The 144179-nt window shown below is 40.6% G+C and overlaps 1 pseudogene; it reads left to right on the top strand.

Annotated features, from left to right (window-relative positions):
* The first annotated feature begins 41124 nt into the window (after nucleotides 1-41124).
* Nucleotides 41125-111847, top strand: LOC127107840 (alpha-N-acetylglucosaminidase-like; annotated as a pseudogene).
* The last annotated feature ends 32332 nt before the right edge of the window (nucleotides 111848-144179 follow it).

Below are 144179 nucleotides of genomic sequence, written 5' to 3'. Positions count from 1 at the left end.
ATCATTGGTCAATGGAATGGATAGGATAGAATGGGATTGAAGATAAAGAGGTAGGGGAAATGAGATAAACACAAATTGGTCATGGGAGGAATTTTATCAAATTAAAATCATCCATTCATTTTGGGAGATGAAATATACATTTCATCAATCCTCTAAATCCAATGATTTTAATCCAACAAAAGTCAAATCAACCTTGACCAAGGCCCAAACATAATAGTCAAACTTCACAAGTCAATAAAAATGGCTCAACACAATTTATTCATAATTAAACAATTAAAAAAGCAATTAAAAATGCATTAAATTAAATTATGTTTGATCAAAAACCTAAAACCTCTTCAAAACACCAAATAAATGGCCAAGAGTTTTATCCTAGGTCAATGAAGGTCAAAGGACCTTGGTCAAAAAATTTCATAATTTTTGGAAAATCAAAAGTATGTTTAAACAATTAAAAATATGCACAAAAACAATTAAATCATGAAAAATATCAATATTGATCCAAAAATTAATTTTAATTTAGAAAATGAAAGAGGAATTTTTTTTGGTGAAAGTCCCATATTTTTTGGATCAAAAATGAAATTAATATGAATTAATGAATATAAAGCAATTAAAATCAAAAAATCAAAAAATCAAAAATATGTGGACAATCTGATCTCCCTCATTAATTGAGGTGGCAGATCAAATGGTCCAAAACGCGTGTTCCATGTGGTCATGAATCAAACACGCTACAGGGATGGTAATTAGAAGCAACGTTCAAGATTAAAACATTTCAAAAGGATCAAATGGCCTGGATTGATCCAGCGCACCACCGGAGTCCTGGCTCCGATCATCTTCTCCGGTGAGGGCCACCGGACTGGTCCAACCAAAACTCAAAAAAATGGAAAATGAGTACACTATTTTGAAGGGAAAATGCTCAGAAGCTCGAATCTGGCCTCAATTTTATCCAATTCCAAGTATATAAAAAGATACAGGGATTTGAATTTTGAAGATCATGAACTGAGTTGCTTCTATTTGACCTTAAAGTAACTTAATCTTGTTGCCTACATTGGTAGGACTTCAGACAACCAAAAATCAACAAGAATAGTGGAGAATTGAGTGAGAATCGAAGAGATGAAAAATCTGAAAATTCACCTTCAATGGAGCTTCAGATTGGCACGATCTTGCTCTCAATTATGCTTGGCCTTGCTTCAGATGCTTGATGGAATGGAAATGGATCAAGGAAAGGGATGGACTCTTGGAGTTTCAATCTCAAAACAGTTGGAGATTTGAAACTCGATTTTCAAAGAAAATCTTCAAGCTTATCCTTTAATGGTGAGGGTTAGGGGTTGCTGAATCAAATCTTGGGCATGAGGTCCTTATTTCTGAGCAAGAGAGGTCTTATTTATACGCCATGAGATTGATAATTGCACACTTCCATTTTTGGCAAAAGTTTGAAAATCTCTCTTGCATGCTTGCATGGGCGTGTGATAGGACCATCAAGTGATGCACTTAGGTCCAAAATTGAGTGTAAGTCATGCTGAAATCATGTTGTCAAACCATGCATTCGTGTAAGAAAAGTGGAAGTGGAAATCATCCAAATGGTCCTTCAACTTTCACCCATGCCCAAGTGCCACATACTTTATCCAAATGAGATGATTTTGGACTTTTTGAAAAGGCTAGATCAAGAGGAACACCTTTCATGTTGAACACTTTTTCATTTGAAACTTATATCATGATGAATTTTGAGATGGAAGTTTGGAAAATCAAACATATCAAAAAATATTCTAAGTATCAAGCCATATGTTCACTTCTTTCACCTTGAATAACTTTTTCTATGGACTTCAAATGAGAAATGTCCCTTCATCAAAGTAGTATATCTTTCAAATCCATTAAATTTGATAACAAATTTTACCACATTTGGATTTAGCATGAAGGAGTTATGCATTTTAGAAGTTGAGGAAAATCACTTGTTTAATGGTATTGGCCCAAAATGACCTATAATGTTTCCTCTTGGAACATGCATTTGTAAGTTGAATTTGAACTTCATCCAAACATCAAAGTTAAAGTAGACATATTGAATTTGATCATTCAACTTTAATGTCTTTCATCTTATAACAATTGAGCAGGTTATGGTCTTGGGAAGTTGACCTCCAAACTAGGGTTTAGACAAAATGACCTATAAACTTTCACCATGAAAAATGACTTTCCAAGCAAAACTATCTCTTGACATAAACATGAAGGTTGTTTGGAATGTCATTTAGAGTAAATTTGCTCTTTTGATCATTTTCATATGACAAAAATTGTAAGAGATTGGGTCTAGGGAACCCTAGCTTTGACCAGTTGACTTTCTCTGGTCAACCACCATGAACCAACTTGCTAGCTTGATATTCTCTTGACCTTTGGGACTCATGGAGGATCATATATGCATAAGAAGATGTAATGTGAAGTATCCCTTGAAATATTTGATCAATTGTTAAAGAAACTTGTTGAAGAAGTCACACAAGATACCCAAATGAATTAGGGTTTCCAAGGCAAACAAACTCCAAACTCTTAATGATTCCTTGATCAAAATAACATGTGAAGACCAAACGGATTCATATATGATGTCTAGAGATAATGTGAACCATTTCTTGATTGAGCTTCTTGCATTGAGGGTCTTAAACCCTAGATATGAGCTTGATAGAGCATAGGTGAGCATCTGCACTACCTACAAAAGAGTTAAACTATACATGACATATTTTTGGTATTTTGGTTAGTAAATGATAAAAAAACAAAGTATGATACAATCAAATTGTGCTTGGTGATCTCTCCCAATGCAAACCCAATGAATAAGGGGTAAGGAGGATGCCAAGGTGTGATCTCAATGCTAATGCATATGATGAGATAGCATGAGGGATCTTAGGGTCAAAAATTGGGTCTTACAACTGCTCCTATTTAAGTACATTCTAACTAAGGAGATGAAGGTTTAAATCTTCGCATCGACTCAGTAGAATGGACTTAAATAACAACATATAGAAACAAATTTTGGTCCCTAAGAGACCTCATGATACATATGAATGTTAAAAATATCTATGTGGGAAGAATGTTTCCACAAAGGAAAAGAATATGGAGAGACCGAAAGTCCGTAGGAGTAAAATGCAATCTGTATGGAAAACTCACTGGGGAGACAAAGACTCTGGGGGATAAAAGGGTTATGCGTAGGCCAGGCTACGACTTAAGACTACTAGGGGACACGAGGGATTCCATGAAAATAATGGAAGACCTTAGCCCGGGATAAAAGGGAAAATCTGCAGGGGAAACGAGTAGATCAGAACAAAGCCGAAATACTCGAACCAAGTAGGAAATGACGATATCACTAGGGAAATACACACTCAAACTCAACTGGGGAAGAAATAATCTTCAACACAGGAGTAACAGAAGTATATTATCCATTACCGGTTACTGGGTAAGGAGATAACATAATCTGTCAGAGAGGACATCCGTTACCGGTTAGGGTAAACATATCAAGGATGACTCGCTGAGGAAGGAACCAAATCAAATAGGATTTACAACTATCGGTTACTAGCCAGAAGACCACAAAGAAAGAGAATATCTATCACCGATTAAAGTGAACATATCAAGGATAGACTTAAAGGGAAGAATATCCGTCATCGGTTAAGATGAACATATCAGGGATAGACTCACCTGGGGACATTAGGAAGAATATCCGTTACCAGTTAGGGTAAACATATCAAGGATAAACTGCCTGGAAAGGTAGGAATTATATCTATCGGTTACTGGATAGAATACCGGAAAAAGAATATTCGTCACCGGTTAAGATGAACATATCAAGGATAGACTCCGAGGGGAGAAATAGGAATTACATCTATCAGTTACTGGATAGAATACCAGAAAGAGAATATTCGTCATCGGTTAAGATGAACATATCAAGGATAGACTCCGCAAAAGGGGAAGCAGGACTTACAACTACCGACTAATGGGCAGAAGACCGCAAAGAAGAGGAAATTTGTCACCGGTTAGGATGAACATATCAAGGATTAACCTTCTGGGGAACAAAATAGGGATTATAACTACCTTTTTACTGGGTCGAATACTAAAATGAGAATATCCGTCATCGGTTAAGATGAACATATCAAGGATAAACTCAGAAGGGAAAGAGTATCCGTCATCGGTTAAGATGAACATATCAAGGATAAACTCAGAATGGAAAGAGTATCCGTCATCGGCTAAGATGAACATACCAAGGATAAACTTCCTGGGAGATGTGAAAACGAATCCGCTGGGGAGGAAAAGGTTACTTTTGCCAGGTATACTTGCAAATTGAGAAGAATATTACCAGTTACTGGGTAATAGACTCTCAGGGGATCAAAAGCATATATCTAGGTAAGATCTAGAAAGAAACGGTCAATCAAAGACTCAACCCAATGAGGATATAACTCAGGGGTAGTGATTCCATCCAGATAATCAACTGGAGAGGAAGCTAAAATAATGATCATCCACGAGGAAATAACTCAGTGGGGAATGAGAAAGGTTAAATTCTTTCTGCTTAAGGGGCTGACACTCTACAATTGAAAGGGGACAGACATACCAAATCTGCGTGGGGGAAAATATACCACCGTAGCAGAGGATCAGAGAAACAATGAAACATAAAGTGCATTATTAATGCAATGATGAAATCTATGAATGTATATGTATATGTATATGTATATATGATGATTATGCTGACAAAACGATCACAAAGGATATAAATGTCACTAATCTGCATCACCAATACAATACTCAGCCAATCCACACAGGAGGGAAGCATTTGCTGGAGAGAAAGGGTTGCAAAGGACGAACAGGAATCACCTATCGCAAAGGTTCAACCCTAGCTGGGGAAGAGGAAAAGATTTTCCGAAAATATGCATCATCATCTCTGCAGGGAATTTTAGGTCAACACCATATCAAATGGGAGACAACCTTGTAGAGGATCGAAAATACTGCTCAAGAATTCGGGTTATCAAGGGTCAGGGATAACTCCGCTGGCGACTTGAGGGGAAACAAAATTTGCTGAATCTATGCAACCTACTGCGATAATGCGCCTACAACTCGAGGGAGGTAATTACAAACTCAGCTGGGGAAACCAACAAAATTTGGCGGGAGATGCCGAAATGCTGTTGGGGAAGAAACAAAGATCACACCAACTGCTTGGGGAAAACCAACAATGCTTCACATTTTAGGGCTTACATGTTCTCAGACCGCTGTGGATATTCCTGAAATCGATTGCTCTTTAAAAAGTAATTCCTCTTATTATTTAAGGAAACGTGATTTTTATTTTAAAACTTTAATTTCGAAATGATCACAATAAAATTTAATTCTATTTAGCTGAATAAATAAGAGTAGAAACAATTGGATAAAAGGCTCAACTTTATTTAATAGAATGGTAGTCTGTAAATGACAAGACTCCATAGATCTTTACAAAAGTTGAAAAATGGTAATTTACATGGAAAAGGGCTACATTGAATACAATGATCATTAATCCTTCTACCAACTCTGACATCCGTTGTGCTCTTGGCTTTGGTTGAAGATGAATCATAACCAAACGTTGCGCTCAAGAAAGTCTTCAAGACTGGAGATCAACAGCTTGCGGTTACTTGCCGTAATCCCTAATTTTTTTTGCATAAATTTCCCCAAGGTGGGGTACTCAATTTATCGAGATAATTCTTCTATTTTATGTCTCTAACTTTTGCCTGGATCGCCCTTTCGAGTTTTCAATCCACCGAGACGCTCATTTTTGCCTAAGTCGCCCTTTCGTGTTTTCAACTTAGCAAGCTGTACTTTTCTTTTTAGGCGAAGTATTTCTTGATTGCATCATCATTCACAGGAAGAGTGAACTCTTCACCATCCATAGTTGTAAGAATCAAAGCACCGCCTGAAAAGGCTCTCTTAACAACATATGGGCCTTCATAGTTAGGAGTCCATTTGCCCCTAGAATCTGGTTTGAAAGATAGAATCTTCTTGAGTACAAGGTCACCTTCTCTAAATACACAAGGTCTGACCTTTTTATCAAAAGCTTTCTTTATTCTCTGCTGGTATAACTGGCCATGACACATGGAAGTTAACCTCTTCTCTTCAATCAAATTCAACTGATCAAATCTGGTATAACACCATTCAACTTCAGTCAACTTGGCTTCCATCAGCACGCGTAATGATGGGATCTCAACCTCTACTGGGAGCACAACTTCCATGCCATAAACAAGTGAGAAATGGGTTTCCCCAGTTGAAGTTCGGATGGATGTACGGTACCCATGCAAAGCAAATGGGAGCATCTCATGCCAATCTTTGTACTTACAACCATCTTCTGAATGATCTTCTTAATGTTCTTGTTTGCAGCTTCAACAACCCCATTCATCTAAGGCCTGTAGGGAGAAGAATTATGATGTGCGATCTTGAAGTCTTTGCAAAGAGCATCCACCAAATTATTATTCAAGTTTGATCCATTATGAGTAATGATCTTACTTGGCACACCATACTGGCATATAATCTGATTCTTGATAAACCTCACAACAACTTGCTTGGTCACATTCGCATACGATACCGCTTCAACCCACTTTGTGAAGTAGTCAATAGCCACCAAAATGAAACGATGTACGTGTAGCGGTGTATTCGTCGCTATATGATCTATCGATTAAATCATAAGCTAAGAGATACATTGAAATTTCGAGTCGCCACCGCACTTTTATTTATCCAAAGGACTGGCTAAAAAGCGAACAAAAGCCTAAGAAGTTTTACACGTAGAAAACTAATAAAAAGATCAGAGATTCTGGGTAAGGGGTAAATTACGCAATGGGAAGGTGTTAGGCACCCACTACGTCCTAGGTACTCCTAGGGAGCCCTTTTCACACTTGTTATGCAAAAATTATTATTTGTTATGACATAAAGATTGTGCAAACATGATTGGGATGATGAGAAAAGAATATACATTTTATTATTATTGGGTTATTGGGTTCGAACGGATGAACCCGTTGCCTACGTACCTTCCATCAAAGGTAAGGATCAGAACGCCGTAGTTCGGCTAAAAGATTTCCAAAAGTGGGTTAGGTTCAATTTTAAACACAAACCCCAGGTCTTACGTTATCCACGGGAGAAAACTCAACCTTATACAAACAACAACGTCCACCATGTGAGAACAGCTTCAACTGGCCAGAGAGGGGTTAACCCTATAATAGGCGAGGAAGACTTACAATTCAATCACTAAAGACAGAAGGTGAGATTAACATCAACCACTAAGATAAATCAAACCTATAGCTCATGTATGAAAAGATTAATGGACAAAGCCAAAACAAGTGAATGAGTGGAGTTACCGATTATGATTATGAAAATGAAGTCAAAATATGATTAAGACCAATTCAAATAAGTATTATGAAATGAAGTTTGGAAAAAGGTCAAGGACTTGAGTCCAGGTTTTTAGTTAGAAAAACATGAAGATGTTTGCACAACACTTATGTCAAAATTTAAAAGGTATAGTGTGAAAAGGTTCTAAGACGTAATGAATGATGAATGGATGAGGGATGGATAGTAAAACTTCTTAGAAGGTTCACTTCTTGAAATCATATAGCAGATGATTCAAGTGTGTCCTTTGGAATAGCAATTAATAATAATAAACAAACAAAGAAAGACGGATATCGGATGCCAATCAATGGTCTTATACCAATCTCCTAAAACAAAATGGGATATCAGAAGCCACTCAATGGTCTTACACTAATCTCCACAGGCAAAGAAATAAAAAGCGGATACCGGATACCAATAAATGGATTTATACCAGTCTCCTAAAACAGAACAGGATATCAGATGCCACTCAATGGACTTACACCGATCTCCTCAAAAGAAAACAAAAATGAAACAGGGAAGTTAACTGCCAATCTATCTGGGCTTAGGTTAACTCCACAGTATGCTCATAGGAAATCCAATGCCACATCACTGGGACTTACAATAGATCCTCACATACAAGAACAAAAGAAACAATATGATCACAGGAATGCAAATGCCAACTTACAGGGACTTATAATTGCAACCTCTCATACGAACAGATGAACAAACTATGATCACAGGAAAGCAGATGCCAACTTACAGGGACTTACAACTGCAACCTCACATACAACATCAAACAGATCAAATTATGATCACAGGATAACAGATGCCAACCTACAGGGACTTATAACTGTATCCTCACATACACACAGATGAACAGAAGATATGAGTGACCAATGAGGTCTTACACTCTATCCTTCCATATCACAGGAGCAAATGCCAAAGCAATGGACTTACAATTGTCCTCAATGGGCAAACAACAATGATAGCATCACAAAACAGATGAGATGATCATGCATTAATGGCAATTGATGATGATGATAAATGCATAGCATACAGGCAAGCAAGTGCACATGAAGCAATCAATCAATCAATGAATAGCAAACAGCACACTCTATAGCCAAACAATGGGGGGCTCACACAAGAGGGTTGACTTTAAAAGTCCACTGTAATGGGTAAAGGTTGCTCTTAACCTGGCCATTGAGGGGCTCAGGTGAAGCAGATGAATAGGAGATGAGGACTAAGCCTCATTGCTTCAATCTCATAACAGAGAGAGCATATAAGAAAGTGTGGGAGTTCAGAAAGTAGGAACTCTCTCCACATTATTGACTCGATTAGATCTTGGGTATTTATCTCATTGCTTCAACCAGGTACTGGGAGCAAAGAGAGGACACACTGAATAGTGGGGGATAGATTACTTATCCCTACCTTCCACCAATTGCCTTACTTGAAGGACTTTTCCTGCTTAGGACGAATATAAACAAACACAGGCATTGCCTCTTAAGGAGGACTTCAGACAGTTTGCCCGGTCAAATAACAGACCGGGTCTCCAGACTACATGAAGAAGAAGTATTTATACCTCAAAGCAAATGCTATAAAGCAAAGCAAGCAATCAAGTTCAAAGAACTTAGGCAACTAAAGTACCTGCAAAAGTCAAACTTATTAGCAAACAAGTCAACAGTCAAAACCAAAAGAAAATGAACCAATAGTCACACAGAAGGACCAATTGTGCAAGGCACAAAGACTCAAGTATGAGTCACCTACAAAACAAATTGTTAGCACATGATAAACAAACCAACTCAATCAAAATTGAAATGTCTTTGGGGCATTGGTGCTCAACCTGAAACAGACAGCTCAATTGTAAGCTCAGGAGACCACTAGGACTAGCCTAGGGCCAAAGATGAAAGAAAAAGTCAAGGCAGCAAGCAATGTTCAATCAAAGTCAAATGCAATCATGTAGGAAGCAAACACAATTGGATTCAAACTTATATCATGCATCATGGTCATTTCATACACAAATGAATGCAAAGCATGGCAAGAGAAGCATACAAAAGTCAACAGCAAAGACTTCATTCAAAAGTCAACTCAAACAATCCCAAAAATTATGAAATAAATCACACTCAATCCTAACATCTAACATGGTATACATGCAAAATTTCATGGCATTTGGATGAGAGGAAGGCAGTCAATGAAATTCATGAAGTCAAATCAAATTCAAGTAAGCATGGTGAAAGTCAACAAGCATGGGTCAACTTCAAAAAATCATATCAATTTGAAAACAGAAGAGAAATGAATGAAATTTACACCAATGCAAAGCTTGAGATGTCTAGTTATCACATATGAAATTTCATGATCATACAATAAGGTTTGAGAATTTCATAAAGGATTTGGCAAGGTATAGCACAAAAAGTCAACAAATGACCACATATGGAAGAAAATTCTCAATCAAATGGAAAACAGCAAGATTAATTCCGAGAAAAATCATACATCAATTAGACATACAAGGGATCATTCATGCAAAATTTGGGATCATTTGGATAAGAGGAAGCATGTGAACAAAAATCATACATTTGCATATCATTGGTGTGACACAAATTGTCACACCCTAATTCAAAAATTCATATCTATCAAACCACAAATGAGAAATCCACAAACTTTATATGGAAATGAAGATCAAAGTGTCTAGTTTTACCACAAAAAATTTCAAAGGCAATGGATGCAACATGAGTATTTCACAATTGAAATGGCACAATGTATCATTTTGGCATACATGTGAAGAAAATAATTATCATAAAAAAAATCCAGCCAATGGAAAAATCATTAAAATTCATAATTAAAAACTAGACTCAATCATGAACATGATGGAAAAAGAATCATAATTTTTGGATGAAAAATGAATTAGAAAATAATTGTTGAAGTTTGGATAAAATTGGGTGAAATGTGAACAAGAATGCATGGCATAAGCGGTCAACACAAGTCAACAGTGGCAATTTTGTAAATATTTTTTCATTAATCAAAACGCTGCAGTTTTGGGGGGAGAAATGGAATGTTCTCATTGGCTGTTGCCAATAGAACAGTGCGGCTGGCCAATGGAGCCTCATGTTTTCTAGTTTTAGAAACCCTTAGGGTTTATGCAGCCATGGCAATCGACATAGATCATGAACAATAATCAACAAACAGCAACAAGTGGAAATTCTGGCAGTTCACCATAACAAGCAAGCAATATCATTTTCAATGTTTATCATCATCCAACTAATCCAAGCAAACAATAGCATAGCATTTGGCAAGGTGCTCGCAGCAGGCAGTCCACAGCATACAACACCAACATGTGGACTTTCTAGGCATGGCTATAAGGTTCAGCATACAAACATCCTCATCATGTTTCAAGGCTCATCAACATCAAATAAATTTTGAGCAACATAAACAACAGTTCAGCATAATGCACATCAGGCAACAGCAACATACCACATGTTTCACAAGGATTTTAGGCATATTCATGAGGTTCCCAAAATAGCAGCAAGGCAATATTCAAGCAATCAGCATCAAAAACAAGACTAGACCAAGTATCACACAACAACATTGTATTGGTGTAGCAACATCATTCAACAACATATCAATGCAACATCCCCACAAAATTCTGGACAGGACAAGGTTTAATTAGTAGGGCACATTTATGTGGTTCCCAACAGCAACACAAAATGGCTCGACCAAAACACACAACACATTATTCAGCAACAATTTAACCAACTAATAGGTAGAATTCCTGGACATGGTATAGGTTTAGCAACAAACTGCAGCAGGGTTAGCTTCATGTTCATTAAAAAAACTCAAACAGCAACATGGACACCACATGATCAATAATCATTACCCACATTCTCAATCAAACATGACTGTGAAGCAAGAACTGGAAACAAGCTATGGTCTGTACAACACAGGGCACACAATTTCATCATCATGTTCATCAAAACAATAGCAAGCAACAGCATATCATCTAGCAGCATATAACCACACAATCTTCATGCAAAATTCTGAGCAACAACAGCAACAACATGGTAGTAGCATACAGCAGAATGGCATGTTCATCATAACAGCAGGTTTTAGCATAACAGCACTGTTAACATCATGGTATTCATCATCATCAAACCAAACAAGTTTTGAGCAACAACACATAAATGACATAGCATTAGCACTTGTAGCATCACAACAGCATCAAACACAACAGCATAGTTCATTGTCCTCGTGGTACCAACAACATCAAACATCATGTGTTCAAACATTCAATCAACAACTTTCAAACAAAGTCAAACAATAACATGGCATTAGTGTTCAGGTCACAACATTTAGCAACAAACAAACACACACCTCACATGAATTTCTGGACAGAACCATGGATTATGCAACAGCAGTACTCATCATCATCATGAGCTTAAAAATTCAAGATGTTCAGAAAACAAAATCACACATACTAACATCATCATTAAGCATCCAACAACAAGAATATCAAGTCCAAATTCATTAAATCAACCCCAGTAATGCAAATCGACCAAAAGTTCATTTGTACAAAAAGAATGAAATCCAATTTTCTCTCAACAGAATCAAACATTTAGCATGGCATAAGTTGCAATAGACTCATCATGGCAAGGATTAGGCATGGCATAGCATGGTTTGATGAAAAGGGAGGGTCGAGCACTTACTTGTTTTGGAAGAAAAACGAGCTGCAGTGTTGGTTTGGTGATTATGAATGCAAACAGATGAAGAGAATGTGCTAGAATGATTAATCCTTGAGGCCCTTCAGCTCAGCAAAGCTTGGAGTTCTTGAAATCTTCTTTCACCATTGTTGAAGCTTTGAGGAAAACAGAATGAGTAGGAGCTGTACAGGCGATGAATGGGGGTTCAAAGGTGCTCTAAATGATGTTTGGATGATGGAGGAACAAAGGCTGGCTCGATGGTTTTCAAGGGTTTGCAGAATTGTCGTTTTTGCAAAAAATGCAATATGAGAGTGAGAGTGTATTTCTGTGTGGTGGCTGCTAAAGACTAGGGTTGGATGCAGAAAAATGAAGCTTAAATACCATCTGTTTTGTGTTGGTTTAAGACATGCTAAGCTGGCTTAGTGTGAAATGAAGTATTGGCCATTTGCTAATTATGTGTTCAAATGAAATGGGAGGTACATTTGTGGTCGAGTTGGGCTTTAAACCAGCTGCATACAGACCATATGTTTGCTGTTTTTGTGGCAGCACATGAATTGCTGTACTTTGTTTCACTCTTTGAAAGCAATTTGCAAAAATACCAAGCTGGTGCATAAGTGGAAATGGAGGTATATGCTTGGTCGAATTGGGCTTGGAATGAGCTGTATACAGACTTTGCCAATGCTGTTTGTTGTTGTACAAAAGCTGCTGTACCTTGCTTTTACTTAATGTTACCAATTGTACAATTTGCCAACATTGCTCTTTGGTCCAAAATGGTAGTAACATGGTGATATGATGATGGTTTTAAACTTTGAGCAAGTTCCAAATATGGTTTAAAACATTTCCCAATTGGCAAAATGATGAAAAAGTCCATAAATCAAAAAGTCAAAGTTTGGTCAAACTTTGAATTTTAAAGGAATTGGTCCAAAAATGCCATTTTGAATGGTAAGGTTTTAGGTCATGAAATTTATATTTTTGGAAAGAGGATGAAAAATGTGGTGTGTAGGAAAAAACCCCACCAAATTTGGCCTTATGGTTTGAGAGTTATGGCTTGTTGAAGTTCAAAAATTGGTGAAAATGATTTGATCATATCTTGACAACCACACATGGGATTTTGATGTTCTTGGACTTTTTGAAAATGGGAGAACAAGATCTTCAACTTTCATGTTGGGCAAAAATTCATTTGAAGCTTGTATCATGATGTAAGTTTAAGATCAAGAAGTTTCCATTTTTGGCAGTTGAAATTACAGGTCCACTTTCTATTTCTGGAAAATTTTCTGATTGGCTTGATTTTCTTCCATGATGAGGTTGAACATGATAGATGAGACTTATACAAGCATGAATGAACTTCTTCAAATCAATTCCATCCATCAAATCTTGATTAAATCTACTGTTGACCAAGTTTGACTTTTCTAGGGTTTTGGACTGATTGAACTTCTTCTGATGAATTCCAAACCCTAATTCCTTGAGAAATTGATTTCAAATGATGTCTCAAGATGTATGAACCTTTGATTAATGATCATGATGCCCAAATTCTGCAAGAATGGCCATCATCCATTGCTTTGACTGATCAATGACTGTCTTTGACCTAATTGCTGATGATTGCTTCCACTGCAAGCAACAAGGTTAGACTGACAATATTTTTTGTACTTTTTGAATGATAAACATATGAAAGCAAAGATATACAAATGCACAGTATGCTTGGTGATCAAGAAATCAACCCACAAGGCAATCTAATCCACTAGGAGGGGACAAAGACATGCAATGATCCTTGAGGTTATGATATGAATGATATGGGCCATGAGGGATCTTAGGGCCCAAAATTGGGGTCTTACAGATGCCCCTATTTAAGGTCATTCTAGCCGGAGAAGTGAAGTTTAGAAATCTTCATCTCGACGCGGTAGAATGGACTTAAATAACAGTAATGAGACAAATTTTGGTCCCTAAGAGACCTCATGATGCAGATGTATGCATGCAAAAGACACAAATTCTGTGGGGAATATACTTCACACAGAAGAAAAGACGATCCATCGGAGTAGTACACTCACCAGGAACAGAGACTCTAACAAGACTCTATGGGGATAATAAAAGAAAAAGAAAAGTGTGAACAACACGCGACTCCAAACTGGGGAAAAACAAAACTGACATAACGTGAATAAGACACGACTCTGATTAGAAAACAGAAAAACAGACTGGAGAACTCACTGGGGAGTGAAGGACTCACACTGGGGAAAAGAATTCCAAATGGAAAATAAATCCATTGGAGAGACACAAGCTGACTCCTGGGGAGAAGCAACAAAAAGTTCCACTGGGGAAGCAACAAAGAAATGAGATGTTACCAGGCATACGGGTAACAAACTCCGGAAAATCTGACTCCACAGGGGGACCGAGGTCATAATAGGGAGCAGAAAGGAGGGAACACCAAGGATACCGGTTACTGGGTATATAATAGGTGACCGACCAAAACGTGAATTGGTTTTCACTTCCAAAACACTCATCATCCTGAAGAGAGCTAGAAAAGCAAACTTGTTTATAGGATGGACATTCAATTCCACAAGGAAAATGAATCTTACTCTGAGGGGAAAACAATCAAAAGATTGACTCAAGAGCGCACGAGATATAATATCCATTACCGTCAGAACGTGGATAGAATACTCAGATGAGACATATTATTCATTACCGGCAGACCGTGAATAATATACTCAAGAGGAAAATTACCCTGAACCGGTTACTGGGTTGTTTATAGGATAATAACCGAAGACGTGGATTGGTTTTCACTTCCAAAACACTCATCATCCGAAAGGAGAGCTTGAAAAAAACAAAACAACTTACAGGATGGGCATTCGAATCCACAACGGGAAAACGAATCTTACTCAAATGGGGACACAAACCCAAAGAGTGCATGAGATATAATATCCATTACCGGCAGACCGTGGATAAGATACTCGCATGAGATATATTATCTATTACCGTCAGAACGTAGATAATAAACTCGCATGGTAAGAAACACCAGAGATACCGGTTACTGGGTATATAATAGGTGATCTACCAAAAACGTGAATTGGATTTCACTTCCAAAACACTCATCATCCGAAACACAAACTGGTTAAAGGATGGCTATTCGATTCTACAAAGAATACGAATCTTGCTCAGCTGGGGAAAATCAACAAAGGATTCCAACTAAAGAGCGCATGAGATATATTATTCATTACCGGCAGACCGTGAATAATACACTCGAAAGGAAAAGACACCAGAGATACCGGTTACTGGGTATATAATAGGTGACTAACCAAAAAGAGAGAGACAATCGATACCAAGCATACGGGTAAACGAAAGACAACTCAAAGGGATAAATTGCAAGCATCCGGCAATTATCCAACAACAAGAAATATTCGACTCCGCAAAGGGAAATGACGAATCTTACTCGACTGGGGAAACACAAAAGGCTTCGACTGAAGAGTGCATGAGACATATTATTCATTACCGGCAGACCGTGAATAATATACTCGCATGGAAGATTATCCACAACCGGTTACTGGGTTAACAAAGGATAAATCAACTGAACAGAAAGGCATCGGGATACCAAATTAGGTATATAATGATGACCCATCAAAAAGAGCAACAGACATTACCGACAGAAAGGGTAAATGAAAGGCGAACTGCTGAGGATAAATTGCAAGCATCCGGCAATTATCGACAGAAGACTAGCTGGGGATGCACTGGTAAACAACCAATGATCCGGGGAACAAATCACTAGCATACGGCGAAAAGACCCACTGGGGATAAAATTGCTAGCATACGGCAGTTATCCACAAAAGACTTGCTAGGGATATAAGTGCTGATCTGAGCAACTTATACAAGCGAAAGGAAAATCATCATCAAAGACTAGATGAAGATAACCACAAAATTAGGGTTTACATCTACCGAATACGGGGTAGAAGACCAAAAACTCCGCGTGGGGATAGAACAAATCACAAATCCGCACGGGAAACCAAAATAGGGTTTATAACAAACCACAAACTGCGGAAAAGCAGAAACATAGGATTTACGACTACCGGGTATGAGGTAGAAAACCAAAAAACTCTGGCTGGAGAATAAAAGGTGTATAACCACAAATTCTGTCAAGAAAGCCAGGAAAAGTAGGACTTAGAACTGCTAGTCTGTAGGCAGAGGCCCAAAAACATTCCACTGGGGAAAAACCCACTGGGAAGCACAAGATATCTGACAAATAGCCGATTCGGGAATGATCCGAAAAGACAGACTGAATAAAGACACGTCCTAATGAGGATATAACTCAAATAGGAAAATCCATCCCAATATATGTGTTGGGAGGATACGGAAGAAACCGTCATCCACGAGGATATATCTCAGTGGGGAACTGCAGAAGAAAAGACAACATTTTCTGCTTACGGGGCTGACTCTATATGGAGAGATTTTATAACACCCAAAATCTGCTTGGGGAGACCTGTAAAGAGATCTATATCACCATAGCAGGAGACACGACAAACAAAAGATATATGGCAAGAAATGCAACATGAATATCTGAATGTTTATGAATATGCATGAATATGCGTGATTTATGTTTGATGAATGCTGACAAAACAGACAATTCTAACACAAACAGGTTCAGGAACAAACATCCGGTATTATACTTCCAGGGGAAAAACCAGCTGGAGAGTCAATCTGCGGAGATCTACATGCTGTAAAGCAAAGATCTGCAAGCACTGCTGAAGAAGCAGAGAATCAGAGATATCAGTAAACAACCCAATCAGGGTACAGAAAGTCACAACGGGCAAAACAGCCACCAAGACATATCTGTAGGGGAACAAGAGAAATCTCAAAGTATATGCAGGGGATCCCAGTGTCAACTGAGAAACAAAAGGTGCATTGCATAAGCACGAACTGCTGTAGAAGCAAATCCACATAACTCCACTGGGGAACAACCCACTGAGGGAGAATGAAACATCCAGATAGAATCTAACTGCATAAGCAACTCTACTGGGGAAAACTGTCGGCTACTCTCTTGGGAACAAACCACTGAGGGAGGACAGATCAAACAAGTATATTCTGTAATAAACCACTCCACTTGGGGAGAATATACAGCAAATTGATCTCAACAAGTAGATTCTGCAATATAAGCCACTCTACTGGGGATCACAAACAGTCAGGAAATCAATCCGTTCACTGGAGGCAAAAGCCATCATCCGACTATACGGGGATTGAAGGGAGTAATCAACGGGCGAAACTGCCACAACAAACATTCTGCAGACTAAGCTGAGGAAAAGATGATTGCAATACTGGGATGTCAACCCAAACAACCACTGAGTAGGAAAATAAATCCTGCTCTGCCGGAGAGAATAACTCTGATGGAGAGATAACAACAATTCCACAGACGACTTCGCCGGGGAAAAGGTAAAGTACCGGGTATCAAACCACTGACTTACCAAGTCTTCAAAAGAAAGCGGATATGCTGAGGAAACAGACAAATCCTACTGGTACACTGCATGGGGAAAAGCGGTAACAACTCCACTTGCAACCCTGTTGGGGATATTAATAACAGCTCTACTCGCGACTCCGAGGGGAGTATCAATCAATCAGTTACTCATGACTGCTGAGGAGACAAATAAAGTCTGGGGTATACGACCCACTGGAGAAAGTGACGGGGCACCAAGATGACAAACCATCAACCACCGAAACTTCTCAAGAAACACCCATGCTGGGAAAACTGCTGCTGGAGAGAACGAAGTCTTCAACAACAAATCACTTGCGACTGTACTGGGGAACAACCCCAACAACAACTCTGTTTGAGGAACAACCCCAACAAAGATCTGAAGAAAGAAGATACCACCAAACCAGGAATATGAACAAATGTCTTACCTGTTGGGAATCATGCCACCCTCGGGAGAGCACTGAGATATTCTTGAGTATCCTTTCAATCTTGTGAATGTTCACTTTGTTTAAAAATTTTGAAAAATTTGATTTGTTTAAAACAATGACATTTTATCAATTTAAAACATGCAAAACATTTGTTGAATTGAAACAAATAAGAGTGCAAATAATTGGATAAAAAGCTCAAATTGATTTGATGGAATGGTAGTCTGCAAATGGCAAGACTCCATAGATCTGTACAAATTTGAAATCAGTGATATATATTGGAAGAGGGCTACATTGAACATAATGATCCTTTCTCTACCAATTTGAATCTCGATGTATCCGAAGCTTCAGTTGACGACGAATCGAGAATCTTCTGACGAAATGACGACTGATGAACCAGAAAGTCTTGTCAGGATGCAGTTACTTGCCAAATCCCTAATTTTTGCCTAGATTGCCCCAGAGTGAGGTACTCAATCTAGCGGGATGCAAATATATCTCTTTTTTCAAGTCTCTAATTTTTGCCTGAAATTACCCTTGCGGGTTCTCCACCGAGACGCTCATTTTTGCCTAAGCCGCCCTTTCGGGTTTTCAACTTAGCGAGCAATTCTGTTTTTTTTTCACTTTTTTCATTTGCACATACTTTTTTTTTATTAGGCAAAGTATCTCTTAACTGCATCTGAATTCACAGGACGAGTGAAATCCTCCCCATCCATTGTTGTGAGCATCAAAGCTCCGCCTGAAAAGGCTCTCTTAACAACATATGGACCCTCGTAGTTTGGAGTCCACTTGCCCCTGGAATCGGGCGCGAAAGACAAAACTTTCTTGAGCACAAGGTCACCTTCTCGGAACACACGAGGCTTGACCTTCTTGTCGAATGCTTTCTTCATTCTCTGCTGATACAACTGACCATGGCACATGGCAGTTAATCTCTTCTCTTCAATCAATTCAACTGGTCATAACGACTCTGAATCCATTCAGCATCAGTCAACTTGGCTTCCATCAAGACTCGCATTGATGGGATCTCCACCTCTACTGGGAGAACGGCTTCCATGCCATAAACAAGAGAGAAAGGGGTTGCCCCTGTTGAAGTGCGTACAGACGTACGATATCCATGCAAAGCAAATGGCAGCATCTCATGCCAATCTTTGTACGTGACAGTCATCTTCTGGATAATCCTCTTGATATTTTTGTTAGCAGCTTCAACAGCCCCATTCATCTTAGGTCTGTAAGGAGAGGAATTATGGTGTGCAATCTTAAATTCAGCGCACAACTCATCCATCATCTTGTTGTTCAGATTGGATCCATTATCAGTAATGATCCTCTCTGGCACACCATAACGGCAAATCAACTGGTTCTTGATAAACTTCACAACCACCTGCCTGGTTACATTCGCGTACGAAGCGGCTTCAACCCATTTGGTGAAGTAATCAATGCTACGAGAATAAACGATGTCCATTGGACGCTTTCGGCTCAATCATACCGATCATGTCGATTCCCCACATAGAGAAAGGCCATGGTGATGAAATCACATTCAGGAGTGTCGGAGGAATATGAATCTTATCCGCATAAATTTGACACTTGTGACATTTCTTCACATACTTGCAACAGTCAGACTCCATTGTCAGCCAATAGTAGCCTGCTCTCAACATCTTCTTAGCCATGGCATGTCCATTGGAATGAGTACCAAATGAACCCTCATGGACCTCAGTCATCAACAGGTTTGCTTCGTGTCTATCCACGCATCTGAGCAAAACCATATCAAAATTTCTCTTGTACAGCACTTCACCACTGAGGTAGAAACTGCCTGACAACCTTCTCAAAGTTTTCCTATCTTTCACAGATGCCCCAGGCGGGTAGACCTGGTTCTGGAGGAAATTCTTGATATCAAAATACCAAGGCTTGTCATCTTTCACTTCTTCAATTGCAAATATGTGAGCGGGTCTGTCCAAGCGCATCACAGTAATATTGGGGACATCATTCCACCATCTGACAACAATCATGGAAGCAAGCGTAGCAAGGGCATCTGCCATCCGATTATCCTCTCGAGGAATATGATAAAATTCAACTTCTGTGAAGAAAGTTGAAATTCTCCTTGCATAATCTCTGTATGGGATGAGACCTGGTTGATTCGTCTCCCATTCACCTTTGATCTGATTGACAACCAAAGCTGAATCACCATAGACATCAAGATACTTGATTCTTAAGTCAATGCATTCTTCAAGTCCCATAATACAGGCTTCATACTCCGCCATATTATTCGTGCATTTGAAGGTTAGCCTTGCTGTAAATGGAATGTGCGAACCCTGGGGATTAACAATTACTGCCCCAATTCCATTTCCATATTGATTAACAGCGCCATCAAACACCATCGTCCATCTGGAACCAGGTTCTGGACCTTCATCAAGTGTAGGCTCATCGCAATCTTTCATCTTCAAATACAGAATTTCCTCGTCAGGGAAGTCATACTGAACAGACTGATGATCTTCAATTGGCTGGTGCGCTAAGTGGTCAGCCAAGATACTACCTTTGATAGCTTTCTGAGCTCGATACTCAATATCATACTCAGACAACAACATCTGCCAACGGGCAATCCTCCCAGTTAAAGCAGGCTTCTCGAAGATATACTTAATTGGATCCATTCTGGATATCAACCAAGTTGTATGATTAATCATGTACTGGCGCAAACGCTTAGCTGCCCAAGCTAAAGCACAGCACGTCTTCTCAAGCATAGAGTACCGAGACTCACAATCAGTAAACTTCTTACTGAGGTAGTAGATAGCAAACTCCTTCTTCCCTGATTCATCTTGTTGACCGAGTACACAACCCATCGAGTCTTCAAGAACTGTTAAGTACATAATCAGAGGTCTTCCTTCTACAGGCGGAGACAAAATCGGAGGTTCGGACAGATAATCTTTGATACTGTCGAAAGCTTTCTGGCAATCCTCGGTCCAATCATGAGACTGATCTTTCCGGAGGAGCTTGAATATCGGCGCACATGTGGCAGTCATGTGGGATATAAATCTGGAAATGTAGTTCAAGCGGCCAAGAAAACCTCGGACTTGCTTCTCAGTTTTGGGTGCGGGCATCTCTTGTATTGCTTTGACCTTTGCAGGATCAACCTCAATACCTCTTTCACTTACCACAAAACCCAACAACTTTCCGGAACGGACTCCAAAAGTACATTTGTTCGGATTCAGACGAAGCTGGAATTTCCTCAAACGCTGAAAAAGCTTCAACAAATGCTCAATATGCTCAACTTCCGTTCGGGACTTAGCAATCATATCATCAACATAGACTTCTATCTCCTTGTGCATCATATCATGAAACAAGGTAGTCATAGCTCGTTGATACGTGGCTCCGGCGTTCTTCAAACCGAAGGGCATCACTCGATAACAGAATGTTCCCCAAGGTGTGATGAATGTTGTCTTCTCCATATCCTCTGGTGCCATCTTGATTTGATTATATCCGGAAAATCCGTCCATAAAGGAAAAGACTTTGAATTTAGCTGTATTGTCTACCAACATGTCAATGTGTGGTAGAGGAAAATCATCTTTTGGGCTAGCTTTATTCAAATCTCTGTAATCAACGCACATACGGACTTTTCCGTCCTTCTTAGGAACAGGCACAATATTGGCCACCCATAGAGGATATGTCGAAGTCACCAGAAACCCCGCATCAATTTGCTTCTGAACTTCCTCTTTGATCTTCACTGCCATATCTGGATGAGTTCTTCTGAGCTTCTGCTTCACAGGCACGCACTCAGGCTTCAAAGGCAGGAAATGTTGCACAATATCTGTATCTAAACCCGGCATGTCTTCATAGGACCAAGCAAAGATATCTGAATATTCTCGTAGCAAGCTGATCAAATCTTCCTTAACAGACCCTTCAAGAAGTGCCCCAATCTTCACCAGGCGCTCACAATCTTCAGATCCCAAGTTGACTGTTTCCAAGTCTTCGAGATGCGGCTGAATGATCTTCTCTTCGTGCTCAAGGAGACGGGTGATCTCATCAGGAATCTCTTCAACGTCATCTTCCTCTGCCTCAAATACAGGGAATTCAAAATTGGGAGATGGCGTTGGATCATTATGTTCAATGGGTTTTAGGATCAACCTGCATAATGATTTTGGTTAAGAAAAACTTCAAATTTAAGCAAGCAAATCATTATGCAGATGAAAAATGTTGCTTTTACAGCTTTTATTTTTGTTTTTATGGTTTTTTGTGATCACTGATTTCATAAAGAAAAGCAAAAAGTGAAAACAAAGGAAAAACAAATGTTTAACAATGCAAAAATTGAATGAAAATATCATTGTATATATGCTTTGCCAACAATGTCATCACTTCTCCTTTTGGCATGGGAGAAGGGTTTTAAACAAAATGAACAATTACTCTGATCTATGGATAACTGTAGGAACATCCACAGCGACCCAATTGTGGCAGACACCACCAGGAATAACAAAATTGTTCAAATCTTCTGCATCTTCTTCTTCAATGATAGCAGCAGCTTCCTCTTCTGCAGGTTGATCAGCATGGATGAATCCTCCACTGGTGAACAGACCTTGCTCATTGCATGCCCCAGAACCAAAGCCAATGCCAGCCCGGGATCGATTATCTTCAAGTTCAAGCACTTTCCCTAATCCAGCGACTGCACCACATTCAATGGCCAGCTTTGCATCACGGTAGGAAGTGAATGAAGGAGACTTCTTCTCGATTGGTTTATCAATAGATAAAGCTTGGAACTGAGTTCCAACTTCATCCTCTGCATCAATGTACGAGAAAGAAGATAGATTACTGACCAGGAGAGCCTTTTCTCCCCCTACTACAACCAATTTCTTGTTTTTCACAAACTTCAACTTTTGGTGTAGGGTGGATGTCACGGCGCCAGCCTCGTGAATCCATGGTCTGCCCAAGAGACAGCTGTATGATGGGTGAATATCCATTACTTGAAAAGTGATCTGGAAATCACTTGGTCCAATCTTGATTGGGAGGTCAACTTCCCCAATCACGGTCTTGCGCGACCCATCAAAAGCTTTAACAACAACCCCACTCTGCCTCATAGGAGGACCTTGATATGACAATCGTGAGAGTGTGGATTTTGGCAATACATTAAGGGACGATCCAGTGTCCACCAGTACATTGGACATTGCATCAGATTTGCAATTCATTGAGATATGTAAAGCCATGTTGTGGTCTCTTCCCTCCTCAGGGAGATCAGCGTCACAAAAGCTCAGAGTGTTGCAAGCGGTAATGTTTGCAACAATGCTATCAAATTGTTCCAGGGTGACGTCGTGATCGACATATGCCAGGTCCAAGACTTTCTGCAGAGACTCCCTATGAGGCTCTGAATTCAGCAACAAAGAAAGAATGGAGATCTTGGAGGGCGTGTGTAGAAGCTGGTCTACAATATTGTACTCACTCTTTCTGATGAGCCTCAGCATCTCATCAGATTCTTCATCAACAATGCCACTCGGGCCATCTGAAGAAACAGGAGTCTTTTGTACAGACGAGGAGGGTTTGGCAACATCAAGTGCCGGATTCTGAACATTCACAGCAGTCCCCACAGGACGCTCAACAGATTCAGAAGCAACAGCAGGAGCTTTGGTAGGTGCAGAAAAGACACGACCGCTTCGGGTCAACCCACTAACATCAGCAATAGTGGTCACAGAAGTTGAAGGCAAAGGAACCTCTACTCCATCCTGGACAGCAACAGGATTGTACCGGAAAGGTACGGCTTTGTCAGATGAATATGGCACAGGGCCAGCTGGCTTGATAATCAAAGAAGGTGAAGCTTTAGGCTTGTTGCTATTATACCGAATAACAACGGGCTCTGGAAGCTTGAACACCGGGGAGATAACACTCACTTCGGGCTCAACAACATCCACATTGCGATTCTGGAGAATCTCAATGGTACCTTCATTCAACAACATTTGCAATTCGCGGCGAACTTGGTCACAACCCAAGCGATTAACAGAACAGACACGGCACTGGTCGTGGTTATGCTCCAAATAGCTGTGCTGACACAGCATCTTATGTAATCAACCAACGACTGCCGGATATGGCTGACATACTTCACCTTGTACTTCCCAAGGTCTTCCTGGATCATATTCACAGACTTCCCATGCGAAGGCAATGGGTTCCTGGTGACATTAGGGTTTGAGTCTTCAAAACTCAGAATTCCGCTTCTCATGAGGTCTTGAACCTTATTCTTCAGCGGGAAACAGTTCTCTACATTGTGGCCCGGAGCACCGGAATGGTAGACACAATGCTGGTCTGGTTTGTACCACCATTGCGGATTGGCAGGAATTGCAGGAGGATCCCTGGGTGAAACCAACTTCCTCTCCAACAAGGAGGGATAAAGCTCTGTATATGTCATTGGAATCGGGTCGAAGCTGACCTTCTTCCTATCATAGTTCATATTCGCTTGGTTGGTTGTACTTCCACGAGGCTGGTAAGCCTGTTGCTGTGGACGCTGCTGTTGCTGTTGATATTGCGGTTGTGGATATTGCTGCTGATGCTGATACTGTTGAGCATTATCCTTGAATACAGGTGCCACACTGGCCACCTGATGCTGATGTCTGGAATGACGTGCAGGCTTCCTCTGAACAGAGGGTCTTCGATGTTTCGGCTGAGACTGCACAGCATGAGCTTCACCTTCTTTCCTCTTAAACGCTCCATACCGTTTAGAGGAAGAACCATCATCTTTTGTTAACCGTCCTTCGCGGACACCTTCTTCAAGACGCATCCCCATGTTCACCATCTCGGTGAAATCAGAGGGAGCGCTGGCCACCATTCTCTCATAGTAAAATGACCCAAGAGTCTTCAGAAAGATCTTGGTCATCTCTTTCTCTTCTAATGGTGGAGTAATTTGAGCTGCCAGCTCACGCCATCTCTGGGCGTACTCCTTGAACGACTCTTTGTCCTTTTGTGACATAGACCTGAGTTGATCTCTGTCAGGCGCCATGTCAACGTTGTATTTATATTGCTTGACGAAAGCTTCGCCAAGGTCATTGAAAGATCGGATGTTGACGCTGTCCAGGCTCATGTACCAGCGGAGAGCAGCACCAGACAAACTGTCTTGAAAGTAGTGGATCAAGAGTTGATCGTTGTCGGTCTGCGTGGACATCTTTCTGGCATACATAACCAAGTGTGCCAAAGGACAAGTGTTCCCTTTATACTTCTCAAAGTCTGGGACCTTGAATTTGACTGGTATTTTCACACCGGGAACTAGACAAAGTTCGGCTGCTGACTTGCCGAAGAGATCTTTGCCTCTAAGAGTTCTCAATTCCTTTCTCAGCTCGAGGAATTGATCGTTCATTGCATCCATTTTCTCATGTACATCTGAGCCCTCAGACGCTTCAGAGTGATAAATGGTGTCGTCTACCCTCGGCATGGTATGCACGACAGGAGGTACTGGTATAGGGACCGGGCTAGATGCCGGCATTTGAGCGAATGTAGGAGCTGGCCGATCAGGCATGAAGCCAGGAGGCATCCCCCAAGGAAAACCGGGAGGCATGGCATTTGGCTGCTGGGCACTAACAGGCACCGATGTAGTAGCTATCTCAGATATAACCGTCCGCTGAACCGGAGTTGCTGGCTGTTGAGGAGCAGGCTGATTCTGGGCAGCAAGAAGTTGCTCCATCAGAGCGCCAAGTCTGGCGACTTCATCCCTCAAGCTCTGGTTCTCTTGTTCCAACTGCTCCATAATCCTTGCAGAGTTGACCCTTGTATAATACCGGTGAGTCAGCTTGTCTTCAAAATAAATGAAGAACAGGAGTTAGAACCAGAAGACCAGAAAAATGGGTACCTGTTTATGCAAGAATGATGCATGAAATGCTTTGTGCAAATGTTTTGATTTTCAAGGAATCCTTAGGGTACATTTGCAATATTTCGAATATTTAAACATTTTGATTGCTCATGGAAAATATTTTCATTCAAAATATTAGGTCAAAGAAATACAGCATTCTTTTAATCTATTACAAAGAGAAAAGGTAAATGACATCCTATGGATCCCTATTAGCTCGGGATGCTGGAAGACGAGAAGTGTACAACTTCTTGATCTCTCTCTCATAGGCGGCCTCCATATCAGCTTTCTCCTTTGCAAGTTGATCATACTTCCTTTTCCAGAACTTGGATGACTGAGGAAGCAGAGAAGTCCAAGTGTCGTTCGGATCATCGATCACTCGGTGCTCGAGAAATTCAATCATATCATCCTTCTCCTTGAGCTGCTGCAGCAATTCCTCTCTCTCGCGGATCCAGGCACGCGAAAGGTCTTCTTCTCTCAACTCCTCTACACGTTGGGTAGGGAGGGTTGAAGGCCCAGCCACATCCAACAGTGTAGGTCTTGGATGATCATATGGCATCAGGTAGGTAGCAGCCCTCTGTCTGACCCAAGAGGTATATGGCTCCAAAGCAATGCAGTTCTTTGGACCCAATTCATTCCTACTTTTTATGCGAATATTGCGCCAAGCGCGGACAAATCTGGCTTTCAGGCCTTGGGGATCTTTACCCTCCTGAAAGAACACACCTTCTAACAGAATGTTATGGGGTTTATCCTTTAGGGGGAACCCAAGCTGACGACGTGCAAGCGTAGGGTTGTAGGTAATCCCACCACATGTACCAAGAAGAGGCACATTGGGGAATTCACCACAAGAATTGATGATCTGAACGGTATCATACACGCGATCATACCAGGTGATATCATCATTGGTGAGAGACATGAGTCTCTGAGACCACCGTAGACATCCCTTGTTCTCCTTGAAAGCAACTGTCTGCGGCAAGTGCGAAATAAACCACTTGTACAGCAGGGGTAAACAGCAGACAATGACTCCTCCATTCTTCATATTCCTTAGATGCATGGAGACATATGCATCACCCAACAAGGTCGGAACCGGATTAAGAACTGAAAAGATCCTAATGGCGTTCATGTCGACGAACTTGTCAAAGTTGGGAAACAGCACTAATCCATAGATAAGCAATACAAATAGAGCCTCAAAGGCATCCTCACTCATAGCCTTCCCATAGAAAATGGCTTGAGCAATAAGGAACTCGGAAGGAAAACCCTGAATTCCGCCTTTGATAGTCAGATTAGCTCTAATCAGATCTTCATCTATGTGCAACAAGCTGGAAATCTCTCGAGCAGATGGAATACTCTCTAAGCCACTGAACGGCACTTGATCCAGAATAGGAATCCCAATAAGGTGAGAGTATTCTTCCAAAGTCGGCAATAACTGGAAGTCCGGAAATAAGAAGCAATGATAGAGCGGATCATAGAACTGAGCAAGAGTGCTCATCAATCCCTCATCCACTTGAGTAGTCAGCAACGGCAGAAGCTTCCCATAGCGAGCTTTGAAACCCAAGGGATCTAATACATACGATGTCAGATTCCTTAACTCTTTGACATCGGGCTGCTTGAAGCTGTACTTCTTTGTATGCCTTTTTGGTCTTTCCATGTCTGAAAATTTTGCAAATCAACCCTTTAAGTTCCTTGAAAATTTTCTTTTTTGATGACATGAATGCGGATGAATGCGTGAATGTATGAATGCAACAAACACACTCAAGGATCAAACAAAGCACACCAAACAAAGGTCGTGGGAAAGCTCTACGTATCCCTAATATCAATCATCCATTTTGGTGGATTTAGGTTTTCACCTTATCGACACCCAAGTTCCATTGATATTAACGGTACATGAACCGGTTCAGACATTCTTAATATCAACCAGCCGCTTTGGTGGATTGTAGGTTTTACACCTGATCCGGGATCCATTGATATTAACAATGCTTGAACGACTCAACCACGAATCACGGGTTTGTTGAGAGTCACGAGCATGGAGCCTCGGTTAAGAACCACCCAAAGGGAGTGTACTAGGGTTTAAACCTGCCAGACATGTTCTATCAGAGGTTCCCATAATCATCGTTCCATCTTTCGAATATTATCGGAGGAACGAATACTCGTATTCCAAGAATATTCTCAAGAGAAACTCTTATGAGTGTAGTATCGCGTAACAATCGTATCAGAACTGACATCTGAACGACCTCCGCACTACGGTCCTAAAAATAGGCCAAGATGGGTTTGGTAAACTAAGGTCCTTGGCTTCTGCGGAACATGATTGAAAGAATAATGCCTAACCACAAATAACTTGTGTGACATTATTAGTTCAACATGACCTCCACCAAGTGAATGGACTTGCAAGTCAACTGGCTAAGGACTACTCCACACCAGTCGACAAGACTATGCCATTCTCCTATCCTAGAGAGCACTCGAGTTCGGGTATAGAACTCATCTCACAGATCACCAAAGCAAACAGCAAATGTATATCAAGCAATTCACACATTACAATCAATACATTCATCCCAAATTGTACAAAAATATGTCAGATAAAGAATAATAATATATATCACAACAAGGGTGAAAAGTAGGCAATACCAACCAGGGATTCTGGTGAGATGATCCCCAGCGGAGTCGCCACTTTTCTATAGCGGTGTATTCGTCGCTATATGATCTATCGATTAAATCATAAGCTAAGAGATACATTGAAATTTCGAGTCGCCACCGCACTTTTATTTATCCAAAGGACTGGCTAAAAAGCGAACAAAAGCCTAAGAAGTTTTACACGTAGAAAACTAATAAAAAGATCAGAGATTCTGGGTAAGGGGTAAATTACGCAATGGGAAGGTGTTAGGCACCCACTACGTCCTAGGTACTCCTAGGGAGCCCTTTTCACACTTGTTATGCAAAAATTATTATTTGTTATGACATAAAGATTGTGCAAACATGATTGGGATGATGAGAAAAGAATATACATTTTATTATTATTGGGTTATTGGGTTCGAACGGATGAACCCGTTGCCTACGTACCTTCCATCAAAGGTAAGGATCAGAACGCCGTAGTTCGGCTAAAAGATTTCCAAAAGTGGGTTAGGTTCAATTTTAAACACAAACCCCAGGTCTTACGTTATCCACGGGAGAAAACTCAACCTTATACAAACAACAACGTCCACCATGTGAGAACAGCTTCAACTGGCCAGAGAGGGGTTAACCCTATAATAGGCGAGGAAGACTTACAATTCAATCACTAAAGACAGAAGGTGAGATTAACATCAACCACTAAGATAAATCAAACCTATAGCTCATGTATGAAAAGATTAATGGACAAAGCCAAAACAAGTGAATGAGTGGAGTTACCGATTATGATTATGAAAATGAAGTCAAAATATGATTAAGACCAATTCAAATAAGTATTATGAAATGAAGTTTGGAAAAAGGTCAAGGACTTGAGTCCAGGTTTTTAGTTAGAAAAACATGAAGATGTTTGCACAACACTTATGTCAAAATTTAAAAGGTATAGTGTGAAAAGGTTCTAAGACGTAATGAATGATGAATGGATGAGGGATGGATAGTAAAACTTCTTAGAAGGTTCACTTCTTGAAATCATATAGCAGATGATTCAAGTGTGTCCTTTGGAATAGCAATTAATAATAATAAACAAACAAAGAAAGACGGATATCGGATGCCAATCAATGGTCTTATACCAATCTCCTAAAACAAAATGGGATATCAGAAGCCACTCAATGGTCTTACACTAATCTCCACAGGCAAAGAAATAAAAAGCGGATACCGGATACCAATAAATGGATTTATACCAGTCTCCTAAAACAGAACAGGATATCAGATGCCACTCAATGGACTTACACCGATCTCCTCAAAAGAAAACAAAAATGAAACAGGGAAGTTAACTGCCAATCTATCTGGGCTTAGGTTAACTCCACAGTATGCTCATAGGAAATCCAATGCCACATCACTGGGACTTACAATAGATCCTCACACACAAGAACAAAAGAAACAATATGATCACAGGAATGCAAATGCCAACTTACAGGGACTTATAATTGCAACCTCTCATACGAACAGATGAACAAACTATGATCACAGGAAAGCAGATGCCAACTTACAGGGACTTACAACTGCAACCTCACATACAACATCAAACAGATCAAATTATGATCACAGGATAACAGATGCCAACCTACAGGGACTTATAACTGTATCCTCACATACACACAGATGAACAGAAGATATGAGTGACCAATGAGGTCTTACACTCTATCCTTCCATATCACAGGAGCAAATGCCAAAGCAATGGACTTACAATTGTCCTCAATGGGCAAACAACAATGATAGCATCACAAAACAGATGAGATGATCATGCATTAATGGCAATTGATGATGATGATAAATGCATAGCATACAGGCAAGCAAGTGCACATGAAGCAATCAATCAATCAATGAATAGCAAACAGCACACTCTATAGCCAAACAATGGGGGGCTCACACAAGAGGGTTGACTTTAAAAGTCCACTGTAATGGGTAAAGGTTGCTCTTAACCTGGCCATTGAGGGGCTCAGGTGAAGCAGATGAATAGGAGATGAGGACTAAGCCTCATTGCTTCAATCTCATAACAGAGAGAGCATATAAGAAAGTGTGGGAGTTCAGAAAGTAGGAACTCTCTCCACATTATTGACTCGATTAGATCTTGGGTATTTATCTCATTGCTTCAACCAGGTACTGGGAGCAAAGAGAGGACACACTGAATAGTGGGGGATAGATTACTTATCCCTACCTTCCACCAATTGCCTTACTTGAAGGACTTTTCCTGCTTAGGACGAATATAAACAAACACAGGCATTGCCTCTTAAGGAGGACTTCAGACAGTTTGCCCGGTCAAATAACAGACCGGGTCTCCAGACTACATGAAGAAGAAGTATTTATACCTCAAAGCAAATGCTATAAAGCAAAGCAAGCAATCAAGTTCAAAGAACTTAGGCAACTAAAGTACCTGCAAAAGTCAAACTTATTAGCAAACAAGTCAACAGTCAAAACCAAAAGAAAATGAACCAATAGTCACACAGAAGGACCAATTGTGCAAGGCACAAAGACTCAAGTATGAGTCACCTACAAAACAAATTGTTAGCACATGATAAACAAACCAACTCAATCAAAATTGAAATGTCTTTGGGGCATTGGTGCTCAACCTGAAACAGACAGCTCAATTGTAAGCTCAGGAGACCACTAGGACTAGCCTAGGGCCAAAGATGAAAGAAAAAGTCAAGGCAGCAAGCAATGTTCAATCAAAGTCAAATGCAATCATGTAGGAAGCAAACACAATTGGATTCAAACTTATATCATGCATCATGGTCATTTCATACACAAATGAATGCAAAGCATGGCAAGAGAAGCATACAAAAGTCAACAGCAAAGACTTCATTCAAAAGTCAACTCAAACAATCCCAAAAATTATGAAATAAATCACACTCAATCCTAACATCTAACATGGTATACATGCAAAATTTCATGGCATTTGGATGAGAGGAAGGCAGTCAATGAAATTCATGAAGTCAAATCAAATTCAAGTAAGCATGGTGAAAGTCAACAAGCATGGGTCAACTTCAAAAAATCATATCAATTTGAAAACAGAAGAGAAATGAATGAAATTTACACCAATGCAAAGCTTGAGATGTCTAGTTATCACATATGAAATTTCATGATCATACAATAAGGTTTGAGAATTTCATAAAGGATTTGGCAAGGTATAGCACAAAAAGTCAACAAATGACCACATATGGAAGAAAATTCTCAATCAAATGGAAAACAGCAAGATTAATTCCGAGAAAAATCATACATCAATTAGACATACAAGGGATCATTCATGCAAAATTTGGGATCATTTGGATAAGAGGAAGCATGTGAACAAAAATCATACATTTGCATATCATTGGTGTGACACAAATTGTCACACCCTAATTCAAAAATTCATATCTATCAAACCACAAATGAGAAATCCACAAACTTTATATGGAAATGAAGATCAAAGTGTCTAGTTTTACCACAAAAAATTTCAAAGGCAATGGATGCAACATGAGTATTTCACAATTGAAATGGCACAATGTATCATTTTGGCATACATGTGAAGAAAATAATTATCATAAAAAAAATCCAGCCAATGGAAAAATCATTAAAATTCATAATTAAAAACTAGACTCAATCATGAACATGATGGAAAAAGAATCATAATTTTTGGATGAAAAATGAATTAGAAAATAATTGTTGAAGTTTGGATAAAATTGGGTGAAATGTGAACAAGAATGCATGGCATAAGCGGTCAACACAAGTCAACAGTGGCAATTTTGTAAATATTTTTTCATTAATCAAAACGCTGCAGTTTTGGGGGGAGAAATGGAATGTTCTCATTGGCTGTTGCCAATAGAACAGTGCGGCTGGCCAATGGAGCCTCATGTTTTCTAGTTTTAGAAACCCTTAGGGTTTATGCAGCCATGGCAATCGACATAGATCATGAACAATAATCAACAAACAGCAACAAGTGGAAATTCTGGCAGTTCACCATAACAAGCAAGCAATATCATTTTCAATGTTTATCATCATCCAACTAATCCAAGCAAACAATAGCATAGCATTTGGCAAGGTGCTCGCAGCAGGCAGTCCACAGCATACAACACCAACATGTGGACTTTCTAGGCATGGCTATAAGGTTCAGCATACAAACATCCTCATCATGTTTCAAGGCTCATCAACATCAAATAAATTTTGAGCAACATAAACAACAGTTCAGCATAATGCACATCAGGCAACAGCAACATACCACATGTTTCACAAGGATTTTAGGCATATTCATGAGGTTCCCAAAATAGCAGCAAGGCAATATTCAAGCAATCAGCATCAAAAACAAGACTAGACCAAGTATCACACAACAACATTGTATTGGTGTAGCAACATCATTCAACAACATATCAATGCAACATCCCCACAAAATTCTGGACAGGACAAGGTTTAATTAGTAGGGCACATTTATGTGGTTCCCAACAGCAACACAAAATGGCTCGACCAAAACACACAACACATTATTCAGCAACAATTTAACCAACTAATAGGTAGAATTCCTGGACATGGTATAGGTTTAGCAACAAACTGCAGCAGGGTTAGCTTCATGTTCATTAAAAAAACTCAAACAGCAACATGGACACCACATGATCAATAATCATTACCCACATTCTCAATCAAACATGACTGTGAAGCAAGAACTGGAAACAAGCTATGGTCTGTACAACACAGGGCACACAATTTCATCATCATGTTCATCAAAACAATAGCAAGCAACAGCATATCATCTAGCAGCATATAACCACACAATCTTCATGCAAAATTCTGAGCAACAACAGCAACAACATGGTAGTAGCATACAGCAGAATGGCATGTTCATCATAACAGCAGGTTTTAGCATAACAGCACTGTTAACATCATGGTATTCATCATCATCAAACCAAACAAGTTTTGAGCAACAACACATAAATGACATAGCATTAGCACTTGTAGCATCACAACAGCATCAAACACAACAGCATAGTTCATTGTCCTCGTGGTACCAACAACATCAAACATCATGTGTTCAAACATTCAATCAACAACTTTCAAACAAAGTCAAACAATAACATGGCATTAGTGTTCAGGTCACAACATTTAGCAACAAACAAACACACACCTCACATGAATTTCTGGACAGAACCATGGATTATGCAACAGCAGTACTCATCATCATCATGAGCTTAAAAATTCAAGATGTTCAGAAAACAAAATCACACATACTAACATCATCATTAAGCATCCAACAACAAGAATATCAAGTCCAAATTCATTAAATCAACCCCAGTAATGCAAATCGACCAAAAGTTCATTTGTACAAAAAGAATGAAATCCAATTTTCTCTCAACAGAATCAAACATTTAGCATGGCATAAGTTGCAATAGACTCATCATGGCAAGGATTAGGCATGGCATAGCATGGTTTGATGAAAAGGGAGGGTCGAGCACTTACTTGTTTTGGAAGAAAAACGAGCTGCAGTGTTGGTTTGGTGATTATGAATGCAAACAGATGAAGAGAATGTGCTAGAATGATTAATCCTTGAGGCCCTTCAGCTCAGCAAAGCTTGGAGTTCTTGAAATCTTCTTTCACCATTGTTGAAGCTTTGAGGAAAACAGAATGAGTAGGAGCTGTACAGGCGATGAATGGGGGTTCAAAGGTGCTCTAAATGATGTTTGGATGATGGAGGAACAAAGGCTGGCTCGATGGTTTTCAAGGGTTTGCAGAATTGTCGTTTTTGCAAAAAATGCAATATGAGAGTGAGAGTGTATTTCTGTGTGGTGGCTGCTAAAGACTAGGGTTGGATGCAGAAAAATGAAGCTTAAATACCATCTGTTTTGTGTTGGTTTAAGACATGCTAAGCTGGCTTAGTGTGAAATGAAGTATTGGCCATTTGCTAATTATGTGTTCAAATGAAATGGGAGGTACATTTGTGGTCGAGTTGGGCTTTAAACCAGCTGCATACAGACCATATGTTTGCTGTTTTTGTGGCAGCACATGAATTGCTGTACTTTGTTTCACTCTTTGAAAGCAATTTGCAAAAATACCAAGCTGGTGCATAAGTGGAAATGGAGGTATATGCTTGGTCGAATTGGGCTTGGAATGAGCTGTATACAGACTTTGCCAATGCTGTTTGTTGTTGTACAAAAGCTGCTGTACCTTGCTTTTACTTAATGTTACCAATTGTACAATTTGCCAACATTGCTCTTTGGTCCAAAATGGTAGTAACATGGTGATATGATGATGGTTTTAAACTTTGAGCAAGTTCCAAATATGGTTTAAAACATTTCCCAATTGGCAAAATGATGAAAAAGTCCATAAATCAAAAAGTCAAAGTTTGGTCAAACTTTGAATTTTAAAGGAATTGGTCCAAAAATGCCATTTTGAATGGTAAGGTTTTAGGTCATGAAATTTATATTTTTGGAAAGAGGATGAAAAATGTGGTGTGTAGGAAAAAACCCCACCAAATTTGGCCTTATGGTTTGAGAGTTATGGCTTGTTGAAGTTCAAAAATTGGTGAAAATGATTTGATCATATCTTGACAACCACACATGGGATTTTGATGTTCTTGGACTTTTTGAAAATGGGAGAACAAGATCTTCAACTTTCATGTTGGGCAAAAATTCATTTGAAGCTTGTATCATGATGTAAGTTTAAGATCAAGAAGTTTCCATTTTTGGCAGTTGAAATTACAGGTCCACTTTCTATTTCTGGAAAATTTTCTGATTGGCTTGATTTTCTTCCATGATGAGGTTGAACATGATAGATGAGACTTATACAAGCATGAATGAACTTCTTCAAATCAATTCCATCCATCAAATCTTGATTAAATCTACTGTTGACCAAGTTTGACTTTTCTAGGGTTTTGGACTGATTGAACTTCTTCTGATGAATTCCAAACCCTAATTCCTTGAGAAATTGATTTCAAATGATGTCTCAAGATGTATGAACCTTTGATTAATGATCATGATGCCCAAATTCTGCAAGAATGGCCATCATCCATTGCTTTGACTGATCAATGACTGTCTTTGACCTAATTGCTGATGATTGCTTCCACTGCAAGCAACAAGGTTAGACTGACAATATTTTTTGTACTTTTTGAATGATAAACATATGAAAGCAAAGATATACAAATGCACAGTATGCTTGGTGATCAAGAAATCAACCCACAAGGCAATCTAATCCACTAGGAGGGGACAAAGACATGCAATGATCCTTGAGGTTATGATATGAATGATATGGGCCATGAGGGATCTTAGGGCCCAAAATTGGGGTCTTACAGTACGTTCGAAGCTTTGGGCTCAATCATGTCAATCATATCAATTCCCCACATGGAGAAGGGCCATGGGAAGGAAATGGAATTCAGTAGTGTCGGAGGAATATGAATCTTATCTACATAGATTTGACACTTGTGGCATTTCTTCACAAACTTGCAACAATCAGATTCCATTGTCAGCCACTAGTAACTTGCTCTACCATCTTCTTTGCCATAGCATGTCCATTGGAGTGAGTACTGAAGGAACCTTCATGCACTTCAGTCATCAATAAGTCTCCTTCGTGTCTATCCACGCATCTGAGCAGGACCATATCGAAGTTTCTCTTATAAAACACATCACCATTCAGGTAGAAGTTTCTAGTTAATCTCCTCAAAGTATTCTTATCTTTCAGAGATGCCCCATGCGGGTAAATCTGACTTTGGAGAAAACATTTGATATCAAAATACCATGGCTTCTCATCTTTGATCTCTTCAACAGCAAACACATGCGCTGGCCTATCAAGACGCATCACAGTAAGATTAGGAACTTCATTCCAATACCTCACTATAATCATTGAATCCAACGTTGCAAGAGCATCTACCATCCGGTTTTCATCTCGAGGTATATGATGAAACTCGACCTTTATAAAGAAAGTTGAAATCCTCCTCGCATAATCTCTATATGGTATCAAATCGGGTTGATTCGTCTCCCATTCACCTTTGATCTGATTCACAACTAAAGTTGAATCTCTAAAGACATCCAAATGCTTGATTATGAGATCAATGGCCTCTTCAAGCCCCATAATGCAAGCTTTGTATTCTTCCATATTATTTGTACATTTGAAAGTCAATCTAGTTGTAAATGGAAAATGTGTGCCTTGAGGAGTAATGATCACTGCCCCAATGCCATTACCATATTGATTAACAGCTCTATCAAATACCATGCCCCGACGAGAATCAGGTTTTGGCCCTTCTTCAAGCAATGGTTCATCACAATCTTTCATTTTCAAGTACAAGATCTCTTCATCAAGAAAACCATACTGCACTAACTGGTAATCTTCAATTTTTTGGTGAGCTAAATGGTCAGCCAAGTCACTACCTTTGATTGCTTTTTAAGATCGGTACTCAATATCATACTCTGATAACAACATCTGCCAACGGGAAATTCTTTCAGTTAAAGCAGGCTTCTTAAAAATATACTTGATTGAATCCATTTTGGATATCAACCAAGTGGTATGATTCAACATATACTGACGCAGACGCTTATCAGCCCAAGCCAATGCACAACAAGTCTTTTCTAGCATAGAATACCGAGTCTCACAGTCGGTGAATTTCTTACTCAGGTAGTAAATAGCATATCCTTTCTTTCCAGTTTCATCTTGCTGACCAAGAACACAACCCATACTTTCCTCAAGCACAGTCAGATACATGATCAACAGTCTTCCTTCAACAGGTGGAGACAGAATCGGAGACGTAAACAGATACTCTTTGATAATGTCAAAATCTTTCTGGCAATCTTCGGTCCAATCAAAAGACTGGTCTTTCCAAAGAAGCTTGAATATAGGCGCACACGTGGCAGTCATATGCGAAATGAATCTCGAGATATAATTCAAGCGGCCAAGAAAACCTCTGACTTGCTTCTCAGTTTTAGGCGCAGGCATTTCTTGTATTGCTTTAACCTTGGCAGGATCAACTTCAATACCCTTCTCACTGACAATAAAGCCCAACAACTTTCCAGAACAAACACCAAAAGTACATTTATTGGGATTCAAGCGGAGTTTGTACTTCCTCAAACACTGGAATAACTTCAACAAATGCTCAACATGCTATTCCTCATCACTGGATTTAGCAATCATATCATCAACATAGACTCTGATCTCTTTATGCATCATATCGTGAAAAAGAGTGGCCATTCCTCTCTGGTAAGTTGCACCAGCATTCTTTAAACCGAAAGGCATCACTCTGTAACAGAATGTTCCCCAGGGTGTAATGAATGTGATCTTCTCCATATCCTCAGGTGCCATTTTGATCTGAGTATAACCAGAAAATACGTCCATAAATGAAAAGACTTTATATTTAGCTGTATTATCTACCAACATATCAATGTGTGGCAAAGGGAAATCATCTTTCGGACTAGCTTTGTTCAAATCTCTATAATCGACGCACATAGGGATTTTTCCATCCTTCTTCGCAACAGACACAATATTAGCCACCCATTGCGGATACTCAGCAATAACAAGGTAACCAACATCGATCTGCTTATGTACTTCCTCTTTGATCTTCACTGGGATATCGGGATGAGTTCTCCTCAACTTCTGCTTGATTGGTGGGCATTCTGGCTTCAACAGTAATTTATGCTCCACAATCTCAGAATCCAAACAAGGCATGTCTTGATAGGACCAAAAAAACACATATGAGTACTCTCAAAGAAGATCAATCAACCCCTTCTTAGCTTCTGGACACAGTTGAGACCCTACCTTGACTTCCTTCACATCATGCTCGGAACCCAAGTTGACCAACTCAATCTGCTCTTCGAATGGCTGAATGGCTTTTTCCTCGTGATCAAGTAGACATGATAATTCATCAGATACTTATTCATCACTTTCTTCCTCACCCTCAAACACAGAGAGTTCAAAGTTTGGAGAAGGAGTAGGATCATTGTATTCAATGGGTTTAGAAACCAACCTGCATAATGATTTGATATTTTGATTTTAGAGAATTGAATTGTAACCAAATATAATGCAGATGGACAATTTATTATTTATTTAATCATGTTTTATGTGATTACCATTTTCAGGAAAGCAAAAAGTAAAAATAAAAACATCATAGATGTGGATGAATAGAATTGCATTTTATTAATGATCAAATTGAAAGATGCCTAACAATGTTCACCTCTCCCTTAGGCATAGGAGAGGGATTCTCAAAAATAATAAAAGCATTTACTTAGAGCGATGAACAATAATAAGAACATCAACAGCGATCCAATTGTTGCAAGCTTTTCCATGCGTCACAAAATTAGTGCAGTCTTCATCTTCATCATCCTCGATTAAAGCAGCTGTGTGTTGTTCATTACCATGGATGAACCCTTCGCTATGGAATCTAGTTTGCACACCTTCAACTTTAGCTGCAGACGACGATTGTTGGAAGCCCAACCGGATCGGTTCTTGTTTTCGGCGACCTCTACCATTCGGCCCCACTGATCAGAACTACCACCTTCAACAGTCTTCTAAGCGTCTTTAAAAGAGGACATAGGTGCCCCAGCTTTCTTCTCTTCAGCAATAGATAGAGCTTGAAACGGAGTTCTAATCTCATCCTTAACTTCCACATATGAGAAAGACGATAGATGACTCACTAACAGCGCTTTATCCCCGCCCATAATGACGAGCTTACCATTATTCACAAATTTCAAATTATGATACATAGTGGATGTCACAGCTCCTGCCTCATGTATCCATGGCCTTCCTAACAAGCAGATATAGGCTGGGTGGATATCCATTACCTGGAAAGTAATTTGGAAATCACTCGGACCTATTTTTACTGGAAGGTCCACCTCACCAATAGCAGTCTTGTGAGAACCATCAAAAGCCTTAATGATCACGCTATTGTATCTCATTGGAGCTCCTTGGTAGGATAATCTTGACATAGTTGACTTGGGAGTACATTCAACGAAGAGTCGGTATCAACCAATACATTGGACAACGCATCCTCTTTGCAGTTCATCGATATATGCAGTGCCATGTTATGATTCCTACCCTCCTCGGGGAGTTCTTCATCACAGAAGCTCAAGTTGTTGCAGGAAGTGATGTTAGCCACGATATGGTCAAATCGATCCACTGTTACATCATGCTCTACATATGCTTGCTCCAATACTTTTTGCAATGCTTCTCTGTGCGCTTCAAAATTCATAAGCAGAGACAACACTGAAATCTTGGAAGGAGTTTGGAGCAGCTGTGTCATACCCTGATTTTGGTCCTGAATTTTTTTTCATCAATCATTCATTTTCTTTCCTCCTCATGACCATTTCATTCGGTCATGAATCTATCCACCTACACTGATTGTTTAGACATTGCCACTACTTGCCATTCCATGACTATTAGATTTTTACCTCTTTATTTGGCTTTAGATGTTTGATATATTTTAATAGAATCATTTGGAATCTCATGACTTTTATCCTCATGTCCACAATTCAATCCATGTTTTGTCTCCCTCATAAGACATCATTCACCCATTGTTCAAGTTTGTCAATTATGGGATCGTTCACATTCCTTTGTCCTGTTCCTGAGCATGGCTCACTTATAACGAATTCCTATGCCAAATACAAACATTACATTCATTCAATCATTCATATTCATTTTCCATTTATTCAAGATTAGAAAATTCCTTACATATTCCGTCTTTCATATTCATATTTTCTATTTCACATTTTTTCGTTTTTTCACATTCAAAATTTGCATTCATGTTTCTTCATTCGTATTGGAAAATTTTCCATTCATATTCAAAAAATTACACACTCATTCATATTTCAATTACGTCATTCATCCATTTACATGGCATGTGGATAAAGTATCTCATCACCCAAACATCGGGAAGTTCTAAGGTCCACCAAAACACCGTTGAAGAAAAACACAATGAGTAAAGCAATGAAAACTTCTCTTCTTCTATCCTTTCTCATTATTTTCTCACACTTTGTGATTGAAATCCACGAAAAAACAAAGAAGTTGAAGCTCTTGACAGTCTTCACAAAGCAAAATACATAGTGTCATACTTCGATTTTGGTCCTGAATTTTTTCCATTTTTTTTTCTTTCTTTTTCATTTTTATTTGGCACTTGGCCTAAAGTTCATTTGCATACATTCATGACCAAATGCAATCATCCATTCCCAAATCCATATTTTTTTTGGTCATTATCTAGTTTTTTTATCATGGTGTTTTTTGATTATAAAACGGATTCTAACTATTTGACTTTTTAATTTTCAATTTGATTTTAATTTCAAAGTAAATCTAATTCCAAATTTCAAGTTAATCTTAATTGTGTTTTACTAATGATTCGAACTCTAATTGATTTTAATTTCCAAATAAATGTTAGAGTTGACATCAAAGTAGTTTCAACAAAGTATAGATTGATTTAAATTTTAATTGGTTTCTATTGGTTTTTTGATTCTTAATTGACATTTAGATTAGTTTTGGATTATTCCTAAAAATCCATATCCATTTTATAACCAAACATGATCCATTTTACATCCATAGTTCATTTCAAATCAAAATAGCACATACACACATTTCATAACATTCAATAATATTTAACTTTCAAACATTTCCAAACTCATTTTCATACATACATTTTCATTTAACATTCAAGCATAACAATGCATCAAATCCATATCCTACAACTAACTTCTACATTACAACCAATTCCCAAATTTCATCAAAAAAATCACAACCAAGATATAACCATAATTCATATCTAATCCCAATTCCAATCCAATTTCAAATCCAAGACCGAGAAAGAGCTCCTTCGTCCGTCCAGGAAGATGCCGTCCGTTCCCTCCTCACCCGATTGTTGCCTTCCCATTCCTCTTCCTTCCACTTCCGCATCCTCTCCAAGAAGCAATGCGGAGGCGAATATTGTTTCACTATCAGTAACCATCCTTCTTTTGCAACACTAGGGAGTCCTCAAATTCTAATTGAAGGAACAACAGGAGTGGACATTGTTGCTGGTTTGCATTGGTATTTGAAGAATTGGTGTGGTTCACATATATCTTGGGACAAAACGGTTGGTTCCCAACTATTTTCAGTACCCAATGTGAGGTTTCTGCCACATGTTTACGATGCTGGAATCTCGGTTCGGAGACCTGTTCCATGGAGCTATTACCAGAATGTTGTTACTTCTAGCTATTCTTTTGCTTGGTGAGACTGGAAAAGATGGAAAAAGGAAATCGACTGGATGGCTCTGCAAGGTGTCAACTTGCCACTTGCATTTACGGGACAAGAGGCTATCTGGCAGAAAGTTTTCAAGGAGAAATTTAACATGAGCATTTATGATTTGGATGATTTCTTTGGAGGCCCAGCGTTTCTCACATGGTCACGTATGGGAAACTTACACAGGTGGGGGCGGACCACTTCCACAGAGCTGGTTTGATCAGCAATTAATTTTACAGAAGAAAATTCCTGCCAACTTTTTCTAGAAATGTCCCCGCTGCTCTGAAATATATATTTCCATCAGCAAAAATAACACACTTGGGAAATTGGTTTTCTGTTAAGAGTGACCCCAAATGGACCTGCACTTATCTTCTTGATGCAATTGATCCCTTATTTGTTGAGATCGGTAAAGCATTTGTTGAACAACAACTGCAAGAGTATGGAAGATCCAGCCACATATACAACTACGATACCTTTGATGAGAACACCCCACCCGTTGATGATCCAGAGTACATTTCTTCATTAGGTGCAACAATTTTCAAGGGAATGCAGAGTGGTGATTGTAACACCTCAAAATTTGCCCTCCTCTCTTGGGACTAGCATTAACATATTTGCATTTTATTTTAGGGCATTAGGCATTTCATATTGCATATCATGTGGTTACATTGTGCAAGCTATCTTCCCAAGTCTTGATCAGAAGATGAGGAAGTCAAAGTGTAAGCCTAGGGTTTATTGACTGATCATGGGCCATCTAAGGATTGGGCTGTGAATTAGGGTTTTGGGATTCTCAATGGATGTTGGTCTTCATCTTGATTGCAATGATACATAATCATCATCATGGTTGGATGTCATCAGGAGATTGAAGAAGATTCCTTGAGACTGGGGTTTTGACCACTGGTCAACCCTAATCAGTTGCATTGGGTCAGTCAGGGCATAATCAGGAGATGAGGTCTGTGATGGTTATGGGGTTCATAATGTGATTATATTGTGCTTATTAAGGCTAGGGTTTCACCCTTGAGCCATTTCAGTTGAAGATTGGGGCTCAATTTGATCTATGCATTGCCAGATTCATCTATCAGTTGAAAAGTCAACTGTACATGATCTGATGGATTTGGAGGTGGAAATGAGTTGGATACACTTCATTCATGTTGGAACAAGTGTTAAATGACATCTCAAAGCTTAAGAATGAAGAAAATCAAGTCAGGACAAAAACTGCCAAAAATAGAAAGTGACTTGTAATGGAAGTTTCCAAAAATGGAAAGTTTTGGACCTCAAAGCCACGTGTCCAAGGAAGCTTCAAATGAAAATTTGTTCAACATGAAAGTTGTAGATCTTGTTCTCACCTTTCCAAAAAGTCCAAGAACTTGAAAATCCAATGTATAGTTGGAAAATTATGGCTCAGTGAAATTCAAAAATGACCCGTAATCAGGAGGCCATAATTTCCACATGCTTTGTCCAAATTGCAAGTTCTTTATATGCACAAACTCCATTTGAGAGGTACTTTCATGGTGCATCATTGGATTTTTCCAAAAGTGGCCAATGCAAAAAGTCACTTTTCAACTGGACTGTTAAATTGGACCAGGGGCAAAATTGTCCAACTTTCAAAATAATTGGAATTTTGAGATGAGACTTTTTGCTACACCTCAGGAATGGCATTTAAAATTTGTTGGAATCATCACTTCATGCATAGGCCTTGTAATTTGAGATTTGGCTTGAAAAATGAAATGGCTAAAATTGGACAATTGACAACACATAGTGAAATTGCAAAATACACAACCAGTGAGAGTGAGACAAGTTTCTACAGCTCACACATGGCATTTGGAAGGTGTGTGAGCTGTCATTCATGTGGCATGTGCTGTCATGTGGAAATTACACTTTTGCCCTCATTTGGAAATTAGCCATTTCATTAACAATTGCATTTGGCTAATTAACATGATTAGTGGATGATTAAGTGTACATATATATTCCTAATCACACTCAAAACCTAACAGAATTTCACAATTGCCAAAGTTGGATCTCAAAACCATTCCAATTCTCCAAGATTTCATCAAGAACATTGAACTTGAAATCGACATTTCTTCATCATTCCTCAACCAAACTTCAAAATTCCTTTTGATCTGAACTCATATCATCATCAACATCAGCTGTTTTTGGAATTCGAAGGTGGCAAAGGCTTGAAACGCGACTGTTCCAAGAAGCATCTCCCATGGTGAATCGAAGCTTTGAGCATTAGGAGCGACATTGACCAAATCCAAGCGTTCTACTCACCTTCCACCAGTTTATGCTGTACTTGTTTGGAGCTAAAACGCACGAAGAACGCTCGATACTACACTGCCATTCCAGGTGCTCGAGTTTTTCGAATGTCATGTTTTTGCCAATTAATGTATGTGTTCTGTAGTTTGTTGATTGTAGATCACGTTGATGTTCGTAGTTTTAGAAATGATGAACTATAGATCGCGAAATCTGGAAATTAAATTTTGATGTCAAACCCTAATCTCTTCGATCCGTTCGATTTAGGAACAATTAGGTTTAGATAAGTTGATATTTGGATTGTAGAGGTTGAGACGGTTCTAATGAGTATCTATTTGTTCATTTCCATGGAGATTTGTTGTTCTTCGAATTTCTTGAATTCTGGAAAAGTTTGTGTTGAGAACGATGAAGAAAGCGCTGTAGATCTTCAAATCCATTTGAAATTTCAAACCAGGCGTTTACCGCCCCCGCCATTACTAATTACAAAAATGCCATTGTGTTAATTTAATTAATTTGATTTAAATTCTAAAAAATTACCATGACATTAAAAAATGCATAAAAAATAGTAGAAAAATCAGAAAAATATGGAAATTTTTTCTATGACTTCCTTGTTGACTTTAGAATTTTTTTGACCTATTGGTCAAAGTTGTGCATGGTAAAAATATCATTTGGTTTAGGCTTGTTTCACATGTATCCATTTTTGACACCTTGTACCATTTGATTCATGAAATTCTCATATCATAAAATAAATGTCTGGAAATTTTTGTGATGAATGTTGACTCATTGATGCTCATTTCCATGTAAATTTCATGCATTTTTGATACCTGACCATGGAGTTATGAATTTTGGAAGTTAGGTGTGACAATTGGTGTCACACCTCTTGATGTCAATTTTCTGGAATTATTTGAGTGACCTATACATGTTGAAATTGATTGAAATTTTGCATGATGCTTAGTTAACATGTTAGGATGCTCTGTGAATTTTTGTAGAATTTTACATTGCATTTTCAATTTGATTGTGATTTTTCATTTCTGTTGACCAATTGTGCAAGCTTGTGTGACATAGGTTGGTAGATTGAATGTGAAATGCTCATGTGGTATTGTATGATCATGAAATTTGATATGCTTGTAGTAGACACATGTTAGGACCTCCCTGTTTTGGTCTCATCCATTTCTTTTTTGTTTTCATCAAGTTATGAATTTTTGAAGTGGAAGCATGTGTTGATGTTGTGATTTGGAGCCTATAATTGTGTCTGTTTTGTTGATTTTCATTGACATGGCTCCATTTGCCCAAATGAGCTCAAATTTGACATGGTAGACCTTGAATATCCCCTGTTTATGTGTAAATTATTTGAGAATTTTTGGAATTGTTTTGGTGTGGATTTGAATGCAATAGTTCTGTTTGTATGCTTGGTGCTTCATTTGAACTAGTTTGCCTTATTTTGTGCATAACATGAGCATAATGAATGATGTAAACATGAGACCAATGATGTTTGCTCTTGTTTGACTTTAATTTGACTTTGGTTTGAGAATACCTTGCTGTTTAGGGATTTTTATTGCCTTTGGACCCTAGGCTTGGCCTAGTGGTCATGTTGCTAATGTTTGCTTGATTTTTCAGGATCAAAAGCATAATGCACATGGAGAATGATCCAAATCAATTTAATTGATGTTGTTGATGTTTGTACACTAACATAATTGTGTTTTGTAGGTTGTGAAGCATAGGCTTGAGCTTTGGCTGGCCTTGTTGTGCATTGAGTTGTATAGATTAATTGTTTGAACTTGTTGTTTATGGTTTGTCTGTCTGATTACTAACTGTGTTTGATTGTTTCCAGGTACTTTAGTTGCTCAGTTCCTTGTGAACTTTTTGCTTTGCTTTGCTTAAGCAACTTGCATTGAGGTAACCTCCTAAACTTCATGTAGTCTGGAGACCCGGCTGTTACCGGGCCGGGCAAATTGTCTGAAGTCCTCCTTAAGAGGCAATGCTTGTGTATGTTTATTTTTAAGCCCAAGCAGGAAAAGTCCTTCAAAGAAGGCGATTGGTGGAAGTTAGGGACAAGCAGTCTGTCCCCCACTATTCTGTGAGTCTTCTCCTTGCTCCCATTACATGGTTGTAGCATTGAGATCAAAAGCCCAAGATCTGTTGTGTCAGAGTCTTCGAGTATAAAAGGGTTCCCCTATTCTGGACCCATGCTCATTTGTCAGCTCTCCCTGGTTAGGGATAAGAGCTGTGAGGTCTGATCCTCACTTCACCCATCATCTGCTTCACCTTAGCCTCGTAATGGCAAGGTTAAGAGCAAACACAGCCCGTACAGACGACTTGCTGAGGCAGTCAAACCTATTGTGTGAGCCCCTTGTTTGGCTATAGTGCGTGCTATGTGGATATCTGATTGACATGCTTGTTTGAGATGCCTGTTTTCATTTGATGTATGATATGATTGTATGCTTGTGTGCTAGCTTCTTTCCTGGTTAGGATAGGCTTGTTTATGCAAGTAGGATAGAAAACTGAACTTAGGGTAAACGATGCATGACAACATTAGGCTCGAGTCTCAGCTCCCTAATCGTGTGTCTTTCCCCGGTTTCTGGTTAGCAATTTAGTCCCTATCAGGGGAACTACATCGCCCTGATCCTCGTTCCAGACGAGGTATGTAGGCAGGTGGTCGTGCGAGACCACTCCGGGCACTTTTTTTTCTTTTTGTGTGCTTGCTTGTTATCTGATTGTGTGTTTTGGCTCGGATGCTGACGTAAGCCCAGTGATTGGCTGTCGGGCTCCACATTTGCTCTTTTGAGTGTGTTTTGGTTCGGATGCCGACGTAATTCCATCCGGTGGTTGTCGGGCTCCATGTTTGCCATCTGTTTGCTTGTTTTGTGTTGTTTGGCGTGCGTAAGCCGAACTACAGTGGCTCTGATTCTTGTTCCAGACAAGATATGTAGGCATAAGGTGCGATACCTTATCGAGCTCCCTTCTCTTAACCCCACCTGCGTTTCCCGTGTGTGTGTGTGATGTTTTAGCAACCTATTCTTATTTCTAGGACGTGGATCCCGTCGAGTACGACGGACGTGAGGGGTGCTAATACCTTCCCCTTGCGTAACCGACTCCCTTACCCTTTCTCTTTGGTCGCGAGACCATTTCCTTTCCAGGTTTCTCTGAGCGTTTCCTTTCCCTACCTTGGGATAAATAACGTTTAGTGGCGGCTCTGTGTGTGTTTTATTTTGAGTCTCGCCGGTTGATTTTTCGCAGGATGCGACAGCTGGCGACTCTGCTGGGGACCCATGATGTAGACCTATGCTGGTCCATCGTCCCTAAGCGAGTCCTTCCTAGCGTTTTAGGATTGGTTTGGGTTGCTTGTTGTGTGTTATTTATTGCATTTATTATTCTAACCAGTGTGTATCTATATTTGCATTAATGTCTGCATGCATCATACTATCATATTGTTGTCGTCCTCTGTGCAGGTGGTTCCTCTGTTTGGGGTGGGTGTTCTGAGTGGGGCTAAAACCCAGGCCCGAGTATACACCTAGGATTAGTGTGGTCTCATGTCGCCTCTTTCATGTTAAGTCAACATGTGCCTGGCGGTGTGATGTACCACAAGCCGGACGAGGCTCATTTGGTAGTGCTCATCTTTGTGGATATTCCGCTTTGTTTGAGTTACTCCATCTGAGTTATTGACTCTGGTGACCGATCATTTCCCGGATCTTTGGTTTAGACGGTCTTAAGGGAGCTACAATGGCACACCCGAAAGGGCAAACCCATTGAGTATCTCTGCCCGATTGTCGAGACTATTATCCGCCTTAGGATGACCTGTTTAGAATTTACCTGTGAGGGGAGGGTGATTCATTCAGATGCATGTTCAGATGGATTCAGATGGTGACTTTTTGTTCCGTGGGTCTTATTTATAAGTCGGATTTATGGTCATTTATTGCCGAGACGCCGGAGTGCTGTCCGTGATTTATCAGTGGGGATCCGTTTATTTCGGGATTCCCCGGGCCGAGATATTTATCAGTGGGGATCCGTTTATTTCAGGATTCCCCGGGCCGATTCAGATGATTGTGGGTATCTGCTCAGAGACTGATGATGATGATGATGTATCTGTATTTCGTTTATTTCGGAACCCGTGGGTCTGATTGATGATTGCACACTCCTCAGATGGTTATGATCAGTTCAGAGACCAGATTCAGAGCAACAGATGATCAGACGACTTGGAGGATGGCACAGTGCATTCATTCATGCATCATTCTCATTTTGCATTCATCTGCACCAAACTTACGTCTAGCCATATGGGGAGTATTATGGATTGAGAATCTGGTTGAGAGACATCTGAATTTCAGAATGTGGATGTCAAAATTTTATCTGTCTCGATGAAACCAGAATCAAAAGACAGAAGCTTCCTCATATGGACAGACGTTGCATTCATGCATATTAACCTGTTTGCTGTTTTGCAGGAATCATTGCTCGTGCTCGCAGAGTAGTACCTTTGCACGCAACTCGACCTCACAGATATTTCACCAGGCGCAATACTCGCAGACTCATGGAGCTTCCCAGCGCAGATATTCTCGAGCTGAAAGAGAAGATGGGAGAACTAATCAGTGTCATGCAAGAGTTCGCCTTAGAGCAGAAAGTAATTGCCGAAAAGGTGAGGAGGATTGAAGACTGGCTGAAGATGGGGAACATGCAAGGAAACGCTTCGTTGTCTGGATCGAAGAAATCCTTTGGTAATGACCAGCGCAAGGATGAGGGTGGATCGAGTGCTGTGTACGCCCAGAGAGGACACAGTAGGGACCGTTACTACCAGCACACCGCTGCGGTAACTATTCCTGCTGACAAACAGCCTGCACAACAGCAACAGCAGCGTCAGCCATTCCAGCAGAGGTCTCAGAGGGTAGGATATCCAGTCAGGAGGAGGATGAGTGATCGGCATTTTGACAAGCCGCCTGTGACATATTCTTTCCTATTGAAAAAGTTGAAAGATATGGGGCTGGTACAGTGGAGGACTTTGGCACCTATGGGACCTGATCAAAGGCCGGCCAATTTTGATGAAAGTGTCAAATGTGAATTCCATTCGGATGCTCCTGGGCATCATGTTGAGGATTGCAAAGCTTTTAAGCATGTGGTCCAGGACTTGGTGGATTCTAAGGCAATCAGCTTTGCACCGATGGCAGATGATAGTGCTAACCCCGTGTCAAAACATGGTCCTGTAAAAGTGAAAATGGTGTCGAAGGACAAGAAAGGGATAGAGGTGATTGAGAAGGATCAGTTGAGAATGCCAATGTCTGTGGTCCCAAAACGTCCGACAAAGAGCGGAGTTTTCCCTCGTGTGGATGATTGTTGTGCCGCTATTGCTACAAAAGAGCGTGTAGTAATTGGGGAAATGGTCCAGAGAAAGATGAAAGTAGAAATGGACGATGTGGGGTGTAAAGCACTCAGGCTGGCAGCTGAAACCGTCAAGGTGGAAAATGCCATTGGTCCAGAGAAAGAGAAAAATCCATCCATTTCTTCTTACAAGCAGGCATTAGAAGTGGTGAGAAATGGAGGGATCCCAGGATGGGGACAGATCATAGGCATTGTGGTAAAGGCGGATATGTCTGGGATTGGTTATCATCCAGGTCAAGACTCGTCTGAGCGGAACAGAGGACGTCGTCCGTCGTTCACCTTTCTCAGTGCCGGAATGCTAGATTCGGATCACGCCTATGCAGTGGGTAAAGAAACTGACAGTGACTGGGGAATTGATCAATGGATAAAATCGTGCGTACCAGGAAGCTGGAAGGCTTGAAAAGATCAGCACTGTCACTCTACTTGAAGAGTAATGATTTTTGTTTTCAGTTTATCTGCATGAAAGCCATACGTGTTGCCCGACACGTAATGGTCCATTGTAAGGGCCACCTCATGTTTAAATTTGCATTTTCTGCATCATTAATAAATGGATGTTTTTCAGTCAAAAAAGCGGTGTTCCCTGTTTTTCATTTATTTTTGCAGTTTAAAAACAAATAAAAATGGCAATGTTTGTTTTCTGTTTTTTCCTTTTTTGATTTGTCTCGTCCCAACTTCAAAAATAATTATCCGGATCTCGTTGATAACAATTCTGTTACCCCTCATATGACTTCGACAATCCGAGCAATCAGGCTGAAGAAGAAGGCGAAGAAGACTGTGATCTACTGGAATTAACCAGGTTGTTGAGACAAAAGGAGAAGGTGATTCAGCCGCATGAAGGGCGGATTGAGGTTGTTATTCCAAGCACCGAGGTCAGAAAGACAGGAAAATGAGGCCGCTTTAGAGGCGAGTCGAAAGCAGAATGGTAGTCTTGTTAAAAGAGCATGTGGATACCTTCTGCCTAGTCATGTCAGGATATGCCAGGATCGAATATCGGTGTCGTTGCGCACAAGCTACCATGGAGAGAGGATCGTCCTCTAAAGAAGCAGGACGCCAGTGCCTATATCAGAGAGCCATGGTGACTTTGTTTCATGATATGATTCATCATGAAGTTGAATGCCATGCTATGACATGATAGCAAAGTCCCAAACGGAAGTGGGGCATCTGGTGGAGATAATTCAAACTGAGGTTGAATTCAGATAAGTGCACTATCAGAGTGCGAGCCGGTAAGATGTTGGAGTTCATTGTAAGGGAGGAATCGAGGTTCATCCTGCAAAAAAAAAAAAAAAAAAAAAAAAAAAAGAGAAATGCCTGAACCGAGAAGAATAAAGAAAGGTTCGTGGTTTCTTAAGAAGGATTGAACTACCTGTCATGGTTCACATCTCATCTAACAGCCACGGGTGAACCTATATTCAAGTTGTTAAGAAAAAAAATCAAGCGGTCAGGCGAAATAATGATTGCCAAGGGGCATTGAAAAAATAAAAGAAAAGTTGCAGGAACCTCTGATTCTGACGTCTCCCTGTGGGAGGAGTAACTGTCAATTCTGTACTTGACGGCCTTCGAGGGGTCTACGAGGTGTATTGGGTCAGCATGACGAGTCTGGTCGAAAAGAGCATGCCATATACTACCTTAGCAAAAAGTTTACCGACTGTGAAACAAGATACTCACTGCTCGAGAAAACTTGCTGTGCTTTGGTCTGGGCTGCTCGCCGACTAAGGCAGTACATGCTGGTTCATACCACTTTATTGATTTCCAAGATGGATCCAATCAAGTACATTTTTGAGAAGCCAGCATTGACCGGACGGGTTGCGAGGTGGCAAATGATTTTGACTGAATATGATATACAGTATACCTCTCAGAAGGCGATCAAGGGGAGTGTATTGTCTGATTACCTCGCTCAGCAACCCATTGATGATTATCAACCGATGAAGTTTGAATTCCCTGATGAAGACATCATGTTTCTCAAATCGAAAGATTGCGAGGAACCGATCCCGGAGGAGGGGCCTGACCCTGGATCCGAATGGATTCTGATGTTTGATGGGGCCGTTAATGTGAATGGAAGCGGTGTTGGTGCTGTTTTGGTTACGCCGAAAGGATCTCACATTCCTTTTGCTGCCCGGCTAACATTTGAGTGTACCAACAACGTAGCTGAATATGAAGCTTGCATATTGGGTATTGAAGAGGCGATTGATTTGAGAATCAAGAACCTTGTCATATATGGAGATTCAGCTCTGGTGATAAATCAGGTTAACGGGAAATGGTATACGCATCAATCTCATTTGGTTCCGTATCGAGATTATACGAGGAGATTGTTGACGTTTTTCACCAAGGTGAAGTTGCATCATGTGCCCAGAGAGGAGAATCCTTTGGCAGATGCTTTGGCTACTCTGGCTGCCTTGATTAAGGTGCAGAGGTGGAATCAGTTCCCCAGTGTGGAAGTTGGACGTCTGGATAGGCCGGCTTATGTGTTTGTTGTTGATACAGCGCCTGATGATGAGAAGCCGTGGTATTATGATATCAAGCGCTATCTTGAGACGCAAGAGTATCCTGAGGGAGCATCTAAGAAAGATCGGAAGACTCTGCGGAGGTTAGCCATGGTATTCTACCTGAATAAGGATGGGGTTTTGTATAAAAGAAATTTTGATTGGGTCTTGCTCAGATGTGTTGATGATGCAGAGGCAAGCCAATTAATGAAAGAGGTTCACGAAGGGTCGTTCGGTACCCATGCCAGTGGGAATGCGATGGTAAAGAAGCTGCTGAGAGCAGGCTATTATTGGATGACAATAGAGGCCCAATGTTTCAATTACGTGCGGAAGTGTCATAAATGCCAGATTTATGCCGATAAGGTGCACGTGCCTCCAAATCCGTTGAGCTTAATGTCGTCTCCGTGGCCGTTTGCTATGTGGGGCATTGATATGATTGGAAAGATTGAACCTACAGCTTCGAATGGGCACAGATTCATATTAGTGGCTATTGATTACTTCACCAAATGGGTTGAAGCAGCTTCTTATACGAATGTAACGAAGCAGGTTGTGGCCAGATTCCTCAAGAGAGACATCATTTGCCGATACGGGGTTCCCGAGAGAATCATTACTGATAATGGTTCTAATTTGAACAATAAGATGATGGCAGAGTTGTGTCGGGAATTCAAGATCGAGCATCACAATTCCTCTCCTTATCGTCCAAAGATGAATGGGGCGGTTGAGGCAGCCAACAAGAATATTAAGAAGATTGTGCAGAAAATGGTGGTAACCTACAAGGACTGGCATGAGATGTTGCCATTTGCATTGCACGGGTATCGAACGTCGGTACGCACATCTACTGGGGCAACTCCTTTCTCATTGGTGTATGGGATGGAGGCAGTATTACCTGTTGAGGTTCAGATTCCCTCGTTGAGAGTCCTGATGGACGTGAAGTTGCAAGAGGCTGAATGGGTAAAGACCCGGTATGAAGAGTTGAGCTTGATAGAGGAGAAGAGGCTAGCAGCCATTTATCATGGGCAGTTGTATCAGCAGAGAATGAAGCGTGCTTTTGACAAGAAGGTGCGACCTCGGGTGTATCACGTAGGTGATATGGTGCTGAAAAGGATCCTTCCTCCTCAAAACGATCGAAGGGGCAAATGGACACCGAATTATGAAGGTCCATTCGTGGTCAAGAAGGTTTTCTCTGGCGGAGCCTTGTTGTTAACAACCATGGATGGTGAGGATTTTCCATCCCCTGTGAATGCGGACGCAGTTAAAAAATACTTCGTATAAATTGACCCGCTGGACGAAAAGAACAAAATAGTCCAGGCAAAAATGGGCATCCCGGCGAACCAAAAACAGAAAGAAAGGTTCGGGCAAAAATTAGGGATAAGAATGAAAATGTACACCCGGCAAGTCGAAAACCTGAAAAGGCGGCTTGGGCAAAAAAGGGTATCCCGGTGGACTGAAAACCCGAAAGGGCGGTCCAGGCAAAAGAGGGATTGTAACGAACAACTGCGTCTAGCATGATCGTTTGCGCTTTGATAAAAGCATCATGGATAATACCCGGTAGGGATCAGTCAGGAGCGTCTTGTTCAGAAGGCAGAAAGCATGGAGAGTCTGAAGACATATGGGGTGTAACCGAGTTGGAACTCGATGAGATTACGGGTTTCACATTGCCATTAGGATAGATTTTTCCTTTTGAGCGCAATTACCTCTTTTCAGGAATTGCTTCCTTGTGTATTTCTCATTTGAGCCACACTTTTCCAATCAATAAAGTGCAAATTCAGTCAAATAATTTTGTTTTGTTTTTCATTACCGCTTTGATTGCAAAAACATCCGATTATTTTGATAAAGAACTTTGCATTTTAATACATACAGGTTCCTTCCAATGCATGTTTATAAGATGAAAGCTTGAAATCATATTTGGAAGGTTGAGTGACCCAAGTGTTGAAATCTTGACACGCCTGGGGCACGGTTTTATCTAACGATCTGTTTTGCAGGAACTGTCGGATATTTTCACTCACTTGCAGGTTGTGATGTGGAAGCTTTGACAAGACAAATCCCTAGAGAGTTCGCTCAGGAACAGATATGTGGAGAGATGTTGTAGAGACGTTGAGACGTACAACGATCCTTGATGGTAATCAAGAAGACTCTTCAAAATCGGAAGGTTTGAAAGTTTGTAATTCCCCGCCGAGTTCGATCAAGGACGAAGGAGGAACGGAGAGACGACGGAGGGACGTCCGACGACCCTTGAAATTAACCAAGAAGACTCTTCAAAGTCGGAAAATTGAAATTTCTGTATAACTCCCAGGAGTACGCTCTCTCGTCGAGCGCGGGGCGATTTGGAATATAAGATGATGGAGCAGAAAAGGTCCAGACGAGTCTGGAAATTCCCCAAAAGTGGAAAGCCGATATGGGTATTGGTGGTAGATACCGTGGTTCGATGAGTCGACGGGTGTTCTGTGCCAATTATTCTCATTTCCCAGCTAAGTCCCCAAGCAGAGTTATAGGACTAGCTCCCCAGCAGATACAAGGTCTGTGGACTTCCCCAGCCGAGTCAGGATGGTTGTCCCCGGCGGATTTATGATGGTGTTTCCTCAGCAGCCAGGTCTGAAGTTTGTTACTCCCCGAGTGGAGCGGGTTTCAAAGAAATATATCTCCAGCAGTTCCCCGAGTGGAGCGGGTTTCAATGAAATATATCTCCAACAGTGTTCATCCTACCAGTGGATTGAACGAGTTCCTGTAGTGGATGAATTTCTGCATCCCACAGCTGAGATGATTCTACCTATGGATTGCATGGGTTGTCCCAGCGGAGTAGTATGCGGTTCCCTGGCAGGATCAGGATGGTTATCTTCAGCAGGTGATATATGGGTGTTTCCCCAGGTGAGTCTGGAGGTTGCTATTTCCCTAGCAGAGTCTCTGTGAGTGTTTCCCCAGTGAAGTCAACAGGTATCTGTGAGGGTTTTCCCGAAGCGGAGTCAGGATTGATATCCTCAGCAAGTCAAAGGTTGGTGTATCCCCACAGAGTGTTGGTGGTGCTTATCCCCAGCAGTTTCTCGAGTGGATTGGGTGCAAAGGAGGTTCTTCCCCAGCAAGGGTTACCTTTTCCCAGCAGCAGTGTTATTCCCCAGCAGGGCGGAAATCCGAGTGGCGACGAGTTCCTCAGCAGAGTGTCTCGTACTCCCCAGAAGGGTCCCTTGAGGGGGGATGTTTTTATTTTTATGCATTCATCATGAAAAAATAACATGGCATATTGCATAGAAAATAAATATCCGCGTAGCATTTCCATGTTTATGGAGCATTACGCAGAGAAAATCAATCATGCATCATTGCAAGCATAAACTAGTCTCAAGCCGTGGTTACCGTTTGAGAAGTGGTTCTTGCCAGACAGTGAGGGTGTTGCTCTGAGGAGATTAGCCTCATGATTTGATCAAAGGTATTTCCCCAGTAGTACGATACTGGAGGAGGTTTCTGTCATGTGAGACAGATGGTGAAGGTGTTACTCTGAGGAGTTTAGCATCATGACGTCAGAGCAGCAATGTTCCCCAGTAGTGCGATATTGGAGGAAATGTTTCCGTCGAGCAGAGATGGAGATAAAATCGAAGGACGTTATGCGATCAGCGCAAGTTTCGGGGTTCAACTGGAGAAAAGGAAGTGTTGCGGCATTTTCTGGGGTTCAAATGGAGATGGAGTTGAAGAGTATATCCGGGATGAGGTCCTCAGGATTATCTTCTGTTCATGTGTTACCTTAGACTCTGGCTGAGGCCAGTGGAGGTCGTTGTAGGTGTCTTCTGAGGAAGAGATACACATGCTACCTTCTTTATGAAGGTTTACCCTCTGACATGTCGCCCTCAGAGTGGTTTGGTGTTATTTCCGACGTTGCCAGCGGAATTATCACGAGAGATTGGAGAAAAGGATATGCTGAGGCATTTTCCTGGAGTTCAAACGGAGAAAGGGTATGCTGAGGCATTTTCCTGGGGTTCAAATGGAGAAAAGGAGATGTTGCGACATTTTCTGGAGAACGGGGTTCATATTGGCGATCGCGAGTTATCGTCAGGCGACTGGGGTTCAAATTGGAGATCGGGGTTCATTATGTTGGCAAAAAGAGATGCTGAGGCATTTTCCGGGGTTCAAATGCAGAGATCTGAGGATCGTTTATGCAATAAGAAAATTTCGGGGTTCAAGAAAAGAATAAAAAACAAAGGCAGAGTTGATAATCCCGCGTGGATGTGTGGTGATCAGGCCATGGTTATCCCTGTGTTACCATTTATTTTGGTATCCAGGTCGACGTTTCTTTCGAGTTTGTTTATTCGCCGATGCTGACAGGCGTTGTTAATTTTTTCCCATCAGAGTGCAAATTGTTCGTCTGTTCTTGGTATTCAATCACTCTTCATCCTGATCATCCGAAAGCCGAGGCTATTTCGTATCGACAGGTTCACAGTGGATTGAATAGGGGCAGCTGTAACACCTCAAAATTTGCCCTCCTCTCTTGGGACTAGCATTAACATATTTGCATTTTATTTTAGGGCATTAGGCATTTCATATTGCATATCATGTGGTTACATTGTGCAAGCTATCTTCCCAAGTCTTGATCAGAAGATGAGGAAGTCAAAGTGTAAGCCTAGGGTTTATTGACTGATCATGGGCCATCTGAGGATTGGGCTGTGAATTAGGGTTTTGGGATTCTCAATGGATGTTGGTCTTCATCTTGATTGCAATGATACATAATCATCATCATGGTTGGATGTCATCAGGAGATTGAAGAAGATTCCTTGAGACTAGGGTTTTGACCACTGGTCAACCCTAATCAGTTGCATTGGGTCAGTCAGGGCATAATCAGGAGATGAGGTCTGTGATGGTTATGGGGTTCATAATGTGATTATATTGTGCTTATTAAGGCTAGGGTTTCACCCTTGAGCCATTTCAGTTGAAGATTGGGGCTCAATTTGATCTATGCATTGCCAGATTCATCTATCAGTTGAAAAGTCAACTGTGGTCAACTGTACATGATCTGATGGATTTGGAGGTGGAAATGAGTTGGATACACTTCATTCATGTTGGAACAAGTGTTAAATGACATCTCAAAGCTTAAGAATGAAGAAAATCAAGTCAGGACAAAAACTGCCAAAAATAGAAAGTGACTTGTAATGGAAGTTTCCAAAAATGGAAAGTTTTGGACCTCAAAGCCACGTGTCCAAGGAAGCTTCAAATGAAAATTTGTTCAACATGAAAGTTGTAGATCTTGTTCTCACCTTTCCAAAAAGTCCAAGAACTTGAAAATCCAATGTATAGTTGGAAAATTATGGCTCAGTGAAATTCAAAAATGACCCGTAATCAGGAGGCCATAATTTCCACATGCTTTGTCCAAATTGCAAGTTCTTTATATGCACAAACTCCATTTGAGAGGTACTTTCATGGTGCATCATTGGATTTTTCCAAAAGTGGCCAATGCAAAAAGTCACTTTTCAACTGGACTGTTAAATTGGACCAGGGGCAAAATTGTCCAACTTTCAAAATAATTGGAATTTTGAGATGAGACTTTTTGCTACACCTCAGGAATGGCATTTAAAATTTGTTGGAATCATCACTTCATGCATAGGCCTTGTAATTTGAGATTTGGCTTGAAAAATGAAATGGCTAAAATTGGACAATTGACAACACATAGTGAAATTGCAAAATACACAACCAGTGAGAGTGAGACAAGTTTCTACAGCTCACACATGGCATTTGGAAGGTGTGTGAGCTGTCATTCAGGTGGCATGTGCTGTCATGTGGAAATTACACTTTTGCCCTCATTTGGAAATTAGCCATTTCATTAACAATTGCATTTGGCTAATTAACATGATTAGTGGATGATTAAGTGTACATATATATTCCTAATCACACTCAAAACCTAACAGAATTTCACAATTGCCAAAGTTGGATCTCAAAACCATTCCAATTCTCCAAGATTTCATCAAGAACATTGAACTTGAAATCGACATTTCTTCATCATTCCTCAACCAAACTTCAAAATTCCTTTTGATCTGAACTCATATCATCATCAACATCAGTTGTTTTTGGAATTCGAAGGTGGCAAAGGCTTGAAACGCGACTGTTCCAAGAAGCATCTCCCATGGTGAATCGAAGCTTTGAGCATTAGGAGCGACATTGACCAAATCCAAGCGTTCTACTCACCTTCCACCAGTTTATGCTGTACTTGTTTGGAGCTAAAACGCACGAAGAACGCTCGATACTACACTGCCATTCCAGGTGCTCGAGTTTTTCGAATGTCATGTTTTTGCCAATTAATGTATGTGTTCTGTAGTTTGTTGATTGTAGATCACGTTGATGTTCGTAGTTTTAGAAATGATGAACTATAGATCGCGAAATCTGGAAATTAAATTTTGATGTCAAACCCTAATCTCTTCGATCCGTTCGATTTAGGAACAATTAGGTTTAGATAAGTTGATATTTGGATTGTAGAGGTTGAGACGGTTCTAATGAGTATCTATTTGTTCATTTCCATGGAGATTTGTTGTTCTTCGAATTTCTTGAATTCTGGAAAAGTTTGTGTTGAGAACGATGAAGAAAGCGCTGTAGATCTTCAAATCCATTTGAAATTTCAAACCAGGCGTTTACCGCCCCCGCCATTACTAATTACAAAAATGCCATTGTGTTAATTTAATTAATTTGATTTAAATTCTAAAAAATTACCATGACATTAAAAAATGCATAAAAAATAGTAGAAAAATCAGAAAAATATGGAAATTTTTTCTATGACTTCCTTGTTGACTTTAGAATTTTTTTGACCTATTGGTCAAAGTTGTGCATGGTAAAAATATCATTTGGTTTAGGCTTGTTTCACATGTATCCATTTTTGACACCTTGTACCATTTGATTCATGAAATTCTCATATCATAAAATAAATGTCTGGAAATTTTTGTGATGAATGTTGACTCATTGATGCTCATTTCCATGTAAATTTCATGCATTTTTGATACCTGACCATGGAGTTATGAATTTTGGAAGTTAGGTGTGACAATTGGTGTCACACCTCTTGATGTCAATTTTCTGGAATTATTTGAGTGACCTATACATGTTGAAATTGATTGAAATTTTGCATGATGCTTAGTTAACATGTTAGGATGCTCTGTGAATTTTTGTAGAATTTTACATTGCATTTTCAATTTGATTGTGATTTTTCATTTCTGTTGACCAATTGTGCAAGCTTGTGTGACATAGGTTGGTAGATTGAATGTGAAATGCTCATGTGGTATTGTATGATCATGAAATTTGATATGCTTATAGTAGACACATGTTAGGACCTCCCTGTTTTGGTCTCATCCATTTCTTTTTTGTTTTCATCAAGTTATGAATTTTTGAAGTGGAAGCATGTGTTGATGTTGTGATTTGGAGCCTATAATTGTGTCTGTTTTGTTGATTTTCATTGACATGGCTCCATTTGCCCAAATGAGCTCAAATTTGACATGGTAGACCTTGAATATCCCCTGTTTATGTGTAAATTATTTGAGAATTTTTGGAATTGTTTTGGTGTGGATTTGAATGCAATAGTTCTGTTTGTATGCTTGGTGCTTCATTTGAACTAGTTTGCCTTATTTTGTGCATAACATGAGCATAATGAATGATGTAAACATGAGACCAATGATGTTTGCTCTTGTTTGACTTTAATTTGACTTTGGTTTGAGAATACCTTGCTGTTTAGGGATTTTTATTGCCTTTGGACCCTAGGCTTGGCCTAGTGGTCATGTTGCTAATGTTTGCTTGATTTTTCAGGATCAAAAGCATAATGCACATGGAGAATGATCCAAATCAATTTAATTGATGTTGTTGATGTTTGTACACTAACATAATTGTGTTTTGTAGGTTGTGAAGCATGGGCTTGAGCTTTGGCTGGCCTTGTTGTGCATTGAGTTGTATAGATTAATTGTTTGAACTTGTTGTTTATGGTTTGTCTGTCTGATTACTAACTGTGTTTGATTGTTTCCAGGTACTTTAGTTGCTCAGTTCCTTGTGAACTTTTTGCTTTGCTTTGCTTAAGCAACTTGCATTGAGATAACCTCCTAAACTTCATGTAGTCTGGAGACCCGGCTGTTACCGGGCCGGGCAAATTGTCTGAAGTCCTCCTTAAGAGGCAATGCTTGTGTATGTTTATTTTTAAGCCCAAGCAGGAAAAGTCCTTCAAAGAAGGCGATTGGTGGAAGTTAGGGACAAGCAGTCTGTCCCCCACTATTCTGTGAGTCTTCTCCTTGCTCCCATTACATGGTTGTAGCATTGAGATCAAAAGCCCAAGATCTGTTGTATCAGAGTCTTCGAGTATAAAAGGGTTCCCCTATTCTGGACCCATGCTCATTTGTCAGCTCTCCCTGGTTAGGGATAAGAGCTGTGAGGTCTGATCCTCACTTCACCCATCATCTGCTTCACCTTAGCCTCGTAATGGCAAGGTTAAGAGCAAACACAGCCCGTACAGACGACTTGCTGAGGCAGTCAAACCTATTGTGTGAGCCCCTTGTTTGGCTATAGTGCGTGCTATGTGGATATCTGATTGACATGCTTGTTTGAGATGCCTGTTCTCATTTGATGTATGATATGATTGTATGCTTGTGTGCTAGCTTCTTTCCTGGTTAGGATAGGCTTGTTTATGCAAGTAGGATAGAAAACTGAACTTAGGGTAAACGATGCATGACAACATTAGGCTCGAGTCTCAGCTCCCTAATCGTGTGTCTTTCCCCGGTTTCTGGTTAGCAATTTAGTCCCTATCAGGGGAACTACATCGCCCTGATCCTCGTTCCAGACGAGGTATGTAGGCAGGTGGTCGTGCGAGACCACTCCGGGCACTTTTTTTTCTTTTTGTGTGCTTGCTTGTTATCTGATTGTGTGTTTTGGCTCGGATGCTGACGTAAGCCCAGTGATTGGCTGTCGGGCTCCACGTTTGCCCTTTTGAGTGTGTTTTGGTTCGGATGCCGACGTAATTCCATCCAGTGGTTGTCGGGCTCCATGTTTGCCATCTGTTTGCTTGTTTTGTGTTGTTTGGCGTGCGTAAGCCGAACTACAGTGGCTCTGATTCTTGTTCCAGACAAGATATGTAGGCATAAGGTGCGATACCTTATCGAGCTCCCTTCTCTTAACCCCACCTGCGTTTCCCGTGTGTGTGTGTGATGTTTTAGCAACCTATTCTTATTTCTAGGACGTGGATCCCGTCGAGTACGACGGACATGAGGGGTGCTAATACCTTCCCCTTGCGTAACCGACTCCCTTACCCTTTCTCTTTGGTCGCGAGACCATTTCCTTTCCAGGTTTCTCTGAGCGTTTCCTTTCCCTACCTTGGGATAAATAACGTTTAGTGGCGGCTCTGTGTGTGTTTTATTTTGAGTCTCGCCGGTTGATTTTTCGCAGGATGCGACAGTGATAATGATGCTATTTGGTTAATGCAGGGATGGCTATTTTCATATGATCCGTTCTGGAGACCTCCTCAAATGAAGGCTCTTTTGCATTCTGTTCCTGTGGGAAATCTGTTGGTTCTTGATCTGTTTGCTGAAGTTAAACCCATATGGATTACCTCAGAGCAGTTTTATGGTGTTCCTTACATCTGGTGTATGCTGCATAATTTTGCAGGAAACATTGAGATGTATGGGATATTAGATGCTGTAGCATCTGGTCCAATTGAAGCACGAACAAGTGTTAACTCAACAATGGTTGGAGTTGGAATGTCGATGGAAGGTATCGAACAAAATCCCATTGTTTATGATCTGATGTCTGAAATGGCATTTCAGCACAACAAAATTGATGTTAAGGTGTGGGTTGATTTGTATTCAATCTTGTCGGCTAGAAGCAGGTCTAAGCATGGGTGTTTTGGTTGGTGTAACTTTAATCCAACTGTTGGCAAGCATTCGCTATTGTCGTTCTCTCCGCCAAAGTTACCGCTTCCATCACAGAATCATACCTGCAATCAAATCAACGCATGCTTTAGGGTGTGATTTGAGGATGGTTATGTTAATCAACAAGGAAGGGTTAGAATTTCACCTTATCACAACATTCAACAGTAAAGCTCACATCCTGCAGCAACAAATCTAAACAAAACCAGTACACAATTGAACCTATCATCCACCAGACCGTTGAACCGGAACTGAAACCGCCTTTGAATCTTCAATATTTTTTTCACTGCAGTAACACAGAGCAATCGGCAAGGCAGTAAAATTCAGAAAAATACCCAAAACAGGGTTAAGACAAAAGCGAAGAAGAAAGCACATGCTCAGATTACCGTTCCAAGAACAAGCATCAAACAGGACAATCCGATTCTGAGCACATAAAAAGGAGTTTGTAGAGATACTCTTTTGAACTCCACCATACCAAATCAAAAACCCTAATTTGTGAAACATAAATATAGAGGAAGTGAATCAGTAAAGAGGATGAAAATTGGAGAGGCAAAGAAAAAACTTGAAAACGAAACCCTAAGAAAAACTGGAGGCGGACAAGAACTCCACCAAGAACCCTAATCCCCAAATCAAAATAAGAAACCAGTATCTGAAGACGCGAAGGGAGAAGATTTGATCATTACCTGAGCCGTCGTCGTCGCCGAAGGTGAGCTTTTACTTGAATCTCTTTGAAAACCAAATTTGTGCATTTCTTATGAGCGATTGAGAGAAAACCTGAGAGGTGATGAATGATTGAGGATAGTATCATGAGAGTTGAGGGTGAAAGCGCGATTGAGAGAGGGTTTTTGAGAGAGAAACATGAGATTAAGTTGTGAGAGAAACTTTCGTTGAGGTTGCGCAGTATGAGAGAAACGTAAGTTTAAGTTGAGAGAGAGAGATTCGTTGAGATTGAGAGAGCGAGTTTGTGAGATTGGGAGAGAACGAGGACGGAAGCGTCTGTTACATTGTCCCCTTTTTCTTTCTTTTCAATTTATTTTTAAACAGAATAAACATTAAAACCATTAATTTTTTTTATGTTTAAACTTCCTAGGTTTTCATTTAATAATGTTTTCATTTAGTAGTGTATTAGTATAGTATTTTGGTATTCCCAATCAATCAGCCTCTAGAACCCAACAGCCAGGCGGCTGGATTTAATTTTATTTTTTTTGTTTTGGTAGTCCAACAGACTTTTTTTTATCTTAGTTTTTATTTTTTAATTCTAATTTTTAATCTATCTTGGTTTATTTATCCAAATTAGCATTAAAATAATAACTAATCATAATTGGTCTAGTGGAGAGGGGGTAGTTTCATGATCTTTAGTGGAGTGGGTTCGATACCCATATATAGCATTTTATTTTCTATTAGCATTCATTTTTTTTTATGTTTTAGTATAATTTCTCCCATACTCATAGTTTCATTATTATTTAATAACACAAATTTGGTTTCCTTTAATTTCATCATCCATTCAAACCGCTTTAAACTATTAAAATCACACTTTTCTCGATTCAATATCGACCCCTTTTCCATACCCTTGTAAGTCGATTGCTTTTAAGCATCGCCATCAACCTCACATAGCTTACTCTTGGGCTTTCTTACAATGAGCCGGTTCTCTTGCACTTACACTCATACATTGCACTATTTGTTGTTTGGACCTGATTTAATTATTTCATGATTTTTGAATCCCCATTTGACAAAATGTACCCCACTCCCCCGATGTGTAATAATTTTGTACTGTTTTATTTCTTTATTTGTTTGACTGTTTAGCTAGATACTAACACAAGAATAAAATCAACCATTTCCAAAAAAATACAAAAATAATGACTCGATCCAACGTCGAGTATTTTCTCCATAAACAAATCAATTCATTTTTCCCTTCTATTCTATTCCATTTCTTTCAAACTTTCATCAAACGCTTGATTCAACGTCAAACCATTTTTTCTAATAAAAACTCAAAAAATATTAATTTATAGTTAAGAACTTTTCAATAAGATGGAAGTGGAACGTGGTGTATACCACGCACTCCTGAGACTAGGATTCGAGATATATATCTCGCCAATCCTAGTTCTCGCCATCATCCAAGTCTATCCACTTTGTTTTCTCTCAAACACTCATTCAAATTTCTTTTAAACGTCCATCAATACTTGATCTATGGTCATTTCATTTTTGCAACAAAACTCAAAATACCTAATTCTTATTTAACACTTTCTCAATAAAGGTGGAAATGGAACATGGTGTATACCATGCACTCCTGAGGTTAAGATTCGAGACGTATGCCTCGCCTATCTTGGCTCTCGCCATCCTCTAAAATTGTCAATGCGGTTTCTTCAAACCCTTTCTCAATCAAATTCCAAAATACTTAATTCCTATCTTAACCTCTTTCAATAAAGATGGAAATGGAACATGGTGTATACCGTGCACTCCTGAGGCTAGGATTCGAGATGTATATCTCGCTCATCCAAGTTCTCGCCATCACTCAAAATACATCCAACCGATCAAACTTTTTCTCGCCGTCGTGCGATTAATCAAAAACCTTTTTCATAAACGAAAGGTATCTTGTCTTAAGTGATATAAAACAATGTTTCGGCCACAATTGTTGAGTCGGGATAAGTGACGCTTTTCTGAATGTAGATTTATAAATCTGTTCGATGTGTGGTATGCGTCCACTCCTCATCTGTTTTGGGTAAAACAATGTTTTCGTTGATTAATACAGTATAGCTTTCGCTAAAATCGACCAACAAACAAACATTTTTCTACCCAGAACTACGTAAGCCTTGATTTCTCTTTTGAGATACGTAGGAGCAGGATTTATAAATCTTGTCAGGCCCACTAATAAAAAACTTAGGTTTAGTCCTTCGTCAAAGAATCCAAAAACATTCTCTTCCTTTCTTTCTTTCCCACCTAATAATTCGAAAAGCCTAACATTTCAACTAACACTAACGCACACAACTGACCTAATGGTTCCCGTTGAGTATAACGGACGTGAGGGGTGCTAATACCTTCCCCTTGCGTAATCGACCCCCGAACCCTGATATTGGTTGCGATGACCATATCTTATCCTTTCATTTGTCTTAGGTTTTATCGATATTTCCCCTTTCCTTTTTAGGAATAAATAAAGTTCGGTGGCGACTCTGTTCAGTCCATCATTGCGAGCGTGCGATCGCACTTCGCTTAAAGTCGTATCCCTATTTTTTCATCGAGGTGCGACAGATGGCGACTCTGCTGGGGACAACACCCAATCCCTAAGCGAGTCAAGCCTAGTTAGGACGTTTGTGTGCCTTTGTTTGTTTAATTGTGTGGCTTTTCCTTATTTATTGCTTTTTATTATCTTTATTATTGTATTGATATATCTGTTGTATATTGGTTCTATTGTGATTGTTGGTACTTGGGTTTTTGATTGCAAACCATGTGGGAAAGACTCTACACCCGAGTCTAGAGAAAAAACATAAGATAGGATGATGGTTGAGTAGTACAGACTCCCGAGGTGAATACTTCGTAAGAGTCGGTACGAGAACCTCACTTAGAGTAGATTCTTTTGCAAATATTGTCACCCGAGGTGTATACCTCGTAAGCTTCGATGTTTCAAAAGGGTCCATGACTCTAAGGACCTTTTAGAACATTGAACCTTTGGCCAACTAGAAATGATGGTTGCGTAGTATGGATTCCCGAGGTGAATACTTCGTAAGAATCGATACGAGAACCTCGCTCAGAATAGATTCTCTAGATGGAGTTGACGATCGGAAAGTATTTTCCGTAAGCGTCAAACAGTCTTTTGAATCCATGACTCTGAGTACCATGTCTAGAACCGAGTCGATGGTTGCGTAGTGCGGACTCCCGAGGTGAATACTCCGTAAGAGTCGGTACGAGAACCTTACCCAGAATAGATTCCCTTGATGGAGTTGACGACCGGAAAGTATTTCCCGTAAGCGTCAAACATTCTTGTGAATCAATGACTCTGGGGATCCTTTATAACAAAGCCCTAGATCATACCCGGTGAGAACCCCTATTTTGGAAAGCAATCAAATTTATCCATACCTCGAACCTTTGAACCTATCCAAAAAAACATTGCATCCATCCATTCATTGCATACGCATAAAAAGCAAAACTCTTAGTTTGTTTCGCATTATTTCAGGAATCCAAGGCTTGTTAGCAAGATGAATCCTGAGAGAAGAGGCACTATTCAGTTCAAATACAAGAACGTGGACCTTACCAGCCTGCAGAAGATGAGTGCCAAAATAACACCACTCAAACTCAACAGCTTTGTACAAAACTATGGAAGAATTCTGGACATCCTAAATGAGAAGATGGACATGATGACCGCGGTGACTATTGCTCAGTTCTACGATCCACCTCTACGTTGTTTCACGTTTTCTGACTTCCAATTGGCTCCTACCTTGGAGGAGGTTGAGAGGATCATAGGCCGGAATTTGAAGGATCATAATCCATTTCCTAAGCTCGATGAAGATATTCCTCCCAAGAGGATAGCTTCAGCTTTGGGTCTGAAAGTTTCTGAAGTCGTGGACAATTGGGATGTGAAAGGACCTTTCAGTGGTTTTTCTAGGAAGTTCTTGGAAGATCAGGCCAAGGAGATGGAAAAAGAAGGGAATTGGGAAACCTTTCATGCTGTGTTAGCCGTGTTGGTATATGGGATAGTTCTCTTCCCAAATATTGACCATTTTGTGGACCACCTGGCGGTGAGAATTTTCCTCTCTGGTAACCCTGTACCGTTCCTCTTGGCAGATCTCTACTACACTCTCCATGATCGTCATGAGAAGAAGGGAGGAATCGTCTTATGTTGTGCACAGTTGTTGCATGCCTGGTTTAGATCCCATATGCCCGAAGAAGGTCCTTTTGTCTCAAAGGAACTCAAGCCCTTCCAGAAGTTAGCTTCCATCACCTCCAGTCATGTTAAGTGGTATATCAGGGATTGGGAAACCGAGAATGTGATTGTCAGCATTAGAGACTTCCCCAATGTGCCTTTGATAGGAACCAAGGGTTGCATCAACTATAACCCTGTGTTATCTCTGAGGCAACATGGGTACCCTATGAATGGCCCTCCAAAAGCTGAAGCTCTAGAGCCTTTCATCTTACATGGTGTTGAAGCAGATCATCCCATGGTGAAAAAGATCAAGAGGTCTTGCCAAGCAGTTATCAGAAAAGGTAAGGAGTTGGGTAAGAGAAATGCCATTGCCCAAGAACCTTACACTTGTTGGGTTAGAGAGAGGGTTCAGATGATTAAACTCCCTTTTCCATTTGATCCTTCTATCTATCCATTGGTTCCTAAGCCAGAGCCCATATTACCTGAAGATGTAGAGAAGCTCAATGCCCGTATCAAGGAGTTGGAGTTGGAAAATGCAGATTTGAGAATCAGGCTTGGCCGAGTCTCGGTAGAGAATGGAAACTTGAAAGACGATCAACAAAAGAAGGACAAAGAGCTTGAAGTCTCCAACAAAAGAGCTAGAGAGTCTGAAGCAAGGAGAGAAAAGTTTGGACAAGCACTCTATAGCACTAAATCTGTGTTCAAATCAAAGGAAGAGGAGTTGGATAGAGCTCTACTCCGGATTCAAAAACTCAACAAGACTCTGGAACTGACCCTTGAAATGAAAAGGGAAGCACGACTGATTTATGAGATTCGTACTCGTGAATTGGAGAATACCATTCAGAAATACAAGGATAATCTGGAACGCGAGAAGCTGAAGACTGAAGAGTCAGAAAGAGTTTGCACACGGCTGAAATATCATTTGGATCGAGCCGATGCTAGAATCCAGGAACTTGAAGGTGGGGATCAGGATGCTGCCTATATGGTGTTGCTAGGTGAATGCAGATACTGGAGAAACCTCTATAGGGACATAGAGGTGACCAAGGCTGAAGACTTGCGCATCATTCAAGATCTTCAAGGGCTTTACACTGAGTGGAAAGGAAAATTTCTGAGGTTGTCCCGATTTACGAGTTCCATCATGCAAGAGCTACCTGAGAAGTTGCAAGAAGCTGATTGGTGCATGTGTCCAGAGAACACCCCGCATCAAGTCTTTAATTTCATTAAGTTTTGTAAGGCAATGCTAGAAGGGCTGACTACCGACCTTGCTACGGTTCGGAAAGCCCATAAGCCATGAGCACGTTGTTTGTATTTAAACTTTGCTATGAGATTAATGAAAAATCGCTTTTGAGATTCATTTTTATTATGTTTCATTTCCTTATTACTTTAAATATTTGCGAACAAGTATTGTGGTATTTCTGAAATGAATGATTGAAACTAACCAAGAGTTTTGCAAACAAATGCATCCATACATGCATTCATACATTTTCAAAAAAAAAATAGAGTCTCATTCCGCCCTTTCTTCCTCCAGTTTCACGCTGAATTTTCAACACCAGTATAATACTCGCGCCAGAGCAAGACAGAGAATGGCTGAACAAGAACAAGAGAGCGCCCGAGTTAGAGCTGAACTAGATGAAATCAAGGGAGGCATGTCCCAGATGCGAGAGATGTTGCAAGCTTTAAACTTCAGGTTTGAGATTCCACAAGCGACCGTGATTTTCAGAGACCACGGGCCCGGCAGTGGAAGTCCCACCTCAGAGGACGTTACCCTCAACCATTCCTCCATATGGGCTACCCTATGACTTCGTTCCCCGAGCGGAGGTGGTGCACGACATGGGGCAATCTGTCCAACAAGCCGTGCCATTACCGGTTTACACGGATGCACGTCCAGTCATCCATACTGTGGTTCCACCAGCTGCCTATGCTAGGCATATTCCTCATTATGAAGATCAAAACCACATGTATCAGACTGTCGACTCAACCGTTGCTGGTGACGAAGTAAGGTTTGAGGATTTCAGAGAAGTAAAGGAGAACATGCAGCTCCTTGAGAAGAAGTTCCGAGATCTAGAAGGAGACAACGTCTTTGGATCTGCTGCCAAAGAAATGTGCCTTGTATCCGGTTTGGTGATTCCGGCCAAATTCAAAACTCCGGACTTCGACAAATACAAGGGGCATACTTGTCCAAAGAGCCATCTCATCATGTATTATCGAAAAATGGCTGCACACGTGGAGGACGACAAGCTGATGATTCACTGTTTTCAGGACACCTTGAGTGGGGCTCCTTCCAAGTGGTATTTGAGTCTGGATCAGAATAGGATCAGGTGTTTCCAAGACCTGTCAGACGCGTTCATAAAACACTACAAATACAATATGGACATGGCGCCTGACAGAAGACAGTTGCAGAGCATGTTTCAGCATGACAAGGAGTTCTTCAAGGAGTATGCTCAAAGATGGAGGGAACTGGCTTCTCAGGTTGAACCGCCTCTTGCTGAGAAAGAATTGGCCGAACTGTTTATCAACACTGTCCAACCCCAATTCTACGAGAAGATGGTTGGAAGTGCTTCTTTGGGATTCTCCGAGCTTGTTGCTATAGGAGCTCGCGTGGAATATGGTGTAAGGAATGGCAAACTGATGGCTGTAGCTGGAACTTCAAATGCCAATCCAAAGAAGTTCTCTGGAGGGTTTCCTAGGAAGAAGGAAGGGGAAACAAATGTTGTGACTGTTGGTCAGGTAAGAGCTCCTCCAAGAAGGAGACCACAACAATACTCACCTCAGCAGTATGTTCAACAACCACTTCCCTATCAGCAACCCATGTATCCCGTCCAGTATGCTCTGCAACCATACGTGGCTGCCGTGACGCCTGCGTTCAATCAACAGCCTGCTCAGGCTTATCAAGCGCCTCCAGTCTATCGACCAGCTCCAGTTCAACAACGTGTTGCGGCTCCTCCAGCTTATCAACAAGCACCAGCAGCTCCTGTTTATCAACAACCAAGAGCTCAAGCGTCGAGGCAAAATGCTCAGAACCCGAATAGGAGGCAAGGGGAGAGGGAGACCTTCAATCCAATCCCAATGTCGTACAATGAGCTTTATCCCTCCTTGTTGCAAAAGGGTTTGGTGGTTCCCAGACCTATGGGACCTCCACCTGATCGTCTGCCTCCGTGGTACAACCCTAATGCACACTGCCCTTTTCATGAAGGTGCCCCCGGGCATGACTTAGAGGGTTGTTACGCTCTGAAGCATAGGGTTCGGGAATTGATTGAGAGCAAGATCTTGTCTTTTAAAGACATGGGACCGAATGTGAAGAACAATCCCCTTCCTCCCCATGAAAATCCTGGAGTCAACGCCATTGAAGACGCTTCTACTGTTGTTATGGTTGAGAAGGTGGAGGATGTTAAGACTCCTTTGGCAGCATTCCATGCCCGATTGGTGGAAGCTGGCCTGATCAATGTTAATCATGACAATTGTGAAGAGTGTGCCACATACCCAAGAGGATGTCAGGTGGTACGAGACAATCTCCAAAACTTGATGGATGAAGGAGTGCTTCAAATATCCAGTGTTGTGAAGAACGAAGATGTGTTGGTAATTGAACCTTGTTTCAATTTACCCGAACTAGTGGAAATCCCTTACTATAGCAGAAAGATGGCTCCTGAGAATAGTCATCCGTCGCCTGTGGAAATATGTATGCCCACGCCTTTTCCCTACGAGAGCACCAAGGATGTGCCTTAGAAATATGAGATTACTACTGTGGATAAGGTAGTTGAACTAAGTGCAGATGCTGAAGTTACAGAAGATGCGAGTGAGGATGTCACCAATATTGCAGGAATGAGCAGAATGACCCGTAGTGGTCGAATCTATACGCCTGAATTCAATGTGACTCCTCAAGGGCCGAACAAGGAATCAACAGTTGTAACTCCTGCTAAAGAACCCGAAGTGGTCCAATCCGAAGATGTTGTGGAATTCTTGAAGTTGATCAAGAAAAGTGACTACAAGGTTGTGGACCAGTTGCATCAAACACCGTCTAAAATCTCTATTCTGTCTCTGCTATTGAACTCCCAAGCCCATAGGGAGGCTTTGTTGAAGGTGCTTGCTCAAGCTCATGTAACACAAAGCATAACAGTTGACCAATTTGATGGAGTAGTTGCAAACATCACAACTTGTAATACTTTGAGCTTCAGTGGAGAGGAATTACCTGAGGATGGACAAAATCACAATCGTGCTCTCCATATCTCGGTAAAATGCAAAGATGATGCTTTGGCAAGAGTGTTGGTTGATACCGGATCTTCTCTGAATGTTATGCCAAAGAGAACACTCGCCAAGTTATCTTATCAAGGACCAGCTATGAAGCCTAGTGCCTTGGTAGTGAAAGCTTTTGATGGTTCCAGGAGAACCGTGATTGGAGAGGTGGAATTGCCCATATTGATTGGCCCTCATGTATTCTCGATTAATTTCTAAGTCATGGATATTAATCCAGCATATAGTTGCTTACTGGGACGTCCCTGGATTCATGCTGCAGGGGCAGTCACCTCCACTTTACACCAAAAGATGAAGTTTGTGGTGGACAATCAACTAATCATCATTTCTGGGGAGGAGGACTTTGTGGTTAGTCACCTTTCATCCTTCAGGTATATTGAGGCTGATGAGGACGCTTTGGAAACTTCTTTCCAAGCTCTTGTAATAGCCAATGCCACTTTTGTGGAGATGAAAGACCCTGTTGGGAAAGCTTGTTCATCTTTCGCGTCTCTGAAAAGCGCAAAGTCTAGTATTGAAGGAGGAAACCCTGAAGGTTGGGGTCAGCTTATCGATATTCGTGAGAAGCATGATCGCTTTGGTCTGGGATATGTGCCTTCCGCTGCGAAAGGAGCCCGAGTCCCTGCAAAGGACAACACCCGAACCATCCAGGAAGTATTCCTCAGCACAGGATTCATCCATGGAGATCAAGTCAATGCAATTGAAGATAGCACCGCAAATGAAGATGAGCCATGTTTGGTTTACCGGTGTGAGACAGCTTTGAACAACTGGAAGGCGGTTGAGATCCCCGAAATTTTTCCTTTGTCAAAGTAATAATTGTTGTATTTTTCCTTTCAAATCCTTAGCTCTTCCCAAGGCTAATGGATCATGTTGTAGGGCCCCTTTTCATTTTCAAATAATCATTATCAATGAATGAAAGACATTTTGTTAAATTCTTTTTATTCATTTACCTGGCTTTCTCATAAGAAAATGGCAATCTTTTCAAAAACAAAAAAAATATTTCATTTATGCATTTTCTATTTTTACTTTTCTAAAAGAAATCAATCATTCAAACATGCAGAATAAACGATAACCCCGTTGAATCCAATGACTTTACTACCTCTCATAACTTTGACTCCCCTATCTACCAAGCGGACGAAGAGGGTGAAGAAGATTGTTACATCCCCGAAGAATTGGCAAGGCTGCTCGAGCACGAGTCCAAAGCCCTTCAGCCACATGAAGAACCGGTGGAAACAATCAACCTTGGCATAGAGGAAGAGAAGAAAGAAGTCAAAATCGGCACCACGCTTGAAGCAAGCGTCAAAGAGAGATTAGTTAAGCTGCTACAAGAATATGTGGATGTATTTGCATGGTCATACCAGGATATGCCAGGTCTAGACACCGACATCGTTGAGCACAAGCTCCCGCTTCAGCCAGAATGCCCGCCAGTAAAACAGAAACTCCGAAGAACGAGACCAGATATGGCTCTGAAAATTCGTGAAGAAGTCAAACGACAATTTGACGCTGGTTTTCTCGCAGTGGCGAAGTACCCACAATGGGTAGCTAATATTGTACCTGTGCCCAAAAAGGATGGAAAGGTGAGGATGTGTGTTGACTATAGGGATTTGAACAGAGCTAGTCCAAAAGACGATTTCCCTCTACCACACATTGATACTCTGGTAGACAATACTGCAAGATTTGCTGTCTTCTCCTTTATGGATGGTTTTTTGGGATACAATCAAATCAAGATGGCTCCAGATGACATGGAGAAGACCGCTTTTATTACCCCATGTGGCACTTTTTGCTATAAGGTAATGCCTTTCGATCTCAAAAATGCTGGGGCAACTTACCAAAGAGCTATGGTCACTCTCTTCCATGATATGATGCACAAGGAGATAGAGGTCTATGTTGACGACATGATCGCTAAATCTCAGAATGAAGAAGATCATATGAGCCATTTGAAGAAGCTGTTTGAACGCCTCAGAAAGTTTAGATTATGATTAAACCTTGCAAAATGCACATTTGGTGTTCGTTCAGGGAAGTTGCTTGGTTTCATTGTTAGTCAACGAGGAATTGAGGTAGACCCTGACAAGGTCCGAGCTATACAAGAAATGCCTGCTCCACGCACCGAGCGAGAAGTCAGAGGTTTACTTGGACGTTTGAATTACATCTCAAGGTTTATCTCACACATGACGGCCACGTGTGAGCCTATCTTCAAATTGCTTCGAAAAGACCAAGCTGTTGAATGGAATTCTGATTGTCAAAATGCTTTTGAGAAGATTCGTCAATACTTGCAAGAGCCTCCTATTTTGATTCCACCTGTCCCGGGAAAGCCATTAATCATGTATATGACTGTGCTTGAAGGATCAATGGGATGCGTGCTGGGGCAACATGACGAAACTGGTCGGAAAGAACATGCTATTTACTATCTGAGTAAAAAGTTTACCGATTGTGAAAGTCGATATTCACTTTTGGAGAAAACTTGTTGTGCGCTAGCATGGGCCGCTCGTCGTTTGAGGTGTCGCATCCGCGAAAAACAACCGGCGGGCTAAAACAAAACAAACAGAGCCGCCACCGTGCGTTATTTATCCCAAAGAGGGAAAGGAAACGCTCGAAGTAAACCTGGAAAAGACATGGTCTCGCGACCAAAGAGAGATGGGATCGGGAGTCGGTTATGCGAAGGGAAGGTATTAGCATCCCTACACATCTGTCGTACTCGACGGGATCCACGCTCAGAAAGATAGAAGAAAGGTTGCTAAAACGCTGCTCGAAAGAATGCACACGCACACCGGACACAACACAGGTGGGAGAAGAGGGGAACGGGCTCGCTAGGATATCGCATCCTATGCCTACGTATCTCATCTGGAATGAGAATCAGAGCTACCGTAATTCGGCTCACGCACGCCAAACAAAACACACACACAAGAAACCGACTGCCAATCGCTGGGCTTACATCGGACTCCGAACCAACAAACACACACAGGAAACCAACTGCCAATCGCTGGACTTACGTCGAACTCCACACAACAAACACAAATAGGATATGGACGGCCAATCGCTGGTCTTACATCCATCTCCTAACACACACAAAAAGGATAACAAACAGACAAGTTACTAAGGAGTCTGGCACTCGGGCCTAGTAACTGTCAAGCAAACACACAAAAAAAAGAAAAAGGGTGCCCGGAGAGATCTCGTACGACCTCCTGCCTACGTACCTCATCTGGTATGAGGATCAGGGCAACGTAGTTCCCCTTAACAGGGGAGAAACTTTCTCCTAACCAGAGACTGGCAAATGACAAACTAGAAGGGAGACTGACTCGAGCCTAATAGTTATCATGTAATCCACAATGGTCCTAGGTTGCGGTTTCTATCTAACTTGCACAGGCAGCAAGCTATCCTAAACAGCATCAGCAAAGCAAACATACACACAATTAGCACACACTATATCCAAACAAAGTGGGCTCACACAAGGTTAGGCTATGCAACACAAGCCAACTAGAATCGGGTGATGTTAGCTCTTAACCCTAACATTGAGAGTTAGGGTGAAGCAGATGAAATGGGAAGTGAAGATAAGACTTCACAGCTCTTATCCCTGGCCTGAGAGAGCTTCAGACAAATGAAAGTGTGGGAGTTCAGAAAGTTGGAACTCTTCTCCACATATGACTGACTCAACAAAGATCTTGGGTTAATATCCACAATGCATCAACACAAGGTGTGTGAGCAAAGTGGATGACACACTGAATAGAAAGAGATGGATTGCACATCTCTTTTATCTGCCAATTGCCTTATCAAAGGACTTTTCCTGCTTGGCACAAAAATAAACATACACAAGCATTGCCTCTTAAGGAGGGCTTCAGACAGGTGCCTGCCCAAGTAACAAGACAGGTCTTCCAGACTACATGAAGTCAGAGAGTTATACCTATGTGGTTAAGCAACCAAGCAAAAGCAAGTTCAAAATGAACTTAAGCAACTTATGTACCTGTAGAAACATCACACAAGTCAGTTAAACTGTACACACAATCAAACAACATCAGTATCAACAGTCAAACCCAATGAGCAAAGGCATAAACCACAAGTCAAACTCAAATGAGTTAACAACCCTACAAAACACACAAAGTTAGTAGTCAAAAGCAAGCATCAAATGCTCAAGTGAGGTTGCATCATGAATCATATAACCTGGATGTTCAACCTGAAATCAAAGCTCAAAGATGAGACAAACCACTAGGTCAAGGCCTAGGGTCAAAGAGGGAGAAAAGATTCAAAACAGAACATGAAAATTGACATGAATCAACCTCAATCAATTAAGAACATCATCCAAAAGATACCACATCAATATCAATTACCAATTTCATTTCATGAACAAAATAGGGAAAGGTATGCACATTGTAACCACATTGTGACAACAGAATGAACAAATGCACAATAAATCAAAAATGATTCAATTAATTTTGGAAAAAATCATGGGTAAATAGAACACAAAACATGATCATCACACAAAAAATTAGAGCAATTGGACATGATTAAGCATGGTAATCAAATTCATCAAGTCAAGGCAAGCAAAATCAAGCACATATGTGACACCAAATGCTATATCAACTTATCACAAGCCTAAAACAGAATCGGTAAATGGTAAAAACCTCAAATCAAAGCCAAAACAGCCTCTATCATGTCTAGAAAGAGTGTGCAAAATTTCACATTCATAGGTAAAGGAAACGCATTTCACAAGCAATTGAAATTCAAGACACTTCAAAGCTCAAAAATGACCATCCAGAATGAAAAATCTCAATCATATCAGAAATGACTCCAAAAATTCCACAAAAAATCATGAGCATTCACAACATTCATATCAAGCCCCATACAAAAAATCAGCACAATTGGAATTCATTTGGCATGGTAAATGCATCCATCAAATTGTACAAGCAAAGGTGTGACACAAATTGTCACACCTAACTTAGAAACATCATAACTCAGCAATGGCAATTGATAAAAATGCAAACTCAACACCAAAATGTCCATCAAGATGTCTAGTTTAAGCATGTAAAATTTCATGAGCATTGGATTAACAAACATCATTTCACAAATAAATTAGTAAGGCAAGGTTCAAAAAGCATACATGTTAACATTCTCTAGGGAAAAATTAAATCCAGCCAGGCACAATTTATGAAAAAATGTTGATAAAAAACTAGAGAGAAAAATAAAATCAATGCAAAAATCCTCACATTTTTTGGATCATTATTCTATTTATTTGGATTTTTTAAAGTTGAAGAAAAATTAAAAATCATGAGTGAAGCATACATGAACATGTGATGGAGGGAAGTGAAATAAATGTGAAGCCATTTGGAAATATGCCAAAAGCTAGACTCGAACCCAGGGCCTTTTCAAAATCCAAAAGGGCGCGCTGCATGGCAATTCCATGCAGCCAATCAACGTCCAGCGCTAGCGAAATATTAAGGAACGGTTTAGCATGGCCTATGGGAACGGTTTAGCGTGGTCTATGGAATCATGAAAACCGTTGCCTAAAACTATCATCATCATCTTCTCCAGAATGCACGCGATGAACAGTAAACCCCAACAACCATCAAGAACAATTTTCTCAGTTCTTAAAATTGAGCACATGGATAGCTAGATCTTTCAATGCATAACAAGAATCAACTAATGGCTAAGCATATAACATCATATCCAAAGAGAATCGATCAAATTATGTTTTGCACATGAAACTTTAAATCAACATAACTTGTTCAATAATGCATGGATTTACATGGTTCAAAGCTCAGAATCACAGACATTGCAAGATCTACAAGTATATATCAACAATTTCATGAATTAAAGAGGTCGAAAAAGTGACCTCTTGAAGAACAGCTTGATGAAATCACGTGTTCCTGGCCGTGCAATGCTTCAATCTTCCTCTAGCAAGCTTGTACAAGTGTTTGGATGAATGCTTGACGTTCAATTGAGCACGATTCCACAGAATTTGGATTCCACCATTGATGAACTCAAGCTTTGGATATGCTTCAAACTACACGAAATCACTTGAATCTTGGTTCAATCTTGCTCCATAATGATACTAGATGATGAATTGATCAAGAAAAATGCATGAGATGTGAAGAAATTTGGAGAAAAAATGAGAGAGAATTTTGAGAGACTTTGAGAATTCTAGATCTAGAATTGGGAAATGTGATGAATTCTGTTAGGATTTGTGTTATATATGCCTCACTAATCATGATTAATTAAGTTAAACCAAGTGCTAATGAAAAATGGTTAAGTTTGGAGGTGTTTTTGCAAAAATGATTTTTCACCCTTTATGCATGGCAATGGCATGTGAACAGTACGAATTTGGCCTTGATTTCACTCAAAATGATGTTTTAAAGCCAATGGAAGTAATGCCATGTTCAAATAATGCACACATTTCAAATTCCATTTTTCCCTCCAAAAATGCATTGAATTTTCAAATATTTATGTGAATGTAATGCATGCCATGTGATGTCAAATTTGGAAACTAGAGGTCATAACAAGAATTTAGCAAAAAGAGCCACTTGATTTGGACATTTGATGAAGAAGTTATGCTCATTTGAAGTTCCATGTTCATTTGACCAAGATTTGACCATATCTCTTCAACCACACATGAGAAATCCATGATCTTGGACTTTTTGGAAATGGGAGAACAAGACCTACAACTTTCATGCTCAACAAAATTTCATTTGAAGCTTTTTTGATGATGTAATCTTGAGGAGAAAACCTTTCCATTTTTGGCAATTTTGAATTACAGGTCACTTTCTATTTTTGGAAAGTTTTGCCTGACTTTATTTTCTTCAATGTTGATGCTTGAAATGTCAAATGAGACTTTTTTGAACATGAATGAAGTATTTCTAACCACTTCCCACCTCCAAATCCAATAGTTGACTTGTGGTTGACTTTTTCAGTTGATAGATGACTTGGCCATGCACAGATGAATTTGAGCCTCAATCTCCTGATGAAATGGCTCCAAAATGAAACCCCAGCTTATACAAGATCAATAAAACCATGTGATGATCCCCATCTCAATGAAGACCTCATCTCCTTGAAGAAACCCTGATTGGCACAATACAACTGATTAGGGTTGACCAGAGGTCAAAACCCTAATCCCAAGGAATCTGATCAGGAATAATGAACTTTGATGATGATGATAAGACCATGATGATGGTGATGTACCATTTCAACCAAGATTAAGATCAACCTCCTTGAGGAACCAAGAAACCCTAATTGAAGCACAAACCCTCAGATGACTGGTGATCAATTCATGAGACTCTCAGGCTTGCATCTCTTAACCTCTCCATCTTCTGAGAAAGACTTTGGAGGATAACTTGCTTATTGTCTCCACATGATATGCAAAAATGTAATGCCTAATGACCTACAAATGAAATGCAATATGCTAAGCTAGTCCCAAGAGAGGAGGGCAAATTTTGAGGTGTTACAGCTGCCCCTATTCAATCCACTGTGAACCTGTCGATATGAATAGCCTCGACTTTCAGATGATCAGGGTGAAGAGTGATTGAATACCAAGAACAGACGAACAATTTGCACTCTGATGGGAAATAATTAACAATGCCTGTCAGAATCGGCAAAGAAGCAATCTCAAAAGAAACATCCGTCTGGTACGGAGAAAGTCGGCCTGAATACCGAAACAGAAATATGTCTGAATACCAAAATAAACAGTAACACAGGGATAACATGGCCTGAACGCCGCTCGTCAGTCTGAATACTGAACATCATAATATGAGAGTATTAATATTGGTCTGAACACCGGGAGATTGGCCTGAATGCCCAACAACTGGCCTGAACACCACTTTGGTCTGAACACCACTTCGGTCCGGATACCGGAAAGCAGGCCTGAGTGCCGCAAGCTGCATCGATCTGAACTTCGGAAGCTTCTTCGATCTGAACATCGGTAACTGGTCTGAATACCCACCTCGGTCTGAACACCGGAAAATTGGCCTGACTGCCACAAGTACTTCGACCTGATCGTCGGAAACTTCTTCGATCTGAAAATCGGAAATTGGCCTGAGCGCCACAAGTTCTTCGACCTGAACGTCAGAAACTTCTTCGATCTGAAAATCAGAAACTTGCCTGAGTGCCACAAGTTCTTCGACCTGAACGTCGGAAACTTCTTCGATCTGAAAATCGGAAACTGGCCTGAGTGCCATATCGGTCTGAATACCCGCCTCGGTCTGAACACCGGAAAACTAGTCATGCCGGTCAGCATCGGCAGAGATAAAACAGTGATAAATGAGTCGGCATGCGTGCCAACGACCCATGCTGGGGAGTAACAAGCCATCAGCATGTTATCCTTTATTCAACCCTGGCAAACGAACAATTTATGCTCCGCTGGGGATTATCTCTTTCTCTTTACTTTACTTTTTGGACCCCGAAACTTCTTGGATTATCATTCCCATCTCCGCTCGACAGAAGTCCTTCCTCCAATATCGCACTACTGGGGAATACTGTTGATTCAAAATCACGATGCTAAACTCCTCAGAGTAACATCTTCGCCATCTGGCGAAACCAAATCTCAAGTGGTAACCACGACTCGAGTAACTGACTTGCAATGCTGCTGATTTTCCAACTAGCAAAACCACTCCTCAAACGGTAACCACGGTTTGAGTAGCATCTTCACCCACTGGCAAAACCAAATCTCAAACGGTAACCACGGCTTGAGACTAGCATATGCTTGCAATAATAATGCATGACTTTTTTTTAAGCGTAATGCTCCATAATCATGGAAAGGCTACGCGATTTATTATGCAATATGCTATGCTTATCTACATGATGAATGCATAAAAAGTATCCCCCTCAAGGGACTCTTCTGGGGAGCTCGAGGCACTCTGCTGAGGAACTCGACAACATTCTGATCTCCACCCTGCTGGGGAATAGCACTGCTGCTGGGAAATAGGCCACCCTTACCAGGAATAACCTCCTCTGCACCCGATCCGCTTGGGGACTTCGCTGGGGAAAGAACCACCAACGCACTCCGTGGGGAAACCAACAATCTCTGACTTGATGGGGATACAACAATCCCGACTCTGCTTGGAGAAACCAATACCAATAGATACCTCCGCTTGGGAAATAGAAACCTTCAGGCCTGGCTGCTAAGGAAACACCGATCTCAAACCCGCTGGAGGAGATAACCATCCCGACCCTGCTAGGGAAGACACAGACCTTGAATCTGCTGAGGAGGTAACAATCCCCACCCTGCTTGGGGAAACAAGGAAGTTCTGGCACAGAACACCCGTCGACTCGTCGAACCTTGGTATTCACCGTCTAAATCCACTGTCAGCTTTCCAATTTTGAGAACTCCCAGACTCGTTTGGACTTTTCTGATTCATCACCTTGTATTCTCGACTTCTCCATACTCTACGAAGATCAAACTCCTTAGCCGGATACAAACTTTCTAATCTTCAGACTTTGAAGAGTCTTCTTGATTAATATCCAGGATCGTCGTACGTCTCGCCGTCTTTTCACCATTTCTCCATCCATTCGTCCCTGATCGGACTCCTCGGGGATCTTTCGTCAAAAGCTTCCACATCACAACCTACAAGTGAGTGAAAATATCTAACATTTCCTGCAAAAGAGATCGTTAGATAAAAACGTGCCCCAGGCGTGTCAAGATTTCAACACTTGGGTCACTCAACCTTCCGAATAAGATTTCAAGTTTCAATCTTATAAACATGCATTGGAAGGGACCTGTATGTCTTAAAATGCAAGATTCTTTATCACAAACAATTGGATGTTTTTGCAATCAAAGCGGTAATGAAAAACAAAAACAAAATTATTTGACTGAATATGCATTTTATTGATTGAAAAAGTGTGGCTCAAACTGAGCAATACAAAGGAAGCAATTCCTAAAAAGAGGTAATTGCGCGCAAAAGGAAAAATCTATCCTAATGGCAATGTGAAACCGTGATCTCATCAAGTTTCAATTTGGTTACACCCCATATGTCCTCAGACTCTCCGTGCTTTCTGCCTTCTGAACAAGACGCTTCCGACCGATCCCTACCGGGGATTATCCATGTCATATCCAAAGTACAAACAATCACGTTGGACGCAGTTGTTCGTTTCAATCCCTCTTTCGCCTGGACCGCCATTTCGGGTTTTCAGTCCACCGGGATACCCTTTTTTGCCCAAGCCGCCTTTTCAGGTTTTCGACTTGCCGGGTGTACAGTTTTTCCTTTTTTATCCCTAATTTTTGCCCGAACCTTTTTATTTTTTTTTCGGTTCGCCGGGATGCCCATTTTTTCCTGGACTATTTTATTCTTTTCGTCCAGCGGGTCTCATCATACGAAGTATTTTTTAACTGCGTCCGCATTCACAGGGGATGGAAAATCCTCACCATCCATGGTCGTTAACAACAAGGCTCTGCCAGAGAAAACCTTCTTGACCACGAATGGACCTTCATAATTGGGTGTCCATTTGCCCCTACGATCGTTTTGAGGAGGAAGGATCCTTTTCAGCACCATATCTCCCACATGATACACATGAGGTCGTACCTTTCGGTCAAAAGCACGCTTCATTCGCTGTTGGTATAACTGTCCATGACAAATGGCCGCCAACCTCTTTTCCTCAATCAGGCTTAACTCCTCATACCGGGTCCTTACCCATTCAGCCTCTTGCAATTTCACGTCCATCAGGAATCTCAAAGAGGGAATTTGAACCTCAACCGGTAGCACGACTTCCATTCCATATACCAAAGAGAAAGGCGTTGCCCCAGTAGACGTACGCACTGAAGTTCGATACCCATGCAATGCAAACGACAACATCTCATGCCAGTCCTTATAGGTCACAACCATTTTCTGCACAATCTTCTTAATATTCTTATTGGCTGCCTCGACCGCCCCATTCATCTTCGGACGATAAGGAGAAGAATTGTGATGTTCAATCTTGAATTCCCGGCACAGCTCTGCCATCATCTTGTTATTCAAATTAGAACCATTATCAGTAATGATTCTCTCAGGAACCCCATATCTGCAAATGATGTCTCTCTTCAAGAACCGGGCAACGACCTGTTTCGTCACGTTCGTATAAGAGGCTGCTTCCACCCACTTGGTGAAGTAATCAATAGCCACTAATATGAACCGATGCCCATTCGAAGCCGTAGGCTCAATCTTCCCAATCATATCAATGCCCCACATAGCAAACGGCCACGGAGACGCCATCAAACTTAACGGATTTGGAGGCACGTGCACCTTGTCAGCATAAATCTGGCATTTATGACACTTCCGCACGAAATTGAAACATTGGGCCTCCATTGTCATCCAATAATAACCTGCCCTCAGCAGCTTTTTCACCATTGCATTCCCACTGGCATGGGTACCGAACGACCCCTCGTGAACCTCTTTCATCAACTGGCTTGCTTCTTTGTCATCGACGCATCTGAGCAAGACCCAATCGAAATTCCTCTTGTACAAAACCCCATCCTTATTCAAATAGAACACCATGGCCAACCTCCGCAGAGTCTTTCGGTCCTTTTTCGATGCTCCCTCAGGATACTCTTGAGTTTCCAGATAGCGCTTGATATCGTAATACCACGGCTTCTCATCATTAGGCGTTGTGTCAACAGCAAACACATAAGCCGGTCTATCCAGACGTCCCACCTCCACACTGGGAAACTGATTCCACCACTGCACCTTAATCAAGGCAGCCAGAGTAGCCAAAGCATCTGCCAACGAATTCTCTTCCCTAGGAACATGATACATTTTCACCTTGGTGAAAAACGTCAACAATCTCCTCGTATAGTCCCTGTATGGAACTAAATGAGACTGATGCGTATACCATTTTCCGTTAACTTGATTCACAACCAAAGCTGAATCTCCATATACAACAAGGTTCTTGATCCTCAAATCAATCGCCTCTTCAATCCCCAGGATACAAGCTTCGTATTCAGCCACGTTGTTGGTGCACTCAAATGTTAGCCGGGCAGCAAAAGGAATGTGGGATCCTTTCGGCATAACCAAAACAGCACCAACACCGCTACCATTCACGTTAACGGCCCCATCAAACATCAGAATCCATTCGGATTCAGGGTTAGGCCCCTCCTCCGGGATTGGTTCCTCACAATCTTTCGATTTGAGAAACATGATGTCCTCATCAGGGAATTCAAACTTCATCGGTTGATAATCCTCAATAGGTTGCTGGGCAAGGTAATCAGACAATACACTCCCCTTGATTGCCTTCTGAGAGGTATACTGGATATCATATTCAGTCAAAATCATTTGCCACCTCGCAACCCGTCCGGTCAATGCTGGCTTCTAAAAAATGTACTTGATTGGATCCATCTTGGAAATCAACAAAGTGGTATGAACCAGCATTTACTGCCTCAGTCGGCGAGCAGCCCAGACCAAAGCACAGCAAGTTTTCTCGAGCAGTGAATATTTTGTTTCACAGTCGGTAAACTTTTTGCTAAGGTAGTATATGGCATGCTCTTTTCGACCAGAGTCGTCATGCTGCCCCAATACACACCCCATAGACCCCTCGAGGACTGTCAGGTACAGAATTAACGGTCGTCCCTCCACTGGAGGCATCAGAATCGGAGGCTCCTGCAAATATTCTTTTATCTTTTCAAATGCCGCTTGGCAATCATTATTCCACCTGACCGTTTGATCTTTTCTCAACAGTTTGAAAATCGGTTCACACGTGGCTGTTAGATGAGATATGAACCGTGAAATGTAGTTCAATCTACCTAAGAAACCACGAACCTCCTTCTCCGTTCTCGGTTCAGGCATTTCTCTTATTGCTTTTACTTTAGCAGGATCAACCTCGATTCCTTTTTCACTTACAATGAACCCCAGCAATTTACCGGACCGCACCCCGAAAGTGCACTTATTCGGATTCAACCTCAGTCTGAATTGTCTCAGCCGGTCGAACAACTTGGCCAGATCTACCAATACCTCTCTTCTGTCTGGGACTTTGTGTAGCACCTCAAATTTTCACCCTACCTTCTGTACATACATTTTCACATTAGGTCATTAACATAACATAGTCCGCTGCATAGCATTGCATTGTCCTTTGCTTAAGTGCAAGTCATCAGACAAAACTAGGTCAAACTGATCAGGAGAATCAGTCAATCAAGCAAGCAAGTGCATTTCTCAAGGAAACAAAGCCCTAGGGTTGGTTTATCAAGTTCATATGATTATGTGATCATTGTGAAGTGGTTTGGCCAAAGATTGGATGCTCAGAAGTCATCAGTCAAGCTGAATTTCAGCTGAAACCTTAGAAAGTCAATTGTGGTCAACTGTGGTCAACTGTGCCTGATTTTATGGATTTAAAGGTGGGAGATGGATTGAAAGGCTTCATTCATGTCCATACAAGTCTCATTTGGCATTTCGAAGATCAAGGTTGAAGAATTTGAAGTCAGATGAAAAGTTTCCTAAAAAAGCAAGTGACCTGTAATTGGAAACTGCCAAAAATGGAAAGTTCTTCTCCTCAAATTTACATCATCATACAAGCTTCAAATGGAACTTTGTCCAACATGAAATTTGAAGATCTTGTTCTCACCTTTCCAAAAAGTCCAAGAACACTCATTTCTCATGTGTGGTTGGCAAGTTACGATCAAATCATTTTCAGAAAAAGTTGAAATTCAAAGTGCCATAACTTTTGAATGGAAAGGCCAATTTGGGTGATTCTTTTTTGAGCAAGTCACATTTGACATGAACTTTCATGATGCATCATCACATTTCATCAAAAATCATCATATCAAAATGGTATTTTTCAAGTGGACTAATTTGTGTTTTGGTGGGAAAAAAAGTGATTTTGAAAAATACATGGCATTTGCACTTCAAACCAATTCCAGCACATTCTAAACATCAAATATGACTTGTTTGCATGGCATTTTTACTGTTGCATTGGCTGCATTGTGAAAAGGGCATTTTAGCCAATTGTGCATAAACTTCATTTTGCTAATTCACTTGAATTTTGCCTAATCTTGATTAGCATTTGGATTAACACATGGTATAAGTTCATAATCATAACAGAAACTCCTAATCACAATTCACTTTTCAGATCTAAACTCAGAAATCACCAAAATTCTCTCAATTTTCTTCAAACTTTTTCACACTTTTTTTCACCATTTCCATTGAATTTCTTCACTCTTTTTGCTGGTTCTTGTTTGATCTATCTTCTACAGGTATTATTGAAGAACTGTTTCACAAAACCTTGGCCAAAGCATTGAGGAATCGTGACTGTCATCATCAAGCTCATCCATGGCAAATTGATGATTCTTGAAGTTGGAGCATAAGCGAGCTACAAGACCTATTCCAATCATCTTCTACATCATCAATCATCACCTGTTTCAGCATTTCAGACCTTGGAACGCGCAAATCCAACACTGCCATCTCCAAGAGGTTAGAATTCGATCTCAATAATTGTTGTAATTAAGATATGGCTTCAATAGATCGTTCATTGCTGAGCATTCTGAAACTTGAATCATGAATTTTCGTTGAGTATCGAAGGAGATATCTTGATTTGAACCTTTGAGTGTGAAACTTAATTTGATTGATTCGTGAAGTATGAGTAGATTTAGGTTAAATGCTTGTTAGATTCATGATGTATGTTGAACGCCGGTCATTTTGATATAAGGCACGATGATTTTAGTGAACTTTTGCTCTTGGTGATTTTCTGGAATGAAGAATGTGATGAACATCTCAAACGCGCTTCAGATTGTTGTTTGATCCATATTTCCTGGCCTGGCGTTTGAATATGTGTTTCCCGCGGGTTCGAGCCAATCACGCGTTGCCACGCCCTTAAGTGAAGCGCGGCGTTTCACTTAAGTGGCCACTTATTTACGCTTTTGCCACTGCAGCATTTAGAATCATTTCATTCCTTTTCTTTTTTCAAATTTTTATTTCATTTTGATCATCAATCTTAGAAAAATCATAACTCCTTCAATTTTGATCCAAATTTGATGCAATTTTTTGTGCCATTCTCCTTGTGATGTGCTCTATTTTTTGGTTATTTTTAATCATGTTGTGCACGTGTGAAAAAATTATTGGCTAGGGTTTGTTTGAACATGTCTTTTTGGGCACCATGCACACTCTTTTGCTCATAAAATCTTGATGCCTAATAAGAAAATTTTGAAACTTTACAAGCATGATCTTGACATCTTAAGGAGCATTTTGATATGTGGTTTGCAATTTTTGAGTTCCTGGATTGAGAGTTATGACATGAGCTTTAGAGGTGTTACATTTTGTGCCATGCCATGCTTTGTGCAACTTCTTGATTTTATTTTATATGCTTGTTGAACTTGAATTGAGCTGGATTTTTGCATGAGAATACTTGTGAATGTTGAGAATACATGTGAATATTTGTGGATTTATTGAGTGCATTTTCTATTTGATTGAGATTTTATTTGCTGTTTAGTCATTTGTTGACTTTTTGTGAGACATGTTTGTATTTGGTTTGTGAAATTCCGGTTATTAATTGGATGGATTTGAAATTTGACATGTGAATTGTAGACATCTTGAAGTACATCTTGGATTTGGTCCCATTCATTTATCATGTTTTGTTTCTGTTTTATGATTGATGGAAGTTGATGCATGTCTTGATGCCTTGTATGAGCTTGTATGAACTTGTCTGGACTTTATGAATTTCATTGACTTGCTTCCCTTGATCCAAATGAGCTGAAATTTGGTATGATTGTCGTGTTATGAATGCTGTTTGATCATGAATTTTTTGAGGATTTATTGAAATGTTTTGGTATTGATTTGATTGTGATCATTCTGTTTGGTCCTTTGAAGTTCTAAATTGCATGTTTGATGCTTTTTCCTTCATGAAATGATAATGATGAATGATATGAATGTGGAACCACTTGGGTTTGATTCTTAATTGTTTGATCTTGATTTTGGATAATTTTCACTTGCTGTTTTTGATTTTTCACCTCCTTTTGACCCTAGGCTTGTCCTAGTGGTCTTGTTTCTCATGTTTGAGTTTGCTTTTCAGGTTGAGAAGCAAATGCTTTAAGGAGATTAATGCAAGTTGATTGAGTTTGGTTGCTTGTTGTGAACTAACTTGTTTGTTTTGTAGGATGCTTAGCTCACTTGCTTTGGGGCATGTGCTTTGCACATGTGATTGATAGTGTTGACTGTTGGTTCTTATGCTGTTTGTTTTGACTTTGTGATTGGTATACTGATTATATTTGATTGATTTCAGGTACCATAGTCGCTTTAGTTCTTTAAGAACTAGCTATTGCTTTGCTTTGCTTAAGCATTGAGGTAGAATCTCTTGTCTCCATGTAGTCTGGAAGACCTGGCCTGTTACTTGGCCAGGCACCTGTCTGAAGTCCTCCTTAAGAGGCGATGTTTGTGCTTGTTTACTTTTGTCCCCAAGTAGGTAAAGACCTCTATGAGGCAATTGGCGGATAAAAGAGATATGCAATTTATCTCCTGCTATTCTGTTGAGTCGTCCCTCTGCTCACACCACTGTGTTGATGCATTGAGGATAGTAACCCAAGATCCTTGTACAGTTGTACAGTTGAGTCATTGTCTTAAGTGTAGAAGGGTTCCCACTTTCTGGACCCACACTTCATTGTCTAAAGCTCTCCCTGACCAGGGATAAGAGCTGTGAAGTCTCATCTTCACTCACCTTTCATCAGCTTCACCTTGACTCTCAATGTCAAGGTTAAGAGCTAACCTCACCTTGATACAGAGGCTTGTTTGTCGAGGTTGACATGACCCCTCGACTAAAGCCTAGCCTTGATGTTTGAGCCCCTTGTTGGTGTGTTTACTTCATACTGTATGTGTTTGTGTGGTGTGATTGTATCCCCTAGGTTTGCTAGACTCCGCGTAGTCTCGTTTGCATGTCAATTAAGGTAGCACGGTTCCTTCGTATAGGACTTCCTTTCTTGCTTGAGCTCTCCTAAAACACAAACAAACATTATCCCCTCTTAAGGATACGTCAACTCCTTCTACTACAGGTGAGTAAGTCTCCAAAGGTCGAGCATCCGGTAGATTGCGTAGTGACGTTGTCCACTTAAAAAACACAAACCAACAGGAATAGTTTAGCCGAACTACGGCAACTCTGATTCTCATGTTCAGATGAGATACGTAGGCACGAGATGCGATGTCTTGTCGAGTTTGACTAACAACTAACACTAATTCTTTTCTCTCGCCCTTGTTGCGATTGAGACCTTCCCTTTCTCTTGCCCTAGTTGCAATCGAGACCCTTCTTCTTCCTGTGTTGGTATTAGGAGATGGATGTAAGCCTAGCGATTGGCATTCTGTATCCTATTGTTTGTTGTGTGCTTGGAGTCCGGTATAAGTCCATCAAGTGGCATCTGGTTTCCAGTGTGGGTGCGTTTTGGCTCGGAATCTGATGTAAGTCCAGCGATTGGCATTCGGATTCCATGTTTGCCCGTGTTTGTGTGGTTTTGTGTGCGTGTTAGCCGAGCTACGAATGCTCTGATTCTTCTTCGTCCAAGAAGATACGTATGCATAGGATGCGACATCCTAGCGAGCATGTTTTCCCCTAGTCCGAACTACTTTGACTCTGATGTCTATGCTTGATAGACTAAGTAGGCCCAGGATGCGATATCCTGCCGAGTCAGTCTTGTTTGTTTTCTTGTGTCTCTTTCAGCCTGTGTAGATGATTGTTTGAGCAGTGTTTTAGCAACCATTTTCCTTCCTATTGTGCGTGGATCCCGTCGAGTACGACGGATGCGTAGGGGTGCTAATACCTTCCCTTCGCATAACCGACTCCCGATCCCATTCTCTTTGGTCGCGAGACCATGCTTTTTCCAGGTTTACTTTGAGTGTTTCCTTTCCCTCTTTTGGGATAAATAACGCACGGTGGCGGCTCTGTTGTTCTTGTTTCCCGCCGATTTTTCGCGTAATGCGACACTTTGCTATCATGTCATCAACATAGCATTCGATTTCATCATGAATCATATCATGAAACAAAGTCACCATGGCTCTCTGATAAGTAGCGCCGACGTTCTTGAGACCGAACGGCATCACCTTATAACAGAAATTGCCCCACGGTGTGATGAACGTTGTTTTCTCCATATCATCTGGCGACATTTTGATTTGATTATAGCCAGAAAAGCCATCCATGAAGGAAAACACCGAGAATTGAGCTGTATTATCTACCAACACATCAATGTGAGGTAGTGGGAAATCATCCTTCGGGCTAGCTCTGTTCAGATCCCGGTAGTCCACACACATTCTTACCTTCCCATCCTTCTTCGGGACCGGCACAATGTTTACGACCCAAGGCGGATAATTAGTGACGGCAAGGAAACTGGCATCCCACTGCTTCTGCACTTCCTCTTTAATTTTCATGGCCATTTCGGGTCGAGTTCTGCGCAACTTCTGCTTCACTGGAGGACAATCTGCTCTCAACGGTAGCTTGTGCATAACAATATCGGTATCCAACCCTGGTATAACTTGATAAGACCAGGCGAAGATGTCGACATATTCTTTCAACAAGGCTACCATTCTGCTCTTGACACTCGCCTCCAAAGCAGCCCCCACTTTCACTTCCTTTCTGACCTCGTCTGTACCCAGATTCACAACTTCAACCTGCTCTTCGTGCGGCTGAATCACCTTCTCCTCTTGTTTCAACAACCTGGCTAATTCCTCCGGAAGTTCACAATCTTCTTCGCCTTCTTCTTCAGCATGATAAATCGGATTGTCGAAGTCATATGAAGGTGTAACAGGATTGTTATCGATAAGATCCGGAGAAAGATCACATCTGCATGAATGTTGATTCATGCATTGCTTTAGAACCGGAGCGAAACAAATTTGAAAAGAAGAAAATGAAAACATTGCCATTTTTATTTTGTTGTTTTTAAACTGCAAAAATAAATGAAAAACAGGGAACACCGCTTTTAACTGAAAAACATCCTTTTATTTATGATGCAAATTTTGCAAACTGAAACATGAGGTGGCCCTTACAATGAACCATTACGTTTCGAGAAAAACGTATGGCTTCCATGCAAATAAAATTGAAAACAGAAATTATTACTCTTCCAGTAGAGTGATAGTGATGATCTTTTCAGCCTTCCAGTTCTGGACTCCCATCCCTGGTGCGCACGGCTTTATCCACCGGCCAATCTCGCAGTCACTGTCGACTTCTTCATCCACCATACAGATGTGATCTGGATCCAGCATTCTAGCACTGGTGAATGTGAACGACGGACGACGCCCTCTTCCTTGTCCAGATGAGCCTCGGCCCGGCTGATAACCCACTCCAAATCGGTCTTTCTTGGCGGCGATGTCCATCATCTTACCCCAACCAGGAGCTTCTCCACTCTTCACCACCTCAGCGGCCTGCTTGTACGAAGAAATGGACGGTTTCTCCTCTTCTTTGGCAAAAAGAGCATTCTCCACCTTGACGGTTTCGAATGCTTGACTCGGGGTTTCCCATATTTCACCGTCCATTCCACGTATTTGAACGATGACAAGTGGCTGACGAAGATATCCTCCTCTCCACAAACGGTGACGACCTGCCTGTCCCAGATATACTTCAGCTTTTGGTGCAAAGTCGAAGTCACTGCCCCAGCAGCATGGATCCACGGGCGACCCAACAGGCAACTGTATGCCGGCTGAATATCCATGACATAGAATACTGACTTGAACACCTCAGGCCCAATCTTCACCAGGAGCTCTACTTCTCCAAACACCGCCCGCTTAGAACCGTCAAAGGCTCTCACTATCAGGTCAGTGGGCGTCAGAATCAACCCTTCACAGTTCAGCTTCGCCAGGGCTTTCTTTGGCAACACATTCAAAGAGGAGCCGGTATCGACCAACACGTGCGAAAGCACGGCCCCTTTACACTCCATAGCAATGTGTAAAGCCCGATTATGATTCCTCCCATCCACAGTCAGATCTAAATCGGTGAAACCCAGCCCATGACTGGCATTGACATTTGACACCACCGTCTCTAACTGATTAATGGTAATCTCTTGAGGAACATAGGCTCTCTTCAGAATTTTCAATAAAGCCTCTTTATGCCCCTCAGAACTTAGCAACAATGACAAGATCGAAATCTTAGACGGCGTCTGCTGCAGATGGTCAACAAGTTTGTACTCTGACTTCTTGATGATTCTCAAAAATTCTTCAGCTTCATCATCAAGTTCTTTCTCCGACCCACCAGGCGCCGGTGTCACCACAGGAGTACCTTTATTCACTACTTGTTTTCCTCTTGCTCTGGCTAAAGCCTCGGCCTTTTCTTTCTTTTCTTTTTCTCCTTCTCCTCCCCTCAGAGCATCAGGTGCAAATAACCTTCCACTACGAGTGAAACCACTAGGTCCGGCATTATCCACCTTTGAAACGGTGGTTTCATCCGCAGTCTGATCCTCCAACTTCTCTCTATTACAATAAACTTCCCCACCATAATGCCACGGCACGGCTTCATCTTTGTCATAGGGAATTGGCCTAGGTACCGTGATAGTAACTGGAGCCGCATCTGCTAGCGTTGACAAATCAACCGGGTCAAAATAGATAGTTATGGTGGAGACATCTTCCTTCACTATTTCCACCTTCTCAAACCTGAGACTTCCCTCCTCCATCAGCCTCTGGACAACCTCCATCAATGATATACATCCATCAGGAGCAACAATGCACGCAGCACAGCAATCGCCACAGCCCGGAAAGACCCCATTCCTCAACAATTGTCGTTTGACCTCAGCCAAAGGAGTCTTCAATTGGTCTACCCTCAACAGCCCGATTCTGCTTTCGCCAGATATGGGATTAGCATTCACATTCGGAGATGGTGCAAAGTTGATAACTTTAGAATCCACCAAGTCCTGGACCACATGCTTAAAAGCTTTGCAGTTTTCTACATTGTGTCCAGGTGCACCCGAGTGAAATTCGCATTTGGCATTCTCATCAAAACTAGCTGGCCTCTGATCAGGTCTCAAAGGAGCCAAAGTTCTCAGTTGTACCAACCCCAAATCTTTCAGCTTTTTCAACAAGAAAGAATAGGTCACAGGTGGCCTATCGAATTGACGATCATTCATTCGCCCGCGCACCTGATACCCAGCCCTCTGCGGTCTCTGTTGAAACGACTGTCTTTGTTGTTGCGGTTGTTGTTGTGCAGGCTGATTATCAGTAGGAATAGTTACCGCAACAGTGTGCTGGTAGTAACGATCCCTACTCGGTTCTCTTTGGGTATACACGGCACTGGCGTCACCCTCCTTCTTCCTCTGACCATTTCCGAAGGGCTTCTTCGATCCAGACGACGAAGCATTACCCTGAATTTTCCCCAGCTTCAACCAACTTTCAATTCTTTCCTCGGCCACCACAATATCGGCGAAGTTAGTAACCGGGCATCCAACCATCCTCTCGGCAAATGTCCCTTGCAGGGTGCCCATAAATAGATCTGACATCTCTCGATCCACCAATGGAGGTTGAACTCTGGCAGCCAACTCCCTCCACCTCTGTGCATATTCCTTAAACCCCTCATTAGGCTTCTGAGACATACCCTACATCTGGGTACGACTAGGAGCCATATCAGCGTTGGATTGGTACTGTTTAAAGAATGCATCTCCAAGATCCTGCCAGCTCTTAATGTCAGAAGACTTCAGCTTGGTGTACCATTCCAAAGATCCTCCGGACAGACTGTCCTGGAAGAAGTACATCCATAACTTCTGATCCATCGTATATGCAGAAATCTTGCGGACAAAAGCTTGAAGGTGAGTCTCCGGGCAAGAACTCCCATTATATTTATCAAATGCGGGCGCCTTGAACTTCTGTGGGATCACAATCCCCTCAAACAGCCCCATATTTGACATATTCACAACCCCTGGAGTGGCATAGCTTTCGAGAGCCCTGATTTTCTCTGCCAGCAACTGAATCTCTTTATTTGGTGGTTGGACACCATACTGACCAAACGGTTCATTATGCATGGAGAATTGATCTGCTTCTCTGTCTTCTTCTCTATCCTCCTCAACCCCAAAGAAAGGAGGAAACAGACTGTCCTTCAGATTATTGCCCACTGGACCCGGTCTACCACTTGTAGCAGCACCAAAACCACCAGTATTATTGATCACCACGCCCGCAGTTTTCTTCTTCCCAAGATCTCCTCCATCCCTGGAACCACCAAGGCCATGGTTAAAGACACCCTCCAGATTGACACCATTGTTGGCAACCGAAGCCCGCTCGAGCTTCTCCACTTTATCAGCAAGTGCTTTCTGCCCGACGGCAAACCCTTGCATAACGTTGATCAGCTCATTCATCTTCTCCTTCATCTCAAGAAAATCTGCATTAGGCGGATCCATCAGTCTAGGTGTGTTGCGTCTGGTGAAGTATCAGTGTGGACGTGTTGTGTGCAAGGGTACAACTCTACGCGCACGGGCAATGATTCCTGAAACAATCAAGCACATTAGAACTGATACCTGCAAAATAAAAGACAAGTTATTATGATTATGCATGAATGCAATGTCTATCCACATGAGGAACATTCTGTCTTTCGATCCTGGCTTCATCGAGACAGATAAAAATTCGGCAGCAATATTTGACATTCATCATTTGAGTTCAACATACGGATCAGAGATATATGAAATAGCAAGATACCACCCAACCATGTGTGTGCTATGTGAGTGCATACAGGAAAGCAAATAAAGCTTTAAGATCGATCACTGAAAGAAAATAACCACTGTATGTCAAAAGTGCACAATAAGTGCCATAGTCATCCATCAAGCTGATACAAATCAAATGCAATTCTCCAGAATCAGAAAGAAAATACAAGCAAGTGAATTCCGTCAACAGGCCTGACGGTAATCCACACAACTAAGAAAGGTCTACACTGAAGAAGGTCCCACAGACGGCTCCGCATCATCTACCATCTTGGTAAACTTCACCGCGAACCTAAGCTCAGTGTTCTCCTGCTGCAATCTCCCTATCTCCTTCTGGTAAATCTTCATCTGTCTGAAGTAATGATCCCTCTCAGCAAAATAATGATCTCTCTCAGCAATGATCTTCACGTTCTCTGCTTCCTTAATCTTCAGCTTTGCTTCCCATTCGGCGACGAGGATTCTGACTCTGTCTTCCTTCTGATCCCTCACAAGGATTTGCCTCCTCTTCTCATTTTCAATGACCTTTGAAACTTTAGCCAACCTCTCCTTAGTGATTTCATGCTCCTTTGTAGACGACTCCAATGCTTGGCTGATCTTGCGGTAATAGGCAGTATCAATCTCAAAGCGCTTCACTTCCAAGGCATGTTTCTTATCCTGATCTTCCATCCTCACTCTGATCTCCTGATTAGCCATTTGAATCCTAGCAACACTCATCTCCAATTCAGTCTTCTCTGCTTGCAACTGATCTCTGGCTTTCTTCATCTCGAGGAATTCTTCCATACTGACAGAAGAACGTGGCCCCTCAATCAAAGGATACCAAGGATCACCTCCCGGAAATGGTAGATGCGTGAGCTCGATCCTCTTCCTAAGCCAATCATCAAATGGAGGAAAAGACCTGTTGTTAATCTTGCCAAAAGGAACCTTGCCCTTCCTCTGAATATTCCGCCATGCCCCAGACACCTGCCTCAACTGTGACAAATTACCCTCAGCTGGGAAGTAGAAAGACTCCTGAATCTCGCACTCGAGAGGAGGGACCTCCACAGCAAACCCAATTTGTCTCCTAAGAAGCGTCGGGTTATAATTAATGCAACCTTGAACTCCTATAAGAGGCACATTGGGAAAGCTCCCACAACTATAGATGAAATCTCGTCCGACCACACCATTGTGAGTCCAAGCTATGTCCTTGGCTCGCAAACCCATCAACCTGATTGACCACTTGACAGTAGGATCAAGAGAAGCAAAGGTACCCCTGGAAGGCAAATACCCCATAAACCATTTGTGTAACAGTTGAGAACAACATCTGATCAATCCCCCTCGCCGCTTCTCGTTCCGATTATGGACCGAGTAATAGACATCTCCAACCCGAGTAGAAACAGGATTCCTCTGCACAAACAACCTGATGGCATTAATATCTACAAAGTCCTTCTGATTAGGGAACATGACAATCCCATAAATGCTCACAGCAATCAAGGCACAGACGGTCCTCCAATTACCCACAGCAACATGCTCCTTGGCTTTAGCCTCCAAGAAACTCAGATGAAAACCGGGCAACTTTCCCTTCTCCTTCAAACCCCCCTTGGTCACTTCTGGGCTCAAATAAAGAGCACGAGAAATCTCAGCGATGTCAAGCTCTCCCTTAGTGGCATAGAAAGGAATCTGATCTCGGATCTGAATACCCAGGATGCTAGCATAGTCCTTCATCAAGGGTCCCAACAAGTAATCCGGGAAAACGAAACATCTCAAACCTGGGTCATAGAACTGGAGAAGAGTATGGATGGCGCTCCTATCACTGTCTGTGAGCCTGAAAACCAACTTCAGAATACCACCGTATGCCTCACGAAACATCCCCACATGATCGGATGTAATCAATGCTATCATATCTCTCAACACATCAATCTCGGGGTTGAAGAAACTGTAGATAACATCGTCCTTCAAGCCGGTCCTCATGTCTGAGCAAAGAAATCTCTCAACCAGGATCTCAATCAAAAATGTCCCTGCATATGGATAAACATGTGTTAGATGCAGATAAATGCAAAATGTGAATGATGCTGATGTATGAATGCAATGCATTGTGCCATCCTCCAAGTCATCTGATCATCTATTGCACTGAGTTACAGCCTCTGAACTGATCACCACCATCTGAAGGAATATGTAACCACAAATCCCACTCAGGGTTCCGAAATAAACGGAACTGAAAGATACATCACCATCATTACCAGAAACCCACTGATCTGATAACCACACAATCATCTGAACCAGCCCAGGGAATCCTGAAATAAACGGATCCCCACTGATAAATACCGCGGACAGAACTCCGGCGTCTCAGAAATAAATATCCATAAATCCGACTTATAAATATGACTCTGATCAAACGGCTGAACCATTAGTCACCAACAAAGTCATCATCAGAACATGCATCTGTAAGAATCACCCATCCCCTCACAGGTGAATTCTAATCAGGTCATCCTAAGGTGGATAATGGTCTCGACAATCGGGCAAAGATACTCAACGGGTTTGCCCTTTCGGGTGTGCCGCTGCAGCTCTCTTAAGATCATCTAAACCAAAGATCCGGGAAGGATCGGTTACCGAAGTCAACAGCCCTAAAGAGATAACCCAACCAAAGTGGAATACCCCACAAAGGAAGAGCTCACTCAGAAGAACCTCGTCCGGCTTGTGGTATGTCACGTCGTAACATCATGCTGATAAAGCAAGTGAGGAAACGTGAGACCACACTAATCCTAGGTGTATACTCGGGCCTGGGTTTTAGCCCCACTCAAAACACCCACCCCCAAAACAGAAGAACCAACCTGTACAGAAGACAACACAATGATGATATGATGCATGCAAACATTTATGCAAATATATACACAACATAATAATCATAAATGCAATAAATAGAGCAACACAAGCAACCTAAACTATCCTAGAACGCTAGGAGAGACTCGCTTAGGGAAGATGGACCAGCAAGAGGTCAACTTCTATACTCCCCAGCAGAGTCGCCAACTGTCACATCCGCGAAAAACAACCGGCGGGCTAAAACAAAACAAACAGAGCCGCCACCGTGCGTTATTTATCCCAAAGAGGGAAAGGAAACGCTCGAAGTAAACCTGGAAAAGACATGGTCTCGCGACCAAAGAGAGATGGGATCGGGAGTCGGTTATGCGAAGGGAAGGTATTAGCACCCCTACGCATCCGTCGTACTCGACGGGATCCACGCTCAGAAAGATAGAAGAAAGGTTGCTAAAACGCTGCTCGAAAGAATGCACACACACACCGGACACAACACAGGTGGGAGAAGAGGGGAACGGGCTCGCTAGGATATCGCATCCTATGCCTACGTATCTCATCTGGAATGAGAATCAGAGCTACCGTAGTTTGGCTCACGCACGCCAAACAAAACACACACACAAGAAACCGACTGCCAATCGCTGGGCTTACATCGGACTCCGAACCAACAAACACACACAGGAAACCAACTGTCAATCGCTGGACTTACGTCGGACTCCACACAATAAACACCAAATAGGATACGGACGGCCAATCGCTGGTCTTACATCCATCTCCTAACACACACAAGAAGGATAACAAACAGACAAGTTACTAAGGAGTCTGGCACTCGGGCCTAGTAACTGTCAAGCAAACACACACAAAAAAGAAAAAGGGTGCCCGGAGAGATCTCGTACGACCTCCTGCCTACGTACCTCATCTGGTATGAGGATCAGGGCAACGTAGTTCCCCTTAACAGGGGAGAAACTTTCTCCTAACCAGAGACTGGGAAATGACAAACTAGAAGGGAGAGTGACTCGAGCCTAATAGTTATCATGTAATCCACCATGGTCCTAGGTTGCGGTTTCTATCTAACTTGCACAGGCAGCAAGCTATCCTAAACAGCATCAGCAAAGCAAACATACACACAATTAGCACACACTATATACAAACAAAGTGGGCTCACACAAGGTTAGGCTATGCAACACAAGCCAACTGGAATCGGGTGATGTTAGCTCTTAACCCTAACATTGAGAGTTAGGGTGAAGTAGATGAAATGGGAAGTGAAGATAAGACTTCACAGCTCTTATCCCTAGCCTGGGAGAGCTTCAGACAAATGAAAGTGTGGGAGTTCAGAAAGTTGGAACTCTTCTCCACATATGACTTACTCAACAAAGATCTTGGGTTAATATCCACAATGCATCAACACAAGGTGTGTGAGCAAAGTGGATGACACACTGAATAGAAGGAGATGGATTGCACATCTCTTTTATCTGCCAATTGCCTTATCAAAGGACTTTTCCTGCTTGGCACAAAAATAAACATACACAAGCATTGCCTCTTAAGGAGGGCTTCAGACAGGTGCCTGCCCAAGTAAAAGGACAGGTCTTCCAGACTACATGAAGTCAGAGAGTTATACCTATGTGGTTAAGCAACCAAGCAAAAGCAAGTTCAAAATGAACTTAAGGAACTTATGTACCTGTAGAAACATCACACAAGTCAGTTAAACTGTACACACAATCAAACAACATCAATATCAACAGTCAAACCCAATGAGCAAAGGCATAAACCACAAGTCAAACTCAAATGAGTTAATAACCCTACAAAACACACAAAGTTAGTAGTCAAAAGCAAGCATCAAATTCTCAAGTGAGGTTGCATCATGAATCATATAACCTGGATGTTCAACCTGAAATCAAAGCTCAAAGATGAGACAAACCACTAGGTCAAGGCCTAGGGTCAAAGAGGGAGACAAAATTCAAAACAGAACATGAAAATTGACATGAATCAACCTCAATCAATTAAGGACATCATCCAAAAGATCCCACATCAATATCAATTACCAATTTCATTTCATGAACAAAATAGGGAAAGGTATGCACATTGTAACCACATTGTGACAACAGAATGAACAAATGCACAATAAATAAAAAATGATTCAATTAATTTTGGCAAAAATCATGGGTAAATAGAACACACAACATGATCATCACACAAAAAATTAGATCAATTGGACATGATTAAGCATGGTAATCAAATTCAACAAGTCAATGCAAGCAAAATCAAGCACATATGTGACACCAAATGCTATATCAACTTAGCACAAGCCTAAAACAGAATTGGTAAATGGTAAAAACCTCAAATCAAAGCCAAAACAACCTCTAACATGTCTAGAAAGAGTGTGCAAAATTTCACATTCATAGGATAAAGCACAAGCATTTCACAAGAAATTGAAATTCAAGACACTTCAAAGCTCAAAAATGACCATCCAGAATGAAAAATCTCAATCAAATCAGAAATGACTCCAAATATTCCACAAAACATCATGAGCTTTCATAACATTCATATCAAGCATCATACAAAAAATCAGAACAATTGGAATTCATTTGGCATGGTAAATGCATCCATCAAATTGGACAAGCAAAGGTGTGACACAAATTGTCACACCTAACTTAGAAAAATCATAACTCAGCAATGGCAATTGATAAAAATGCAAACTCAACATCAAAATGTCCATCAAGATGTCTAGTTTAAGCATGTAAAATTTCATGAGCATTGGATTAACAACCATCATTTCACAAATGAATTAGTAAGGCAAGGTTCAAAACGCATACATGTTAACATTCTCTAGGGCAAAATTAAATCCAGCCAGGCACAATTTATGAAAAAATGTTGATAAAAACTAGAGAGAAAAATAAAATCAATGAAAAAATCCTCACATTTTTTGGATCATTATTCTATTTATTTTGATTTTTTAAAGTTGAAGAAAAATTAAAAATCATGAGTGAAGCATACATGAACATGTAATGGAGGGAAGTGAAATAAATGTGAAGCCATTTGGAAATATGCCAAAAGCTGGACTCGAACCCAGGGCCTTTTCAAAATCCAAAAGGGCGCGCTGCATGGCAATTCCATGCAGCCAATCAACGTCCAGCGCTAGCGAAATATTAAGGAACGGTTTAGCATGGCCTATGGGAACGGTTTAGCGTGGTCTATGGAATCATGAAAACAGTTGCCTAAAACTATCATCATCATCTTCTCCAGAATGCACGCGATGAACAGTAAACCCCAACAACCATCAAGAACAATTTTCTCAGTTCTTAAAATTGAGCACATGGATAGCTAGATCTTTCAATGCATAACAAGAATCAACTAATGGCTAAGCATATAACATCATATCCAAAGAGAATCGATCAAATTAAGTTTTGCACATGAAACTTTAAATCAACATAACTTGTTCAATAATGCATGGATTTACATGGTTCAAAGCTCAGAATCACAGGCATTGCAAGATCTACAAGTATATATATCAACAATTTCATGAATTAAAGAGGTCGAAAAAGTGACCTCTTGAAGAACAGCTTGATGAAATCACGTGTTCCTGGCCGTGCAATGCTTCAATCTTCCTCTAGCAAGCTTGTACAAGTGTTTGGATGAATGCTTGACGTTCAATTGAGCACGATTCCACAGAATTTGGATTCCACCATTGATGAACTTAAGCTTTGGATATGCTTCAAACTACACGAAATCACTTGAATCTTGGTTCAATCTTGCTCCATAATGATAATAGATGATGAATTGATCAAGAAAAATGCATGAGATGTGAAGAAATTTGGAGAAAAAATGAGAGAGAATTTTGAGAGACTTTGAGAATTCTAGATCTAGAATTGGGAAATGTGATGAATTCTGTTAGGATTTGTGTTATATATGCCTCACTAATCATGATTAATTAAGTTAAACCAAGTGCTAATGAAAAATGGTTAAGTTTGGAGGTGTTTTTGCAAAAATGATTTTTCACCCTTTATGCATGGCAATGGCATGTGAACAGTACGAATTTGGCCTTGATTTCACTCAAAATGATGTTTTAAAGCCAATGGAAGTAATGCCATGTTCAAATAATGCACACATTTCAAATTCCATTTTTCCCTCCAAAAATGCATTGAATTTTCAAATATTTATGTGAATGGAATGCATGCCATGTGATGTCAAATTTGGAAACTAGAGGTCATAACAAGAATTTATCAAAAAGAGCCACTTGATTTGGACATTTGATGAAGAAGTTATGCTCATTTGAAGTTCCATGTTCATTTGACCAAGATTTGACCATATCTCTTCAACCACACATGAGAAATCTATGATCTTGGACTTTTTGGAAATGGGAAAACAAGACCTACAACTTTCATGTCCAACAAAATTTCATTTGAAGCTTTTTTGATGATGTAATCTTGAGGAGAAAACCTTTCCCTTTTTGGCAATTTTGAATTACAGGTCACTTTCTATTTTTGGAAAGTTTTGTCCTGACTTTATTTTCTTCAATGTTGATGTTTGAAATGTCAAATGAGACTTGTTTTAACATGAATGAAGTATTTCTAACCACTTCCCACCTCCAAATCCAACAGTTGACTTGTGGTTGACTTTTTCAGTTGACAGATGACTTGGCCATGCACAGATGAATTTGAGCCTCAATCTCCTGATGAAATGGCTCCAAAATGAAACCCCAGCTTATACAAGCTCAATAAAACCATGTGATGATCCCCATCTCAATGAAGACCTCATCTCCTTGAAGAAACCCTGATTGGCACAATACAACTGATTAGGGTTGATCAGAGGTCAAAACCCTAATCCCAAGGAATCTGATCAGGAATAATGAACTTTGATGATGATGATAAGACCATGATGATGGTGATGTACCATTTCAACCAAGATAAAGATCAACCTCTTTGAGGAACCAAGAAACCCTAATTGAAGCACAAACCCTCAGATGACTGGTGATCAATTCATGAGACTCTCAGGTTTGCATCTCTTAACCTCTCCATCTTCTGAGAAAGACTTTGGAGGATAACTTGCTTATTGTCTCCACGTGATATGCAAAAATGTAATGCCTAATGACCTACAAATGAAATGCAATATGCTAAGCTAGTCCCAAGAGAGGAGGGCAAATTTTGAGGTGTTACATGAGGCAGTACATGATTTGCCATACTACTTTGTTGATCTCGAAGATGGATCCAATAAAATACATCTTTGAGAAACCTGCCTTAACTGGAAGACTTGCCCGCTGGAAGATGCTCTTGTCAGAGTATGACATCCAGTACGTAACCAAGAAGGCAATTAAGGGAAGTGTGTTAGCAGAGTATCTTGCTCACCAACCAGTTGAAGACTATCAGCCATTGAAGTTTGATTTTCCCGATGAGGATATAATGGTGATAAAGGATTGTGAAACCCCAGGCCCAGATGAAGGACCAGAACCAGGATCTCGATGGAAGCTCGCGTTCGATGGTTCTTCCAATTACAGTGGTCATGGTGTGGGAGCTGTTTTGATGAATCCCAATGGTGGCTTTACCCCTTTCACAGCAAGGTTGTGCTTTGATTGTACGAATAATGTCGCTGAAAATGAAGCTTGTATCCTTGGTCTTGAAGCTGCAATTGATCTCCGAATCAAGATCCTTGAGGTGTATGAAGATTCAGCCTTGGTGATCTATCAGGTCAAAGGTGAATGGGAAACTCGGGATGCGAAGTTGATCCTGTATCGTGCTCATGTTGTGAAGATGATAGAATACTTTGATGATATCACTTTCCATCACATCCCAAGAGTAGAAAATCAAGTGGCGGACGCTTTGGCAACATTAGCATCAATGTACCAAGTCAGATTCCATAATGAAGCTCCACTTATTCGAATCGAGCAAAGAGATGAGCCTGCTTACTGTCAGCTGATTGAAAAAGAAACTGATGGTAAACCATGGTTTCATGATATCAAGCGATATCTTTTAAGTCAAGAGTATCTAGAAGATGCTACATTGTTGGATAAGAAAACTCTGAGGAGGTTATCGTCCAAATTCTTTTTGCGCAATGATGTGCTTTACAAGAGAAACCATGACATGGTTCTACTCAGATGCGTGGATAGACACGAAGCAGACATGTTAATCATGGAGATTCATGAAGGATCCTTTGGGACCCATGCCAATGGACATGCCATGGCCAAAAAGATTTTGGGAGCTGGTTATTATTGGTTGACCATGGAGTCCGATTGTTTCAGCTATGCAAGAAAATGTCATAAATGCCAAATTTATGCTGATAAGGTGCATGTACCGCCAACACTGTTGAATGTTTTGACATCACCTTGGCCTTTCTCAATGTGGGGCATCGACATGATTGGTGCTATAGAGCCTAAAGCTTCCAATGGTCACCGCTTCATCCTGGTTGCCATTGATTACTTTACTAAATGGGTAGAGGCCGCTTCCTATGCCAATGTGACGAGACATGTGGTTGCTCGCTTTATCAAGAAGGAGATTATCTGCCGCTATGGAATCCCAAGCAAGATCATCACTGACAACGGTTCAAACTTGAACAACAAGACAATGACAAAATTATGTGAGAGTTTCAAGATTGAACACCATAATTCTTCTCCATACCGTCCAAAGATGAACGGTGTTGTTGAAGCTGCCAACAAAAATATCAAGAAGATCCTGCAAAAGATGGTGAAAACTTATGAGGATTGGCACGAGATGCTACCCTTTGCTTTGCATGGATACCGGACCTCAGTCCGCACTTCAACAAGGGCAACCCCATTCTCCTTAGTGTATGGGATGGACGCAGTTCTCCCAGTCGAAGTGGAGATACCTTCAACGAGAATATTGATGGAAGCCAAGCTGGACGAAGCTGAATGGATCCAAAACAACTATGATCAACTTAATCTCATTGATGAGAAGCGGATGACCGCGCTGTGCCATGGACAATTGTACCAACAACGAATCAAGAAGGCGTTTGACAAAAAGGTCAGTCCTCGAGAGTTCAAGGAAGGAGATCTCGTGCTCAAGAAGATCTTGCCAGTACACAAAGATTCACGTGGGAAGTGGACTCCCAACTATGAAGGCCCATACGTTGTAAAGAGAGCATACTCTGGAGGTGCTCTGTTTCTCACAACTATGGATGGCGAAGAGCTCATTCACCTTGTGAACTCTGATGCAGTCAAAAAATACTATGCCTAACAAATCCCGGTGGACTGAAAACCCGAAAGGGCGGTCCAGGCAAAAGTTAGGGATAAAAAAAATGGTAGCTCGCTAAGTCGAAAACCTGAAAGGGCGACTTAGGCAAAAAAGAGCGTCCCGGTGGATTGAAAACCCGAAAGGGCGATCCAGGCAAAAATTAGGGACAAAAGGCATAGACTACATCGGTTCGTCACTGATCAACACAAAAGAGCTAAAAATGGAAGATCAATCTAGTTACTCCCTTCGGAAGCAAATTTTTGTGGAGTCATTGTTATTAGGGATAGTAATAGTCATTACGATTCAATGTAAACCTTTCCCTATTGCCATTTTCAAATTGGTAACATTCCATGGAGCTACGCCATTTGTGTGCCACCATTCTTAAATAAATACAAGTTTTCCTATCAAATTCTATCATTTGCTGTTTTTCTCAAATTTTCTTTGTTATGCAAAATGTCATTTATTTGTTAATAATGAAATTTTGAACTCAAAAAGAATTTTTCAACATATTGAGAAACACAATTTTGCTTTGACATGTGGAAATATTAAAAGGAAATCTTTCGTCTTTCCCCGTAAGTCTCAAGTTGCAAGACTCCCCTTGGATGATCAATATCTATCTCTAGAGAGCACAAATTTATCATTCTCTGGAAGGATTACTGGGCCAGTTGTAACTGTTCATCTTGATAGATCCTCCTTTGATGCATTTACTCACTCCTTCGGTTGAGTTATTGGTGTTGAGGATTCAGTACCTCCATAAAGCTTTCCCTAATTCCCAGTCTGTGTATGGTCAGCATTCACATTTCATGATCATTCATACATCATGCATATAAACAAAATCCAAATCATGCATAGCCCGAAGTGCTTCGCGCTCATTTGCATAATCTCAGGTCTCGTTGTTGATTGTATCCCTTGACCTCTGAGACCAGTTGTTACTGGCATCGTTTGTTAAGTCTGGTTGTCACCAGTGTCTTTGACCAAGTGTCGTTGTAACTGGTGTCCTTTAAGGTCTGGTTGTAACCAGCATTTGTTTTAAACCCAATTGTCGTTGGCATCACTGTCAGTCTGTTTGTAAATACATTTGTGATTGATATCTGAAGTTTGGTTGTCGCCAACATCATTTCAAGTCCAGTTGTTGCTGGCAAACTCCGTTGTAGCCGGTAATTGTTTACTTTTGGATTTCATCAAGTCCAATTGTTGTTGGCAAAATCCGTTAAAGAATCTGGTTGTAATCCATTGCTTACGGTCAAAGTTCAATTGTTGTTGGCACATACAGAGAGTTTGAATACCTTGTCTTTCCTGATGGTTCTGTAAAAGTCATGTGTGACTCACCATCTTGAGGAGTTCCTAGAAGCTTGGAGGTTTTTCGTGTTAGAAAACTCCAATGATGTTGGTTTTGTTTGATTTCTCTATAAAGAATCATCGTAACCTTTTGCGTGGGTGATCTACTTACAAGAAGACTCTCGCTTGTCTTTGTTTTGCATAAATTCCCTGTTAGGAATCTCCAAAATCTGTGACTGGATGAATTTCTTGTGAGAAATCTCCAGAACCATCAAATGTATTCTAAAGTGTCAGGTCATGTATGAACCTATTGTTGAAACTTGCTTTGTGTGTTTTCCAATATTCTCAGGTCATGTATGAACCTATTGGTAAAACTCCCTTTGATTTTTTTTCCCAAGTGATGTCAGGTCATGTATGAACCTATTGATGAAACTTGCTTTGTATGTTTTCCAATATTCTCAGGTCATGTATGAACCTATTGGTAAAACTCCCTTTGACTTTTTCCAAGTGTTATCAGGTCATGTATGAACCTGTTATTGAAAATTCTTTGAATGTTCAAATGTTCTCAGGTCATGTATGAACCTGTTAATGAAAATTCTTTGGATGTTCCAGCATTGTCAGGTCATGTATGAACCCGTTGCTGTTGAGCCTTTATTCCAGTTTTACCAGGTCATGTATGAACCTGTTGCTGAACCTTTTGTTCCAATATTGTCAAGTCATGTATGAACTTGTTGTGGAAATTTTCTCAAAATGTTCAAGTTTGTCACCAGGTCATGTATGAACCTGTTGATATACCCTTTTTGAATTTTTCTGAGTTTGTTAGGTCATGTCTGAACCTACTGTCAGAAATTCTTGATATTCCCCAGCATTGTCAGGTCATGTATGAACCTGTTGTTGAGCTTTTATTCCAGTATTACCAGGTCATGTATGAACCTATTTTAAAGAATCTTTCTCTATGTTTATTTCAATGTTGTCAGGTCATGTATGAACTTGTTGATACACTCTTTTTGAATTTTTCTGTTTGTTGTCAAGTCATGTTTGAACTTGCTGTCAGAACCGTTCTTGGTATTCCCCAGCATTGTCAGGTCATGTATGAACCTGTTGTTGAGCTTTTATTCCAGTATTACCAGGTCATGTATGAACCTGTTTTGAAGAATCTTTCTCTATGATTGTTTCAGTGTTATCAGGTCATGTATGAACCTGTTGTAGAAATTTTTCTTATTCGGGTTTAATAAGTCATGTGTGAACTTACTGCCGAAATCTCTTGTATTCTAAGTGTCGTTCATCGAATTTCGCTTTGAGTACTCTCCCAGTGTGTGTCTGACTCTCCAGCAGGATTTGTCTTCCCCAACAAGTTTGTTTTTTACCATTTGTCTGTCTCCCTGTGGATCATCAGCATTCCCCACAGATTTGGTCTGCCTAGTAGCATCTCCTGTTAAGGGTCCACCATATCCCTAGCAGATAAAAATTACAAAAAAAGAATCATGCATCCATGCATACCATATCATGCATCCATGCATATCATATCATGCATATCATATCATATCCCATCATGTCATAGGGATTCAGGATCAAAATCTGGGTCTTCTTAGTATTTAACCATCTCCCACTATGATCATATGAAGAGTGTTCTGCTTCATATTCTCTAGTTGAAGATACTTAAATAGGGGCAACTGTCATACCCCGATTTTGGTCCTGAATTTTTTCCATTTTTTTTCCTTTCTTTTTCATTTTTATTTGGCACTTGGCCTAAAGTTCATTTGCATACATTCATGACCAAATGCAATCATCCATTCCCAAATCCATATTTTTTTTGGTCATTATCTAGTTTTTTAATCATGGTGTTTTTTGATTATAAAATGGCTTCTAACTATTTGACTTTTTAATTTTCAATTTGATTTTAATTTCAAAGTAAATCTAATTCCAAATTTCAAGTTAATCTTAATTGTGTTTTACTAATGATTCGAACTCTAATTGATTTTAATTTCCAAATAAATGTTAGAGTTGACATCAAAGTAGTTTCAACAAATTATAGATTGATTTAAATTTTAATTGGTTTCTATTGGTTTTTTGATTCTTAATTGATATTTAGATTAGTTTTGGATTATTCCTAAAAATCCATATCCATTTTATAACCAAACATGATCCATTTTACATCCATAGTTCATTTCAAATCAAAATAGCACATACACACATTTCATAACATTCAATAATATTTAACTTTCAAACATTTCCAAACTCATTTTCATACATACATTTTCATTTAACATTCAAGCATAACAATGCATCACATCCATATCCTACAACTAACTTCTACATTACAACCAATTCCCAAATTTCATCAAAAAAATCACAACCAAGATATAACCATAATTCGTATCTAATCCCAATTCCAATCCAATTTCAAATCCAAGACCGAGAAAGAGCTCCTCCGTCCGTCCAGGAAGATGCCGCCCGTTCCCTCCTCACCCGATTGCTGCCTTCCCATTCCTCTTCCTTCCACTTCCGCATCCTCTCCAAGAAGCAATGCGGAGGCGAATATTGTTTCACTATCAGTAACCATCCTTCTTTTGCAACACTAGGGAGTCCTCAAATTCTAATTGAAGGAACAACAGGAGTGGACATTGTTTCTAGTTTGCATTGGTATTTGAAGAATTGGTGTGGTTCACATATATCTTGGGACAAAACGGTTGGTTCCCAACTATTTTCAGTACCCAATGTGAGGTTTCTGCCACATGTTCACGATGCTGGAATCTCGGTTCGGAGACCTGTTCCATGGAGCTATTACCAGAATGCTGTTACTTCTAGCTTTCTTTTGCTTGGTGGGACTGGAAAAGATGGAAAAAGGAAATCGACTAGATGGCTCCGCAAGGTGTCAACTTGCCACTTGCATTTACGGGACAAGAGGCTATCTGGCAGAAAGTTTTCAAGGAGAAATTTAACATGAGCATTTCTGATTTGGATGATTTCTTTGGAGGCCCAGCGTTTCTCACATGGTCACGTATGGGAAACTTACACAGGTGGGGGCTGACCACTTCCACAGAGCTGGTTTGATCAGCAATTAATTTTACAGAAGAAAATTCCTGCCAGCTTTTTCTGGAAATGTCCCAGCTGCTCTGAAATATATATTTCCATCAGCAAAAATAACACGCTTGGGAAATTGGTTTTCTGTTAAGAGTGACCCCAAATGGACCTGCACTTATCTTCATGATGCAACTGATCCCTTGTTTGTTGAGATCGGTAAAGCATTTGTTGAACAACAACTGCAAGAGTATGGAAGATCCAGCCACATATACAACTGTGATACCTTTGATGAGAACACCCCATCTGTTGATGATCCAGAGTACATTTCTTCATTAGGTGCAACAATTTTCAAAGGAATGCAAAGTGGTGATAATGATGCTATTTGGTTAATGCAGGGATGGCTATTTTCATATGATCCGTTCTGGAGACCTCCTCAAATGAAGGCTCTTTTGCATTCTGTTCCTGTGGGAAATCTGTTGGTTCTTGATCTGTTTGCTGAAGTTAAACCCATATGGATTACCTCAGAGCAGTTTTATGGTGTTCCTTACATCTGGTCTATGCTGCACAATTTTGCAGGAAACATTGAGATGTATGGGATATTAGATGTTGTAGCATCTGGTCCAATTGAGGCACGAACAAGTGTTAACTCAACAATGGTTGGAGTTGGAATGTCGATGGAAGGTATCGAATAAAATCCCATTGTTTATGATCTGATATCTGAAATGGCATTTCAGCACAACAAAATTGATGTTAAGGTGTGGGTTGATTTGTATTTAATCTTGTCGGCTAGAAGCAGGTCTAAGCATGGGTGTTTTGGTTGGTGTAACTTTAATCCAACTGTTGGCAAGCATTCGCTATTGTCGTTCTCTCCGCCAAAGTTACCGCTTCCATCACAGAATCATACCTGCAATCAAATCAACGCATGCTTTAGGGTGTGATTTGAGGATGGTTATGTTAATCAACAAGGAAGGGTTAGAATTTCACCTTATCACAACATTCAACAGTAAAGCTCACATCCTGCAACAACAAATCTAAACAAAACCAGTACACAATTGAACCTATCATCCACCAGACCGTTGAACTGGAACCGAAACCGCCTTTGAATCTTCAATATTTTTTTCACTGCAGTAACACAGAGCAATCAGCAAGGCAGTACAATTCAGAAAAATACCCAAAACAGGGTTAAGACAAAAACGAAGAAGAAAGTACATGATCAGATTACCGTTCCAAGAACAAGCATCAAACAGGACAATCTGATTCTGAGCACATCAAAAGGAGTTTGCAGAGATACTCTTTTGAACTCCACCATACCAAATCAAAAACCCTAATTTGTGAAACATAAATAGAGAGGAAGTGAATCAGTAAAGAGGACGAAAATTGGAGAGGCAAAGAAAAAACTTGAAAACGAAACCCTAAGAAAAATTGGAGGCGGACAAGAACTCCACCAAGAACCCTAATCCCCAAATCAAAATAAGAAACCAGTATCTGAAGACGCGAAGGGAGAAGATTCGATCATTACCTGAGCCGTCGTCGTCGCCGAAGGTGAGCTTTTACTTGAATCTCTTTGAAAACCAAATTTGTGCATTTCTTATGAGCGATTGAGAGAAAACCTGAGAGGTGATGAATGATTGAGGATAGTATCATGAGAGTTGAGGGTGAAAGCGCGATTGAGAGAGGGTTTTTGAGAGAGAAACCTGAGATTAAGTTGTTAGAGAAACTTTCATTGAGGTTGCGCAGTGTGAGAGAAACGTAAGTTTAAGTTGAGAGAGAGAGATTCGTTGAGATTGAGAGAGCGAGTTTGTGAGATTGGGAGAGAACGAGGACGGAAGCGTCTGTTACATTGTCCCCTTTTTCTTTCTTTTCAATTTATTTTTAAACAGAATAAACATTGAAACCATTAACTTTTTTTATGTTTAAACTTCCTAGGTTTTCATTTAATAATGTTTTCATTTAGTAGTGTATTAGTATAGTATTTTGGTATTCCCAATCAATCAGCCTCTAGAACCCAACAGTCAGGCGGCTGGGTTTAATTTCATTTTTTTTGTTTTGGTAGTCCAACAGACTTTTTTTTATCTTAGTTTTTATTTTTTAATTCTAATTTTTAATCTATCTTGGTTTATTTATCCAAATTAGCATTAAAATAATAACTAATCATAATTGGTCCAGTGGAGAGGGGGTAGTTTCATGATCTTTAGTGGAGTGGGTTTGATACCCATATATAGCATTTTATTTTCTATTAGCATTCATTTTTTTTTATGTTTTAGTATAATTTCTCCCATACTCATAGTTTCATTATTATTTAATAACACAAATTTGGTTTCCTTTAATTTCATCATCCATTCAAACCGCTTTAAACTATTAAAATCACACTTTTCTCGATTCAATATCAAGCCCATTTCCATACCCTTGTAAGTCGATTGCTTTTAAGCATCGCCATCAACCTCACATAGCTTACTCTTGGGCTTTCTTACAATGAGCCGGTTCTCTTGCACTTACACTCATACATTGCACTTTTTGTTGTTTGGACCCGATTTAATTATTTCATGATTTTTGAATCCCCATTTGACAAAATGTACCCCACTCCCCCGATGTGTAATAATTTTGTACTGTTTTATTTCTTTATTTGTTTAACTGTTTAGTTAGATACTAACACAAGAATAAAATCAACCATTTCCAAAAAAATACAAAAATAATGACTCGATCCAACGTCGAGTATTTTCTCCATAAACAAATCAATTCATTTTTCCCTCCTATTCTATTCCATTTCTTTCAAACATTCATCAAACGCTTGATTCAACGTCAAGCCATTTTTTCTAATAAAAACTCAAAAAATATTAATTTATAGTTAAGACCTTTTCAATAAGATGGAAGTGGAACGTGGTGTATACCACGCACTCCTGAGACTAGGATTCGAGATGTATATCTCGCCAATCCTAGTTCTCGCCATCATCCAAGTCTATCCACTTTGTTTTCTCTCAAAGACTCATTCAAATTTCTTTTAAACGTCCATCAATACTTGATCTATGGTCAAGTCATTTTCGCAACAAAACTCAAAATACCTAATTCTTATTTAACACTTTCTCAATAAAGGTGGAAATGGAACATGGTGTATACCATGCACTCCTGAGGTTAAGATTCGAGACGTATGCCTCGCCTATCTTGGCTCTCGTCATCGTCTAAAATTGTCAATGCGGTTTCTTCAAACCCTTTCTCAATCAAATTCCAAAATACTTAATTCCTATCTTAACCTCTTTCAATAAAGATGGAAATGGAACATGGTGTATACCGTGCACTCCTGAGGCTAGGATTCGAGATGTATATCTCGCTCATCCAAGTTCTCGCCATCACTCAAAATACATCAATCCGATCAAACTTTTTCTCGCCGCCGTGCGATTAATCAAAAACCTTTTTCATAAACGAAAGGTATCTTGTCTTAAGTGATATAAAACAATGTTTCAGCCACAATTGTTGAGTCGAGATAAGTGACGCTTTTCCGAATGTAGATTTATAAATCCGTTCGATGTGTGGTATGCGTCCACTCCTCATCTGTTTTGGGTAAAATAATGTTTTGGTCGATTAATACAGTATAGTTTTCGCTAAAATCGACCAACAAACAAACATTTTTCTACCTAGAACTACGTAAGCCTTGATTTCTCTTTTGAGATACGTAGGAGCAGGATTTATAAATCTTGTCAGGCCCACTAATAAAAAACTTAGGTTTAGTCCTTCGTCAAAGAATCCAAAAACATTCTCTTCCTTTCTTTCTTTCCCACCTAATAATTCGAAAAGCCTAACATTTCAACTAACACTAACGCACATAACTGACCTAATGGTTCCCGTTGAGTACAACGGACGTGAGGGGTGCTAATACCTTCCCCTTGCGTAATCGACTCCCGAACCCTGATATTGGTTGCGATGACCATATCTTATCCTTTCATTTGTCTTGGGTTTTATCGATATTTCCCCTTTCCTTTTTAGGAATAAATAAAGTTCGGTGGCGACTCTGTTCAGTCCATCATTGCGAGCGTGCGATCGCGCTTCGCTTAAAGTCGTATCCCCATTTTTTCATCGAGGTGCGACACATAGAAAATTCAGAAATTGATAAGAGTGAATTTAAAGTACAAGAGATTGTGTAGGACATTGATGCCGTTGCGGATTCTCAAAAGGGTGTCAAAGAGAATGGTAGAATCAAAAAGCTTCCTGGTCAACCCTTTGTGAAATTCTCTCAATTTGGAGGGTATGTTACATTGGATAAATTGAGTGGTAGTGCGTTTTACTATTACTTTGTTGAAGCTCATCAATCTAAAGAAACACTTCCACTTCTTCTTTGGCTCAATGGAGGTCCTGGATGTTCATCTCTAGCTTATGGAACAATGCAAGAATCGGGACCTTTTAGAGTAAACAGTGATGGCAAAACACTTCACCAAAACAGATACTCATGGAATTATGCTGCCAAATGTTTTGTTCTTGGAGTCTCCAGTTGGAGTAAGATTTTCTTACTCAAACAAATCAACAAAATATATTAGCAATGGAGACAAGAAAACAGCTAAAGATAACTATTTATTTTTGGTAAATTGGTTGGAAGGATTTCCATAATATAGAAATAGAGATTTTTTATATTTCTGGAGAAAGTTATGTTGGACACTATGTTCCTCAATTTGCACATACCATCCTCTATCATAATAAAAAGGCAAATAAGACAATCATTAACCCCAAAGGAAATCTTGATAGGGAATGCAGTAATCCATGATACTACAGACTCAGCATGAATGTATGATCTTCTTGCTACTCATGCTATCATCTCAGACAAAGCAGCTTATGATGTCAACAAAGTTTACGATTTCTCGTCATCAGATAATCTCACCGCTGAATGCAATTCAATTCAGTTGTTGATTTCTTCACCATTGATTATCGCTATGTCATTCAAATTCTTCCTGCTGCTGTTGTTGCTCCAATGTATTTCTCTAAAAAAATCAAGTTTGGTGTCATCAATCAGTGGAGTCAATTGCAAGCTCAGTTTTTCACCAGCGACTCCCATGGCACAACCTGCTGTGGCAATCTTGAGTCAAGGTTCCAATGCAAATGTGGTAAAACCTGTACAACCAAATATTCAAATTAAGCATGGTTTAAACATTTTCGAAAATCACAATCAAAGAAAATCCTAAAGAAAAAATAGCAGTAGCAATGATCAACCAGCATTTTCCAAAAATGATGATGATTTCGATGATGCTTTAGAGGATGAATGAGGGAGAGAAGGGCTGGAAAGCTACCTGGCTGCAGCTGGATTGAAATACAAAATTTTGTCTCGGACGATCCAGGGAAGTTGAGAACTCAAAATATTAAGATTATATTGAGTACTTTATCTGCACATATAAGAGTCAAAGTGTAACATATCCAACATGAAATCAGTTTTTGACATATTATGAGTATTATGATTGGAGTTACTCTTAATATTGGTCTCATGGTAGTCGTTTTAGACTAACATTGGAGAGGTCAACTCAAATGCCTTTAAATGTTAGTACAGTGTTACATTAGATGAGCATATATCAATAGGAGAAAGACAGATGACCCTTTCTCTCAGATGTTGTGGCTAAATTCATAAACTATAAACAAGAAAACTAGTGTCCATGAAAAGTGTATGTGCATACCTTTGGAAGTGCTTTGCGTTCAATAAATGGACAGGGATACCAGACCAAGGAGTCTAGGGGCATCTCCTTTTGAATTTTATTTGGTGTAATCTCCTTGCTGGATGGATTTTACGTTGCATGACCGATTTCTGTCAATTATTGTGGTTGGTTGTGCTGCAGTATTCTGTGTTTCTGTTGCAAAGCATGTCACTGAGTTGACCAACGTCGTTGATTGAAGAAGGGAGCTCGAAGAAAGGAAAGATGGAAGCTTAGGTGCAACAGATCAAGTCTCTCTCGTGATACATGGTTTTGATCCAAGCTGAAATTAAGTAGAGTCATTTTATCAGTAATAAGAAAAAAAACAAAACACTTTGAATGTTGGTGTTACTGATAGCAGCAGTTCACAGGCTGGAAGCAGATGTTTGAATATTTCAAATGGTTTTCCTGATTTTGCAAAACAAAAAAAACAATAAACAAGTTGTTTTTTTTAATAACACCTACACTTACACCGCAGAACCTCGGAACTTGTGGAAGCAGTCATACGGGAAGCTGGGACTCCAAGGTGATGCAAGGATACTTCTTCCGATCGGTGTTAATGACACTGTCATTCCAATATAGGATGATGAACCCTCAAGTATTATACCTTATGCCTTGGATGTCCCTGGACCAATTTGTCATCAAGTCACGCAGCAGACCTCAAACCGGCATGTTTCGTCTCCAAGCAAGCGAAATAAAATTCGCACCAGCCGTCTTGAAATTCCACACAAATCCTGCCACGACCTGGATCGCTTTGAGAAGCAGAAGTAATAAATCTCCAATATCGTTTGCATATTCGATCCAAAACAAGAGATTCCAACGGTTTTGATGATGAAAATGTCAATAGTCTTGGACCTGTCACATTATTCCTCAAGGGTTAGAACCTTCCTGTCAAGAGCGATGATAATAAAGAAGTGCAATCCAGTAAGACTTTAGGATGACGAACCTGTCCAGTCAATTGTTATATCTGATAAAATACTGAAAGGACCAAGAAAGCTTAAACACCAATCCTGCAGCATTTCGCCTCCGACCAAATCGCACAACCAAGGCCATGTGAAAACCGAAGCTACCCTGCATAATTAAAGAAAATGGAAAACGTGGATACCGTGTTCATGATCGAAGAGCTTTGCAATAACTGAAGTTTTAGCTTCCGCCAAATTTCACTGCAGTAAAAATGAATTAATTTAGTGAGGCGTTAAGATTCTACAAACAACCCCAAAAAGGATTAAGACGAATTCAAGGAAAGAAAGTGCATGAATTGTATTACCTTTTCCAGATTAAGTACCAAGCGAGACAGACAAAACTGAGCACCTTAAAGCACTTCCAAGAGCGTTCCCTTTTTGATCTCCATAGCCAGCTCGGAAACCCTAACGGATTGGGTATAAAAGGGGGCGGATACTGTAGAAAAGAGGAGGAGGTGAGGTAGAGGCGACAAAAACCCTAGAGAAAAAGTGATAGCGGCGAAGGAGAAAACCCTAAAATTTTGAAAAAGAAAGCAGAGAGGGGGTCACGTACCTGTTCGTTCACCTCCGAGACATTCCGATCTGGTAAATTTTTCTCCTTTTCGTCGTTCCATGATCAAACGCGTAAACATTAGGTTTTGGAATTTGTTTTATTTTCTGCATTTCGGTTTCGATTCAATACCTAGGTTTGGTTAATGGTAGTATAGTTTAATTATGCTTCATGCTGAGGGTAGTTGTAAGCTGAGGTGAGAGAAGAAGAGGCGAAGCAAATTACTTCGTATTTCAACCGTGTGTTTGTTTCCAAAACAAACTTTGAAGGCCAAAAGTAACTGATGTCTTTCCCACTGCCCCATGTTCTACTGTTCTTCGTTTCCCCAAGAGCATTAATGGCTCTCCATCTTCCCCATGAGACCGTTGGGACTCTGTTTCCCACGCGTCTTCTTGCAGAATAGGAAGAGGCTCACCACAGATTTGGCCATTTGGGTCAGTTTGGAAGTGGGTCTTCACCGACCCAGGCCCATGCCGTTTAGGGCCTTTTGCTTAGGTTGGTTTTTACCCTAAAATAACCCAGCAACCCATCTCGTTTTGGTATTTTCTTTATTTTTTAATTTTTTTTAATATATTCTTGTTCATATATTTAAGTTGGTGTTAAGGAAATAAATGACCATAAGTGGCTGAGTGAAGAGGAAGCAATTTCACTTTCTTTAGTGGGATGGGTTCGATACTTGGGAATAACATATCTCCATTTGTTTTTTTAGGCTTACTATTTCATTTAAATTTTTTATAACTTCTTACTATTTATTTTACTTTTATATTTTTATTTGATTAATTTAATTTAATTGTTAGTTAGTTGTTTAGATTTTAAATATTTAGTTTTTTTTTTTTAGATTTTCTTAATTATTGACTTTTTTGATATGGGATTTTGTACGGTTAATTGATTTCCATGTGTTAGTTAATTTAATTAGGTTATTGGTATCTATGTTCATACCTTTACACATGTAAATAATCACATTCAAATTCACTAAATTTTCGATTTAAATTGCACTAACTTTCCATAGTTTCAATATTTAATTTCATTTCCTCCCATTGGAATCTAGCATTCTAGTGGGAACTCTCGAATGATTGATTCCGAGCCACGCGTTTTGGGTTAACCATTCTTTCTTTTCTTTCGTCCCTAAAACACTTTAATTAACTTGGACAAAATAAGGGCCGTTGGGATCAAACATTCTGGCGTAACTCTTTGAACAATTGATTCTTATCAAGTGTTCGTTGTCCATTAAATAATTTTCTTAAATAATTCGAATGAAAAAGGACCATTGGAATCTAGCATTCCGGTGAAACCCTGAATTATTGATCTCGAGGCTTATGTCTCGTTGTTAAATATTCGTCTTTCAAACTCAAAAAATACTTGATTCCTACCTTAACACTTTTTCAATAAAGATGGAAATGGAACTCGGTGTATACCGTGCACTCCTGAGATTAAAATTCAAGGTGGATGCCTTACCTATCTTATCTCTCGCCATCGTCTAAAATTGTCAATGCGGTTTCTTCAAACCCCTTTCTCAATCAAATTCAAAACACTTAATCTTTATTAAACACTTTCTCAATAAAGATGGAAATGGACCATGGTGTATACCGTGCACTCCTGAGACTAGGATCCGAGATGGATATCTCGCTCATCCAAGTTCTCGCCATTACTCAAAATAAATCCAACCAATCAAACTCTTTTCTCGCTGTCGTGCGACTAATCAAAAACCTTTTTCATAAACGAAAGATATATTGTCTTAAGGTGATGCAAAACAATGTTTCGGCCATGATTGTTGAGTCGAGATAAGTGACGTTTTTCCGAATGATGATTTGTAAATCCATTAGATGTGTGGTATACATCCACTCCTCATCTGTTTTGGGTAAAACAATGTTTTCGTCGATTAATACAATATAGCTTTCGCTAAAGTCGACCAACAAACAAACATTTTTCTACCCAGAACTACGTAAGTCTTGATTTCTCTTTTGAGATACGTAGGAGCAGGATTTGTAAATCTTGTTAGGCCCATTAATAAAAAACTTAGGTTTAGTCCCCTTTATTGCAAAAAATCCAAATACATCTTCTCTTTTCTTTTGATCCTATTATTCTTTCCCTCATAATAACTTGAGCAGACTAACATAAGCCAACATTCAAAACGAAACTAACTAAACGGTTCCCGTTGAATACAACGGACGTGAGGGATGCTGATACCTTCCCCTTGCGTAATCGACTCTCGAACCCTGATTTGGTTGCGACGACCAATAATCATTGTCGTTTTGTTTTGGGTTTTATCGATATTTTCCCTTTCCTTTTTAGGAATAAATAAAGTTCGGTGGCGACTCTGTTTAGTCCATCATTGCGAGCGTGCGATTGCGCTTCGCTAAGTCGTGTTCTCATTTTTCGAGGTACGACAAGCTGCTCCACCACATTGAATTCACTCTTCTTTATCAAACGAAACACCTCATGATCATTGTTAGGCTTCAAACTGCTGGATTCACCAGACTGACACTTTGGAGCACTAACAAGATTTGCTACAGGCACTTCAACCTTCTTACCAACATCCTCAACATCCTTTGGGAAAATAGGACCAAACACACGACCACTACGAGTCACCTTTGCAATATCAACAATGTTCACAACAGAATTAGTCGTAGGCAACGGGACTTCCTGACCATTCTCCACCGTTGTTGCTTATACTGATAAGGAACAGCTCTATCGGATGCATATGGGACGGGACCCGCTTCGGGGTTTTAAACACTGGTACTATAACATTGACATTATCTATATCCCTCGACTATTGAATCTGGATTACATTCTCATCCATTAACTTTTGGATATCCCTCTTGACGATTGAGCACCCACGGGGGTTTACACTGCAGATTACACAACTGTCATGGTCGTGGTCACAATCATTAATCGTACATAGGGTCTTATGCATCTCAATCAAGGATCGACAAATACGTCACACATCAAACACTTAGAAACTTCCTAGACAACCATTTACCATGTTAATAGAGGAATTACCATGAGCAGGCAATGAGTTAACTTTAAAATTATGTGCACGGTCCTCAAAGGACACCATCCCACTCTTTACTAGCTTTTAGACCTCATACTTCAAAGGGTAGCAATTCTCAATATCATGGCCGGGAGCTCCTTGATGAAAATCACAACGGAGTTCAGGCTTATACCACCATGGAAGTGGTTCTGGAATTTGTGGCGGATTTCTTGGTTAGAGAAGGTTCTTGAGAACCAAAGATGGATATAACTCAGCATATGACATAGAAATAGGGTCGAAAGAGACCTTTTTCCTCTCAAAGTTCTATTGTTGTTAATTATTGGTGTTGTTGTTGTAGTTGTTTGTTCTTTGTTGTGGTTGTTGTTGTTGAACTGGAATAGATTGATTGTTGGAAAATACTGGAATAATGGATAAAACCTGGTGATGATGTTGACACGGTTGCGGACTTCTTCTGACATGAGGCCTCCTCTGCCTCCCTGTTGATACTCTATTGGTTTCACCTTCCTTCTTCCTAGCGAAACTGTTACCATACTTATTGCTCGAAGATACCTCTTCCTTATACAAACGTCCCTCGCGGACACCCTCTTATAATCTCATCCCTATATTTACCATTTTGGTGAAGTCACTGGGGGCACTGGCAATCATTCGTTCGTAATAAAATAAACTTAGGGTCTTGAGGAAACTCTTGGTCATCTCTTTTTCTTCCGACGGAGGGTTGATCTGAGCAGCAAGCTTTCTCCACCTCTGGGCGTACTCTCTGAATGTCTCTTTGTCCTTCTGAGACATCGACCTCAGCTGGTCCCTATCTGGCGCCATATCAATGTTGTACTTGTACTGCTTCACAAAGGCTTCACCCAAATCATTAAATGTGAAAACACTTGCACTATCAAATCCCATGCACCACCTCAGAGCGGCACCAGTCAGATTGTCCTGAAAGTAGTGAATCAATAACTGATCATTATCAGTTTGCATAGACATTTTCCTGGCATACATGACATGACGGCTAAGCGGACATGTATTTCCCTTATACTTTTCAAAGTCAGGGACTTTGAACTTCATCGGGATCTTGACGTTTGGCACTAATCAAAGTTCCGCAGCACTCTTACCGAATAAATCTTCTCCCCTCAACGTCTTCAACTCCTTTCGCAACTCAAAGAATTGGTCTTTCATCTCATCCATCTTCTCATAAACATCCGGACCCTCAGACGGCTTGGAATGGTAGATGGTGTCCTCAACACGAGGTAGTGTGTGAATAACCGGAGGTGGCACATACATGATAGGGCTAGATGCTGACATGGAAGTAAAAGTAGGCGCAAAACCTTTGGGCACAAAGTTTGGCGGCATTCCCCACAGGAATCCAACTGGCATAGTTGGAGCAAATTGAGTGGCAAGCACAGTTGAGGTAGCAACCTCTGAGATGACAGTCCTCTAAGGAGGAAGAGGAGTCGCAGGCATTGGAGAAGACTGACTTTGAGCAGCTAGAACAGACTCCATCATGGAAGTCAAGCGGGAAATCTCGTCCTTCAACTCTTAGTTCTCTTGTTCCAAGTGTTCCATGATTCTCGGATGATTGACACGAGTATTGTATCAATGAGTCGGCTTGGCTGAAGCACAGAAGAATAACCAATAAGACATCTGGCAAAAGAAAAACCTGTTATGAAAATGATGCATGAAATGCAATGCTTTGATTGCTTTTATTTCCAAGGAACATACTATTTTATTTACAACTATATAATAATAACAATTGTAACAATTTGATTGACTATACAAATTTCTGTTATTTATATAATTTGGAAGGATTACACTGAGTACAATTTCAGAAACCAAAATACAAATACAAGAGAAAAGGAAACTAATCATCCTAAGGATCCCCTAACAACGGTGTCAGATGATCTGGTTGCAGGCGTATACTTCCTTCGAATGCGCCGGATCTCGGGCTCAAAAGAAGTCTTCATCTAAGCCTTCTCAAGGACAAGCTGATCAACAATCTTCTTCCAAGCACCGGAAGGTTGAGGCATACTAGAGGAAGATGGACCCTTTGGTTCTCTCTGTCTCTTCACTGCTCGGTCTTCAAGAAGTTCAATAAGCGCATCTTTGTCCTTAGACTCAAGCTGTAACTCCTCATGCTTTCGGCTCAAAGCATGGAACCACTCTTCCCACATATCCTTCTCTTGCTTCATCTTGGCTAGTACGTCTTCCAACTCCTCTACATCTTGGTTAGGGAGAGTTGATGGCTCAACCACAACCATAGACATAGGTCCCTCACAAGCATAAGGCATCTTCAATTCCAAAGCTCTTTTCTTTACCCAAATAGTGTAAGCTTCCAAAGCTACACAGTTGCACAAACCAAGCTCGGATCTACCTTTCCTATGCACATTATGTCAAGCATGAATCATCTTCTGCTTCAAAAGTTGGGAATATTTACCCTCTTGATAGAAAAGACCTTCTAATTGAATGTTATTGGGTTTGTCTCCCAAGGGGAACCCAAGTTGACGACGAGCCAAAGCATGGTTGTAGTTGATTCCTCCTTGTGTACCAATGATAGGAACATTAGAGAATTCACCACAACTATCAATAATCTTAAAGCTACTCAATTCAGAGTCATACCAAACTATATCATCATTAGTGACAGACATAAGTCTCTGATACCACCATAGACATTGTTTGTTCTACACAAAAGCAGGCGTCTAAGACAAGTGCGAAATAAACCACTTGTACAGAAGAGGAACACAACATACAATAGTCCCACCACCTTTAGAATTCCTCAAGTTCAAAGAAAAGTACACATCACCCAACAAAGTAGGTATATCATTCCCAATCAAGAAGATTCTAATGGCGTTAACATCAACAAAACTGTCAATGTTAGGGAACAAAGCCAAACCATAGATGAGCAACACAAAGATGGCTTCAAAAGCATCCACACTACCGGCTTGAGCAAAGGAAGTAGCTTTCCCAATAAGGAACTCAGAAGTTAACCCAAAAATTCCTCCTTTCTTCACCCAATGAGCCTTAATCTTAGACTTCTTCAAGTGAAGAGCTTCAGCGACAATATGAGATTTGGGAATCTCTTCCAATCCACTAAAAGGAACCTTATTAGAAACAGGTATTCCCAAGAGATGGGCATACTCCTCTAACATAGGCATAAGCTGATAATAGGGAAACGTGAAGCAATGTGTAAGACCCCAATTTTGGCCCTAAGATCCCTCATGGCCCATATCATTCATATCATGGCCTCAAGGATCATTGCATGCCCTAGTTTCCCTCCTAGTGGGTAGATTGCCTTGTGGGTTGATTCTGGATCACCAAGCATACTTTGCATTTGTATATCTTTGCTTTCATATGTTTATTAACCAAAAAGTACAAAAATATTGTCAGTCTAACCTTGTTGCTTGCAGTTGAAGCAATCATCAGCAATTAGGTCAAAGACAGTCAACAGTCAGTCAAAGCAGTGGATGGTGGCCATTCTTGCAGAATTTGGGCACCATGATCAATAATCAAGAGTTCATACAACTTGGGACATCATTTGAAGTCAAGTTCTCAAGGAATTAGGGTTTGGAATTCATCAGAAGTGGTCCAGTCACCCAAAACCCTAGAAAAGTCAAACTTGGTCAACTGTGGATTTAATCAAGGATTTGATGGATAGAATTGATTTGAAGGAGCTCATTCATGCTTATATAAGTCTCATATATCATGTCCAACCTCATCATGGAAGAAAATCAAGTCAAACAGAAAATTTCCAGAAATAGAAAGTGGACCTGTAATTTCAACTGCCAAAAATGGAAACTTCTTGATCCTAAACTTACATCATGATACAAGCTTCAAATGAATTTTTGCCCAACATGAAAGTTGAAGATCTTGTCTTCCCATTTTCAAAAAGTCCAAGAACTCTCAAATCCCATGTGTGGTTGTCAAGATATGATCAAATCATTTTCACCAATTTTTGAACTTCAAAGAGCCATATCTCTCAAACCATAAGGCCAAATTTGGTGGGGTTTTTTTCCTACAAACCACATTTCTCCTCCTCTTTCCAAAAATATAAATTTCATTCATCAAAACCTTGCCAATCAAAATGGCATTTTTGGACCTATTTCATTTAAAAACCAAGTTTGACCAAACTTTGACTTTTTGATTCTTTGACTTTTTCTCACTTTGGCCAATTGGGAAATGTTTTAAATCATATTTGTGATTTGCTCCAAGCCCTAAATCATGTTCATACCACCATTTTACTACCATTTTGACACAAGATACAAACTTGGCATTTTTTGCAAATTTGGAATCAAAAGAGTAAAACAAGTACAACATTTCACAAGCACACACAAAACAGCAAAAATGTGGTCTGTCTACAGCCTGTTTCAAGGCCCAAACCGTGCAATGCTACACCCTCCACTTCATTTGTACAAGATTGGCAATTTTGGCAAAAAGCTTGATTTGAACAAAACAAGTAAGCAAGTCATGTGCAGACCAAAAACAGCAAACACAATAGTCATTGGCAGCTGATTTCAGGCCCAATTCGACCAAGGCTTTGCACCTCCATGTTCACTTTTTGAAACTTAGCAAAAATGCAAATCTTTTCATTTAAGCAAAACAAGATTACCACTTCATTAGCAGACCTTAAACAGACAATATAAATGCATTTTTCTGTCACAAATGAACCCTAGAATAGCAGCCTCCAAGTTCAGAAAATAGACATTCTCTCTTTCTTGCATATTGGCTCGACTTGGATTTCTGCACAAACCATCAAAGAACTCGAGTAACCCTTGCATCCCTCATTACTTGTACAATCTTTGGAAGCATTTTGCATCCTCAAACCACACCTGTGCAGCCCCTATTTGTTCTGTTTTCCTCAAGCTTCAACAATGGTGAAAGGAGATTTGAAGAGCTCCAAGCTTTGCTGAGCCAAACAACCTCAAGGATTCAACACTCCAAAGTATTATCTTCATCTGTTTGCACCTGAATCACTCAAAGGACCACTGTTTACAACTTGCTTCAAAAACAAGTAGGTTTTCGATTATCTTCATTCTCCAAACTATGCCATGTGTTAAATAGGTTTTGGTTTGCTGGTTGCTTTAAACTTTGTCTCATGTAAAATAGTTGAGTATATTGTTAGAAATCTGGAAATGAAGGATGATGCTCATATGATGTTTTGCTCGATTCCTGATACACAACATGTTTTGTTGAAAATTAATGTTGGATTCTCATTCACCTTGCCATGCTGAGCGTTTTTATGTATGTGTTTTTAATTTCTGGAAATTTTCTTGAAGATTCGAATTGCATGATGATGAATGTATACATGCTGCTGATTGTCTAAACCTTCCCTGTCCAGAATTTCCATGAGTAATGTTTGTTTGGTTGTTGGTTGATGTTGCTTGATGTTCATTATGCCATGCCATTGTGTGTTTTTGCTCGAAACTTGTTTGATGTTGATGAACCATGAAGTTGAATTGATGAATGTATGCTGCTGTTTTGAAACCCTTATACTTTTTCCAGAAATCCAGCTCATATGTTTTGGTTGCTGTTTGTTATATGTTGTATGAGCATCATGAGTGTGTTGTCATTTGGTTTCCATGTTGTTGTTTGATTTTGATTTGTTAATGAACATGAAGATAATGCCCTGCTGTATGTAAACCCTAGGGTTTATGCTAAAACTCAGAAAATTTGAGTTCATTTGGCCGTGCTACTGTTCCATTGGGTTTGGACCAATGAGAACATTTCGTTCCCTCCCCCCAAAACGCACAGCTTCAATTAGTGAGGCGGGTATTTACCAGTTTGCCACCGTTGACCCCACGTTTGACCATCTTGCTATGCTATGTGCTTCATGTTTCATCAATTTGTGCATCAACTTCAACAATTAATTTCTCATTCATCTTTCATCCAAAAATCATGAGAATTTTTCCATCATGTTCATGAATGTGTCTAGTATTTGATTATGATTTTTAATTAATTTTTCATTGGCTGGATTTTAATTGATAATTATTTTCTTGACATGTATGCATATTTGACACCCTTTGCCATTTCAATTGTGAAATTGTCATGATGTATCCAATGAGCTTGAAATTTTTTGCGGTGAAACTAGACACATTGACCTTTGTTTCCATGTAGAGTTTATACATTTCTCATTTGTGGTTTGTGAGTTACAAATTTTTGAAGTTATGTGTTGCATTTGGTGTTACATGAATGATATGCATTTTCACAATTTTTGTTCACATGCTTCCTTACATCCAAATGACCTCAAATTTTGCATGAATCATCTATCACATGTCTAGTTTGTGTATGAATTTTCTGGGAATTAATTGTTCTGTTTCCAATTTATTTGAGAATTTTCTTCCATGCTTAGACATTTGTTGACTTTTTGTGCTATACATTGCCATTTCCTTTGTGAAATCCTCATACCATATTGTATGACCATGAAATTTCATATGTGATAACTAGACTTCTCAAGCTTTGCATTGGTGTTAACCTCATTCATTTCTCTTCTGTTTTCAATTTGATATGATTTTTTGAAGTTGACCCATGTTTGTTGGCTTTCATTATGCTTACTTGAAATTATGTTGACTTCTTGATTTTAATTAACTGCCTTCCTCTCATCCAAATGCCATGAAATTTGACATGTCTACCATGCTAGATGTTAGGATTGAGTGTGATTTATTTGATAATTTTTGAGTTTGTTTGGGTTGACTTTTGAATGAAGTCTTGCTGTTGACCTATTTGTGCTTCTTATTGCCATGCTTTGCATTCTTTTGTGTATGAAATGACATTGATGCATGATTTGAGTTTGAATCCAATTGAGATTACTTCTTACATGTTTGAATATGAATTGGGTTGACTTTCCTTTGCTGTTTGACTTTTTTCTTTCACCTTTGACCCTAGGCTAGTCCTAGTGGTCTTTTGAGCTTACAATTGAGCTATTGTTTCAGGTTAAGCCCCAATGCCTCAAAGACCATTCAAATTTGTTTGAGTTGAATTATATATTATGCTAACCTTTGTTTTGTAGGTGTGACTCACATACTTGAGTCTTTGTGCCTTGCACAATTGGTCCCTCTGTGGTTGACTATTGGTTCATTTTCTTTTGATTTTGATTGTTGACTTGTTTACTAATGAGTTTGACTTTTTCAGGTACACTTTAGTTGCTTTAGTTGCTTGCTTTGCTTTTTAGCATTTGCTTTGAGGTATAAACCTTTCTTCTTCATGTAGTCTGGAGACCCGGTCTGTTATTTGACCGGGCAAACTGTCTGAAGTCCTCCTTAAGAGGCAATGCCTGTGTGTGTTTAAATTTGTCCTAAGCAGGAAAAGTCCTCATTTGAGGCAATTGGTGGAAGGTAGGGATAAGCAATCTATCCCCCACTATTCAGTGTGTCCTCTCTTTGCTCCCATTACATGGTTGAAGCATTGAGATAAATACCCAAGATCTAATCGAGTCAATAATGTGGAGAGAGCTCCATCTTTCTGAGCTCCCACACTTTCTTATATGCTCTCCCCAATCAGGGATAGAAGCAATGAGGCACACCCCTCATCTCCTTTTCATCTGCTTCACCTTAGCCTCGCAATGGCAAGGTTAAGAGCGACACTTACCTATTACAGTGGACTTTCATAGTCAAACCCTCTTGTGTGAGCCCCCTTGTTTGGCTATAGAGTGTGCTGTTTGTTATTGATTGATTGATTGATTGCTTCATATACACATGTTTGCTCTCATGCTTTGTGCACTCATCATCATTAATTGCTCATCCATGCATAATCATCTCATTTGTCTTTGTGACATTATCATTGCTGTTTACCCATTGAGGACAATTGTAAGACCATTCATTGGCCATTGCTCCTATGATATGGAAGTGAGTATAAGACCATCACCTTGGCTACTCATCTTATCTTTGCTTGATGCATTTGATTGTATGTGAGGAAGCAACTGTAAGTCCCTGCAAGTTGGCATTTGCTCTCCTATGATCACATGTTGTTTTGTTTGTTTGTATGAGAGAAAACAACTGTGAGTCCCTGCAAGTTGGCATTTGTTTTCCTAGGATCATACTGTGTATGTTAGAGTAAGTCCAGACAGATTGGCATCTGACATCCATGTTTTGCTTTCTCTTGTTATGTGAGGTTGCAACTGTAAGTCCCAGCAAGTTGGCATTTGCATACCTGTGATCATGTTGTTGCTTTTATTCTTGTATGTGAGGATCCACTGTAAGTCCCTGCAATGTGGCATTGGATTTCCTGTGAGCATACTGTGAAGTTAACCTAAGTCCAGACAAATTGGCAGTTGACTTCCATTTCTCATTCTTGTTTTCTTCTGTGGAGATTAGTGTAAGACCATTGAGTGGCTTCTGATATCCTGTTCTGTTTTAGGAGACTGGTGTAAATCCATCTATTGGTATCCGGTATCCGCTTTTATTTCTTTGCCTGTGGAGATTAGTGTAAGACCATTGAGTGGCATCTGATATCCATTTTGTTTTAGGAGATTGGTATAAGACCAGTGATTGGCATCCGATATCCGCTTTCTTGCTTGTTTGTTTATTATTATCCATTGCTATTCCAAAGGACACACTTGAATCATCTCCCATATGATTTCAAGAAGGGAACCCTCTAAGAAGTTTTACTTTCCATCTTCATCCATTCATCATTCATTATGTCCTAAACCTTTTCACACATTAGTTTTCAAACTTGACATAAGTGCTGTGCAAACATCTTCATGTTTTTCTAACTAAAAACCTGGACCCCAAGTCCTTGACTTTTTTCAAACTCATTTCATAATACTTCTTTCGAATCAATCTTAATCATACTCTGACTTCACTTTCATAATCACAATCAATTAACTTCACTCATTCACTTGTTTTGGCTTTGTCCATTAATCTTTTCATGCATTAGCCATAGGTTTCAATTATCATTGTGGTTGATGTAAATCTTGCCTATCCTTAGTGAGTCGACTATAAGTCTTCCGTACTGAAAACAGGGTTAACCCCTCTAGTGCGTCGAAGCTATCCTCACATGGTGGATCTGTTGTTTTGGTCGAGTTTTCTCCCATTGATAATGAAAAGCCTCAGTGCTATTGTTTAAAACTGAATCCACTCACTTTTGGAAATCTTTTAGCCGAACTACGGCGTTTTGATCCTTACCTTTGATGGAAGGTACGTAGGCAGCGGATTCATCCGTTCAAACCCAATAAAATGTATATTCTTTTCTCATCATCCCAATCATGTTTGCACAATGTTTATGTCATAACAAATAATAATCTTTTACAACAAGTGTGAAAAGGGCTCCCTAGGAGTACCTAGGACGTAGTGGGTGCCTAACACCTTCCCATTGCGTAATTTACCCCTTACCCAGAATCTCTGATCTTTTTATTAGTTTTCTACGTGTAAAACTTCTTAGGCTTTTGTTCGCTTTTTAGCCAATCCTTTGGATAAATAAAAGTGCGGTGGCGACTCGAAATTTCAATGTATCTCCTAGCTTATGATTTAATCGATAGATCATATAGCAACGAATACACCGCTACAGAAAAGTGGCGACTCTGCTGGGGAGAAATCGATCCTTGGTGGTATTGCCTACTTTTCACCCTTGTTGTGCTATATTTATTGTTTGTCATTTGACATATTTTTGTACAATTTGGGATCACTGTATTGATTGTAATGTGTGAATTGCTTGATATACAATTGCTGTTTGCTTTGGTGATCTGTGAGATGAGTTCTATACCCGAACTCGAGTGCTCTCTAGGATAGGAGAATGGCATAGTCTTGTTGACTGGTGTGGAGTATTCCTTAGCCAGTTGACTTGCGAGCCCATTCACTTGGTGGAGGTCATGTTGGACTAATAATGTCACACAAGTTATTTGTGGTTAGGCATTATTCTTTCAATCATGTGCCGCAGAAGCCAAGGACCTTAGTTTACCAAACCCATCTTGGCCTATTTTTAGGACCGTAGTGCGGAGGTCGTTCAGATGTCAGTTCTGATACGATTGTTACGCGATACTACACTCATAAGAGTTTCTCTTGAGAATATTCTTGGAATACGAGTATTCGTTCCTCCGATAATATTCGAAAGATGGAACGATGATTATGGGAACCTCTGATAGAACATGTCTGGCAGGTTTAAACCCTAGTACACTCCCTTTGGGTGGTTCTTAACCGAGACCCCATGCTCGTGACTCTCAACAAACCCGTGATTCGTGGTTGAGTCGTTCAAACATTGTTAATATCAATGGATCCCGGATCAGGTGTAAAACCTAAAATCCATCAAAGCGGCTGGTTGATATTAGGAATGTTTGAACCGGTTCATGTACCGTTAATATCAATGGAACTTGGGTGTCGATAAGGTGAAAACCTAAATCCACCAAAATGGATGATTGATATTAGGGATACATAGAGCTTTCCCACGACCTTTGTGTGGTGTGCCTTGCTTGATCCTTGAGTGTGTTTGTTGCATTCATGCATTCACGCATTCATCCGCATTCATGTCATCAAAAAAGAAAATTTTCAAGGAACTTAAAGGGTTTATTTGCGAAATTTTCAGACATGGAAAGACCAAAAAGGCATACAAAGAAGTACAGCTTTAAGCAGCCCGATGTAAAAGAGTTAAGGAATCTGACATCGTATGTATTAGATCCCTTGGGTTTCAAGGCTCGCTATGGGAAGCTTCTGCCGTTGCTGACTACTCAGGTGGATGAGGGATTGATGAGCACCCTTGCTCAGTTCTATGATCCGCTCTATCATTGCTTCTTATTTCCGGACTTCCAGCTATTGCCGACTTTGGAAGAATACTCTCACCTTATTGGGATTCCAATTCTGGATCAAGTGCCGTTCAGTGGCCTAGAGAGTATTCCATCTGCTCGAGAGATTTCCAGCTTGTTGCACATAGATGAAGATCTGATTAGAGCTAATCTGACTACCAAAGGCGGAATTCAGGGTTTTCCTTCCGAGTTCCTCATTGCCCAAGCTACCTTTTATGGGAAGGCCATGAGTGAGGATGCCTTTGAGGCTCTATTTGTTCTGCTCATCTATGGATTGGTGCTGTTTCCCAACTTCGACAAGTTCGTGGACATGAACGCCATTAGGATCTTCTCAGTCCTTAATCCAGTTCCGACCTTGTTGGGTGATGCATATGTCTCCATGCATCTGAGGAATATGAAGAATGGAGGAGTCATTGTCTGCTGTCTACCCCTGCTGTACAAGTGGTTTATTTCGCACTTGCCGCAGACAGTTGCTTTCAAGGAGAACAAGGGATGTCTACGGTGGTCTCAGAGACTTATGTCTCTCACCAATGATGATATCACCTGGTATGATCGCGTGTATGATACCGTTCAGATCATCAATTCTTGTGGTGAATTCCCCAATGTGCCTCTTCTTGGTACATGTGGTGGGATCACCTACAACCCTACGCTTGCACGTCGTCAGCTTGGGTTCCCCCTAAAGGATAAACCCCATAACATTCTGTTAGAAGGTGTATTCTTTCAGGAGGGTAAAGATCCCCAAGGCCTGAAAGCCAGATTTGTCCGCGCTTGGCGTAATATTCGCATAAAGAGTAGGAATGAATTGGGTCCAAAGAACTGCATTGCTTTGGAGCCATACACCTCTTGGGTCAGACAGAGGGCTGCTACCTACCTGATGCCATATGATCATCCGAGACCTACACTGTTGGATGTGGCTGGGCCTTCAACCCTCCCTACCCAACGTGTAGAGGAGTTGAGAGAGGAAGACCTTTCGCGTGCCTGGATCCGCGAGAGAGAGGAATTGCTGCAGCAGCTCAAGGAGAAGGATGCTATGATTGAATTTCTCGAGCACCGAGTGATCGACGATCCGAACGACGCTTGGACTTCTCTGCTTCCTCAGTCTTCCAAATTCTGGAAGAGGAAGTATGATCAACTTGCAAAGGAGAAAGCTGATATGGAGGCTGCCTATGAGAGAGAGATCAAGAAGTTGTACACTTCTCGTCTTCCAGCATCCCGAGCTAATAGGGATCCATAGGATGTCATTTACCTTTTCTCTTTGTAATGAATCAAAAAATGTTGTACTCCTTTGTCTTAATATTTTGAATGAAAAGATTTTCCATGAGCAATTAAAATGTTTAAATATTCAAAAATATTGCAAAAAAAACACCCTAAGGGTTCCTTGAAAAACAAAGCATTTGCACAAGCATTTCATGCATCATTCTTGCATAAGCAGGTACCCATTTTTCTGGTCTTCCGGTTCTAACCTTTGCTCTTCATTTATTTTGAAGACAAGCTGACTCACCGGTATTATACGAGAGTCAACTCCGCCAGAATCATGGAGCAATTGGAACAAGAGAACCAAAGCTTGAGAGATGAAGTCGCCAGACTTGGCGCTTTGATGGAGCAACTTCTTGCTGCCCAGAATCAGCCTGCTCCTCAGCCAGCAACTCCCGTTCAGCGGACGGTTATATCTGAAGTAGCTACTTCAACGGTGCCTGTCAGTGCCCAGCAGCCAAATGCCATGCCTCCCGGTTTTCCTTGGGGGATGCCTCCCGGCTTCATGCCTGATCTGCCAGCTCCAACCTTTGCTCAAATGCCGGCATCTAGCCCGGTCCCTATTCCCGTTCCTCCTGTCGTGCATACCATGCCTAGGGTAGACGACACCATCTATCACTCTGAAGCTTCTGAGGGCTCAGATGTTCACGAGAAAATGGATGCAATGAACGATCAATTCCTCGAGCTGAGAAAGGAATTGAGAACTCTCAGAGGCAAAGATCTCTTCGGCAAGTCAGCAGCCGAACTTTGCTTGGTTCCCGGTGTGAAGATACCAGTTAAATTCAAGGTCCCCGACTTTGAAAAATATAAAGGGAACACTTGTCCTTTGGCACACTTGGTCATGTATGCCAGGAAGATGTCCACGCAGACCGACAACGATCAACTCTTGATCCACTACTTCCAAGACAGTTTGTCTGGTGCTGCTCTCCGTTGGTATATGAGTCTGGACAGCGTCAACATCCGGTCTTTCAACGATCTTGGCGAAGCTTTCGTCAAGCAATACAAATACAATGTTGATATGGCGCCTGACAGAGATCAACTCAGGTCTATGTCTCAGAAGGACAAGGAATCGTTCAAGGAGTACGCCCAGAGATGGCGTGAGCTGGCAGCTCAAATCACTCCACCATTAGAAGAGAAAGAGATGACCAAGATCTTTCTGAAGACTCTTGGGTCATTCTACTATGAGAGAATGGTGGCCAGCGCTCCCTCTGATTTCACCGAGATGGTGAACATGGGGATGCGTCTTGAAGAAGGCGTCCGAGAAGGACGGTTGGCTAAAGATGATGGTTCTTCCTCTAAGCGATATGGAGCGTTTAAGAGGAAAGAAGGTGAAGCCCATGTTGTGCAGTCTCAGCCCAAACAAAGAAGACCCTCTGTTCAGAGGAAGCCTGCACGACATTCCGGTCATCAGCACCAGGTGGCTCACGTAGCACCTGTATTCAAGGACCATACTCCTCAACGTCAGCAATATCAACCTCAACAGTATCAACATCAACAACAATATCAGCAACCCCAGTATCAACAACAATCTCGTCCACAGCAACAGGCTTACCAGCCTCGTGGGAATACGAGTAATCAAGCAAACACAGGTTATGAAAGGAAGAAGATCAGCTTCGATCCAATTCCGATGTCGTATGCAGAGCTCTATCCCTCTCTGATAGAGCGGAAGTTGGTTTCTCCGAGAGATCCTCCGGCTATACCTGTCAACCCCCAGTGGTGGTATAAGCCTGACCAGCACTGTGTCTATCATTCTGGCGCTCCGGGCCATGATATTGAAAATTGTTTCCAGCTGAAGACTAAGGTTCAAGACCTTATGAGAAGCGGAATTCTGAGTTTTGAAGACTCAAACCCGAATGTCACCAGGAACCCATTGCCTTCGCATGGGAAATCTGTCAACATGATCCAGGAAGACCTTGGGAAATACAAGGTGAAGTACATCAGTCATATCCGACGGTCGTTGGTTGATTTACATAAGATGCTGTGTCAGCACAGCTATTTGAAGCATAACCACGATAAGTGCCGCGTCTGTTCGGTTAATCGTTTGGGTTGTGACCAAGTACGTTGTGAACTTCAGAAGTTGTTGAATGAAGGTACCATTGAGATTCTCCAGAATCGCAATGTTGATGTTGTTGAGCCCGAAGTGAGTGTCATCTCCCCGGTGTTCAAATTGCCAAAGCCTGTTGTTATTCGCTACAATAGCAACAAGCCCAAGGCTTCACCTTCTTTGATTATCAAACCAGCCGGCCCTGTGCCGTATTCATCTGATAAAGCCGTACCTTTCCGATACAATCCTGTTGCTGTCCAGGATGGGGTTGAGGTACCTCTGCCGTCTACTTCCGTGACCACTATTGCTGATGTCAGTGGGTTGACCCGAAGTGGTCGTGTATTTTCTGCGCCTCCTAAGGCTACTGTTTCTGATACTGTTGAGCGCCCTGTGGGGACTGCTGTGAATGTTCAGAATCCGGCACTTGCTGTTGCCCAGCCCTCCTCCTCCGTACAAACTCCTGCTACTGTAGTTGGCCCAAGCGGCACTGTTGATGGAGAATCTGATGAGATGCTGAGGCTCATCAGAAAGAGTGAGTACAACATTGTAGACCAGCTTCTACACACGCCCTCCAAGATTTCTATTCTTTCTCTATTGCTGAATTCAGAGCCCCATCGGGAGTCTCTACAGAAAGTCTTGGACCTGGCGTATGTTGATCATGACGTCACCTTGGAACAATTTGACAGTATCGTTGCAAACATTACCGCTTGCAACACTTTGAGCTTTTGTGACACTGATCTCCCTGAGGAGGGAAGAGACCACAACATGGCTTTACACATCTCAATGAACTGTAAATCTGATGCATTGTCCAATGTGCTGGTGGACACTGGATCGTCCTTGAATGTATTGCCAAAATCCACACTCTCTCGTCTGTCATATCAAGGTCCTCCTATGAGGCAGAGTGGGGTTGTTGTTAAAGCTTTTGATGGGTCGCGCAAGACCGTGATTGGGGAAGTGGATCTCCCAATCAAAATTGGACCAAGTGATTTCCAGATTACTTTCCAAGTAATGGATATCCACCCATCTTACAGCTGTCTCTTAGGTAGACCATGGATTCACGAGGCTGGCGCCGTGACATCCACCCTACACCAGAAGCTTAAGTTTGTGAAAAACAAGAAATTGGTTGTGGTAGGGGGAGAAAAGGCTCTCCTGGTTAGCCATCTGTCTTCTTTCTCGTACATTGACGCAGAGGATGAAGTTGGAACTCAGTTCCAAGCTTTATCTATTGATAAACCAGTCGAGAAGAAGTCTCCTTCATTCACTTCCTACCGAGATGCAAAGCTGGCCATTGAATGTGGTGCAGTCGCTGGATTAGGGAAAGTGCTTGAACTCGAAGATAACCGTTCCCGGGCTGGCATTGGCTATGGTTCTGGGGCATGCAACGAGCAAGGTCTGTTCACGAGTGGAGGATTCATCCATGACGATCAACCTGCTGAAGAGGAAGCTGCTGCTATCATTGAAGAAGAAGATGCAGGAGACTTGAACAATTTTATTATTCCTGGTGGTGTCTGCCACAATTGGGTCGCTGTAGATGTTCCTACAGTCATCCATAGATCAGAGTAATTGTTCATTTTGTTTAAAACCCTTCTCCCATGCCAAAAGGAGAAGTGATGACATTGTTGGCAAAGCATATATACAATGATATTTTCATTCAATTTTCGCATTGTCAAAACATTTGTTTTTCTTTGTTTTCACTTTTTGCTTTTCTTTATGAAATCAGTGATCACAAAAAACCATAAAAACAAAAATAAAAGCTATAAAAGCAACATTTTTCATCTGCATAATGATTTGCTTGTTTAAAATTCTGAAGTTTTTTCTTAACCAAAATCATTATGCAGGTTGATCCTAAAACCCATTGAACATAATGATCCAACGCCATCTCCCAACTTTGAATTCCCTGTATTTGAGGCAGAAGAAGATGATGTTGAAGAGATTCCTGATGAGATCACCCGTCTCCTTGAGCACGAAGAGAAGATCATTCAGCCGCATCTCGAAGACTTGGAAACAGTCAACTTGGGATCTGAAGATTGTGAGCGCCTGGTGAAGATTGGGGAACTTCTTGAAGAGTCTGTTAAGGAAGATTTGATCAGTTTGCTACGAGAATATTCAGATATCTTTGCTTGGTCATATGAAGACATGCCGGGTTTAGATACAGATATTGTGCAACACTTCCTGCCTTTAAAGCCTGAGTGCGTGCCTGTGAAGCAGAAGCTCAGAAGAACTCATCCAGATATGGCAGTGAAGATCAAAGAGGAAGTTCAGAAGCAAATTGATGCGGGGTTTCTGGTGACTTCGACATATCCTCAATGGGTGGCCAACATTGTGCCTGTTCCTAAGAAGGACGGAAAAGTCCGTATGTGCGTTGACTACAGAGATTTGAACAGAGCTAGTCCAAAAGATGATTTTCCTCTACCACACATTGACATGTTGGTAGACAATACAGCCAAATTCAAAGTCTTTTCCTTTATGGACGGATTTTCCGGATATAATCAAATCAAGATGGCACCAGAGGATATGGAGAAGACAACATTCATCACACCTTGGGGAACATTCTGTTATCGAGTGATGCCCTTCGGTTTGAAGAACGCCGGAGCCACGTATCAACGAGCTATGACTACCTTGTTTCATGATATGATGCACCAGGAGATAGAAGTATATGTTGATGATATGATTGCTAAGTCCCGAACGGAAGTTGAGCATATTGAGCATTTGTTGAAGCTTTTTCAGCGTCTGAGGAAATTCCAGCTTCGTCTGAATCCGAACAAATGTACTTTTGGAGTCCGTTCCGGCAAGTTGTTGGGTTTTGTGGTAAGCGAAAGAGGTATTGAGGTTGATCCTGCAAAGGTCAAAGCAATACAAGAGATGCCTGCACCCAAAACTGAGAAGCAAGTCCGAGGTTTTCTTGGCCGCTTGAACTACATTTCCAGATTTATATCCCACATGACTGCCACATGTGCGCCGATATTCAAGCTCCTCCGGAAAGATCAGTCTCATGATTGGACCGAGGATTGCCAGAAAGCTTTCGACAGTATCAAAGATTATCTGTCTGAACCTCCGATTTTGTCTCCGCCTGTGGAAGGAAGACCTCTGATTATGTACTTAACAGTTCTTGAAGACTCGATGGGTTGTGTACTCGGTCAACAAGATGAATCAGGGAAGAAGGAGTTTGCTATCTACTACCTCAGTAAGAAGTTTACTGATTGTGAGTCTCGGTACTCTATGCTTGAGAAGACGTGCTGTGCTTTGGCTTGGGCTGCTAAGCGTTTGCGCCAGTACATGATAAATCATACAACTTGGTTGATATCCAGAATGGATCCAATTAAGTATATCTTCGAGAAGCCTGCTTTAACTGGGAGGATTGCCCGTTGGCAGATGTTGTTGTCTGAGTATGATATCGAGTATCGAGCTCAGAAAGCTATCAAAGGTAGTATCTTGGCTGACCACTTAGCGCACCAGCCAATTGAACATCATCAGTCTGTTCAGTATGACTTCCCTGACGAGGAAATTCTGTATTTGAAGATGAAAGATTGCGATGAGCCTACACTTGATGAAGGTCCGGAACCTGGTTCCAGATGGACGATGGTGTTTGATGGCGCTGTTAATCAATATGGAAACGGAATTGGGGCAGTAATTGTTAATCCCCAGGGATCGCACATTCCGTTTACAGCAAGGCTAACCTTCAAATGCACGAATAACATGGCGGAGTATGAAGCCTGTATAATGGGACTTGAAGAATGCATTGACTTGAGGATCAAATATCTTGATGTCTATGGTGATTCAGCTTTGGTTGTCAATCAGATCAAAGGTGAATGGGAGACAAATCAACCTGGTCTCATCCCATACAGAGATTATGCAAGGAGAATTTCAACTTTCTTTACAGAAGTTGAATTTTACCATATTCCTCGAGAGGATAATCGGATGGCAGATGCCCTTGCTACCCTTGCTTCCATGATTGTTGTCAGATGGTGGAATGATGTTCCCAACATTACTGTGATGCGCTTGGACAGACCCGCTCACATATTTGCAATTGAAGAAGTAAAAGATGACAAGCCTTGGTATTTTGATATCAAGAATTTCCTCCAGAACCAGGTCTACCCGCCTGGGGCATCTGTGAAAGATAGGAAAACTTTGAGAAGGTTGTCAGGCAGTTTCTACCTCAGTGGAGAAGTGCTGTATAAGAGAAATTTCGATATGGTTTTGCTCAGATGCGTGGATAGACACGAAGCAAACCTGTTGATGACTGAGGTCCATGAGGGTTCATTTGGTACTCATTCCAATGGACATGCCATGGCTAAGAAGATGCTGAGAGCAGGCTACTATTGGCTGACAATGGAGTCTGACTGTTGCAAGTATGTGAAGAAATGTCACAAGTGTCAAATTTATGCGGATAAGATTCATATTCCTCCGACACTCCTAAATGTGATTTCATCACCATGGCCTTTCTCTATGTGGGGAATCGACATGATTGGCATGATTGAGCCGAAAGCGTCCAACGGACATCGGTTTATTCTCGTAGCAATTGATTACTTCACCAAATGGGTCGAAGCCGCTTCGTATGTGAATGTAACCAGGCAGGTGGTTGTGAAGTTTATCAAGAACCAGCTGATTTGCCGTTATGGTGTGCCAGAGAGGATCATTACTGATAATGGATCCAATCTGAATAACAAGATGATGGATGAGTTGTGCGCTGAATTTAAGATTGCACACCATAATTCCTCTCCCTACAGACCTAAGATGAATGGGGCTGTTGAAGCTGCTAACAAGAATATCAAGAGAATTATCCAGAAGATGACTGTTACGTACAAAGATTGGCATGAGATGCTGCCATTTGCTTTGCATGGATATCGTACGTCTGTACGCACTTCAACAGGGGCAACCCCTTTCTCTCTTGTTTATGGCATGGAAGCCGTTCTCCCAGTAGAGGTGGAGATCCCATCAATGCGAGTCTTGATGGAAGCCAAGTTGACTGATGCTGAATGGATTCAGAGTCGTTATGACCAGTTGAATTTGATCGAAGAGAAGCGTTTAACTGCCATGTGCCATGGTCAGTTATATCAGCAAAGAATGAAGAAAGCATTTGACAAGAAGGTCAAGCCTCGTGTTTTCCGAGAAGGCGACCTTGTGCTCAAGAAAGTTTTGGCTTTCGCGCCCGATTCCAGGGGCAAGTGGACTCCAAACTACGAGGGTCCATATGTTGTTAAGAGAGCCTTTTCAGGCGGTGCTTTGATGCTTACAACAATGGATGGGGAGGATTTCACTCGTCTTGTGAATTCAGATGCAGTTAAGAGATACTTTGCCTAAAAAAAAAGAGTATATGCAAATGAAAAAAAAGAATGAAAAAAACAGAATAGCTAGCTAAGTTGAAAACCCGAAAGGGCGGCTTAGGCAAAAATGAGTGTCTCGGTGGAGAACCCGCCAGGGTAATCCAGGCAAAAATTAGAGACTTGAAAAAAGAATATATTTGCATCCCGCTAGATTGAGTACCTCACTCTGGGGCAATCTAGGCAAAAATTAGGGATTTGGCAAGTAACTGCATCCCGACAAGACTTTCTGGTTCATCAGTCGTCATCTCGTCAGAAGATTCTCGATTCGTCGTCAACTGAAGCTTCGGATACATCGAGATTCAAATTGGTAGAGAAAGGATCATTATGTTCAATGTAGCCCTCTTCCAATATATATCACTGATTTCAAATTTGTACAGATCTATGGAGTCTTGCCATTTGCAGACTACCATTCTATCAAATCAATTTGAGCTTTTTATCCAATTATTTGCACTCTTATTTGTTTCAATTCAACAAATGTTTTGCGTGTTTTAAATTGATAAAATGTCATTGTTTTAAACAAATCAAATTTTTTCAAATTATTGTTTAAACAAAGTGAACATTCACAAGATTGAAAGGATACTCAAGAATATCTCAGTGCTCTCCCGAGGGTGGCATGATTCCCAACAGGTAAGACATTGGTTCATATTCCTGGTTTGGTGGTATCTTCCTTCTTCAGATCTTTGTTGAGGTTGTTCCTCAGACAGAGTTGTTGTTGGGGCTGTTCCCCAGTACAGTCGCAAGTGATTTGTTGTTGAAGACTTCGCTTTCTCCAGCAGCAGTTTTCCCAGCATGGGTGTTTTTCTTGTAGAAGTTTCGGTGGTTGATGGTTTGTCATCTCGGTGCCCCGTTACCTTCTCCGGTGGGTCGTATTCCCCGGACTTTATTTGTCTCCTCAGCACAGTCATGAGTATAGCCATTGACTGATACTCCCCTCGGAGTCGCGAGTAGAGCTGTTATTAATATCCCCACCAGGGTTGCAAGTGGAGTTGTTACCGCTTTTCCCCATGCAGTGTGCCAGCAGGATTTGTCTGTTTCCTCAGCATGATCGCTTTCTGTTTGAAGATTCGGTAAGTCAGTGGTTTGATACCCGGTACTTCACCCTTTCCCCGGCGAAGTCGTCTGTGGAATTGTTGATATCTCTCCATCAGAGTTTTTTCTCTCCAGCAGAGCAGGATTTATTTTCCTACTCAGTGGTTGATTTGGGTTGACATCCCAGTATTTTCAACCATCTTTTCCCCAGCTTAGTCTGCAGAATGTTTGGTGTGGCAGCCTCGCCCGTTGAATACTCTTTCAATCCCAGTATGCTCGGATGATGGCTCTAGCCTCCAGTGAACGGATTGATTTCCTGACTGTTTGTGATCCCCAGTAGAGTGGCTTATATTGCAGAATCTACTCGTTGTGATCAATTTGCTGTGTATATTCTCCCCAAGTGGAGTGGTTTGTTGCAGAATCTGCTTGTTTGATCTGTCCTCCATCAGTGGGTTGTTCCCCAACGGAGTTATGTGGAGTTGCTTCTACAGCAGTTCGTGCTTGTGCAACGCACTTTTGTTTCTCAGTTGATACTGAGATCCCCTGCAGATACTTTGGGACTTCTCTTGTTCCCCTACAGATTTGTCTTGGTGGCTGTCTTGCCCGTTGTGACTTTCTGTACCCTGTTTGGGTTGTTTCCTGATATCTCTGATTCTCTGCTTCTTCAGCAGTACCTGCAGATCCTTGCTTTACAGCATGTGGATCTCCGCAGATTGGCTCTCCAGCTGGTTTATCCCCTGGAAGTATAATACCGGACGCTTATTCCTGAACCTGTTTGTGTTAGAATTGTCTGTTTTGTCAGCATTCATCAAACATAAATCACGCATATTCATGCATATTCATAAACATTCAGATATTCATGTTGCATTTCTTGCCATATATCTTTTGTTTGTCGTGTCTCCTGCAACGGGTGATATAGATCTCTTTACAGATCTCCCCAAGCAGATGTTGGGTGTTTAAAATCTCTCCATATAGAGTCAACCCCATAAGCAGAAAATGTTGTCTTTTCTTCTGCAGTTCCCCACTGAGATATATCCTCGTGGATGACGGTTTCTTCCGTTTCCTCCCAACACATATATTGGGATGGATTTTCCTATTTGAGTTACATCCTCATTAGGACGTGTTTTATTCAGTCTGTCTTTTCGGATCGTTCCCGAATTGGCTATTTGTCAAAATATCTTGTTTTTCCCAGTGGGTTGTTCCCCAGTGGAATGTTTTTGGGCCTCTACCCTCATAACCGGTAGTTGTAAGTCCTATCTTTCCTGGCTTTCTTAACAGAATTTGTGGTTATACACCTTTTATTCTCCAGCCAGAGTTTTTGGTTTTCTACCCTCATACCGGTAGTTGTAAAATCCTATTTTTCCTGCTCTCCAGCAGTTTGTGGTTTGTTATAACCCATATTTTGGTTTCCCGTGCGGATTTGTGATTTGTTCTATCCCCACGCGGAGTCTTTGGTCTTCTACCCCGTATTCGGTAGATGTAAACCCTAATTTTTGTGGTTATCTTCATCTAGTTTTTGATGATGATTTTCCTTTGCTTGTATAAGTTGCTCAGATCAGCACTTATATCTCTAGCAAGTCTTTTGTGGATAATTGCCGTATGCTAGCAATTTTATCCCAGTGGGTCTTTTCACTGTATGCTCGTGATTTGTTCCCCGGATCATTGGTTGTTTATCAATGTATCCCCAGCTAGTCTCTGTCGATAATTGCCGGATGCTTGCAATTTATCCTCAGCAGATCGCCTTTCATTTACCCTTCTGTCGGTAATGTCTGTTGCTCCTTTTGATTAGTCATCATTATATACCTATTCTGGTCTCCCGATGCCTTTCTTTTCGGATTTTATCCTATAAACAACCTACAACCCGGTTCAGGATAATTTTCCTTTCGAGTATATTATTCACGTTTTGACGGCTATGAATAATATGTCTCATGCGCTCTTTAGTTGGAATCCTTTGTTGATTTTCCCCAACTGAGCAAGATTCGTATTCTCTGTAGAATCGAATATCCATCCTTTAACCAATTCGTGTTTTGGATGATGAGTGTTTTGGAACACAAACCAATTCACGTCTTCGGATTTTATCCTATAAACAACCTACAACCCGGTTCAGGATAATTTTCCTTTCGAGTATATTATTCACGTTTTGACGGCTATGAATAATATGTCTCATGCGCTCTTTGGTTGGAGTCCTTTGTTGATCTTCCCCAGTCGAGTAAGATTCGCATTCCTTGTGGAATCGAATGTCCATCCTATAAACAACCTACAACCCGGTTCAGGATAATTTTCCTTTCGAGTATATTATTCACGTTTTGACGGCTATGAATAATATGTCTCATGCGCTCTTTGGTTGGAGTCCTTTGTTGATCTTCCCCAGTCGAGTAAGATTCGCATTCCTTGTGGAATCGAATGTCCATCCTATAAACAAGTCTGCTGTTCTAGCTTTCTTCAGGGTGATGAGTGTTTTGGGACACAAACCAATTCACGTCTCCGGATCTTATCCTATAAACAACCCAGTAACCGGTTCAAGATAATTTTCCTTGCGAGTATATTATCTACGTTTTGACGGCTATAGATAATATATCTCATGCACTCTCTTGTCGAACACTTTGTTTGTTTCCCCAACTGAGTAAGATTTGCATTCTTTACAGAATCAAATGTCCATCCTATAAACAAGTTTGCTTTCGCTCTCTTCAGGATGATGAGTGTTTTGGAACACACACCAATTCACGTCTTTGGTCGGTCACCTGTTACATACCTACAACCCGGTATCCTTGGTGTTCCTTCCTGAGTTTGTTACCCTTACCGGTAGCATCTCATTTTGCTTGTTACTTCCCCAGTGGAGTTTTCTTTTGCTTCTCCTCAGGAGTCAGCTTGTGTCTCTCCAATGGATTTATTTTCCATTTGGAAATCTTTTCCCAGTGTGAGTCCTTCACTCCCCAGTGAGTTCTCCAATCTTTTTTCCGTATTCCCTAATCAGAGTCGTGTTTTGTTCACGTTGTGTCAGTTTTGTTTTTTCCCCAGTTTAGAGTCGTGTCTTGTTCACACATTTCTTTTGTTATCCCCAATTAGAGTCTTGCCAGAGTCTCTGTTCCTGGTGAGTGTATTACTCCAATGGATCGTCTTTTCTTCTGTGTGAATCATATTCCCCACAGAATTTGTGTCTTTTGCATACATACATTTGCATCATGAGGTCTCTTAGGGACCAAAATTTGTCTCATTACTGTTATTTAAGCCCATTCTACCGCGTCGAGATGAAGATTTCTAAACTTCACTTCTCCGGCTAGAATGACCTTAAATAGGGGCATCTGTAAGACCCCAATTTTGGCCCTAAGATCCCTCATGGCCCATATCATTCATATCATGGCCTCAAGGATCATTGCATGCCCTAGTTTCCCTCCTAGTGGGTAGATTGCCTTGTGGGTTGATTCTGGATCACCAAGCATACTTTGCATTTGTATATCTTTGCTTTCATATGTTTATTAACCAAAAAGTACAAAAATATTGTCAGTCTAACCTTGTTGCTTGCAGTTGAAGCAATCATCAGCAATTAGGTCAAAGACAGTCAACAGTCAGTCAAAGCAGTGGATGGTGGCCATTCTTGCAGAATTTGGGCACCATGATCAATAATCAAGAGTTCATACAACTTGGGACATCATTTGAAGTCAAGTTCTCAAGGAATTAGGGTTTGGAATTCATCAGAAGTGGTCCAGTCACCCAAAACCCTAGAAAAGTCAAACTTGGTCAACTGTGGATTTAATCAAGGATTTGATGGATAGAATTGATTTGAAGGAGCTCATTCATGCTTATATAAGTCTCATATATCATGTCCAACCTCATCATGGAAGAAAATCAAGTCAAACAGAAAATTTCCAGAAATAGAAAGTGGACCTGTAATTTCAACTGCCAAAAATGGAAACTTCTTGATCCTAAACTTACATCATGATACAAGCTTCAAATGAATTTTTGCCCAACATGAAAGTTGAAGATCTTGTCTTCCCATTTTCAAAAAGTCAAAGAACTCTCAAATCCCATGTGTGGTTGTCAAGATATGATCAAATCATTTTCACCAATTTTTGAACTTCAAAGAGCCATATCTCTCAAACCATAAGGCCAAATTTGGTGGGGTTTTTTTCCTACAAACCACATTTCTCCTCCTCTTTCCAAAAATATAAATTTCATTCATCAAAACCTTGCCAATCAAAATGGCATTTTTGGACCTATTTCATTTAAAAACCAAGTTTGACCAAACTTTGACTTTTTGATTCTTTGACTTTTTCTCACTTTGGCCAATTGGGAAATGTTTTAAATCATATTTGTGATTTGCTCCAAGCCCTAAATCATGTTCATACCACCATTTTACTACCATTTTGACACAAGATACAAACTTGGCATTTTTTGCAAATTTGGAATCAAAAGAGTAAAACAAGTACAGCATTTCACAAGCACACACAAAACAGCAAAAATGTGGTCTGTCTACAGCCTGTTTCAAGGCCCAAACCGTGCAATGCTACACCCTCCACTTCATTTGTACAAGATTGGCAATTTTGGCAAAAAGCTTGATTTGAACAAAGCAAGTAAGCAAGTCATGTGCAGACCAAAAACAGCAAACACAATAGTCATTGGCAGCTGATTTCAGGCCCAATTCGACCAAGGCTTTGCACCTCCATGTTCACTTTTTGAAACTTAGCAAAAATGCAAATCTTTTCATTTAAGCAAAACAAGATTACCACTTCATTAGCAGACCTTAAACAGACAATATAAATGCATTTTTCTGTCACAAATGAACCCTAGAATAGCAGCCTCCAAGTTCAGAAAATAGACATTCTCTCTTTCTTGCATATTGGCTCGACTTGGATTTCTGCACAAACCATCAAAGAACTCGAGTAACCCTTGCATCCCTCATTACTTGTACAATCTTTGGAAGCATTTTGCATCCTCAAACCACACCTGTGCAGCCCCTATTTGTTCTGTTTTCCTCAAGCTTCAACAATGGTGAAAGGAGATTTGAAGAGCTCCAAGCTTTGCTGAGCCAAACAACCTCAAGGATTCAACACTCCAAAGTATTATCTTCATCTGTTTGCACCTGAATCACTCAAAGGACCACTGTTTACAACTTGCTTCAAAAACAAGTAGGTTTTCGATTATCTTCATTCTCCAAACTATGCCATGTGTTAAATAGGTTTTGGTTTGCTGGTTGCTTTAAACTTTGTCTCATGTAAAATAGTTGAGTATATTGTTAGAAATCTGGAAATGAAGGATGATGCTCATATGATGTTTTGCTCGATTCCTGATACACAGCATGTTTTGTTGAAAATTAATGTTGGATTCTCATTCACCTTGCCATGCTGAGCGTTTTTATGTATGTGTTTTTAATTTCTGGAAATTTTCTTGAAGATTCGAATTGCATGATGATGAATGTATACATGCTGCTGATTGTCTAAACCTTCCCTGTCCAGAATTTCCATGAGTAATGTTTGTTTGGTTGTTGGTTGATGTTGCTTGATGTTCATTATGCCATGCCATTGTGTGTTTTTGCTCGAAACTTGTTTGATGTTGATGAACCATGAAGTTGAATTGATGAATGTATGCTGCTGTTTTGAAACCCTTATACTTTTTCCAGAAATCCAGCTCATATGTTTTGGTTGCTGTTTGTTATATGTTGTATGAGCATCATGAGTGTGTTGTCATTTGGTTTCCATGTTGTTGTTTGATTTTGATTTGTTAATGAACATGAAGATAATGCCCTGCTGTATGTAAACCCTAGGGTTTATGCTAAAACTCAGAAAATTTGAGTTCATTTGGCCGTGCTACTGTTCCATTGGGTTTGGACCAATGAGAACATTTCGTTCCCTCCCCCCAAAACGCACAGCTTCAATTAGTGAGGCGGGTATTTACCAGTTTGCCACCGTTGACCCCACGTTTGACCATCTTGCTATGCTATGTGCTTCATGTTTCATCAATTTGTGCATCAACTTCAACAATTAATTTCTCATTCATCTTTCATCCAAAAATCATGAGAATTTTTCCATCATGTTCATGAATGTGTCTAGTATTTGATTATGATTTTTAATTAATTTTTCATTGGCTGGATTTTAATTGATAATTATTTTCTTGACATGTATGCATATTTGACACCCTTTGCCATTTCAATTGTGAAATTGTCATGATGTATCTAATGAGCTTGAAATTTTTTGCGGTGAAACTAGACACATTGACCTTTGTTTCCATGTAGAGTTTATACATTTCTCATTTGTGGTTTGTGAGTTACAAATTTTTGAAGTTATGTGTTGCATTTGGTGTTACATGAATGATATGCATTTTCACAATTT

This window comes from Lathyrus oleraceus, chromosome 1 (assembly GCF_024323335.1).
Source record: "Lathyrus oleraceus cultivar Zhongwan6 chromosome 1, CAAS_Psat_ZW6_1.0, whole genome shotgun sequence".
Classification (NCBI taxonomy): domain Eukaryota; kingdom Viridiplantae; phylum Streptophyta; class Magnoliopsida; order Fabales; family Fabaceae; genus Lathyrus; species Lathyrus oleraceus.
Note: the sequence above shows the minus strand (reverse complement) of the source record. Positions and strands in the feature narration are given on the sequence as shown.